Raw genomic sequence first — 144,179 nt, 5'->3', positions numbered from 1 at the left:
CCCTTGTTGGCAGACAGCGGCTGCTTAAGCTGTGTAGTAGAAAAGTGGTTGTTTGATATTTGACACAGCTTTGCACATTAAACAGAGTCTGCATGTACCCACATTAGAGACCTAAGCACTGGTGGCTCCTCTCAGGACACACAGCCCCCAAAACAGGGGTCCAAGGATAACTGATACCTTCCAGTCCTTACAACTGAAAGCATTGGGTGCTCATGGTCTACCTGCAGAACCCACCCACCTGCATGCTCTAGGGAACAGGGTCACGCTTTCCTCAGATACGCTTGGAGGATGGTTCTCAACTCTCTGCCTTATTCACAGAGTGACCCCCTGCTGCAACCAGATACTGGCACCTACACCAAACACCCCTGCCCTTCTCAGACTATAGCACAGAACCTGTATCACATACTTGATGTCCTGGACTCCTGAGCTGAATCCACACAAGAAAAATGAGTGGACTCATAAGCTCATATACATGACAACAGCTCTAGCCATCTGGTGACAGGATGTCAGAGGACCAAAGGCAAAAATAATCAAGCTAGCTCACTCAAACAACCCATTTGGGCATATCAAAACAAAACAAAGCCAGAAACTAGGATATGGTAAGCAAACATAAAATAAACTAACACAGTAACTTAAGAGATGGCTAGGAGAAAACAGTCAATATCAAACCACATAAAGAAACAGACCATGACTATCTCAACAAGCTCTCAACACAAAGAATCAAAGGATCCTCTGGATGAAAGTGTATTCCTGAAATTACCAGATGCAGAATTCAAAAGATTAATATACAGAATTCTTCAAGACATAAGGAAGGAGATCAGGCAATACGCAGAACAAGCCAAGGAACACACAGGTAAGACACTTGAAGAAATAAAAAAGGTTCTTCAGGAACATAATGAAAAATTTAATAAGCTGCGAGGATCCATAGAGAGACACCAATCAGGAATTCAGAAGATTAACAATAAAATTACAGAATTAGACAACTCAATAGAAAGTCAGAGGAGCGGAATCGAGCAAGTGGAAGGCAGAACTGGGGACCGTGAAGATAAAGCACTTGGCACCACTACATTTGAAGAAAAATCAGATAAAAGAATTTTAAAAAATTGAAGGAACCTTAAGAATCATGTGGGACTTTATCAGGAGAAATAACCTACAAGTGATCAGTGTACCAGAACAGGGAGGGATAACAGAAAATACAGAGAGAATTGTTGAAGATTTGTGGGCAGACAACTTCCCTGATGTCGTGAAAGATGAGAAGATATCAATTCAAGATGCTCGTCAAACTCCACGTAAGGTAGATTTTAAAAGGAAGTCACCAAGACATATTATAATCCAACTTGCCAAAACCAAAGATAAAGATAGAAATTTAGAGCAGCTTTTTTAAGGATAAACGAAACGTCAAGTACAAAGAAGACTCAGTGAGAATATGCTCAGACTACTTGGCAGAAACCATGCAGGCAAGAAGGCAATGGGATGACTTATATAAAGTTTGGAAGAAAAAAAATTGCCAGCCAAGACTATAGCCAGCAAAACTGTCTCTCAAATATGAAGGTGAAATTAGGACATTTCCAGATAAACAGAAGTTTAAGGATTTTGTAAAAACCAAACCAAAACTACAAGAAACACTAAAGGGAGTGCTTTGGTTAGAAAACCAATAATATCAGGTATCAACCTAAGACTAGAACACTGGACAGAGCAATCAGATATTAACTCAGGCAGGGAAATCACAAAAATAAATCAAGATAAAAAAATGCTCACAATGGGGAAACTGCAATGTCATTATGTAAAAGAAGACAACATTGAAATAATAAAGAGGGACAAGGAAATGTTGTCATAGCTCTTTCATATGAAGAGGAAGAAAAGGTGATACAAAGAAATAAAAGTTAGGTTCAAACTTAGAAAAATAGGGGTAAATATTAAGGTAACCACAAAGGAGAGTAACTATACTTCTCATAAAAATAAAATACAAGAAAAAAATAGAGACTCAGTAGAAACAAAATCAACAACAACAAATAAGAGGAAAAGACATTATATAAAGATCAACTGCTCAGCACAAAAAATGAAGTAGGAAAAAGAAACTGTCAACAACACACAAAAAAATACATCAAAGTGACAGCACTACGCTCATACCTATTCATAATTACGCTGAATGTTAATGGACTAAGCATACTCATAAAGAGACAGAGTGGTGGAATGGTTAAAAAAAATACATTTCATCTATATGCTGCCTACAAGAGACACACCTTACACTTAGAGACACAAATAAACTAAAACTCAAAAAATGGAAAAAAATATATCAAGCAAAAAACAATCAAAAAAGAGCGGGAGTGGCAATATTAATTTCTGACAAAATAGACTTCAAAGTTAAATCCACCACAAAGGATAAGGAAGGACACTGTCTACTGATTAAAGGGACAATATACCAGGAGGACATAAATATATTAAATATTGATGCACTCAATGACAGGGCTGCAAGATACATGAAACAAACTCTAAAAGCGTTGAAAACTGACACAGACACCTCCACAATTACAATAGGAAACTCCAACACACCACCTTGGGTGAAGGACATGACATCCAGAAAGAAGCTCAATAAAGACAGGGAACATCTATGTGTCACAATCAACCAACTCTACCTTATAGACATATACAGAACACTCCACCCAACAGCAGCCAAGTATACTTTCTTTTCTAGTGCACATGGAACATTCTCTAGAATAGACCACATATGAGGTCATAAAGCAAGTCTTAGCAGAATCCAAAACATGGAAATACTACAAAGCATCTTCTCTGACCATAAGGCCATAAAAGCAGAAATCAACAACAGAAAAAGGAGGGAAAAGAAATGAAACACTTGCAAGCTGAACAATAACCTGCTCAAAAAGGACTGGGTTATAGAAGAAATTAAGGATGGAATAAAGAAATTCATAGAATACAATGAAAATGAAAATGCTTCCTATTAGAACCTTTCGAACACAACGAAAGCATTGCTCAGAGGTCAACTGATAACAAGAAATGCACGCATCCAAAAAGAAGAAAGGGCCAAAATCAAAGAATTATCCCTATGACTTGAACAAACAAAGAGAGCAACAAAAGAAACCTTCAAGCTCTAGAAGAAAGGAAAAAATTAAAATTAGAGCAGAACTCAATGAAACAGAGAACAGAAAAACAATTGAAAGAATTAACAAGACCAAAAGCTGATTCTTTGAAAAAATTAACAAAATTGATTGACCATTGCCCAAACCAACAAAAGAAAAACAGGAGGGGAAGCAAATAACCCGAATAAGAAATGAGATGGGCCATATTACAACCAACCCAACTGAAATTAAAAGAATCATATCCTATTGCCATGAAAAATTGTACTCTAATAAACTTGAAAACCTAGAAGAAATGGATGAATTCCAAGAAACACACTACCTACCTAAACTAACACAAACAGAGGTAGAACAACTAAATAGACCCACAACAAAAGAAGAGACTGAAAAGGTATTCAAAAAGCTCCCAACACAAAAAAAAAAAAAAAAAAAAAAACACAAACCCAGGCCGGGACGGCTTTACTGCAGAGGTCTAAAAACTTTCAGAGAAGCATTAACACCACTACTACTAAAGGTGTTTCAGAGCACAGAAAAGGACGGAATACACCCACACTCATTTTATGAAGGCAGCATATCCCTGATACCAAAACCAGGTAAAGCCACTACAAAAAAAGAAAATTAAAGGCCTATATACCTCATGAACTTAGATGCAAAGATCCTTACCAAAATTCTAGCCAATAGAATTCAACAACATATCAAAAATAATTCACCATGAGCAAGAGGGATTCACGGCAGGTATGCAGGGATGGTTCAACACTAGAAAAAGCATTAATGTAATTCATCATATAACTAAAACAGAAGACAAGAACCACATAATTTTATCAATCGATGGAGAAAAGGCATTTGACAAAGTTCAACACCTATTCATGATAAAAAAAAAAAAACTCTCAGCAAAATAGGAAAGAAGGAAAAATCCCTCAACATAATAAAGGGCATTTACGCAAAGCTAACAGCAACATCATCCTAAAATGAGAGAGTCTGAAAGCATTCCCCTTGAAATCAGGAACCAGACAAGGACGCCCTTTATCACCACTTTTATTCAACATTCTGCTGGAGGTCCTAGCCAGAGCAATTAGGCTAGATGAAGATTAAAGGGCATCCAGATTGATAAGGAAGAAGTAAAAGTATCTGTATTTGCAAATGACATGATCTTGTACACAGAACACCCTGAAGAATCCTCAAGAAAACTACTGAAACTAGTAGAAGAGTTCAGCAGAGGATCAGGATACAAGAAAAACATACAAAAATCAGTTGGATTCCTCTACACCAACAAAAACAACATAGAAGAGGAAATCACCAAATCAATACCATACACAGTAGCCCCCAAGAACATAAAATACTTAGGAATAAATCTTACCAGAGATGTAAAAGAGTTATACAACAAAAACTACAAGACACTACCATAAAAAACCAAAAGAGACCTGCATAAGGGGAAAAACATACCTCTATCGTGGATACCCAGAAACCCAGTGCCGTCGAGTTGATTCTGACTCATAGCGACCCTATAGCACAAAGTAGAACTGCCCCATAGAGATCCCAAGGAGCACCTGGTGGAATCGAACTACCAGCCCTTTGGTTAGTGGCTGTAGCACTTAACCACTATGCCACCAGGGTTTCCTGCTCATGGATAGGAAGACTTAACATTGTAAAAATGTCTGTTCTACCAAAAGCCATCTATACATTCAATGCAATACCCATCTAAATTCCAATGACATCTTTTGATGAGATGGAGAAAGAAATCATCACTTCATATGGAGGGAAAGAACTGCCGGATAAGTAAACCATTACTGAAAAAGAAGGACAAAGTGGGAGCCCTCGCCCCATCTGATTTTAGAACCTATTATACTGCCACAGTAGGTAAAACAGCCTGATACTGATACAACAAAGGATACACAGACCAATGGAACAGAATTGAAAATCCGGACATAAAGCAGCTGATATTTGACAAAGGCCCGAAGTCAGTTAAATGGGGAAAAGGCAGTCTTTTTAACAAATGGTGCTGGCATAACTGGATATCCACTTGTAAAAAAATTAAACAAGACCCATACCTCACACCATGCACAAAACTAACTCAAAGTGGATCAAAGACCACATAAATATAAAATCTAAAGGATAAAGATGATGGAAAAAAAAATAGGGACAGTGCTAGGAACCCTAATACATGGCAGAAACAGTACACAAAGCATCACTAACAATGCAGAAAAGAAACTAGATAACTGGGAGTTCCTAAAAATCAAACACCTATGCTCATCCAAAGACTTCACCAAAAGAGTAAAAAGACTACCCACTGCGAAAAAGTTTTTAGCTTTGACATTTCGCATCAGCATCTGATCTCTAAAATCTACGTGATACTACAAAAACTCAAATACAAAAAGACAAATAACCCAATTAAAAAATGGGGAAAGGATATGAACAGACACTTCACTAAAGAAGACATTCAGGTAGCTAAAAGATGCATGAGGAAATGCTCATGATCATTAGCCATTAGACAAACGGAAATCAAAACTACCATGAGATTCCATCTGACTCCATCAAGGCTGGCATTAATCAAAAAAACCCAAAATAATCAATGTTGGAGAGGTTGTGGAGAGATTGGAACACTTCTACACTGCTGGTGGGAATGTAAAATGGTACGACCACTTTGGAAATTGATTTGGCACTTTCTTAAAAAACTAGAAATAGAACTACCATATGATCCAGCAATCCCCCTCCTTGGAATATATCCGAGAGAAAGAAGAGCCTTTTACACGAACAGACATGTGCACACCCATGTTCACTGCAGTAAAAAAAAAAAAAGTAGTGTTTAAAATAACAAAAAGTTGGAAGGAACTGAAGTGTCCACCAACGGATGAATGTATAAATACATTATGGTATATTCCCACAATGGAATATTACCATCGATAATGAACAATGATGAATCCGTGAAACATTTCATAACATGGAGGAATACGGAAGGCTTTATGCTGAGTGAAATTACTCAGCTGCAAAAGGGCAATTATAGTATAAGACCAGTATTATGAAAACTCCAGAAATAGTTTAAACAGAGAAGAGAATATTCTTTGATGGTTACAAGGAGGGGAGGGAGGGAGAGAGGTTTTCACTAATTAGATAGTAGATAAGCACTATTTTAGGTGAAGGGAAAGACAACACACAATACAGGAGAGGTCAGCACAACTGTACTCAGCCAAAAGCAAAGAAGTTTCCTGAATAAACAGAAGGCCAGCGTAGCAGGGGCAGGGGTTTAGGGACCATGGTTTCAGGGGACATCTAAGTCAATTGGCATAATCAAATCTATTAAGAAAAAAAAAAAGATGGCAACAACCTAGGTGCCCATCAACAGATGAATGAATACACAAATTATGGTATATTCACACGATGGGAAAGTACACAATAATAAAGAACAATGATAGATCCGTGAAACATCTCATAATATGGATGAATCTGGAAGGCATTATGCTGAGTGAAGTTAGTCACAAAAGGACAAATATTCTATGAGAACACTATTATAAGAAGTGAAGAAAAGGTTTAGACACAGAAGAAAACATTCTTTTCTGGTTATGAGGGCAGAGGGAGGAAGGGGGTATTCATTAACTAGATAAAAAAAAAAGAGTAGGTAAGAATTATTTTAGGCAAAGGGAAGGACAACACACGATACAGGGGAAGTCAGCACAACTGGACTAAACCAAAAACTAAGAAGTTTCCTGAATACAGCCAAACACTTTGAGGGACAGAGAATCAGGAGCAGGGGTCTGGGAAGCATGGTTTCAGGGGACATCTAAGTCATTTGGCATAAGGAAGTTTATTAAGAAAATGTTCTGCATCCCACTTTGCTGAGTAGCCTCTGGGGTCTTTTTTAATTAATTTTTATTAAGCTTCAAGTGAACATTTACAAATCCAATCAGTCTGTCACACGTAAGTTTACATACATCTTACTCCCTTCTCCCACTTGCTCTCCCCCTATTGAGTCAGCTCTTTCAGTCTCTCATTTCGTGACAATTTTGCCAGCTTCCCTCTCTCTCTATCTTCCCATCCCCCCTCCAGTCAAGAGTTGCCAACACAATCTCAAGTGTCCACCTGATACAATTAGCTCACTCTTCATCAGCATCTCTCTCCCACCCGCTGACCAGTCCCTTTCATGTCTGATGAGTTGTCTTCGGGAATGGTTCCTGTCCTGTGCCAACAGAAGGTCTGGGGAGCATTGCCGCCGGGATTCCTCCAGTCGCAGTCAGACCCTTAAGTATGGTCTTTTTATGAGAATTTGGGGTCTGCATCCCACTGATCTCCTGCTCCCTCAGGGGTTCTCTGTTGTGCTCCCTGACAGGGCAGTCATCGATTGTGGCCGGGCACCAACTAGTTCTTCTGGTCTCAGGATGATGTAGGTCTCTGGTTCATGTGGCCCTTTCTGTCTCTTGGGCTCTTAGTTGTCGTGTGGCCTTGGTGTTCTTCATTTTCCTTTGCTCCAGGTGGGTTGAGACCAACTGATGCATCTTAGATGGCCGCTTGTTAGCATTTAAGACCCCAGACGCCACATTTCAAAGTGGGATGCAGAATGTTTTCATAACAGAATTATTTTGCCAATTGACTTAGAAGTACCCTCAAACCATGTTCCCCAGACCCCCGCCCCTGCTCTGCTGCCCTTTGAAGTATTTATTTTATCCCGGAAACTTCTTTGCTTTTAGTCCAGTCCAATTGAGCTGACCTTCCATGTATTGAGTGTTGTCTTTCCCTTCACCCAAAGCAGTTCTTATCTACCGATTAATCAATAAAAAACCCTCTCCCTCCCTCCCTCCCCGCTTCGTAACCACAAAAGTATGTGTTCTTCTCAGTTTTTACTATTTCTCAAGATCTTATAATAGTGGTCTTATACAATATTTGTCCTTTTGCCTCTGACTCATTTCGCTCAGCATAATGCCTTCCAGGTTCCTCCATGTTATGAAATGTTTCACAGATTCGTCACTGTTCTTTATCGATGTGTAGTATTCCATTGCATGAATATACCACAATTTATTTACCCATTCATCCATTGATGGACACCTTGGTTGCTTCCAGCTTTTTGCTATTGTAAACAGAGCTGCAATAAACATGGGTGTGCATGTATCTGTTTGTGTGAAGGCTCTTGTATCTCTAGGGTATATTCCGAGGAGTGGGATTTCTGGGTTGTATGGTAGTTCTAACTGTTTAAGATAACGCCAGATAGATTTCCAAAGTGGTTGTACCATTTTCCATTCCCACCAGCAGTGTATAAGAGTTCCAATCTCTCCGCAGCCTCTCCAACATTTATTATTTTGTGTTTTTTGGATTAATGCCAGCCTTGCTGGTGTGAGATGGAATCTCATCGTAGTTTTAATTTGCATTTCTCTAATGGCTAATGATCGAGAGCATTTTCTCATGTATCTGTTGGCTGCCTAAATATCTTCTTTAGTGAAATGTGTGTTCATATCCTTTGCTCACTTCTTGATTGGGTTGTTCGTCTTTTTGTGGTTGAGTTTTGACAGAATCATGTAGATTTTAGAGATCAGGCGCTGGTCGGAGATGTCATAGCTGAAAATTCTTTCCCAGTCTGTAGGTGGTCTTTTTACTCTTTTGGTGAAGTCTTTAGATGAGCATAGGTGTTTGATTTTTAGGAGCTCCCAGTTATCGGGTTTCTCTTCATCATTTTTGGTAATGTTTTGTATTCTGTTTATGCCTTGTATTAGGGCTCCTAGGGTTGTCCCAATTTTTTCTTCCATGATCTTTATCGTTTTAGTCTTTATGTTTAGGTCTTTGATCCACTTGGAGTTAGTTTTTGTGCATGGTGTAAGGTATGGGTCCTGTTTCATTTTTTTGCAAATGGATATCCAGTTATGCCAGCACCATTTGTTAAAAAGACTATCTTTTCCCCAATTAACTGACACTGGTCCTTTGTCAAATATCAGCTGCTCATATGTGCATGGATTTATATCTGGGTTCTCAATTCTGTTCCATTGGTCTATGTGCCTGTTGTTGTACCAGTACCAGGCTGTTTTGACTACTGTGGCTGTATAATAGGTTCTGAAATCAGGTAGAGTGAGGCCTCCCACTTTCTTCTTCTTTTTCAGTAGTGCTTTGCTTATCCGGGGCTTCTTTCCCTTCCATATGAAATTGGTGATTTGTTTCTCTATCCCCTTAAAATATGACATTGGAATTTGGATCGGAAGTGTGTTATATGTATAGATGGCTTTTGGTAGAATAGACATTTTTACTATGTTAAGTCTTCCTATCCATGAGCAAGGTATGTTTTTCCACTTAAGTATGTCCTTTTGAATTTCTTGTAGTAGAGCTTTGTAGTTTTCTTTGTATAGGTCTTTTACATCCTTGGTAAGATTTATTCCTAAGTATTTTATCTTCTTGGGGGCTACTGTGAATGGTATTGATTTGGTTATTCCCTCTTCGGTGTTCTTTTTGTTGATGTAGAGGAATCCAAGTGATTTTTGTATGTTTATTTTATAACCTGAGACTCTGCCAAACTCTTCTATTAGTTTCAGTAGTTTTCCGGAGGATTCCTTAGGGTTTTCTGTGTATATAATCATGTCATCTGCAAATAGTGATAACTTTACTTCCTCCTTGCCAATCCGGATACCCTTTATTTCTTCGTCTAGCCTAATTGCCCTGGCTAGGACTTCAAGTACGATGTTGAATAAGAGCGGTGATAAAGGGCATCCTTGTCTGGTTCCCGTTCTCAAGGGAAATGCTTTCAGGTTCTCTCCATTTAGAGTGATATTGGCTGTTGGCTTTGTATAGATGCCCTTTATTATGTTGAAGAATTTTCCTTCAATTCCTATTTTGGTAAGAGTTTTTATCATAAATGGGTGTTGAACTTTGTCAAATGCCTTTTCTGCATCAATTGATAAGATCATGTGGTTTTTATCTTTTCTTTTATTTATGTGACGGATTACATTAATGGTTTTTCTGATATTAAACCAGCCTTGCATACCTGGTATAAATCCCACTTGATCAGGGTGAATTATTTTTTTGATGTGTTGTTGGATTCTATTGGCTAGAATTTTGTTGAGGATTTTTGCATCTATGTTCATGAGGGATATAGGTCTATAATTTTCTTTTTTTGTAATGTCTTTACCTGGTTTTGGTATCAGGGAGATGGTAGCTTCATAGAAAGAGTTGGGTAGTATTCTGTCATTTTCTATGCTTTGAAATACCTTCAGTAGTAGTGGTGTTAAGTCTTCTCTGAAAGTTTGGTGGAACTCTGCAGTGAAGCCATCCGGGCCAGAGCTTTTTTTTGTTGGAAATTTTTTGATTACCGTTTCAATCTCTTTTTTTGTTATGGGTCTATTTAGTTGTTCTACTTCTGAATGTGTTAGTTTAGGTAGGTAGTGTTTTTCAAAGAATTCATCCATTTCTTCTAGGTTTTCAAATTTGTTAGAGTATAATTTTTCGTAGTAATCTGAAATGATTCTTTTAATTTCATTTGGTTCTGTTGTGAAGTGGTCCTTCTCGTTTCTTATTCGGGTTATTTGTTTCCTTTCCTGTTTTTCTTTAGTCAGTCTAGCCAATGGTTTATCAATTTTGTTAATTTTTTCAAAGAACCAGCTTTTGGCTTTGTTAATTCTTTCAATTGTTTTTCTGTTCTCTAATTCATTTAGTTCAGCTCTAATTTTTATTATTTGTTTTCTTCTGGTGCCTGATGGATTCTTTTGTTGCTCAGTTTCTATTTGTTCAAGTTGTAGGGACAGTTCTCTGATTTTGGCTCTTTCTTCTTTTTGTATGTGTGCATTTATCGATATAAATTGGCCTCTGAGCACTGCTTTTGCTGTGTCCCAGTGGTTTTGATAGGAAGTATTTTCATTCTCGTTGCTTTCTACAAATTTCCTTATTCCCTCCTTGATGTCTTCTATAACCCAGTCTTTTTTCAGGAGGGTATTGTTCATTTTCCAAGTATTTGATTTGTTTTCCCGTTATTGATCTCTAGTTTTTTTGCCTTGTGGTCTGAGAAGATGCTTTGTAATATTTCGATGTTTTGGACTCTGCAAAGGTTTGTTTTATGACCTAATATGTGGTCTATTCTAGAGAATGTTCCATGTGCGCTGGAAAAAAAAGTATATTTTGCAGGAGTTAGGTGGAGAGTTCTGTATAAGTCAATGAGGTCAAGTTGGTTGATTGTTGTAATTAGATCTTCCGTGTCTCTATTGAGCTTCTTACTGGATGTCCTGTCCTTCTGCGAAAGTGGTGTGTTGAAGTCTCCTACTATAATTGTGGAGGTATCTATCTCACTTTTCAATTCTGTTAAAATTTGATTTATGTATCTTGCAGCCCTGTCATTGGGTGCATAAATATTTAATATGGTTATGTCTTCCTGATCAATTGTCCCTTTTATCATTATATAGTGTCCTTCTTTATCCTTTGTGGTGGATTTAAGTCTAAAGTCTATTTTGTCAGAAATTAATATTGCTACTCCTCTTCTTTTTTGCTGATTGTTTGCTTGATATATTTTTTTCCATCCTTTGAGTTTTAGTTTGTTTGCGTCTCTAAGTCTAAGGTGTGTCTCTTGTAGGCAGCATGTAGATGGATCGTGTTTCTTTATCCAGTCCGTGACTCTCTGTCTCTTTATTGGTGCATTTAGTCCATTTACATTCAGCGTAATTATAGATAAATAAGTTTTTAGTGCTGTCATTTTGATGCCTTTTTATGTGTGTTCTTGACAATTTCATTTTTCCGCATACTTTTTTATGCTGAGGCGTTTTTCTTAGTAAATTGTGAGATCCTCATTTTCATAGTGTTTGACTTTATGTTAGTTGAGTTGTTACGTTTTTCTTGGTTTTTATTTTGAGTTATGGAGTTGTTATACCTCTTTGTGGTTACCTTAAGTTTTACCCCTATTTTTCTAAGTAAAAACCTAACTTGTATTGTTCTATATCGCCTTGTATCACTCTCCATATGGCAGTTCAATGCCTCCTGTATTTAGTCCCTCTTTTTGATTATTGTGATCTTTTACCTTTGACTTCCATGATTCCCTGTTATGTGTATTTTTTTTTAATTAATCTTAATTTGTTTGTTTTTGAGTTGATATCAGGACGTTTTGTTCTGTGACCTTGTGTTGTGCTGATATCTGATATTATTGGTTCTATGACCAAACAATATCCTTTAGTATTTCTTGTAGCTTTGGTTTGGTTTTTGCAAATTCTCTCAACTTGTGTTTATCTGAAAATATCTTAATTTCGCCTTCATATTTCAGAGAGAGTTTTGCTGGATATATGATCCTTGGCTGGCAGTTTTTCTCCTTCAGTGTTCTGTATATGTCGTCCCATTCCCTTCTTGCCTGCATGGTTTCTGCTGAGTAGTCTGAACTTATTCTTATTGATTCTCCCTTGAAGGAAACCTTTCTTTTCTCCCTGGCTGCTTTGAAAATTTTCTGTTTATCTTTGGTTTTGGTGAGTTTGATGATAATATGTCTTGGTGTTTTTCTTTTTGGATTAATCTTAAATGGAGTTCGATGAGCATCTTGGACAGATATCCTTTCGTCTTTCATGATGTCAGGGAAGTTTTGTGTCAGGAGTTCTTCAACTATTTTCTCTGTGTTTTCTGTCCCCCCTTCCTGTTCTGGGACTCCAATCACACGCAAGTTATCCTTCTTGATAGAGTCCCACATGATTCTTAGGGTTTCTTCATTTTTTTAAATTCTCTTATCTGATTTTTTTTCAGCTATGTTGGTGTTGATTCCCTGGTCCTCCAGATGTCCCAGTCTGCATTCTAATTGCTCGAGTCTGCTCCTCTGACTTCCTATTGCGTTGTCTAATTCTGTAATTTTATTGTTAATCTTTTGGATTTCTACATGCTGTCTCTCTATGGATTCTTGCAACTTATTAATTTTTCCACTATGTTCTTGAATAATCTTTTTGAGTTCTTCAACAGTTTTATCAGTGTGTTCCTGGGCTTTTTCTGCAGTTAGCCTAATTTCATTTGTGATGTCTTGAAGCATTCTGCAAATTAGTTTTTCATATTCTGTATCTGATAATTCCAGGATTGTATCTTCATTTGGGAAAGATTTTGATTCTTTTGTTTGGGGGGTTGGAGAAGCTGTCATGGTCTGCTTCTTTATGTGGTTTGATATGGACTGCTGTCTCCAAGCCATCACTGGGAAACTAGTTTTTCCAGAAAATCTGCTAAGAAATAAAATGCAGTCAGATCCCTATCAGAGTTCTCCCTCTGGCTCAGGCTATTCGGATGTTAATGGAGCCGCCTGGGGAGGGTGGGGGAGGGATCAGAGAGCTAGGAGAGTAGCACCACAGAATATAGCCAAAGTTGCTTGTCTTGCTTGGAATGACTATTATATCTGAGATTTCCACGGGGCGTGTCGCCTATGTGTACTGGCTATGTGGAGATTGCCCCCGAGGGGTCTGGCCCGCTTGAGTCACGGTCAGATCCTCCGCTGTCAGCCCCACCCCCTAGGTTAAGGCTCCCCCACTGGGACGGTGCACTCCCGATGCCAAAATCAGTCGCTGCCTCCCGGGGCCTCCCCGTCCCGCTAGCCGCGTCACCTGCCTCCCCCACTAACCAGCTGGGACCCCTCCAGGGTCAATTCAGGGGAATGGAGCTGCTTCCTGCGCTCATGCCACACCCAAAAGCCCACCAAAATCCCGACAGGACGGCTCCCCGGCTGGGACGCTGCTCTCCTCGCTCCAAGACCAGTCACTGCCTCCCGGGGATTTCTCCCACCGGCCTCTGGGGTCTTTAAAGCTAGCAATAGGCCACCTAATATGCATCAATTGGTTCCAACCCACTTGGAGCAAAGGAGAATGAAGAACACCAAAGTACAAGGAAAATACCAGTCCAAGAGACAGAAAGGGCCACATAAAACAGAGACTTCATCAGCCTGAGACCAGAAGAATTAAAGGGTGCCTAGTTACCACCAATGACCATCCTGACAGGGAACATAACAGAAGACCCTAATGGAGTAGTAGAAAAGTGGGGTGTAGAACTCAAATTCTAGTAAATAGATCAGACTTAATGGTCTGACGGAGACTGGAGGGACCCCAGAAGTCATGGCCCCCAGATACTGTTAGCCTAAAACTAAAACCATTCCCTAAGCCAACTCTTCAGCCAAACGTTAGACTGCTGTATAAGACATAAGTTAGTACTGGTGAGGAGTGTGCTTCTTAGCTTAAGTACATACTTGAGACTAAGTGGATGGCTTGTGTTCGGAGGTGAGATGAGAGGGCAGAGGGGAATAGGAGCTGGTTGAATGGACACGGGAAAAACACAGTGGAGAGGAGGAGTGTGCTGCCATATTATACGGAGGGCAGCTTGGGTAACAAAGCAAAGTGTGTAATTTTTTGTATGGGAAACTGACTTGGACTGTAAACTTCTACTTAAAACACAGTAGTTTTTTTTCCAAATAGAATGCAAAATAGGTTTTTGTTGATTTAAGCCAAAAGAATTGCACTGAAAACCTATGTGAATAAACCTGCATTTTCTCACATGGAAAAGATTGGCAGTGGCTGTTCTTAATCCAGAAAACTCATTATAGAATGATGTTTCTCATGCTCTGGAATAAACAGAGTGCCTACATGTTTATATCTGCAAGGGAGCCAAAATATTCTGAAGGCTTATTTTGTAATAAAATATGTTTTAAGTTATAATAATAAAAACAAACACAAAACTTTCTCATCTCCTCAAGTACACACACTGACCCCAACGGCCTGTTAATATACACACGTACCTCACATTCCAAATGCACCCACTGACACTCCCTCCACTCCTCCAGGATGGAAACACACATACACCACCTTACAATCTCAAATGCACACGCAGTTGTGTGCTGGCAAAGGATTACACACCCACACTGGCTTTCTGCAGAATTAGAAACACATGTAAAATGTCCCAGATACAAATGGGGGAGTGGCACACAAGTTAATGATCTCGTTCAAACACGTAATACTCCTGACTGGAAATTGTACATACACACATCATTAGCAGGATGCTTTTGCTGATCTTGGCAAATCTCTTGCATCCTCAGCCTATCATGCTTGCAAGTCAATCATGATTTCATAACAGGACACTACAAATAAACGGTTGGGTTTCAGTCAATTCAGCAAAGTCACTCAGTTCCTGGACTAATGAGTGCCATTGCAACATGAATGTTGGTTGACATCTTTCTTGTGTTAACAAAGAAGAGCTCAGAGAAACAAGCTCTGAGGTAGGAACTTGACTGAATTTTCCTTGACAGGAGATCTTTCTGTGCTTAAACGGAGAGTGCTTTTCAAATCCTGAAGAACTGTTCAAAAGTAGGTTATTATTCAGAATGTAACAGATAATGATTTGACACGCTTGTCAGTTTAAAGAGGCATTATTGAAATTTCCCCCCTCATTTTCAGTCCACCAATTAGGAAAACAATCCCTGCAGTCCTGGGGTGCAGCGTTTGCCATTTCCCGTGGTATAAATACTGCCAGCACAGGACAAGCTATCCACCCGAGGGCACTGAATTCTACACCATGAAAAGGGCTCGCCCAATACAAAACCCACGCCTGCAAATAACCCAACAGCCTACAGGAGGGTAAAGCATAGCAGCAACATTACTAAGGATGTTTGCGTGTCCCTTACCTTCCTTTGTAATAGAATTGACCTATGAGAACGCGGAAGAGCGGTGCGCTCCTGTGTGCAGGGTCTGAGGCCTCCCCTGGCACAGCCCAGCCCAGCCGCGAGACCTACCCTTAGGGACCCTGCCTTCCCTGCTCCTGCCCCGCGCCTCCCTGAAGGTGACCTTCTGCAACTGACGCCTGAGGCCGTTAGAGGGCGGCAGTTCACGCGCCCCAGAGCCCTGTCCCAGGAGGGCGTGCGCATGCGTGAGCTTCTAAAGCAGGGCGGGAATGGGGTTCCCTGAGCCATGGGTGCTGAGTGGTTAAGAGCTACTGCCTGCTAACCAAAAGGCCGGTAGTTCGGATCTACCATGCACTCCTTGGAAGTCCTATGAGTTAATTCTACTCCGTCCTACAGGATCGTTACGAGTCAGAAACGACTCAACTGTCACCGGTTTATAAAGAGCACTGCAGGAGCAGAAAACTAAGCATCTGGGGTGAATTCTGAGGCTTCTTGGAAAGCAGGCGACACCTCCTCACCCAGAACTTCCACATCAACCCTTCTGCCAAAAGAGCGTGTCTGAATCCACCACTCATGATTTGTAAAAATGGTGGTCTTTGTTGTTTTGTGCCATGGAGTCAATGTCCCCTAGTGTAGACCCTATATGACAGAGTAGAACTGTCCCATAGCGTTTTCTAGGCTGTAATCTTTATGGTGGCAGATTCCCTGCTGTTTCTCTTCTGCAGCCAGAGCCTTATTCCCTGGGTATTTGCTTAGCAACCCAGCGCTTAACCTCACACAGTCAGGGCTCCTTCCCTAAGCTTACCCTTTGCTATGGAGTGGATTCTGACTCACAGCGACCCTACCAGTCAGAGTAGAACATACCCACAGGGTTTCCAAGGAGTGGTTGGTGGATTTAAACTGCCACCTTTTGTTTAGCAGCAGGGCTCTTAACCAGTTTGCAACCAGGGCTCCACTTAAAATACAGTATCCTGGATTCGGGAAGAGTGCCCTTCCACATTTAGATACACTTTGGACCACATCAATTTCTTCTTCTGAACAGGCTTTCAAAAATACTGTTTTTTTTTCCTATTCACTTTGAAAGTTCCATTACAGAACTGCACAGCCAGAGAATTTTAGACCTGGAAATGCTGTAAGACATACTTTCTCCTGATGCCATTCCAAAAGTTTTCCCCACTATATTTACTGTCATACAGATTTTCTTGATGCATTTATTTAATATATAGACATTTCACAATAAATGTTGAGGCACCAATGTTTTGTCTGAAATTTACTTGTTCCCTTGACCAGGACAGTTGAGAACCAGGTCACAGAAAGTAGCTCCATGCTTTCCCTAGGTTCTTGCTCCACACAGGTGGAATGGCTTAAGCTCCACCCTTAGAATTTATGAAATCGAATAAAAATTTGTGAAATTCTTATTGCAAAATAAATATTTATGGAATGAAAACAAGTCCTTTTACAATACCATTTAAGAAAATAAAACATATAGGAATAAATGCATGCACTGATCTGAACGGCTTATATAATGAAAATTATAAAACACTGCTGAAAGATATTAAAGCAGACCTAAATAGATGGTAAAAAATTCTGTGCTCATGGATTGGAAGACTTAATATAGTCAAGATGTCAATAATACATAAAGTGACCTACAGATAGAACACAATCCTAATCAAAATTCCTACAGTAATCTTTACAGAAATGGAAAAAGAATCCTCCTTTTTCTATGGAAAGACAACAGACCTGAAATAGTCAAAGCAATCTGAAAAATAACAAAGTAGCAGGCCTCATACTTCCTCACTTCAAAACAGATCTTCACTTCAAAACAGATTACATAGCTACAGTAAATCAAAACAGCCTAATACTTGTTTAAACATAGACACACAGGCCAATGGAACAGAATTGAAAATCCGGCAATAAATCCAAATATCTACGGTCAACTGGTTTTCGATAATGGAGCCAAATCCATTCATTGCCAAAAGGATAGTCTCTTCAACAAATGGTGCCTGTGAAATTGGATTTCCACAAACAGAAAAATGAAACAAGATCCATATCTCACACCATGCAGAAAAACTAAATCAATATAGATCAAGGAGCTAAATTTAAATTTAGAACCATAGAGCTCTACAAAAAGCATATAGGAACAAACCTTTTGGACCTACTTAGTTTTCAAATGATAGATTATCAAACATAATAATGAATGCACAAGCATCGGAAAACAAAATAGATAACTTGGACCTCCTAAGAGTTAAATACTTATGCTCATCAAAAGACTTAATAAAAATAGGGAAGAGACAGCCTGCAGACTGGGAAAAATTCTTTGGCAATTACATAAGTGATTAGAGTCTAATATCTAAAATATGTAAAACTTCTACAAATTAATAAGCAAAAGACAATCATATCAAGAAGTAGGCAAAGAACATGAACAGACATTTCACCAATGAGAATATTCACATGGCCAACAGACACGTGAAGAGCTGCTCAACATCATTAGGCATCAGGGAAATGCAAATCAATACCAACATGAGATACCATTTCACTCCCACTGTGATGGCTACGATAAAAAAATGAAAAACTAAAAAATGGGAAAATAACAAGTGTTAAAGAGGATTTGGATAAATCAGAACCCTCATCCGCTGCTGGTGAAAATTCAAACTGATATAGCCATTTTCAAAATAGTCTGGCAGTTCCTCAAAAAACTGGTGGTAGAGCTGCCATATAACCCAGTAATTCCACTCCAGGTATTTGCCCTAGGGATCTGATAGAAATGACGGGAACAGATACATGCACACATATTTTCATCGCAGCACTATTCACAATAGCAAAAAGATGGAAACAACCTAATTGCTCATCAATGGATGAATGGATAAGTAAAATGTGGTACATACATATAATGAAATAATACTCAGCAATACAGAAGTATGAGTCCCCTATACACCTTGGAACATGGAAGAACCTGGAGGACGTTACCTCGAGTGAAATAAGTCTGCCACAATAAAAGAAATATTCTATGTTATTACATTTATGAAATGATATGAACTAATAAAAATATGCAGAAAATAATGTGTTTACCAGAGATGGGGTGGAGTAAAACAGAAATTCACTCTCTAGAGAGTAAACACTGGTTGCTTTTGGTGATGGGAAAAGTTGACACCGAATGACAGTGAAGTGCACACAGCTTGACAAAGGCAAACCATGTGAGTAAAATGTACACGAGGAAAAAGAACTTGTTGGTAATAGCACGTAACGTATGATTTTCAAACACAAGCAAAAATGACCAAAAATATATATGCAGGAATATATATACATATATATATATATATATATATAACCCCCCCAAAAAAACCCCAGTGCTATTGAGTCGATTCTGACTCATAGCGACCCAATAGGACAGAGTAGGACAGCCCCATAGAGTTTCCAAGAAGCGCCTGGCAGATTCGAACTGCTGACCCTTTTATATACAGACATATATATATATGGAAGTATTCAGGTAGGCATTTATGTGTATAAGTATACATAGGTGTATATATAGGTGAATATGTATATGCACATACATCTATGGGAATGTATGCACACATAGTCATAAATATAATAATAAATCACTTTGAGGGAACAGTCATGAATATTTCTTATACATATTAAATATTTATGCACCAAATGACAGAGCTGCAAGATACATAAAACAAAATCTACCATTAATAAACTGTGAGACACACAGCTCCACAATAACAGTAGGAGACTTCAACACACCACTTTCTGTGAAGATAGGACACCAGAAAGGAGCTCAATAAAGACATGGAAGATGTAAATGCCACAATTAACCAACTTGACTGCATAGACATATACAGAACACTCCACCCAACAGGAGCCAAGTATACTGTTTTCTAGTGCACATGGAACATTCCCTAGAATAGACCATATATTAGGTCATAAAGGAAGCCTTAGAAGAATCCAAAACGTTGAAATATTACAAAGCATCAATAACAGAAAAAGGAGGGAAAAGAAATCAAACACTTGGAAACTGAACAATGCCCTGCTCAAAAAAGACTGGGTTATAGAAGACATTAAGGATGGAATAAAGAAATTCATAGAATACAATGAGAATGAAAACACTTCTTATCAGAACCTTTGGGACACAGAGGAAGCAGTCTTTGAGTTCGGTTTATATCAATAAATGCATATGTTCAAAAAAAAGAAAGAGCCAAAATCAAAGAATTAATCCTACAACTTGAACAAATAGAAAGACAACAACAAAAGAAACCCTCAGGCACCAGAAGAAAACAAATAAGAAAAATTAGAGCAGGACTAAATGAAATAGAAAACAGAAAAACAATTGAAAGAATCAACAAGGCCAAAAGGTGGTTCTTTCAAAAAATCAACAAAATTGATAAACCATTGGCCAAACTACAAAAGAAAAACAGGAGAGGAAGCAAATAACCCCAATAAGAAATGAGGTGGGCCATATTACAACAGACCAACTGAAATTAAACGAATCCTATCAGATTACTATGAAAAATTGTACCCTAACAAATTTGAAAACCTAGAAGAAATGGATGAATTCCTAGAAACACACTACCTACCTAATCTAACATAAGCAGAGGCAGAACAACTAAACAGGCACATAACAAAAGAAGAGATTGAAAAGGTAAACAAAAATCTCCCCCCGCCCCGCCAAAAAAAAAAAAAAAACCCTGGCCCAGACTGGTTCACGGCAGAGTTCTACCAAACTTTCAGAGAAGAGTTACCACCACTAGTACTAAAGGTATTTCAGAGCATTGACGAGGACAGAATACTTCCAAACTCATTCTAGGAAGCCAGCATATTCCTGTTGCCAAAACCAGCTACACACACCACAAAAAAAAAAAAAAGAAAATTGTAGAACAATATCCCTCATGACAATGTCCCGCTGCTATTCATAAGGTTTTCACTGACAAATGCTTTTCAGAAGTAGACTGCCAAGTCCTTCTTCGTAGTCTGTCTTACTCTGGAATCTCAGCTGAAACCTGTCCTCCATGGGTGACCCTGCTGCTATCTGAATACCGGTGGCATAGCTTCCAGCATCACAGAAATATGGAAGACAGCTTCCTGGTGAACTGACTGGAAGAGATCCATATTTATGCCTAGTCCCAAGACAGGTGATCCAACCGAATGTGGAAATTGTAGAACAATATCATTAATATCACATACAAGCAAAATTTTGCTGAAGATCATTCAAAAACGATTGCAACAGTATATTGACAGGGAAAGGCAAGAAATGCAATCCAGTTTCAGGAGAGGACGTGGAGCCAGGGATATCATTGCTGATGTCAGATGGATTCTGGCTCAAAGCGGAGAATACCAGAAGGATGTTTATCTGTGTTTTATTGACTACGCAAAGGCATTCAACTGTGTGGATCCTAACAAATTACGGATAACATTGCGAAGAATGGAAATTTCAGAACACTTAACTGTGATTGTGAGGAACCTTTACATAGATCAAGAGGCAGTTGTTTGGACAGAACGAGAGGATACTGATTGGTTTAAAGTTAGGAAAGGTGTGCGTCAGGGTTGTATTCTTTCACCATACCTATTCAATCTGTATGCTGAGCAAATAATCCGAGAAGCTGGACTAGATGAAGAAGAACGGGGCATCAGGATTGGAGGAAGACTCATTAACAACCTGCGTTATGCAGATGACACAACCTTGCTTGCTGAAAGTGAAGAGGACGTGAAGCACTTACTAATGAAGATCAGCCTTCAGTATGGATTGCACGTCAACATAAAGAAAAAAAAAATCCTCACAACTGGACCAATGAGCAACATCATAATAAATGGAGAAAAGATTGAAGTTGTCAAGGATTTCATTTTACTTGGATCCACAATCAACAGCCATGGAAGCAGCAGCCAAGAAATCAAAAGGCACATTGCATTGGGTAAATCTACTGCAAAGAACCTCTTTGAAGTGTTGAAGAGCAAAGATGTCACCTTGAAGACTAAGGTACGCCTGACCCAAGCCATGGTATTTTCAGGTGCATCATATGCATGTGAAAGCTGGACAATGAATAAAGAAGACTGAAGACGATTTGACGCCTTTGAATTGTGGTATTGGCGATGAATATTGAATATAACACGGACTGCCAAAAGAATGCGCAAATCTGTCTTAGAAGAAGTACAACCAGAATGCTCCTTAGAAGCAAGGATGGGGAGACTGCGTCTTACATACTTTGGATATGCTGTCAGTAGGGATCAGTCCCTGGAGAAAGACATCATGCTTGGCAGAATTTACGGTCAGCGGAAAAGAGGAAGACCGTCAACGAGGTGGATTGACACAGTGGCTACAACAATGAGGTGAAGCATAACAACGATTCTAAGGATGGCTCAGGACCTGGCAGTGTTTCGTTCTGTTGTGCATAGGGTTGCTATGAGTCGGAACCGACTTGGCAGCACCTAACAAAAACAACAACATCCCTCATGAAGTTACAATCAAAATGCTTAACAAAATTCCAGCCAATAGAATTCAACGACTTTTTTTTTTTATCAAAAAAATAATTCGCCACGACCAGGTGGGATTCATACCAGGTATGCAGGGATTGTTCAACATTAGAAAAACAATTAATGTAATTCATTATATAAATAAAACAAAGGACAAGAACCACAAGATTTTATCGATTGATGCAGAAAAGGCATTTGACAAAGTTCAACACCCAATCATGATAAAAATTCTCAGCAAAATAGGAATAGAAGGAAAATTCCTCAGCATAATAAAGGGCATTTATACAAAGCCAATAGCCAACATCATTCTAAATGGAGAGAGCCTGAAAGCATTCCCCTTGAGATCGAGAACCTGATTGTGCTGGACATCCTAGCCAGAGCAATTACGCTAGATAAAGAAATAAAGGGCATCCGGATGGGCAAGGAAGAAGTAAAAGTATCTCTATTTGCAGATGTCATGATCTTATACACAGAAAACCCTAAGGAATCCTCCAGAAAACTACTGAAACTAATAGAAGAGTTCGGCAGAGTATCCGGATACAAGATAAATGTACAAAAATCAGTTAGATTCCTCTACGCCGACAAAAAGAACATCAAAGAGGAAATCACCAAATCAATACCATTTACAGCAGCCCCCATGAAGGTAAAATACTTAGGAATAAATCTTATTAGAGATGTAAAAGACTTATACAAAGAAAACTATAGTACACTTCTGCAAGAAACCAAAAGAGACGTACATAAGTGGAAAAACACACCTTGCTCATGGATAAAAAAAAAAAGACTTAATCCTAAAAATGTGCGTTCTGCAAAAAATGATCCATGGATTTAATACAATTACAATCCAAATTCCAAAGACATTTTTTAATGAGATGGAGAAACAAATCACCAACTTCATATGGAAAGGAAAGAGGCCCCAGATAAGTAAAGTGTTACTGAAAAAAGAATAACAAAGTGGGAAGCCTCACTCTATCCGATTTTAGAACCTATTATACCGCCACAGTAGTCAAAACAGCCTGCTGCTGGTACAACAGACACATAGACCAAAGGAAGAGAATTGAGAATCCAGACATAAATCCATCCACATATGAGCAGCTGATATTTGACAAAGGTCCCAAAGCAGTTTAACAAATGGTGCTGGCATACCTGGATATCCATCTGCAGAAAAATGAAACAAGACCTATACTTCACACCATGCACAAAAATAAGCTCAAAATGGATCAAAGATCTAAATATAAAATCTAAAACGATAAAGATCATGGAAGAAAAAATAGGGACTACATTCGGAGCCCTAATACAGGGCATAAAGAGTATACAAAACATTACTAACAATGCAGAAAAGAAACTAGATAGCTGGGAGCTCCTAAAAATCAAACACCTATGCTCATCCAAAGACTTCATCAAAAGAGTAAAAAGATTACCTACAGGCCGGGAAAAAGTTTTTAACTATGACATTTCCAATTAGTGCCTCATCTCTAAAATCTACATGATACTGCAAAAACTCAGCTACAAAAAGACAACCCAATTAAAGAATGGGCAAAAGATATGAACAGACACTTACCTAAAGAAGACATTCAAGTGGCTAACATTCGAGAGGAAATGCTCACGATCATTAGCCATTAGAGAAATGCAAATCAAAACTACAATGAGATTCCATCTGAGTTCAACAAGGCTGGCATTAATCCAAAAAACCCAAAAGAATAAACGTTGGAGATGTTGTGGAGAGACTGGAAGACTTCTACACTGCTGGTGGGAAACCAAAATGGTACAACCACTTTGGAAATTGATTTGGTGCTTCCTTAAAAAGCTAGAAATGTAACTACCATATGATCCAGCAATCCCATTCCTTGGAAAATATCCTAGAGAAATAAGAGCCTTTACACGAACAGATATATGCACACCCATGTTCACTGCAGCTGAACATGTTTACAACAGCAAAAAATGGAAGCATCCGTGTGCCCATCAATGGATGAATGGATAAATAAATTATGGTATATTCACACAATGGAATACTACCCACTAATAAAGAACAGTGATGAATCTGTGAAACATTTCATAACATGGAGGAACCTGTAAGGCATTATGCTGAGTGAAATTAGTCAGTTGCAAAAGGACAAATATTGTATAAGACTAATATTATAAGAACTTGAGAAACAGTTTAAACTGAGAAGAAAGCATTCTTTTGTGGTAATGAGAGGGAGGAGGGAGGGAGCGTGGGAGATGGGTATTCACTATTTAGATAGTACATGAGAACTATTTTAGGTGAAGGGAAAGACAACATACAATCCAGGTGAGGTCAGCACAACTGGACTAAACCAAAAGCAAAGCAGTTTCCTGAATAAACTGAATCCTTCGAAGGGCAGTGTAGCAGGGACAGGGGTTTGGGGGCCATGGTTTCAGGGAATATCTAATTCAATTGGCATGATCAAATCTATTAAGAAAACATTCTGCATACCACTTTGAAGAGTGGCATCTGGGGTCTTCAATGATAGCAAGCAGCCATCTAAGATGCATCAATTGGTCTCAACTCGCCTGGATCAATAGACATTGAAGAACATCAAGGACACAAGGTAATTAGGAGCCCAAAGGACAGAAAGGGCCACCCACATAAACCAGAGACTACATCAGCCTGAGACCAGAAGAGCTAGATGGTGCCCGGCTACAACCGATGACTGCCCTGACAGAGAACACAACAGAGAACCCCTGAGGGAAAAAGCCAGCAGTGGGCCAGTCCCCAAATTCTCGTAAAAAGACCAGACTTACTGGTCTGACTGAGACTAGAAGGACCCCGGTGGTCACGGCCCCCAGGCCTTCTGTTGGCCCAGGACAGGAGCCATTCCCAAAGCCAACTCTTCAGACAGGGATTGGACTGGATAATGGGATGGAGAGGGATGCTGGTGAGGAGTGAGCTTCTTGGATCAGGTGGCCACTTGAGACTATGTTGGCACCTCCTGCCTGGAGAGGAGAGGAGATGGTAGAGGGGGTTAGAAGCTGGCGAGATGGACACGAAAAGACAGGATGGAGGGAGGGGGTGAGCTGTCTCATCAGGGGGATAGCAATTGGGAGTATGTAGCGAGGTGTATATAAGTTTTTGTGTGAGAGACTGACTTGATCTGTAAACTTTCACTTCAGCCACAGTAAAAATTAAAAAAAAAAAAAAAAGGTCGGTAGCTCAAATCCACCAGGCGCCCTTGGAAACCCTATGGGGCAGTTCTACTCTGAACCATAGGGTTGCTATGAGTCGGAATCAACTCAACGGCAACGGATTGGTTACGGACTTTGGTGATCTTTCAGAAGGAGATTGCCAGACCTTTCTTCTGAAGCACTTCTTGGTGGACTCGAACGTCCAACCTTCTGATCAGTAGCCAAGCATGTAAGTATCTGCATCTCCCAAGGACAAGAACTGGATTTCTCTGCAAATGGCAACGCTATGGAGTCAAAGCTCCATTTGTTTGTGCTCTGTCCATCAGGAGAGCAGACAGAATCTTGTGGGTTGACAAGAAAGAACTATTTAGTTAAAATCCTGGCAACTGATTAAAAATAACAAAGTGTCATTGACCAGCAAGGATACGATCAAAAGGTTTAGTTGAAAGTTTTCCAAGCTAAACATGCCAACTGATAAAATTTTCACTAAAACAGTTAATTCTGGCTGATAATTTCAAGGCAAAACTAATGGCAATAGGACAAATCACTGGTAATTCCAACAAAATATTTATCTTTCGAATGCAATATATACGAAGGCAACATTTCACAGCAAATGCTAAATGAGTTTGCCGATTAAACCTCCTGATCCAAAACCCGTTACCACTGAGTCAATTCTGACTCATAGTGGCCCTGTGGGACAGAGTGGAACTGCCCCACAGGGTTTCCAAGGAGCAGCTAGTGAATTTGGACTGCTGATCGTTTGGTTTGCAGCTAAGCCCTTAAGCAGTAGGCCATCAGGGCTTGGGCTCAGGAATAAGATGCAGTCCATCTGGTATTAGTCTACAAGTGGACAATCACAACACATGCGCAAGAGACATTTACTCAGTAGACCTTTACTAGGAGCAAAGCAATGCCACTTAATCTGGAGAAGACAAGGGTAGGCATATTGAGATGCATCTGAAATGCTTCCTGCTCTCAGTGAGTTTAGAATCAAATATCCAAGTTTAGACTGTAATTCAAGTCAGAACACCAATGCTGCACAAAAGTAACAGGCAAAAAGCAGTGGATTGTGGGGGGAGTCAGGAGCGACTGTATTACACGTGTAACAGGAAGGTGAAAGGTGAAGCCTGTGCATATTTGCATTTATTTGTTCATATGTATACTTTTTTTTTTTTTATACTTATGAGTGGGTATTAGTTCACTTACTGTAAATGTTCAGAGTTACTTCATAAGCTGATCATTGCTCATATTTAAAAGCATCATAAAAAGAACTGTATTCAAGCCTGGTTCACACGTGTAACACAGATAAACTACAGAAGAGACCATGAACACAGTCTAAACACAAGGAGATAAAGGAGCTGCACGCTGGGTTGGTCCAGTGGAACCCTGTCACGGGATGCTTTTGAGAGAACACGATTGTTTTTCCTGGTGTTTTCCCAAAGCCTTGGAATATATCCCAGTCTTCTCTCGTTTTCTCTAATATCTTGCTACTTACTGATTTCCCTGAAATCTTTAATAGAGGTCACTGCTAACTAAAAAAAGAAAAGAAAAGAAACTTGTCTACAAGACAAATAAAAAAAAAATAGACTACGTAAACCATGACCTCATCTGCCCTGAGACCAGAAGAATTGGATGACGCCCAGCTACCACTACCATCCCTTGTGATCAGGGTCACAATAGATGGATTCTGAGAGAATGGGACAAAAATGTGGAACAGAGTCTCAAATTCACTAAAAAAAAAAAAAAAAAAAAGGGCTTATTGGACTGGTTCAGACTTGAGTACACCCTTAGAGGCACTGCCCTGAAATACTCCTCAAATCTTGAACTGAAACTAGCCCCTGAGGTCACCTTATGCCTAAATAACAGATTGGCTCCCAAAATAATGAATGTTGCCAGTAAGTACTGTGCTCCTTTGGTTCAAATTCCAAAGATGGCTGCTTAACAAGAATTAACAAAATGAGAAATAAACTCAATTGAAATGTGAACCCTCTTAAACTTGCTCTTTTAAAGCCAGTAATTCCAGATTCAACCTCCCAGCTTTCCTACAAGACAAGGCACACAGTAGTGCTGCTCTTAGAAAGCAAGAAATCCATCACCCTGCTGGTCATGCAAACCTCCCAGACTGCCTTGCAATAAGAAATGCTTGATTTTCACATCTCCTGCCTCTGCATTTCCTACTACATTGTATTTGCGTTTTTGCACGCACTGCATCGTACTCTCACTCTCCCCTGGCTCCACACATCTTCTAGGAATGCATGTTAGGAGATCTCTTCAGGAAAATGTCCTCAGTACGTGTAATTCAGTTTACGTTTCCTCCTGTGTTGTGATTAGGAATACATCTCAGCCACTGTTGCTTCTTCCGTGTTTACGTAGCGGGTACTGTGGGAACAAAATTATTCTTTTTTTCTTTTGTAATATAAATTTATATTTTCAGTCGATCCTTAAGAAATCAGTATCAGAATCGCATCGCTGTATTGTTTTTTTTTTCGAAAACTTTCAATAATCAGTCTTTTTCTAGAAATTGCAAGATATGCGTTATTTCTCACTCCCTTAGATAACTCCCTTGGATGACCCTACAGAGCCAACACATGGAGGCTCCAAGTTCACACCTGAGAGAGAAATCACAGTAGCTGAATAACACTCAGTCACCACATCCTGTCATTTCCTCCAATGCTCTGAGATCGAGTGGAAGAGCGTCTGTCATCTGTGTACTGTGACCCAAGACAAGAAATGACTTTTATCAATAGTCAATGCCCGCCCTAGACCTGTTCCAAAGGGATGGTCAGAGACCCAAGTTCAAGGTACTTTTGGCCTCGCCTTTTCATGGCCAATCTTAGTAAATTGCATATGGGCTAATTTAATCACATATGCTTCCAGGGTAGAAGATTTCCCTGCAGTAGAAAAAGGAATTGCAGAATCTGGACATGACTGTCACTCCCTAACGCAATTTTAAATTACTGGCCCTGAGCTCACTCATTCAAATCCAATGGCCTAAATCCGTAAGTATGCATCATGGGAAAAAATGGATGGACTAACTGACAAGCAGAAAAATCAAGGAGCAAGCCTGCTTTTCTTGAGTGCCTAGATGCAATAATTTGACCTACCATCCATCTGGATTAAAAATTATTTAAGGTTGCTCCATGATAGAAGCTGATGTCCCAAGAAAAGTCGCCAAGATTTTGCTTTTATCAACCACCATGAGTAGCTTTTAAAAACATCAGGACGATTTTTCTTGAACCTCTCTAACTTCATTATTTAAGCTAAGACGTGAATAGAGTTGTACATTGTAGCTACCAGAGAAAACACAAAGATAGGCACATGCAACAAGGTACTTCCTGGTTCAGAGAATTAAGGTATGGGCAATGTCCACTGAGGCAGAAGCATCCTTTTCACAGTGGATGGGCAAACACTGTGGATGCTGAAGATAGAAATATTCATCAGATCCTATCAAGTTAATAGTTCAGATTAAAATCAGAAATTGCAAGGCAATTCATGAGGGCCATATAATGAAATGACTTTGTCACATAATTGTAGCAAAGAGGCGAGAAGAACCCTTGTCTCTTCTAGGCTTCCAATTCTCTGCTTCTTCACTACAATACAACTGCTATTGCCTTTTTCTACATTACCCTCTTGAGTCAAACTATCTTCCCCAGTGACAAGAAACTATGTCAGTGCCAGCAGGGAAATGTCCTGAGTGAGGTCTGTCAGTGTGGAACACTCCTCCTCAGTGTCTCTCTCCTTCCCTTACACCCTCCCATCTGAAGGTCACTACTGCTGTGAGAGCAGGATTAAAGTTGGTCTCACATTTCTTTTCTCATTGCAACCACTTGGGGTGGGTACCCTTCTTCTCCAATGACCAATTTTCCTACCAAGCCTCCCTTCTTGTAACACAACACAATGAGTGCTCTTTCAACTCATTTTGATATTAATACACTGGAAATTATGGTCATAATGAAAAAAAGCCAAACATACTGTATTAAATGAATATTCTGCCTTGACTCCCACAAAGATATGAGCACGTACCTTGATGAGCCTGGATTCCAAAGAGCAAGGGTGTGTGTAGGGCTTCATGGCTCAGAATGGCCAGCTAGGAGTTAGATGGGAGCAAGTGTGTGTGTGTGGTTTGACTTCCGTGAGCAGAGTCCTGTTTTGGTCTCGAGATACCCACCCATTTCAGGGCCATGGGGCTCTCTCTATCTAACACCTGAAGAGACCAGGGCTGTAGCACATTAAGCCCATTAGCTTCAGAGAAAAAAAACTTTTTTCTTCTTCCTCGCTCTTATATCTGCTCCCATGCCCACTAAGTGTATACGCACAAGAGAGTTTGATGACTATTCAATATCTAGATAATCAAAATGACCCACTTGCAATCTCTATAATGTGACAGCATAGTCTCCATTTTCACCCCAGATTTCCCATGTACATTCAACGAGCTCCTATCCCTTTCTACCTTCTCATCCCGCCTCCGGGCAGGAATTGCCCATTTAGTCTCGTGTATCTACTTCAACTAAAAAATTTAAAAAATTAAAAAATAGTTTTTTTAAAAAAATTTTTATCTACTTCAACTAAGAAGTATACTCTTGACAAGTATTATTTCATATTTTGTATTCCAGTCTAACCTTGTCTGAAGTTTTGCCTTCAGGAACGGTTTTAGTTATGGGTTAACAGAGAGTCTGGGGGCCATGTCCTCTGGGGTTCCTCTAGTCTCTGTCTGACCATTAAGCCTGGTCTTTTTCCGTGAATTGGAGTTCTGCTCTGCACTTCCTCCCGCTGCATCTTGGACTCTCTGTTGTGTTCCCTATCAGGTTGGTCATTAGTGGCACCCAGGCACCATCTAGTTCTTCTGGTGGAGTCTCTGGTTTATGTGGACCTTTAGTCTCTTGGGCTATTATTCTGCCTGTGTCTTTGGTGTGCTTCATTCTCCTTCAATCCAAGTGTGTTGGGACCAATTGATGCATCTTAGATGCCACTCACAATCTTTTAAGACCCCACAGGCCACTCACCAAAGTGGGATGCAGAACATTTTCCTAGTAAACTTTGTTATGCCAATTGACCTAGATGTCCCCAAAAACTGTGCTCTCCAGGTCCCAGCCCCGGCTACTCTGTCCCTCAAAGTGTTTGGATATGTTCAGGAAACTTCTTAGCTTTTGCTTTCGTCCTGTTATGCTGACTTTTCCTGTATTCTGTGTTGTCCTGCCCTTCACCAAAGATGATCCTTGTCTACGAACTGGTTAGTGAATTCCCCTATCCCTCCCTCCCGACACTCCTAACCATCAAAGAATGCTTTCTTTTGTGTTTAAACCTTTGCCTGAGTTCTTATAATAGTGGTTTCATACAATATTTGTCCTTTTGTGACTGATTAGTTTCACTCAGCAGAATGCCCTCCAGAGTCATCCATGTTGTAAGATGTCTCGAGGATTCATCATTGTTCTTTATTGTTGCATAGTATTCCATTGTGTGTATGTACCATAATTTGTTTATGCATTCTGTTGATGGGCACCTAGGTTGTTTCCATCTTTTTGCTATTGTGAAAAATGATGCAATGAACATGTGTGTGCATGTCCATTTGTGTGACACCTCTTATTTCTCTAGGATATATTCCAAGGAGTGGGATTGCTGGATCATATCCTACTTCTCTTTCTAGCTTTTTAAGGAAGTGCCAAATCTATTTCCAAAGTGGTTGTACCATTTTACATTCCCGCCAGCAGTGTATAAGTGTTCGAGTCTCTCCATATCCTCTCCAACATTTATTATTTCACATCTGTTGGATTAGCCTCGCTGGGGAGAGAGGGTTTCTCATCCTAGTTTTAATTTGCATTTCTTTAATGGCTAATAATCATGAGCATTTCCTCATGTGTCTGTTAGGCACGGGAATGTTTTCTTTGATGAAGTGTCTGTTCGTATCCTCTGCTCATTTTTTAAATAAGTTATTTGTCTTTATTTCTGTTGACATGTGGAAGCATCTTGTAGATTTTAGAGATTAGACCCTTATTGGATATGACGTAGTCAAATTTTTTTCCCAGTGTGTAGGTTCTCTCTTTAGTCTTTTGGTGAAGCCTTTGGATGACCATAAGTGTTTCAGCGTAAGTGTGAGGAGCTCCCAGTTATCTGGTTTCTCTCCTGGCATTTGTGCCTTGTTAGTTATGGTGCATATAGTATTTACGCAATGCATTAGAGTTTCCAGCATTGTCCCTATTTTCTCTTCCATGATATTTATTGTTTTAGATTTTATATTTGGGTGTTTGATCCATTTTGAGTTAGTTTTTTCTTTTGTACATGGTGTGAGGTATGTCTTCTTTCATTTTTTTTCAGATGAATATCCAGTTATATCAGCACCATTTGTTAAAAAGACTGTCTTTTCCCCATTTAACGGACTTGGGGCCTTGGCAAATATCAGCTGCTCAGACGTGAATGAATTTATGTTTGGGTTCTCACTTCTCTTCCACTGGTCTATGTATCTGTTGTACCAGTAGCACGCTGTTTTGACTACAGTGTTGGTATACTAGGTTCTCAAATCAGGTAGTGTGAGGCCTCCCACTTTGTTCTTTTTCTTCAGTAATGCTTTACTTATCTGGGGCCTCTTCCCTTTCCATATGATGTTGGTAATTTATTTCCCCATCTCATTAAAGAAATGCCTTTGGAACTGGGATCAGGATTGCCCTGTATTTGTAGAAAGCTTTGGGTAAAATTAACATTTTCACAATGTTGAGCCTTCCTATCTCTGAGCATGGTATGTTTTTCCACTTACGGAGGTGTCTTCTGGGTTCTCGCAGTAGCGTCCTGTCGTTTCCTTTGTATAGGACTTTCTTGTCTGTGGTTAAGTTTATTCCTAAATATTTTATCTTCTTGGGGGCTAACATAAGTGCTATTGATTTCCTTTTTGGAGTTCTCTTTGTTGGTGTAGAGGAATCCAACTGGTTTTTACATATTTATCTTGTATCCTGATACTTTGCTGAAATCTTCTATTGGTTCCAGTAGTTTTCTCGTGCATTCTTTAGGGTGTTCTGTGTATGAGATCATATTGTCTGTAAATAGGGATATTTATACTTCTTCCTTACCAATCTGGATGCCCTTTGTTTCTTTTTCTTGCCTTACTGTTCAGTCTAGGACCTCCAACAAAATGTTGAATAAGAGTGGTGATAAAGGACATCCTTGTCTGGTTCCCGTTCTCAAGGGGACTGGGTTCAGACTCTACATGAGAACGATGTGGGCTGTTGGCTTAGTATAAATGCCCTTTATTATGTTGAGGAATTTCTCTTCTATTCCTATTTGGCAGAAAGTATTTATCAGGAATGTGTGTTGGACTTTGTCAAATGCCTTTTCTGCAGCAATTGATAATATCATGTGGTTCTTTTGTTTTATTTATGCAATGGATTACTTTTTTTTTTTAATGTTGAACCATTCCTACATGCCTACTATGAATCCTATTGGGTCATGATGAATGATTTTTTTGATAGGTTGTTGAATTCTATTGGCTAGAATTTTGTTGAGGACTTTTGCATCTATGTCCATGAGGGTTATTGGTCTGTCATTTTCTTTTTGTGGTGTCTTTACCTGGCTTTGGTAACAGGGTTAGGCTGGCTTCATAGAATGAGTTCAGGAGTACTCCTTCCTTTTCTATGCTCCGAAATACCTTTATTTCTACCGGTGTTACCTCTCTACTGAAAGTTTGGTAGAATTCTCTAGTGAAGGCATTTGAGTCAAGGCTTGTTTTTGTTAAGAGTTTTTTTTTTTAATTACCTCTTCAATCTCATTTTTTGTTATGGGTTTATTTAGCTTTTCTACCTCAGTTTGTGTCAGGTTACATAGGTAGTGTGTTTCTAGAAATTTGTCCATTTCCTCTAGGTTTTCAAATTAATTGGAGTATAAGTTTTCATAGTATTCTATTATTATCCTCTTTATTTCAGTTGGGTCTGTTGTGACTTCACCCATCTCATCTCTTATTCAGTTTACTTGCTTCTTCTCCTGTTTTTCTTTTGCCAGTTTGGCCAATGGTTTGTCAATTTTGTTGATCTTCGCGAAGAATCAACATTTTGTCTCGTTGACTCTCTGAACTCTTTTTCTATTCTCTATTTATTTCTGCTCTAATTTCTATTATTTCCTTTCTTCTGATGCCTGAGGGCTACTTTTGCTGCTCTCTTTCTATTTGCTCCAGTTGTAGGGTTAATATTTTTATTTTGGATTTTCTTTTTTTCTGGTGTGTGCGTTCATTGCTGTAAATTGACCTCAAAGCACTGTTTATGCTATGTTCCAAAGGTTCTGGTAAGATGTGTACTCTCATTTGATTCTATGAATTTCTTTATTCTGTCCTTGATTTCTTCTATAACCCAGTAGTTTTTGAGCAAAGTGTGGTTCAGTTTCCATGTATTTCTTTCTTTTTTTTTCTTCCTGTTTCTATTTCAGATTTCTACTTTTATGGCTTTATGGTCAGAGAAGATGCTTTGAAATATTTTGATGTTTCGGATTCTCTTAAGGCTTCTTTTGTGGCCTAAAATGTGGTCTATTCTGGAGAATGTTCCATGTGCACTGAAAAAGAATGTATAATTGGCTGCTACTGGGTGGAGTGTTCTGTGTATATGTCCAGGAGTTCAAGTTGGTTGATTTTGGCATTTAGATCTGTGTCTTTATTTTCTTTCTAGTCGTTTTGTCCTTCACTGAAAGTGCTGTGTTGAAGTCTCCTACTATTATTGTGGTGCTATTGCTCTTTTCAGTGTAGAGTTTTTTTTTTTTTTTTTAATGTATTTTGGAGCTCTGTCATTGGGTGTGTATATATTTATTACGGTATGTCCTCCTTGTGTATTGACACTTTAATCATTATATAGTATCTTTCCTTATCCTTTGTGGTGGATTTTTCTTTAAAGCCTGTTTTGTCAGATTTTAACATTGCCACTCCTCCTCTTTTTTCGTTGCTGTTTGCTTGATATATTTTTCTTCCATTCTTTGAAATTTAGTTCTTTTGTGTCTTTCAGTCTAAGGTGTGTCTCTTGTAGGCAGCATATTGAAGGACATTGTTTTTTGTTTTCTAAACCATTCTGCCACTCTGTCTCTTTACTGGGGCATTTAGTCCATTTATATTCAGTGTAATTATTGATAGTTTTTTATGACTTTAGTGCTGTTAATTTGAATTTTTGTTGTTGTTGTTGTGTTAAGAGTTTCTTCGTTCCACGTAATTCTCTGTGCTGAGTCATTTTCCCTTACTTATTATCTTTTAATCTTTTTCATTGTTGTTGATTTTGTGTTTCCTGAGTCTATATGCTTTTCTTCTTTTTAATTTTGTTGGGTAGATTTATTAGCTTCCTTTATGGTTAAATTCAGATTTACCTTTATTTTCTAAGATTAAAGCAATCTTTTATTTCTTGACATTGCCTTGACTTCCTCTTCATATGGAAATTCTGTGATTCCACCTGTCCCTCTTCTTTGTTTTAATGTTGTCATTTACATATTGAGATCTCTGCTTCCCTATTTCAATCTTTTAGCTTTGACTTATTTTTGAGGCTTCCCTATCTAGGTTAATACCTAGTTGTTCTGTCCTGTGGTCTAGTCTTGGGTACTTATCTGATATTGTTGGTTCTCTAACCTGAGGATTCCCTTTAATATTTCTCGTAATTTTGGTTTGGTTTTTACAAGTTCCCTTAACTTCCGCTTATCTGAAAATGCCCTAATTTTGCCATGATACTTGAGGGACAGTTTTGCTGGATATATAATTCTCGGCAGGCAATTTTTTTTCCTTCAAGCCTTCATACACCAATCACTGATAGATTTTTCCTCTTGATAGTGTCCCACATAATTCTTATAGTTTTTTTTAATCCGTTTTAGATTTTTACTCAAATAAATTGGTGTCAAATAATTTACCTTTTAGCTCACTAATTCTGACTTCCATTGCATCAGTCCTGTTCCTATGACCTTTTATGAAGTTGTCTAATTCTGAAATTTTATTGTTAATCATTGGATTTCTAGTTGCTGTCTACAATTTCTGGCAACCTGTTAAATTTGCCAATCTGTCCTTGCATTGTTTTCCTCAATTCGTCTATTGTTTTTTCTGTATGTTCCTTTGCTTGGTCTCAGTTTGCCTGGTCTCCTTCCTGATCTCTTGAAGAGCTCTGTATATTAATCTTTTGAATTCTAACTCCAGTAATTCCAAGACCTTAACTTCCTCTGAATGGTTTCCTGGTTCTTTATTTTGGTTGCTTGCTCGAGCCATTTTGAACTGCTTTCTTATGTGATTTGATATTTACTCTTTTCTCTGAGCCATCAAGAAGTTATTATATTATTCATTGTATGTTTGTTTACTGTGTCCTAGCTTTTTGTTTTCTTTTCTCTATATATGCCCAAGAGGCTGGGTGTGTGAGTTGCTTTGGATATTAGCATCTTTGAAGCCCTCACATCCTATTTCCAGGTGGTTAGAGTAGCTACTAGGTGTGTAAGCTCAGGAATATGTTCGCTCTTTGTGCAGATGCAGCTCAGGTGTCCAGGTTGTTGGTGACTGAGTGTATGGCACAGATTCTTACCTACAGTCCTTGACAGACAAAGCTGTGTAAGGGTGTTAGGAGCAGGCACAGGTATCTGGCTGTAGTAGGGGGCTATATGTGTTGGGCAATGCAGGGGGCTGATGGCTGACCCCAAGTGCCTGGGTGGACATTGTATCCCTGTCTCCTAGAGTGCATAGCACGGTAGGTTTTCCAGCCAGTCCTTGGGCACCCAATGCTTTTGGTTGCAGGTACTGGGAGTTTTCCTATATTCTCAGAATGCTGACATGACTGGATAGATGGAGTAAGTGATACTCCCAACCCTCAGGCCACTGATGTGGGTGGATGAAGTCCCCGCTTAATGGGCAGGACGTTGTCAATTGTCATGAATCTGCAACTCCCCCTTGGCTCTGCAGTTGAAAATAGACTTCAGGTGTAGGCCCTATTGTTTTATGTTAATGACAGCATATGCTGTTGAAATGACCCACACAGATATAGTCAAGGATGAAGGGTGCTACATGCCCTCGGTCCCCTTAGGCCAGTGCCCAGGCAAAGGGACAGTTCCTGGCCTGAGTTCTCAGTTTAGGGAGCATGGTGATTTTTGAATACTGTGAGACAGGATTGGGCATGGAGAGCCCTGAGTTCTGGCTTAGTGGGCATGGCAGTTGTTGAATACTGCAGGACTGGTGTTGGAGCAGAGCTGTTCGGGGGTGGGTGAGGAGAAAGAGGCAAGTATCCTCTGTGAAATTCCTAGAGGGGGACAGGTTATTTTGACCCTTAAGAGTAGGTGAGACATTTACACTTAGCTGCCGCAGTACCAGTACGGTTTTCATCCCAATCTGGACGCTTGTGTAGACTCTCCGCTGCCCAGCCTCTCCCGACGTGGCGATATATGTCCCGTCCACGACTACTTGCCTCAGCCTGCATACACCATCTGACCTAGCCAGCAGCGTGCTGACAACCTCACAACTAGCACTTCTTCACTGCCTCTGAATAGTCTCTCCTTCACCTTTCCGCTCAGTCCGACTTCTCAGCTTTGTCTGTGATGGTCAGCACTTGCTTGTGTTTTTGGGGTCTTTGTTGTAAGAGGAATGACCAGAAGCATCTGATTATTCCACTGTCTTGGCCATGCCTCCTCTTTTTTTCTCTTTACACAATTAAGGTGTGTTCCAAAATATATATATTTTCCATTAAAATAATGTCAGTGTTTCCCCACCTCACTCTGGGATCAGCAATCTTATTTGCATTTCTTTAGTCTGCTTCTACACTGAGAACTTTAATATTCTCCTAAACATCAAAGTCACCCTAAGAATAGGCTAGCCAGGTTTAGCAAATACAATTCAGGACTTCAGGGATTTCCCATGGAATACTGTGGATATATTTACAATAATATTAGTCCTTGTTTAACAGAAATTTGAATTCAACTAGTGGCTTGTATTTTATCTGGCAAAACTACCAAGAGGTATAAAACATTAAGCTGTTATGACTTACTCACCCTCAGAAGAACAGAATTGAATTTGGAGTCATAAGGCCGGAGTTTTAATCTCTGTTCCATAAACATAAAACACAGTGCCCAAACCAAACAAGTACACCAATTTTACAAAATCATTACAGGTCATTTTGATTATCTGGGATAATAAATACTCATCAAACACTCTTGAGCACCTAGGTTTGGTGGGCTTGGGAGAAGATGTAAGGACAAGGAAGGCAGAAAATCTTTTACTCTGAAGGAAAAGGGTCTGCTATTCTACAGCCCTAGGATCTTCAGGTGTTAGACAGGGCCCCATGGCCCTGAAATAAGGGGATATCTTTAGACCAAGGCATGATTCTCCTCACCAAAATCAAATCCCCAATCACACACACACTTGCTCCCATCTAACTTTTAGCTGGGCATTCTGAGCCATGAAGCCCTACTTCTCACCTTCAGCTTCACCCGTCTCCATCACACACCCTTGTTCTTTGGAATCCAGGCTCATCAAGGTATGTGTCCATATCTTTATGGGAATCGTGGTATTATCCTCTTTAAATGAAAGTATATTTGACTTCTTTTTCATTATGAACATAATTTCAGTGTATTAAAGTCAAAATGAGTTGGAATAGCATTCATTTTGTTGTTGTTTCCAGAAGAGTGGCTTGGTAGAAAAATTGGTTATGGGAGATGAGGTTGCTGACCCCAAGTGGCTGCAATAAGAAAACAAATATGTCAACGTTATTGTTTTTAGGTGCAGATGAGTCGCTTCCAACTCATAGCGACCCTATGTAGAACGGAATGAAAGACTGCTTGGTCCTGCACGATCCTTACAATTGTTGGTATGCTTCAGCTCATTCTTGCAGCCACTGTGTCAATCCACCTCTTTTAGGGTCTTCCTCTTTTCCACTGACCTTGTACTTTGCTAAGCTTGAACTTCTTCTCCAGGGACTGATCCCTCCTGACAACATGTCCAAAGTATGTAAGACGCAGTCTCGCCATCTTTGTTTCTAAGGAGCATTCTCATTGCACTTCGTCCAAGACAGGTTTGTTCGTTCCTTTGGCAGTCCATGGTATATTCAATATTCTTCACCAACACCACAATTCAAAGGCATCAATTCTTCTTCGGACTTCCTTGTTCATTGTCCAGCTTTCACATACATATGATGCAACTGAAAATACCATGGCTTGGGTCAGGCACACTTTAGTCTTCAAAGTGACATCTTTGCTTTTCAACACTTTAATGGAGTTCTTTGCAGCAGATTTACCCAATGCATTGCGCCATTTGATTTCTTGACTGCTGCTTCTATGGCTGTTGATTGTGGATATAAGTAAAATGAAATCCTTGACAACTTCAGTCTTTTCTCCATTTATCATTGGTCCAGTTGTAAGGATTTTTGTTTTCTTTACGTTGAGGTGCAATCCATACTGAAGGCTGTGGTCTCTGATCTTCAGTAGTAAATGCTTCAAGTCCTCTTCACTTTTAGCAAGCAAGGTTGTGTCACCTGCATAACTCAGGTTGTTGAGTCTTCTTCCAATCCTGATGCCTCGTTCTTCTTCATACAGTCCAGCTTCTCATATTATTTGTTTAACATACAGATTAAATAGGTATGGTGAAAGGACACAACCTAAAGCACACCTTTGCTGACTTTAAAACAATCAGTGTCCTCTTGTTCTCTCTGAACAACTGCCTCTTGATCTATGTAAAGGTTCCTGATGAACGCAATTAAGTGTTCTGGAATTCTTATTCTTCACAATGTTATCCATAATTTCTTATGATTCACACAGTTGAATGCATTTGCATAGTCAATAAAACACAGGTAAACATCCTTCTGGTATTCTCTGCTTCCAGCCAGGGTCCACGTGACATCAGCAGTGATATCCCTGGTTCCATGTCCTCTTCCAAAACTAGCCTGAATTTATGGCAGTTCCCTCTTGATATACTGCTGCAGCCATTTTTGAATGATTTTCAGCAAAATTTTGCTTGAATGTGATATTAATGATATTGACTGAAAATTTCCACATTCGGTTGGATCACCTTTCTTGGGAATAGGGATAAATAAGGATCTCTTTCAGTCGGTTGGCCAGGAAGCTGTCTTCCATATTTCTTGGCATACACTAAGAGCACCTCCAGCACTGCATTGGTTCGTGGAATCATCTCAATTGATATGCCGTCAATTCCTGGAGCCTTGTTTTTTGCTAATGCCTTCAGTGCAGCTGAGGCTTCTTCCTTTAGTGCAACCGGTTCCTGATCATATGCTACCTCTTGAAATGGCTGAACATCGACTAATACTTTTTGATTCCGTGTATTCCTTCCATCTTCTTTTGATGCTTCCAGTGTCATTTAATATTTTCCCCATAGAATTGTTGACTATTGCAACTCAAGGCTTGATTTTTTCCATCAGTCCTTTCAGCTTCAGAAATGCTGAGTGTGTTCTTCCCTTTTCGTTTTCTATCTCAAGCTGTTTGCATATCTCAGTATAATACTTTACTTTGTCTTCTCAAGAGGCCCTTTGAAATCTTTTGTTCAATTCTTTTACTTCATCATTTCTTCCTTTTGCTTTAGCTGCTCGACATTCGTGAGCAAACTTCAGAGTCTCCTCTGACATCCATCTTGGTCTTTTCTTTCTTTCCTGTCTTTTCAATGACCTCTTGCTTTTTTCACATATGATGTCCTTGAAGTCATTCCACACCTCCTCTGGTCTTTGGTCACTAGTGTTCAGTGTGTCAAATCTATTCTTGAGAGGGTCTCCAAATTGAGGTGGGATATACTCAAGGTCATATTTTTTCTCTTGTGGACTTGCTCTGGTTTTCTTCAGTTTCAGCTTGAACTTGCGTACACGCAATTGACGGTCTGTTCCACGGTCGGCCCCTGGCCTTGCTCTGATTGATGATATCGAGCTTTTCCACCGTCACTTTCCGCAGATGTAGTCAATTTCATTCCTTTGTGTTCCATCTGGTGAGGTCCATGTGTAGAGTCTCCCTTTATGTTGGTAGAAGAAGGTATTTGCAATAAAGAAGTCATTGGTCTTGAAAAATTCTATCATTCGATGTCTAGCATTGTTTCTATCACCACGGCCATATTTTCCAACTACCGATTCTTCTTCTTTGTTTCCAGCTTTCGCATTCCAATCACCAGTAATTATTGATGCATCTTGATTGAAAGCCCCCACGTCTTTGTCACTTTTTCGTATGTGGGGTCTTGTGCAAGTTGCTGGAAGCTATGCCACTGGTATTCAGATATCAGCAGGGTCACCCATGGAGGACAGATTTCAGCTGAGCTTCCAGACTAAGACAGACTAGGAAGAAGGACCCAGCAGTCTACTTCTGAAAAGCATTAGCCAGTGAAAACCTTATGAATAGCAGCACAACATTGTCTGATATAGAGCTGGAAGAAAGTCACCCCGGTTGGAAGGCACTCAAAAGACGACTGGGGAAGAGCTGCCTCTTCAAAGCAGAGTCAACCTTAATGATGTGAATGGAGTCAAGCTTTTGGGACCTTCATTTGCTGATGTGGCACGGCTCAAAATTAGAAGAAACAGCTGCAAACATCCATTAATAATAGGAACCTGGAATGTACAATGTATAAATCTAGGAAAATTGGAAACAATCAAAAATGCAATGGAACACATAAACATCAATATCCCAGGCATTAGTGAGCTGAGAAAAATGCAACAGCAGTAATATTGTAGTGGAAAAGCAGAGAATTCATCCAGAGGAGACGAGGGTTTTTTTCTGCTCTTTGCTACAATTATGTGAGAAAGTCATTTCATAATGCAGTCCTCATGAGTTGCCTCATGATTTCTGAGTGTTATCTGAATGATAAAACTGATGGGACCCAATCAATATTTCTATCCACAGCATCCACAGTGTTTGTCCAACCTCTGTGAAAAGAGAGCCTCCATGCACCTTCTGCCCCTCTGGAAATTACTCTGCAGTCAGGAAGCACTTTCTTGCTTGTGCCTTTCTTTGTATTCTCTCTGGCAGCTACAATGGACAACTATAATCACAGCTTAGATGATGCAGTTAGAGAGAGTCAAGAAAATCATCCTAATATTTTTTAAAGCTACTTGAAATTTATAAAAGTAAAATCTTGGTGACTTTTCTAGGGATTTGAACTTCTACCATAGAGCAACCTTAAAGGATGTTCAATCCAGACTTTCCTATTATGGGAATGGTCAGGCAAGTCATTGTTTGTAGGCACTCAAGAAAAGCAGGCTTGCTCCTTGATTCTTCTGCTTGTCAGTCCATCGATTTTTTTCCTATGATATACACTCAAGCATTTGGGGCCACTGGATTTGAATGAGTGAACTCAAGGCCACTGATTCAAACATTGCATTGTAGAGAAACAATCATGTCCAATTGTGCAATTTCTTTTTCTAAATTGAAAATCTTTGACCCCGGAAACATATGTGATTAAATTAGCCCATATGAAACTTACCAAGGTTGGCCATGAAAGGGCAAAGCCAAAAGTCGTTTGGACCCGGCTCCCTGACCATTCTTGTGGAAAGGTCTAAAGCAGGCACTGTTCACTGATAAAATTCATCTCCTATCTCCCGGCTCTGTACATCATCAACCCTTGCAGCAATTTCCTTCATGCAGTCTTGATGTGGGATTTTCATTCCTGGGTCAGGATGCTGAGACTCTCCTTTTCTACTCTCCTAAATCTCAGTACCCATGTCATGTCTTACCACTTACAAATTAAATAAAGCAGAGAAAATCAAGCACACAAGAACCGAGAAAATCTACCACCTATGTAAAAAAAAAAAAAAAAAAATTTTTTTTTTATGTATAATGTAAATACTGCAACCCCCAAAGTGTTCTCAATATACAAAACAATCTTGGGAAAGAAGAACAAACTATAGGACACTAACTTCAGGATTTAAAATAGCACTACATACATGCAGTACACTAAACCTTGTGGTTCTGGCGTAAGAAGAGACATAGAGACCAAAGAAATAGAATTGAGAGTCCAGAACTGAATTTGTACGTCTTTGCTCAATTTGTTTCAACAATGATGCTACGTCCACTCAATGTGCAAAGAATGGTCTCTTTAACAAATGATGCTGGGACAATTGGATCTCCACAGAGAAAAGCATGAAGGCGGACACATACTCCACAACATATACAAATATTTACTCTAAATGAAATGAATCGATGACCTAAATATGAAAACTAAAACCATAAAACCCTTAAAAGTAAATAACAGTTATATTTCATGTTTTTCCCCCCACACTTTCGTAGATATGACGTAAGAAACAAATAATAGATAAATTTCTCTTGGTGAAAGTTAAATCTTTTGTGCATCAGTGAGCACTATCAAGAAAGTGAAGACAACTACAGATTGCAAGAGCATACTTGGAATCTCCACACTCCTTAAGGGTTTCATATTCAGAAATATAAGGAGTGCCTAGAACTAAATTTAAAAAATTGTCAAAAGGCTTATATAAGTAGGCATTATTCCAAAGAAAATACAAATTGCCAGTATGCACATGAAAAGAGGCTCAACATAATCAGTAATTAGGGAAAAGCAAATCAAAATCACAATGAGGTATCACTCCACTTCACACTGATGGCTATTGCCAGAAAAAAACAAACAGAAGAGCATTAGTGAGAATGGAAGAAGCTGGGAGCCATGTGCTTTGCTAGTGTGCATCTGAGGTGCTGCAGCCACTGTAGTATACAGTTTGGTGGCTCCTCAAGTAATTTAACAAAGAATTACCATATGACCCTGACATTCCACGCCTAGGCATATACACAAAAGAACTGAAAGTAAGAAAACGCATACTTGGACACTGACATTTACTGCAACATTATTCGCTGAATCAAAAAGGTGGAAACAACCCCAGTGTCCATCAGAAGATGACTGGATACACGAAACGTGACACATAGATACATGCAATATTATGCAGCCACACAGAGCAATACGATTCTGTTATTTTCAATAAGCGGATGAACCTTGAAAACACTGTTCTGAGTGAAATAACTGAAATCCCAAGAACAATTATTGCACGATCCCACTTACATGCAAATCTACAATATGCAAAGACATACAGCAGTTTAATGGCTAGGAGGGCTGGAGGCAGAAAGCATGGGGGGTGATTTTGAAAAACAAAGGAACAAAATCAACAAAAAGAATATTCAAAACCAAATAAAAAGAAACCTACGAAATCCTAGCATGTATTATTGATCAAATATTGTATTTAAAATATGTGATATTTTGCAATATACAATATAAAAGAAGGCCAAACACCATTCTACCAACAAAAGAGTACATATAGTACCAACTACAGTCATCATGTCCGGAATAACATATGAAGCAGGCTGGCCAGGCTACAAGGGAATCCATTTGTACTACAAGGAAGCAGTTACTGGATCATTCCACAAAGAAGTATCAGTACACTTCTGGGCAGTAGAATCCACCATCATGAAGGGGATTCACCTTAAGGTGCAGAAGTCCTTGGGTGGTCCTAGTGAAGTAGGAGGCATGTATGCAGTCACCTGGGGTCCACCATGGTCATTTGACATCGTGTGGTGTGTTTGAAACTGCTCGTGACATGGGGGAAATAAAGGACAGGTCACCCTATCAGAAAAACAGGACTCTGAGATGAGACTCCCCATGCTAGCAGCATTTTGAGGCTTCAGAAAAGAAAGGACTCAGGTGTCTATTCACAGGTGGGCCTCCCCATGCTCTCTAGATCTACCTTCCCCCCTCCCCCTCCCAGGGACAGGGCTTCCCCATGGCCTCCCCTGTCACTTACCTGAACCAAACCCATGCGTTGCTTCTGCCACTCCCACTGAACTGGCACCACGCCTGCCTGGGAAGGAGGGGATCCCAATCAATTCATCAGACACACCACAGGAAACCATTCCATTCTATCTTTTGGATCCTGAGGCCACCTGTGACAGAAGAGACAAGGGGTGTGGCTGGGAAGGCCTACTATAAGAGTGGAACTGTCATCTTCCTCCAGATCGTTCAAGGAACACAGACCGAGGTCCTGATATCCCTTACCTGTCAGCTCCCCTGAGCCAACAAAGCTAGACCAGGCCACACATACCTGCACAGGTGTGACTGAGGCCTTCACCTGCATCTCACGCCTCTCAGCACAGGGTCACATCAGAAGGTTCACCCTACCCACAACCAAGGCTGGAGGGATTCTGGCTGTGCAAGTCTGTATCTGGCTGTTTTCAGCTAACTGAGGTCCTGTCATATCAGGGTTCTTGCAGTCCTCTTTTCCCAGGCCCAGGTGCGAACACTGTCTTTTCCCTACCTCCAGGTTAGTGGTGCTCTTTGACTTTAGAAAGGCTCCCTAGCTCTGAGGGGCAGACTTTTGGTGGGACTGGCAAGCCCGGCTTGGTCAGGTGCACCTTTCTTATCAAAGTGACATCTTGCACTTTTAGAACTGTAAGGACATCTTTTGCAGCAGATTTGCTCAAGGCAAAAGTCCTTTGATGTCCTGACTACTGTTTTCATGGTTGTTGACTGTTCATTCAAGGGGCATGAAATCCTTGACAACGTCAAATATGTCTCTACTTACTTTCATTGTTCAGTGTGAAGATTTTCATTTTCATTATGTTGAAGTGTAATCCACACTGAAGGCTGTGGTCTCTGACCTTCGTCATGTAGTTCTTCAAGTTTTCTTCATTGTCACCATGCAAGTGTCATCTGCGTATCCCAGGCTGTCAATGACATTCCTCCAATGCTGATGCCCCATTCTTCTTCATATATTCTGGCTTCTCACATTATTTGTTAGGCATAGAGATTGACAAAGTGAGATGAAAGGATACAATATTGCCACGCCTCTTTCCCATGGACATATAGAAGGGCCTAAGTCCCCCAAATGCTCCACTCACAATCTCCAATACAGCACCCCAAGGATGTCTTTATGTTCTTGCTTAACACATTCTAATGACACACAGGCACATACACAGACAGAAAGAGATACACACACACACACACACACTGACCAATGACGTGTTGGTAAATATTTATCAATTCACTGTCCATTGCGAGTGCTGCAAGTCTGCTTTGTAAAGACTGACAACTTACCTATAGAAGCAATCCTGCCATGGCTAATTCCAAGGTACCAGCCCGATGTCACTGACCCCCAGTGGGTAGAGATAAGCACCACCTACTATCCCAAATTAATAGGATTCGATGCCAGCATACCTGATCCACTTTCCTATTAGCATGTATACACATTCCACCTGCACCACGAGAAGGACCTTTAACTCCCACCCATAATATGGGAACCAAATCTCACTATATATCTCCAGAACACACAGCTCACAACTCCTGAACACACACATATAACTAGGACCCACAACCTGAATATACAAACATACCACATTCTACTGCTCATACTTTTACAAGAAAAACCCTACGGACCATGAATACTCACAGTCATTACTACGACGATGTATATACTCCCCACATGTGCCTGAACACACACATGTACAACAAACAGTACATATATATACTCACTGAACACCGTACACACAGTCTAGCTCTCTAACACCATCGAGCACAAAATCTCACTTCACAGGCCATGCTAATACAGACACACACCAAAGCCCACATCTCTAAACACTAATAATACACAATTCCAAAATGCAGGCACAATTTATATAAACCCTCTCAGTTTCCAAAGGTACATCCTGAATCTCCCACATCCTCCAGAACAAACACCCCTGAAAACTAGTGAAACCAAATAAACACACAACCGCATACGACCTTTAGCATTAACATATTTAAGTACACCACATGGACACTGAAAATACACATACAAGCTATACCACCAAATTCTGCAAGAATTAGACCAGAATAGGCACAAAGAGGAATGCTGGCTGCTTTCATACAGACACGAAGCCCGTATACACACACCCAAAACCCAACCTTGTGTATACAGCCCACACATTCATGGATGCAGATAAAAAACTCCAAAACACCAACAATCCTTGCACTCTAGCTAGTATACACACACAACCCATGCCCCTAAGCGGCCACGTGTTCACACATGCCAGACACAACACACACAGACACATACACACACACACATAGCCTCAATTTCTCAAAGTATACATCACCCAAAACACTATAGATTATCACACGTCTCTAGAATACAGCCTCACTTCCCCAACCTCCGAACGTGCCCAAACACACCTAGAAACACCCTAACATTCTCCAAAGAAACACATGTAGAACACTCCACGAATAATTCACCCACTCACTCGTGACTTATACACGCCAATATATACTCCCCACTCACAGGGAAGTATCTCTTTCACATCCTGAATAAATACACCGGAACCCCGTTCTAGGTCCATAACTCACATTCCAAAGCTGCCACATTCTCAGTATCTCACACATAACCATATCAACATGCCTGCACTACATATAAACACAGTTCTCCCACACCCTGTGCAAACACACAGCCCCATATTCTCATCAGACACACTGTCCTCATTTTCCAGAATACACCATACTCTCTACTGAAAAAGAGTACACACAGCCCTGGAAAATATTCATCCAAACTGCCATGACCCTTCATGAAACACACAAGTTCTTTACCCATACAACTGGCCTCATTCCCTAAATCTAACCTAAATTATCCAGGGTACTGAAAGTATTCAACAACGACCCTGTATCTTCCAACACCAATATAACCTCACAATGCCTGCCCACACATAATCCAACAATCCAAAATACTCAAACAGAAATCAAGTTCAATTTTTCTAGTGTACAGAATCACACAAACCCCAGACCGAACATGGAAGAATGCATGTGCAACTCCAGAAAAGCACCCAAAGCAACACAAATGTACAACATGCCCTGACTACACTCCAGCGATCCTCCCTCACTCCCAAATATCGAGGAAGAGCAGACCCTACACCCAAACTAATACACACAGGCATACTCCCTCAGATGCCCAAATGTACAGCAGAGAAACCCATTCCAAATCTGCTATTAGGTACACAGGATGACCAAAAATTCACGGCAGGAGAGCCACGCCCTAAGTATTCCCTCGAGCCACAAATTGTAAAGAGCTCACCTCCGAGTCTCTGAGTGCACAAGCCTGTATCTCATGCCCTGCACATTCCCACAAAACACACTCATACTGAACCACAAATATTCATACAGACACCGCCAATCCACACATACAAATATCGCTTTCCTAAGAACCCATTCACACATACAGAACCCCCGAACTGTGAATTCACAGAAACACATGGCCAACAGAGTCCCAAATAACAGGCACAAAGGTACCCACACCCCTCAATTCTCACAATCCCTACAAAGCTCACAACTATATCTCTGTCCTATTTCAAGATATACACACCACCACGCAAGTACCTACCCTCAAAAAGCAAACACAAAACTCTCTCATCTCCTCAAGTACACACCCGGACCACCAACAGCCTCTTAATATACACAGGTGCCTCACATTCCAAATGCACCCACTGACACTCCCTCCACTCCTCCAGGATGGAAACACAAATACGGTAACTTACAGCCTCAAATGCACACACAGTTGTGTGCTGGCAAAGGATTACACACCCGCACCACCCTTCTGCAGAATTATACACACCTACAAATTGTCCCAGATACACATGGAGGAGTGGCACAGAATTTACTCATTTCAATCGAACTTGCAGTACTCGTGACTGGAAATCTTTTACACACACATCATCAGCAGGAGGCTTTTGTAGTTCTTGGCAAACCTCTTGCATCCTTAACCCACCATGCTTGCAAGTCAATCATGACTCCATGCAGGACACTGCAAATAAATGCTTGATTTTTAGTCAGTTCAGCAAAGTCACTCACTTCCTGAGGAAATCAGTGTCATTTGAGCATGAATGTTGGTTCATACGTTTCTTATGTTAACAAGGAAAACCTAAGAGAAGTGAGGTCATAGGCTGGAACTTGGCTGAATTTTCTTTGACAGGAGATATTTCTTTGCTTAAACAGAGAGTGCTTTTCAAATCCTAAAGAATGGTTCAAAATTAGGTATTATTCACAATGTAACAGATAATGACTTGATATACTTGTCACTTTAAAGAGTCATTATTGAAATTTCCCCCCTCATTTTCTGTCCACCCATTAGGAAAACAATCACTGCAGTCCTGGGGTGCAGCCTTTGTCATTTCCCCTGGTATAAATACTGCCCGCACAGGACAAGCTGGCAACCTGAAGGCGCTGAATTCTACACCATGAGAGGGGGTCTCCCAATGCAAAACCCACGCCTGCAAATAACCCAACAGCCTACAGGAGGGTAAAGCATAGCAGCAACATTACTAAGGATGTTTGCGTGTCCCTTACCTTCCTTTGTAATAGAACTGACCTAAGAGAAAGCGGAAGAGCGGTGCGCTCCTGTGTGCAGGGTCTGAGGCCCCCCCTGGCACAGCCCCGCCCATCCGCGAGGCCTACCCTTAGGGACCCTGCCTTCCCTGCTCCTGCCGCGCGCCTCCCTGAAGGGGATCTTCTGCAACCGACGCCTGAGGCCGTTAGAGGGCGGCAGTTCGCGCGCCCCAGAGCCCTGTCCCTGAGGTTGTGCGCATGCGTGAGCTCCTAATGCAGGCCGGGCTTAGCTTTGCACCCTGAAGGCTCCTTACCTAAGGCAAACTCTTTGCTGTGAGTGCATTCTGACTCACAGCGACCCCATAGGACAGAACTCTATCATTCAAGAGCCGTTTTAGCTTCAGGCAGCCGTGCTGATAATTCAAGCCTCCCAGACTGCCTTGCAATAAGAAATGCTTGATTTTCACATCACCTGCCTCTGCACTTCCTACTACATTGTATTTGCGTTTTTCCATGCACTATACTGTACTCTCACTGTCCCTGGCTCTACAAATCTTCTAGGAATGCATGCTAAGAGATCTCTTAAGGGAAAAGTCCTCAATATGTGTACTTCAGTTTACTTTTCTATGGTTTTGTGATTAGGAATACTTCACAGCCAGTGTTACTTCCTATCTACGTACCAGGCACTGTGGGAAAAAAAGAAATTATTCCTTTTTTTATATATACTATATAAATTAATTATTCCTCTTAGCCCTTAAAATATCCGCACCAGAATTGATTCATTGTATTGCTTTTAAGGTTTTTTTTTTTTTTTTTTTTAAGTAAAAGCTCAATAATCAGATAGCCTTTCTCTGGAAATTGCAAGATTTTTATGATTTCTCACTCCTTGGATGACTCTCTGCATGACCCTACAGAGTCAACACATGGAGCCTCCAAGTGCACCGGCTGAGAGAGAAATCAGTTAGCTGAATAAGACTCAGTCATCACATTTTATCATTTCCTCCAATGCTCTGAAGTTGGGTGGAAGATCATCTGTCGTCTGTGTTCCCTGACCCAAGAACAGAGATGATTTTTTCAGTGGTCAGTGCAGGCCTTAGAGTTTTTCTACCGGGATGGTCAGAGAGCCAGTTCCAAAGGACTTTTGGCTTTGCACTTTCACAGCCAGTAGTAGCAAATTTCCTATGGGGTAATTTAATCACACATGTTTCCATGGTTGAACATTTTCAGAAGGTAGAAACAAAAATTGCAGAATGTGGACATTAATGTTCCTCCACAATGCAATGTTTAAATCATTGGCTCTGGGCTCACTCATTCAAATCCAATGGTCCTAAATCCAAATAAGTATGTACAATGGGAAAAAATTGATGGACTAACTGGCAAGCGGAAATATCAAAGAGCAAGTCTGCTTTTCTTGAAGGCCTAGATGCACTGATTTGCCCCACCATCAGCCTAGATTGAAAAGCAGTTGAGGTTGCTCCACGGTAGAAGCTCAAGTCCTAAGAAAAGTCGCCAAGATTTTACTTTTCTCCATCCCCATGACTAGCTTTTCAAAATATCAGGGCAGTTTTATTGAATCTAACTTCATCATCTAAGCTAAGGCATGAGAAGAGCTGTTCATTGTAGGTGCCAGAGAAAATACAAAGATAGATGCATGCAAGAAGCTACGACCTGGTTGCAGAGAATTAAGGTGTGGGCAATTTCCAGAGAGGCAGAAGCTGCTTGGAGGTGCTCTTTTCACAGTGGTTGGGCAAACAATGTCGATGGTGAAGATGGAAATATTCATCGGGTCTTATCAGGTTTATATTTCAAGTAAAATTCAGACAACACGAGGCAATTCATGAGGTCCACATTCTGAAATGACTTTGTCACATAATTGTAGCAAAGAGGGGAGAAGAACCCTTGTCTCTTCTGAGCTTCCAATTCTCTGCTTCTCCACTACAATACGACTGCTATTGCCTTTGTCTACATTACCCTCTTGAGTCAAAATATCTTCCCCAGGGACAAGAATCTAAGTTAGTGCCAGCAGAGAAGTTTTCTGAGTGAAGGCTATCAGTGTGGAACACTCCTCCTTCATGCCTCTCTCCTTCCTTTACACCCTCCCATCTGAAGGCCACTACTGCTGTGAGAGCAGGATTAAAGTTGGTCTCACATTACTTTTCTCATTGCAACCACTAGGGGTCAGCACCCTTCATCACCCGTGACTAATTTTGCTTCAAGTGTCTTCCTGAAATGACAACAAAATGAGTGCTCTTCAACTCATTTTAATACACTGAAAATTATGTTCATGATTAAAAAAAATTCAAACATATTTTATTGAATGAACAGTCTACCATGGCTCCCACAAAGATATGAGCACATAGCTTGATGAGCCTGGATTCCAAAGTGCAAGGGTGTGTGTAGGGCTTCACGGCTCAGAATGGCCAGGTAGGGGTTAGATGGGAGCAAGTGTGTGTGTGATTTGACTTTGGTGAGTAGAATCCTGTTTTGGCCTCAACATACCCACCCATTTTAGGGCCATGGGGCTCTATCTAACACCTGAAAAACCCAGGGCTGTTAGGAAAAAAAAAAAAAACAACACTCATTGCCATCGAGTTGCCTCCTAAGCTCATTTAGTTTCAGAGAAATAGATTTTCTTCTCCCTTGTCCTTATATCTGCTCCCATGCCCACTAAGCCCAAGAGCTCCAGGGCGTTTGAGGACCATTCAATAATCCAGATGATCAAAATGGCCTGCAAGATTCTGAATAATTGGCATGCTGGTTTGGTTTCGGCGCTGTGTTCCTATGTTTATGAAACCAAGATTCCAACTCTGACCTTCTGACTGCAAATTCAGTTTTGTTCTTATAGGGTGAGTAAGTCATAATAGCTAAGGTTCTTTTTTTTTTTTTTTTACCTCTGTAGGTTTGCCAGATAAAATACAGGCCACTTCTCAACTTCAAAGTTTTGAGAAACAACGACTAATGTTTTTGTGGAGTCCTGTTGCTGCGGCGTTCTTGGAAGCATGTCCCCATATTACACAGGGATTCCTTGGAGTCCTGTATTTTACTTGCTAAATCCAGCAAGACTATTTCGCGGTAATTTGAAGCTTACGAAAATGTTAAAGTTCTCACTGTACAATCTAGGATGTATGTAAGAATACAAATAGGATTATTGATCCAGAAAAGAAAAAAAACTATAAACACACAAGCTTGCATTAATTTGAATGGAAAATATATATATACGGCACGGGGTATATCTATACAGGAACACAGCTTAATTGTATAATGAAAAAAAGGAAACTGAAAGCACTTTCGGTAAATGAGCATAGCTTCTGTTAGTTACCCTCAGTCACATACAATATTTTTGGAAAGAGGAAAAAGAAAGAGAAAATATTGATTTCCACTCAGATGGAGAATCTGATTGTCAAGAAAAGGTGTGGGGGCGGGGGGAGGCGTTGCCACTGTACAATCTATCTGGAACTGTTTGACTTTTCAGAGGTATCTTTCTCTAATTACTTAATTACAGTCATTGTTAGGGATAAGATACTTGAATATGAATGTACAATATAATAACCTGAGAAACAACAGGAATCTACTTCTGGTCATGGAATTAGAGGCTGTTGGCCTTCCTTTAATACAGTGGGGCTTTCCAGGAAAAAGGATCATGGGTAAGGCTGGCCATGCTGCAGCCCCCAGAGTTTTCAGTAATGAATGGGAGTTCAGGGACACAAGGACTGCTTTCTAAACAATAATGGATACAATACTGTATGCACACACACCAAACACAATGGAACTTCTCAGAAAACGCTAATTTCAAACACTCAGATTCCTTGTCTCTATAAGGACCCCACCTTCCATTAGACAAAGTGTCCTGAATTTTGCTCATGAAGTACTGGTGCCCTTGTAATAATTCAAGAACCTACCACGTAGAGTTGGGGAACAGGGTGGGTGTAGGGGCACAAAACTAGGTATGTTGATAAGAATTGAAGTCTAGAGTAGAGCCTTTGTGCTCTGGATCTAAGAAAGAACCGACAAATGGCCATAAGAGGTTCACATGATTTGTGTTGTCAACCATAATTTGAAGGAAACAGGTAGCTTTTGCCTACCTGTTAGATCCCTTTCATGGAATGTCTCCTCACCCAACCTGCCCTCCACCCCTCCCCCACTGTAGAATGTCTGGAGTTCTACATTCTACACCTGTTTAGATTCAAACTTTCCCCTCCTTTTCTTGGATCCATGAGCATCTGTTGGAGTCAGATCACGCTCTAAGTCCAGGACGTGGCGATTTCAGGTGCTGAAGGCTGCCAGACAGCTGTGGTCAGTGCCCCAGCCTGTGGAGATGTCTTCAGAAGGAGGTAGGCCAGGAGGAGAGGGGGTGTGTTATCAGATTCCTGCCACCTGTCCGACCCTTGGGAATTTAAGTTTGACACTTCCCCTGGGGACAAGCTCTCTGAGCAGGAATAAGGAGTGGACTCTTAACACCACCTGGAATATCCCACCTAGGAAGGCTTGAAGAGGCAGATTAGAAAAATGAGACAGGGTGTTGGAGAAAGAAGGAAAGAGGTTTTGTAGTGGACATCATTAAAAGAAACACTCAGGAGGAGATGGGGAAAACACTCACTTAAAGACTCACTCCTTCAAGAAAATCTAGAGGACACTTTCTACTTCAGAAAGTCCCTTCCCTGCTAGTGAGCCTGCTGGGGGCATTTCGGACAGACTGGATGTCAACCCTTTTCCATGTGTTGGAAAAAGCTTATGAGAGTGGCAGCCTGTCTGCCTGGGATTCCTGATACAGGTTCTGTGAGTCAGTCATAGCTTGGGCCTCTTACTTCTTGGTAGACAGAGGCCTGGGAGTCTGGTTGAACTCCTCACAAGTTCTCTACCAGTAAACTGGAAGGAAGGAACATCTAATTCAATCTCAGGATTTTTTGCAGTCTTCACCAATTCCCTCTTCCATATTGCTGCCCATCAGTTGAGATTCATTGTGCTGATTCCCAGTGACCAGGCAGGGAATTCGGATGACCTAACACTTGGTTGCCTTTCCTCCACCTCCATTTACCTTTTTCCTTTGTTTCAACAGCAACTCCAGTGCTGGGACCAGATATGACCATGAATCCTGGTGCCTCCATGTCTCCTTTCACTGCACTGCCCTTTCCCGCGCACACTCCTGGACCTCCACAGCAAACACCCTGGATGCAGCACCCACTGCCCCTCATGACTTCATCATGCCTTCCAGGCACCCCTCTTGGGCTCTCTGCTTTCCCCAGGACACTTCTTGTGCCCAGCACTGGGGATTCTGGCCCCAGTGGGGCCAGGCCTGCAAAGGTCATTGTTCAAGTGAGGACAGAAGGGAGTTCAGCAGAGCTCCCTGGAATTCAGACCTTCGTCATGCGGCAGACCCCACTTAATTGGAGTGCCCCAGGGGCTCCCAGTGGGGAAGTTGAGCGTGCCCCACCCCCTTTTGGGGAAGCCTCTGCTGTGATCCCTGACACTTCTGTTGTGGCTACTCAGGCTTGTAGGAGAGTTTGGTCCCCAGCTCTTTCTCTTCAAGCTCCACCACCAGCTGCCCAGCTGGCCTCCATTTTCCCCCAAGTGAAGGCTTGCTCAGGCCAACACGCTTCTTCTGGGGAGAAAAGCCTGGCCGTCACACAATCCAGGCCTTCGCTGGATGACTCCTCCTGTAATCCCCAGAGTGTTTACCAGAACTACCGACGTTGGCAATGCTTCAAGTCTCTGGCCCGGAGGCACCATCCCCAAAGCCCTGATACAGAAGCTCTTTCCTGCTTTCTCATGTGAGTGCCCTAATCAGTGGGGACAGCTGAGATTATCCTGAAGCTTTCAAACAAAGAGATCTTGGGGAGACACAATGGAGGTTAGGCTCTTTAGGAACACTTGAGAGAAGGTCATGAGGGTGATGGGATATGTTATGAGAAGGTATATTCCCGATAATATTATACACACCTCCCTGTGTACAACATATTCAGGTATCTTGTCTGAACTGATGCTGACCACCTTGTACGTGAAGTCAATCTTTATATTGGAATCGTTACCTTAACAATTATTTTCAAGAGACTAAACACTGTGGTAGAAACCCTGGTAGCATAGTGGTTAAGCTCTGTGGCTGCTAACCAAAACGTCAGCAGTTCGAATCCACCACCCCTCCTCGGAAAATCTATGGGGCAGTTCTACTCTGTCCTGTAGTGTCACTATGAGTTGGGATCAACCCAATGCCAAAGGGTTTGGTTTTGGTTTTTTTAAACGCTGTGGTAAAGTGAGGAGGCATGATGTGAATTTTGGTCTCAGATCACGAACTACGTTCTTCCACTGGTCTTTACCTTCCAACGAAAGAGCTCAGCATATTTTGGCCATTGCCTCAGGAGACGTGAAACGGGCAAGGCCTAGGACAACCACTTTAAGTTTACTCCCACCCTCATTCCTCTGGAGAATATCAGTTACAACAGGGAGGTGGTAGAGTACGCATAGTGGTGAAAGGCTTGGGCTCTGTCCTCCTTAGATTTGTAATCCTGAGCAAGGCATTGTACATCTTCACCCTAGAGTATCTCATCAAATAAGGAGACAATTTCAGTTGATTAAGAGGAGAGCTAAGAAGACGGTATGACCTAATATATGAAGTGTAGTCCATAAAAAGTACCCGCAAGAGCAAAACTGTCCTAGCTACAGTGTGTGTGAGTGGAAATTGGCAATGAAGTGCAGGGTCATGGGCTTCTGTGAATGAAAGGCAGACTGATTAGTCATGTGGGAAGCTTTATCTTTTCAGAGCAGAGCCTCCATCTCTCTCAACCCTGAGCTTCCCAACAGGTCAATCAATATGGAACTCTGATCACATTCACAGGATGTTTTTCCACATACATGTTGCTCTCATTGGCTGAAAGACTGAAGGCATCTTCTTCCTTTCCCCACTCCCCAGCACTCACCCAAGAATAAAGACACAGTCCACTAAACCCAAATTTCCAGCAGTCTTAGGGATTCCCTGGATTCCGAAACAGCTAATGGTATCCTGGAGGCAAAAGCACTTGAAATCTAAAACACTGGAAGAGGGATGGACACAGACAAATAGCAAGATAGATGTGATGATGGGCAGGGGATGTGTGTAGGGGTGGGGTCAAGATGGGGATGGAATATGTATTTGTTGAAAGTTACTGACATGCATGGGTATTTAGCCCAGTCCTGCGATGCCTGGCTAGACTGAAGCCCACCATGACCCTGGAGGAGGGACTCTGGCGGTCTGTACAGGAATGGCAGCGCAAAAGCAATTTTGACCGGATGATCTTCTATGAGATGGCAAAAAAGTGAGTCCATGGCATCCTGGCCCTGTTGGGACTGAGTGATGAGGTGTGAATGAAGAAGAAGGGTTGGTACAAATCAGAGGGTGTGTGTGAGGAGGAGGTGTGCACTTGGACAGGGCTCCTGGTTCCCTGATGATCCCGCTCTACCCTCAGACAACTGCTACCACCACATTCACTGCTTGGAGTTTTCTGTTCTACATTCTTTAAGAAATTCACCCCTTCTACATGTTGGATTTGTGAATGGCCTGAAACGGGAGTGTTAAGACAGAATGGGGATAAACACTGTGGATACCCATGGAGATACAGTCCAAGCTGTGGACACTCTGCAGTGAGGGGATATGCTGTACCAGACAAGTTCCTGCTTGCCTCAATGTCCGTATAGATAACACGGAATTTGGAGCCACTCTTCCTATGACAACTGGTACAAAAGTATTCTACAACCATCCAAGTATGGCCCAGGCTGGAAAGGTGTGTTCAGGGTAAGGCAGCATCTCAGTCACCCTGCTGGACGTGTTTCTGTCCCTCATTGCCTTTCCTCCCTCGGTTTAAAAAAAAATCATCAAAGGAGCCTGAGGCTTTTGGGAAACCTCACATTCCACCTTTTTCCAAATCTCTCTTGGACCTCTTGACCACCTGTTTATATCTCAAGGCCTCAGAGCTTCAGACTAGGATCCGGACTCTAGGAACTAGTCCTTGGTGTTATCTGCAATCAACTTCATCCCATTCCAGGTTCAGGCTCTCACCTCTACCATGTGCGTTTTAGGCAAGGGCAGGAGAGGCTTGGAGAACGGTGCGCATGAGTGGTTCCTCCTGTGTGTCATGTAGGTCTGATACAATTCAACCAACCAGTGTCAGTGTTGTGGTGTGCCATCAGGTGCTAAGGTATAGAATGGTAGTGAGCACTATGGCTGTGTCAGGAGGAGCTTCCAAGAGGGCATGGCTCATTTCCTTCGCAACCTTCCTATGTTATGATAAGTTGTGCTGCAGGTGAAGGGATGATGTTGTGAACATGTAAGAGACCCAAACCTTGTTTGTGCCTCCTGGGAAATGGACTTACTGGGTACCTGGACAGGTCATTGAAGGCACATCTTTCTGCACTGCCCCATAATTGGCTGTTGCCTGGTCCTGGGGCTCCTGGTGCATCTTGCCTTGTCCTCAGCACAGCCTGTGCCTCCCTCACCCTTGTCAGGTTCATGGAGTTTGAGGCAGAGGAGGAGTTACAGATTCAGATGTTGCAGCAGAGGAATGTGTCTGTCTGCCTGCTTCCTCCGGCTCCACGCAATCTTGATCCTCACAGGCCTTCATCCACTGTGGCTGCCCAGCATCCAGGTATGGCTAAGCAAGGTCAACAGGAGCTACGGGCCTGGGGTCAAAGGAGGTATGTAGGGCTGGGTATGTTGGGAGAAGGCATTGTCTTCACATGTGGTACTTTTCTTTCAAGAGGGCGCAATGGCTGTTTCTATCAGCAGAGACTGCCAGATGCCTGGGGTCTCCGCTACTCTTCACTACACCCTAGTAGTGAGGTGGTTATGTTTTATAACTATTGTCTCACATGGATTATCAAAAGTGGGCTCCAATATCTAATCAGCTTTAAATGTGGGTCTCAATGAGACTTCTTGTAAAAGAAGTAGTTTCGAGTTTCCCCACAAGCTGACTGTCTTAGAATGTCTGCCTCTTACATCTTCTCCCCTCACAGTGTTTGTGGCTTCAGGTGTGCCTGCCTTACCAGGAACCATGACAGTGTCTGCATAATTCTGCCTTTACAGCATGGGGTTGGGTGGTGACTTAGTTATCTAGTGTTGCTAGAACAGAAATACCACAGTGCATGGACTTGCCAAACAGAAATTTATTCTCTCACAGTCTAGGAGGCTAGAAGTCTGAATTCAGGGTACCAGCTCTTGGGGAATGCTTTTACTCTGTGTTGGTTCTGGGGGAAGGTCCTTGTCATCAATATTCCCCGCATCTAGGAGCTCCTCAGCACAGGGACCTCGAGTCCAGAGGACTGGATTCACTCTGGGCACTTCTTTCCTGCTGGCATGAAGTTCCTCTGCTCTCTGCTTGTTTCTCTCTTTTTCCATTTCAAAAGAGATTGACTCAAGATATAATCGAATCCTGTAGACTGAGGCCTGCCTCATTAACACAACTGCCTATAATCCTCCTTCATTAACATCATAGATGTTAGGATTTACAACACATAGGATAATCACATCAGGTCCCCAAATGGTGGACAACCACACAATACTGGGAGTCATGGACTAGCCAAGTTGACACACATTTTGGGGGCACAATTCAATCTGTAACAGGTGTAAGAGCCAGAATTTGCTGCCGCATAAACATCCTCTTTCCAACCCCACCTATAGTGTTCATTCCAAAGAAGGGAGTTTCCATGGCACAGCCCCCTAAGCAACATCGACACAGAACCGAGCACCCTTGGGAGCCCAAGCGGTCCCAGGAAATCCCTCCCGAAGCTATCAAAGAGGATGTTGAGATCATGGAAGATCTCCTTGGAACTGCCCATTCAGCCACTGTGGAGCCAGATGGAAAATATGAAGAAGAAGAAAATGAGCAACAACAGGAAGAGGATGAGCTGTATCCAGATCCGGGACTCCTGAGCTACATTGACAAGCTGTGTGCACAGGAAGGATTTATCACCAAGGTGGGCCGGGACCTGAGGTTTGGTGTCTCTGGGCTCTGTAGTTTTGGCGTTCCAGCCACCAAACATCTGGAGTTTTACCCCAGACATTGTAATTAAGCTCAGTTCCTTCCTCCATGATCAATGTGTGTGTCCCTTTCTTGTGTGCATATGTGTGTGTGTATGAGTGTCTGAGTATGTGTAGGTTGGGGTGGTGACATTTTAATACAATACTGGATGCAAATTCGAGGGGGAGATTATTCCTTGTCTTCTAGAACCTCTAAATCAGTGTTTACTCCTTCTCAAAGATGTTCACAAGCCTCCTCGTTCCGTTAACAGGTGGAAGCAGTTATTCACCCTCAGTTCCTGGAAATGTTACTATCACCAGAATCACAGGTAGATCCCCTGTCCTTAAGGCAGGAGCTGGAGGAAGAGGAAGGACTCACTCTCACTCAGGTAAACCAGAGGAGGAAGGGAGAATCATAACATGAAACCCACAGGATTTCATCTAACCTGACAGTGCCTTGGCTGTCACGGCTTCTGGGGAAGGCCAGCTCCAGGTGCGGGAGCAAGTGCAGAATGAGGAGGTAAGAGATAATGGAATGGCAGAGAAGAGGAGTGGAATGGTAAGGCATTGCATTTGGGAAAACCACAGAAGAGGATGGAGAGGCAGAGCTGCAGTACTAGTTATTGAAGGACACTTGAGTGACTGACTTCCCTAAATCTTGTCCCAATACTATGGTCTCCACCACCCACTCAGCCCCGTGTTCTCACAGTCTGTACAGAATCAGTAATTATCCATTTTCTTTCCTTGCAGCTGGTAGAGAAGCGACTGCTGGAATTGAAAGGAAACGTGGGTGTGGAGGCATCCCCAACTTATGGTGTGCCAACCAGGGAGTCACCTTGTACAGAGTCTGGGACCAGTCAAGATGCAGGGAGCACAGATAACCACAACAGCCAACTACAGACGAGCAAGAAAATGAGCACAAAAAAGTTGGATGAAGAAGACCTGCCAAAAGATGGCAGCGGACACAGTCATCTGTCTACGTCAAAAGAACTTGCTCTCTTTACATGGAGTCCCATGTCACAGGAACTTAAGTCTGAACAATCAACTTCTCCTCAATGGCGTCCTAGTCGCACCTACCCTAGATTGGGAAACAGAGGAACCTTAACGTCCTTACAAGCCTCTCCTATTAGTGAAACACCTGGGAAAGGAGAAGGGTCCAGTGAAGAAGAAAAGGAAGAGGAGGAACTCCCCAGCCTTGACTTCCTCTTGGCATCTCAAGAAAGCCTACTGCCCTGGAGTCTTTGCAAGAGTCCTCTGCCTGCCTCCAGCATTCTGCACCATGGAGTTCGGGGTACCTGGAGAGCATCCCAGCTCCGATCTCCGGAGACAGTGAGTCTTAGCCAACCTGGACATACAGCTGCCAAGTGTAAGATCCCAGCTCAAGTCAGAACTCCATCACTTGCTGCAAAGCGGCCCTACTCAGGGGCTGACCTTGGAGTCTCTGGGAGGCAACCCTTGACTGTGGGTGAGGTCCAACCCTCACTGCCTCTAAAAAGAAAGTGTGACCCTTCCACACATGGAAAAAGGAAGAAGCATCTTCTTAGCCAGTAGTGAGCTCTCCTCTTCTATATGTCAGACCCTCAAGTTGGGATCCCCTAAATAGATTACAGTTGTCAACTCCTCCCCCATACTTATTAGGCTAATGCTCCTCCCCTAACGTAGTGGTACTTCTTGGCTGTTATACAGATACGATGAGGGCAGAGAGGGAGGCCAAAGCCTGGGCAGGGTGCACATGTATTTCCATGGTGGGAGATGAAGCACAGTAGCTTTACTTTTACTTTCAAGAATAGTCCTCTGTAAATTGAGATTAAAGATAGTTTTGTTGGCAGAAATTCTCATTGACTCTTTCTTCCGTTCCTCCTCTCCTGCTGGATAGACTGTGGTGCTGTGAAAAGAAAAAGATACAGGTGTCCCCCGTTTTCCACATGATATGTGACTGACTTAGCTCTTTCCTCCAGCTTTACCTGATGTCCTCAGCATGCTCCTGGGGACAGTCTGGCTCCGGCCTCTCACAGCTCATTGATAAATAGCCAGTGATCACTGTCATCACCCATTTTTCACAAGCTGTGGCTTGGTTTGGGAGCTTTCTGTGGGTATCTTAACAATATCTCTGTCTCTTAACCATCTATTCATGGAATTTGCATTTCAACCTTTCAGCCTTTTTGGCCATTAACTAATGTTTCTATAATTGAGCCTGGAGGCTGCACTTTTCTTTAAGGTGCTTTTTTTCTGTTTGCTAGGAAGATGTCGGGCAATACATCTAAAATGATCCTCAGCACACCCAGGGATCTTCCTGTGTGGTTTATTTGACTTGACAGGATCAAGACTTGGCTTCTTGGGGACATGGCTTTCTGTTTCTCTGCATTTACTCTAAGAAGTGGTATCATGAATTCTCAAGAGGACTTCTAAATAAGCAATGGTAGTATGCTATTTCTGGTGAGGACAATAACGAGACAGAATGTGTTGGAAATATACTTGTGAAGATTTCTTTTGATACTGTGTATATGAGCTATGAAAATAGAGAAGTTAGGAGGTCCCTTTGCCTTATTTCTGGAAAGGAAGGAATTTCATTCAACCGAATTGGGAAGGTCCATCCTGCTGTGGTCAAGGAGACTGACCTCAGGTAACCTGGTAATCTTCCAAGGAGCATCCTATAGGTACTCTTCCCTTTCTTTTCCAAACGATGACTGAAATTCTGGGTTAAATTGATGTAGATTTAGTCTTACACTTACATTGGAAATAGTTCCTTACAAACAAGAGGAAACCTACCTTACAGAACAACAATACAGCCCAGGAAAAGCGGAGACTTGATGATGTTTATGGCAGACCTGGATGCCTGGAGTATGCAAGGCTAGATGTGAGCAGGGTTGGTACGAACAGCTGAGAAGCACTGAGGTATTAGTAGTCTGATTCTTCGGGCAGTTGCATAGACCCCATGTTCAGAGCACTGGGTGTTCCAGTGGTTTGACATTTGGTGCCTGTGAGCTGTTGCATTTGTTGGGAAGTTCCTAACTGGGATCTGAATGGAGACCTCCGCAAGTAAGATTCTGTTGGGGAAAAAATCAAGACGAAGAGATGAGAAAGAGGGGAGAGGACGCCTCTGGTCTTTCCTTAGAATTATCAAGTCCTTGCCCTCCAATCTGCACTAATGTCCTCAAATGCAAGTGTCCATGGCCTCACTTCTCTAGCCCATTCCCCTCAGTAGCTCTGATTCTCAACTTGGAAGCTCCCTGGAACTCAACAAAGTTTCCTCTCAGCCCAATGCTTTTTTCTCCAAGTTCCAAATTCTAATTTTATCGCAAGTACCTGTGAATTTTCAGGAATGCCATGTCCCAGAAGTTTCCCGGCCAACACCATGAAGGGACCTCATAGAGTGTCCTCCTCAGCATAACCTACAATCCTGGTGTATCCCAGGTATTTAGGGGAGTGTACATATCAAACATCGAAAGACAATAATGGTAAGTGAAGGACAGAGCCCTGGCTCCTCCATTCCCTGGTGTTTGACTTTAGAAAACTTCTGTAAGTCCTCTACATTTCAAGATCTTCACTGGGAAAATAGCATAACACTGTACAGGTCTCAGGATGCTTGGGATATTAAAGGAGTCATGCAGCCGGTCCTTGGCACCCAGTGCTGTTGGCTCTAGGGACTGGGAGGCACTGTATATTCTCTGACCCCTGTCTTGGGTGGCTAGATGGATTTGGGTGATAACCAACAGCCCTCAGGCCCCTGATGTGTGTGGATGAGGTCCCTGTTTAATGGGCAGGGCGACATCAAATGTCACGATTCTGCAACTACCCCTTGGCTGTTACAGTTGAAAACAGGCTTCAAGCGTATGGCCTCATGGTGTTGAATTGGCCCACACAGGTACAGGCAGGGGTGAAGGGAGCTACATGTCCTCAGACCCTTTATACCAGTGCCCAGGCAAAGCGGTAGCTCCTGGCCTGACTTCCCAGCTGAGGGGGCATGGTGAATTTTTATAGCCAAGAGACTAGTTTGGGTGCAGACAGCCCTGAGATCTGGGTGAGAGGCCTGGCAGTTGTTGAATACTGCCTGACTGGTGTCAGAGTGGACAGCGGGGAGCGGGAGGTGGGTGTGGGGAGGGAAAACAGGCACTTCCCCCTGTTAGCATCTTGGAGGGGGAGGGCTTATTTTGACTCCCACACAGTAGGCAGGAGGTTAGAACCTTGCACTTAACTTTCGCAGGTCCAGTACCATTTCCATCCCGATCCGGAGGCTTCTGCAGACTCTTCGCTGCCCAGCCTCTCCTGACATGGTGAAACCTGTCCTGAATGCTACTGCTCTCCTCAGCCTGCCATGCACCAGCTGACCCAGCCAGCAGGGTGCTGGCAACCTCACAACTGGCACTTCTTTGCTGCTTCTGAACTGTCTCTCCTGCATCCTGCCGCTCAGTCCAACTCCTCAGCTTTGTCTTTGATGATCTGGGCTCCTACATTGTCATATAAAATCCATTCACTTCTTTTTCATGTCTTGGATGTAAGAGGAACAACAGGAAGCATCTGATTGTTTTCCCATCTTGGCCCTGCCTCCTCCTTTTTTCTCTTTATAAAATTAAGATGTATTCCAATATATACATATATTTGTTCCATTAGAATAATAACTTGAAATAAAGTCAATGTCCCCAGCCTGGGTTCAACGACCCCATTTGTTTTTCTTTAGTCTAGAGTCTACAATGTTAACTTTAACATTCCCTTCAACTTCAAAGTCCCCCCAAGAATAGGTTTGCCAGTTTTAGCAAAGAAAATAAAGGCCTCCAAGGATTCCTCACATAATAATGGGGATATATTTACAACAATATTAGTCCTCGTTTAACAGACATTTGAAGTCAACAAGTGGCTTGTATTTTATCTAGAAAAACTACCAAGAGGCAGAAAACAATAAGCTCTTATGACTTACCCTCGGAAGAACAGACCTGAATTTGCAGTCAAAAGGCCTGAGCTTAAATCTTGGTTCCAAACACAGGACACAGCACCAAAACCAAACCAGCATACCAATTTCACAAAATCTCTGCAGGACATTTTGATTATCTGGCATATTGAACAGTCACTAAACACTCTTGAGCACCTAGGCTTAGTGGGCAGAGAGCAGATGTAAGGGTGAGGAAGGCTGAAAATCTTTTTCTCTGAAGAAAAAGTGCTTACAATGCTACGGCCCCAGGATCTTCAGTTGTTAAGGTCCCATGGCCCTGAAATGGGTGGGTATCGTGAGACCAGTGCAAGATTCTACTCACGCAAGTCAAATCCCCATGCACACACACACTAGCTCCCATCTTTCTCCTAGCTGGCCTTTCTGGGTCATGAAGCACTACTTCTCAGCTTCAGCTTTACATGTCTCCATCACACACTCTTGCTTTTTGGAATCCAGGCTCATCAATGAATGTCCTAAATCGTTGTAGGAACCATGGTGTTATCATCTTTAAAGAAAGAACGTTTGTCTTTTTACTCACCGTGAACACAATTTTCAGTGTATTATAGTGAAAATGATTTGAAAAAGTATTCATTTAGTTGTTTCCAGAGGCTTGGTAGAAAAACTGGTCTTGTGAGATGAGGGCGCTGACCCCAAGCAGTTGCAAAAAGAAAAGTCACATGAGAACAACTTTAATCCTGCTCTCACAGCAGCAGTGGTTTTTGGATGGGAGGGTATGGCGGAAGGAGAGAGGCAGAGGAGGAGTGTTCCACACCAACAGCCTTCACACAAAAAAATATCCCTACTGGCACTAACAACCCTGGTGGTGTAGTGGATAAGAGCTATGGCTGCTAATCAAAAGCTTGGCAGTTTGAATGCACCAGGCACTCCTTAGAAACCTTATGAGGCAGTTCTGCTTTGCCCTATAGGGTCACTATGAGTAGGAATCCACTCAAAGGCAAGGGGTTTGGGACTAACATAGTATCTTGTCCCTGTAGGAAGACATTTTGACTCAAGAAGGAAATGCTGCAGGAAAATGCAACAGCAGTCATGTTGTAGTGGAAAAGCAGAGACTTCCTCCAGAGAAGACAAGGTCTCTTCTCCGCTCTTCGCTACAATTATGTGAGAAAGTCATTTCATAATGTGGTCCTCTTGAATTGCATCATGATTTCTGAGCTTTAGCTGAACTATAAACCTGATAAGACCCGAAGAATATTTCTATTTACAGCATCTACAGTGTTTTCCCAGTCACTGTGAAAAGAGCACCTCCATGCAGCTTCTGCCTCTCTGGAAACTGCCCACCCCTTAACTCTCTGCAGCCAGGAAACAGCTTCTTGATGTGCCTTTCTTGGTATTCTCTCTGGCAGCTACAGTGTACAACTCTACTCACATCTCGGCTTAGATGATGAAGTTAGAGAGATTCAAGAAAACCACCTTAACTTTTTTTAAACCTACTTACTGTGACTGATAAAAGCAAAATCTTAGCAACTTTTCTTAGCATTTCAGCTTGTATCATAGGGCAACCTTACATGATTTTCAATCCAGTCCTTCCTATTATGGGAATGGGGAAGCAAATCATAGTATCTAGGCACTCAGGAAAAGCAGGCTTGCTGCTTGATTCTTCTGCTTGTCAGTGAGTCCATCGATTTTTTCCCCTGATGCACACAATGGATTTAGGGCCATTAGATTTGACTGAGTGAGCTCAGGGCCCACGATTTAAACATTGCATTGTGCAGGAACAATCGGGTCCGAATTCTACAATCTTTTTTTCTTCTACATGAAAATCTTTGACCCTGGAAGCAAATGTGATTAAATTAGCGCATATGAAGTTTACCAAGACTGGCCATGAAAGGGTGAGGCCAAAAGTCCCTTGGACCCAGTTCTCTGACCATCGCTGTGGGAAAGTGTAAGGAAGGCCTTGTCCACTGATAAAAATCATCTCCATTCTTGGGTGACAGAACGCAGAAGACAGGTGATCTGCCACCCAATCTCAGAGCATTAGAGGAAATGACAAGGTGTGATGATTGAGCCTTATTCACCTACCTTGCTTTCTCTCTCAGCCTGTGCACTTGTGGGCTCCACGTGTTGGCTCTGTAGGGTCTTAAAGAGTCATCATCCAAGGAAGTGAGAAATAATGCCAATCTTGCAATTTCCAGAAAAAGAGTATCAGATTATTGAAATTATAAAAAAGAAAAAGAAATACAGTGACACAATTCTAGAACGGATTATTTAAGGGCTAACTGAAATTATGAATTTAGTTTAACCCACCCAGTGCGATTCCGACTCATAGCGACCATATAGGACAGAGTAGAACTGCCCCGTAGAGTTTCCAAAGAGCGCCTGTTTACACACTAAAAAAGAAATAATTTATTCCCACAGTAACTGCTGTGTGGACAGGAAGGAAGTAACACTGGCTGAGATGGTTTCCTAATCACAACACAGGAGAAAAAGTAAACCGAAGGACACATATTGAGGACTTTTCCTTAAGAGATCTCTTATCCTGCATTCCTAGATGTGGAGACCCAGAGGACAGTGAGAGAATGATACAGCGCATGTAAAAATGCAAATACAATGTAGTGGGAAGTGCAGAGGCAGGTGAGGTGAAAATCAAGTATTTCTCATTGCAAGGCAGTCCAGGAGGTTTGAATGACCAGCAGGGCTGCCTGAGGCAAAACCAACATTTGGGTGATGAATTCTTTGCTTTCTAAGGGCAGCACTGTTGTGTGCCTTGTACAGTAGGAAAGCTGGGAGGTGGAGTCCTGAATTAGAGGCTTTGAAGAGCAAGCTTTAGAGTGTTCACATTTGAAATAAGTTTATTTCTCATTTTATTAACTGCCTCTTAAGCAGCAATGTTTGGATTTTGGACTGAGTGCGCATTTTTTAAAGGAAGTGAATTTGCTTGGGTCTTATAGAACAGAAAGTATAATGAATCCTGGAGTTTTATTTGATTCCACAATGTTTTTTATTTCCTTTTTATTGTGGTAAATATATATGTAACAAAAGACTTGTCATTTGAACATTCTTCCTGTGCGTAATTCAAGTGTTTTCTCTTAGCCTTGGTTTCCTACATTCCCTTTTGGTCCTGATGAGTAGAGACCAATAGTTGCATTTTAGTAGGCTGCTCACAAGCTTTTAAAACCACAAACACTACTCAGCAAACTAGGACATAAAACATAACTTATGAACCATATCAGCCCAACTGACCAAGATGTTCCACAAGACTCTAGTTCTAATATTTCAAATCCAGAAAACTAATCCATCAGGGTATTTGGGTATGTCTCAGAAATATTCATAACTCTTCCCTCTATGTGCTTTATTATATGTATTAACATGTGTGCATACAGTCACATAGATGTATACACGTATTCCTACACATACACCTGTATACACACACATACACACTCATGGAAACATGCCTATACACATATATGCCTACATATATATTTTTTTTCCTTGTGTATATTTTACTGATGTGGTTTACCTTCATCAGGCTTTGTACAATTCACTCTCATTCAGTGTTACCTCTCCATCCTGAAAAATAACAAGTATCTACTAACTAGAGAGGAAATTCCCGTTACCCCCTACCCCATCTCTGGTAAACACTACTGAACATTATTTTCTGCATATTTTTATTTTTCGTGTCATTTCATAACTGTGATAACATACAATATCTGTTTTTTTGTGACTGATGCATTTTACTTGTTAATGTCCTACAGGTTCTTCCATGTTCCAAGGTGTTTGGGGAACTCATTTTTCTTTATCGCTTAGTAGTATTCCACTGTATGTATACAGCATATTTTAGTTATCCATTCATCCGTTGTTGGGCGGTTAGGTTATTTCTATCTTTTTGCTATTGTGAATAGTGCTGTGGTGAACATAGGTTTGCATATGTCTGTTCATATCACTTCTTTTAGACCCCAAGGGCATACACCTGGAGTGGAATTCCTGGGTCATACGGCAGGTATATCTCCAGGTTTTTGAGAAATTGCCAGAGTGTTTCCAAAATAGCTATATCATTTTGCATTTTCACAAGCAACGGATGAAATTTCCAATTTTCCCACATCCCCTCTAACACTTGTCATTTTTCCCTTTTTTTATTTTTATCTTACCCATTGTAGTGGCTGTGAAATGGTATCTCATTGTGGTTTCTATTTGCATTTCTCTGATGCCTAATGACAGTGAGCATCTTTTCATGTGTCTGTTGGCCATCTGAATATTCTCTTTGGTGAAATGTCTCAAGTGTAGTAAGGATGGATTGAGATGTATGCCAGGCTTGGCCGCAGCTCTGACAGTCCATTCCCTGTCCATAAATGCACCTCTCTTTCCCTTGTGCACAATTTGTATTTCTCCCATGCTATGTGGGCATCGAAAGGAGCAGATATCACTCTCCTGGTTCCGAGAAAGAATATAGGGTGAGATTCAATGGAACGTGGTTGCATAGTGAGTCACAGCTGCTGACAACGAGTAACCAGGCCTTCAGGGTCGTCCAAAGGAAGATAGAATAGAGCCTAGACTGATGGTCCAGGTCTTTTTCTGTGTTTGGTGTGGTCTTGCACACCAGTTTTCCCTGAATTTCTCCTCACTTCTTAACACTTCATCATCACTTGAAGAATTCTCTCCCTTCCCCACAACTGAAAGTGAGTGTCAGCCAAGTTGAACAATGTGCCCAGAAGAAGAAAGAGGAAAAAGGCCATAGAAAGGCTGGATTTGGGGTCAGCCACAGCAGACTTTCAATCTCAGCTCTCTCACTTGCTGGCTGTGTGACCTCCAGTGTCTGAGCAGCAGCTTTCTGACCAGTAAGACATGCATAATCACATCATATTCGGATCACACTTGCAAGGACAGAGAGAGTGTATGGAATATGCTTTCCCAGAATAGGGCCTAAATGAAGCTTTCTGCCATTTCTTCGATGAGAGTGTCCAAGTGGGGAAGGCTGGAGTGGTCTAGAGAAGATTCTATAAGGATATTGGAGTAGACTCAAGTCTGGATGAGTAGAGAGGTCAAGGAAGTCCCTGGGCTTATCCATTTCTATTCCTGAGATTGTGCTCAGCTTCACTTTCACTTTACCCTGTCACAGCCCCCTCACCATGCACCACATGTCACTGTTCCCGTGTTCTTACTCCCTGTCGACTGTGCTTTTCTAAAGGCAGGAAGCTTGTCCTTGTCTTCACTTGAACTAGGACATTAACATAAAACAATAGTAATGGTCGTATCTGCTATTATTTGCTGAATATGTTTCATGTGAGATATTGCTCAGTGCTTGTGACAGATACACATAAAAGTCAAAGCCATCTCATGATTTATAGGCCATTCCCACTGTACATACTAGACACAATTCATCCAAGATCACAGAATCAGTGAGAGGCAGCCAGGTTGGTTCCAAAAGAAAAACCAAACCAGTGCTGTTGGGTCAGTTCTAAGTCATGGCGACCTAACTCGTTTCACAACAGAACTGTGTTCCATAGAGTATTCTCTGGTTGAATTTCCAAAGGAGATCACCTGACATTTGTTCCTAGGAGTCTCTTCGTGGATGTGAATGACCAACCTTTCCATCACCAGCCAGCTCCTTAATCCTTTCTGCCAGGAGCTTCAAACGGCCTTAAATCTTCCAAACTTTTACTGTTACAAATCAGGCACCATTACAGTTAGGAAAAAAAAAAATACCTTTCTGTTAAACTCAGCTCTCAGAGTTATATAATTTCCACGCAAACTCCCCGATTTAATTTATAGTTTTGTGAGCTTCAGCAATTTGAAATACCGTGGTGTAACCATCGTCTCAATCAACATCGAGACCATAGATTTAGATTCTCCATCACCCCACAATTGTCTTACGGATGCTTATCATGAATACCTTGAGATTCTGGTATTTTGGCAGTCACCATTTGGAGGCCACAGGGTAGAGCTGGTGTGAAGCCCTGAGAACTTCTTTCATCTGGGAACAGGAAGAAGACTGGCATCTGCCTTTATGGTGAGACCTCTTTGCCTATGGTTTCATTAAACGGGTGTGTGGAGAGTTCTCACTATAAAAAGAAATGCATATACTACTGGTGATAAAACATATCTACATACTGTGATGTTGGGAAAAGAAGCTTCATCCAGAGAACAGACCTGCCCTGCCCGTCTCCCAAAACTATGATGATCAGGACTCTGCCTCCTTGAACCTCCTTATGCCCTTGATGGCAGCCAGGGCACAGCCCAGCAAGCTTCACTTTTCTTCTTCAGGGTAAACGCTCTCTTCATCTCATGACATATACCTCAAAAAAAAAAAAAAAAAATTGGCCCCATATCTCCCAGCTCTGTATATCATCAGCCCTTCTGGAAATTTCCTTCATGCAATCTTGGTGTGGGATTTTCATTCCTGGGCAAGATGCTGAGGCTCTCCTATTCCTCTCTCCTAAACCTCAGGATCCATGTCTTACCACTTACAAATTATATAACGGAGAAAAAGTCAAATATAGAAGAACACAAACAATTTATATACTGCAAACACAAAGGCTCTAAATATACCAAACCATCTTGGAAAAGAAGAACAAAGTACAGCATGCAAACTTGAAGATATAAAATAGCACTACACACATGTAATAAAGGAAACAGTCTGGTTCTGGCATAAGAACTGACGTAGAGGCCAACGGTATAGTATTGAGACATGAATTCGTACATCTTTGCTCAATTTGTTTCAACATTGAAGCTAAGCTTATTCCGTGTGCAAAGAATACCTCTTCAACAAATGATGCTGAGACAACATGATCTCCACATGGAAAAGGATTAGGCTGGATATGTTACACCATATAAAAAAATTAACTCTAAGTGCATCGATGACCTAAATATGAGAGATAAAATCATAAAACTCTTAAAAGTAAACATCAGGGTTATGTTTTCAGAATTTTTTTCCCCCACATCCTCATACATATGACAGAAGAAACAAAAGAAACAGATAAATTTGTTTTGGTGAAAATTTAAATCTTTTCTGCATCAACTAGCACTATCAAGAAAATGAAGACAACTACTGATTGTGACAATATACTTGGAATCTGTACTTGCTTAAGGGTTTCATATACAAAGATATAAAGAGTGCCTAAAACTAAACACATACACAAAAAAAATGCCCAACTCAAAAAAAGGGCAGAAGACATAAATCAACATTATTCCACAGAAAATATACAAATGGGCAGTATGCAAGGGAGAAGGTGCTTAATATCATCAGTCATTAGGGAAATGCAAATCAAAATCACAAAGAGGTATCACTCCACACCACACCAATGGCTATTGACAGGGAAAAAAAAAAAACAAAAAAAAACAGGCAAACAAACATAGAAACCGGGCACCATGTCCATTGAAAACTGTAGAATACAGTTTGATGGCGCCTCAAATGCTTTCACAAAGAATTACCATAGACACTCGTAGGCACATAAACTAAAGAATTGAAAGCAAGAAAGCAGATACTTGGACACTGACGTTTACTGCACAATTATTCATTGAATCAAAAAGGTGGAAACAACCCAGTGTCCATGAAAAGATGACTGGATACACAAAATGTGCCATACAGATACATGCAATATCATGCAGCCATAAAGAGCAAAGAAATTCTCTTACTTGCAATAAATGGATGAACCTTGACACCACTGGCCTCAGTGAAATAACTGAAATCTCAAGAACAATTATTGCATGATTCCACTTACGTGAAAATCTACAATATGCAGACATAGAGCAGATTGATGGCTAGGAGGGCTGTAGGTGGAAAACATGAGGAGTGATTGCTAAACCCAAGGCAACAACAACGAAAAGAATATTCAAAACCAAATGACAAGATTCTACAAAATCCTCCCATGTATTATCGATCAAATATTGTATTTAAAATATCTGCCAACAAAATACAACATAATTACTACAAAGTATGGACATCATGTTCAACCGGACATCACAAAGGCGCAGAAGTCCTTGGGTAGGTCCAAGAGAGGTAGGAGGCATGTGTGGAGGCAACTGGGGTCCATCGTGGTCACTGGACACCATCTGATGTGTCTGAAGTTGCACTTGTCATGGGGGAAAATAAAGAAGGTCAGGTCACCCTATCAGAAAAACAGGACGCTGAGAAGAGACTCCCAGTGCTAGCAGCATGGTGAGGCTTCAGAAAAGAAAGGACTCAGGAAAGAAACAGTCATGTCTATTCACAGGAAGCCTTCTTTGTGCTCTCTAGATCCATCCTCCTAGTCCTTCCTCTAGGACAGGGCTTTCCCACGCCCTCCCCTGTCACTAATCTGACTCCAACCCCTGCCTTGCTAATCCCACTCCCACTGAACTGCATCAAGCCTGCCTGGGAAGAACCAAGTGATAAGACACACCAGAGAAAACACAATCCATTCTCTCTTTAGGGTCCTGAAGCCTCCCGTGACAGGAGAGTCGAGGGCTGTGGCTGGGAAGCCCTATTATAAGAGGGGATCTGTCATCTTCTTCCAGATTGTTCAAGGAACACAGACCCAGTATCTAATCTCCTTTACCTGTCAGCCCCTCTGAGCCAACAGAGCTAGGCCAGGCCCCACATATTTGCTCGGGTGTGACCGAGACTTTTACCTGCATCCTTACACATCTCAACAAAGGGACACACAGAAGGTTCAGCGTACCCACACCCAAGGTTGGAGGGATTCCAGCTGTGCAAGCCTGTATCTGGCAGTTTTTCAGCTAACTGAGGTCCCATCAACTCAGGGTTCTTGGGACTCTCTCTTCCCAGGCCCAGGTGCTAAGACATGTTTTCCCTGTTTCCTGGTTACTGGTGCTTTTTGAGTCTAGAAAGGTTACCCAGCTCTGAGGGGCAGCCTTTTGGTGGGACTGCCATGCCAGGCTTGGGACAGGTGCACCTTTTTTAATCAAAATGACATCTTCCATTTTTATAACTTTAAGGGAGCCTTTTGTAGCAGATTTGCCCATAGCAAACCATCCTTTGAAGTCCTGACTGCAGCTTCAATTGTCTTTGATTGTTGATTAAAGGGGCATGAAATCCTTGACAACTTCACATATGTCTACTTTTACTTTGCTTGTCCAGTGTGAGGATTACATTTTCTTTATGTTCAGGTGTAATCCATGCTGAAGACTGTGGTCTTTGGTCTTCATCAGGTATTTCTTCAAGTTTCCTTCATTTGCAGCATGGAAGGTTGTCATGTGCATATCCCAGGTTGTCAGTGACATTCCTCCAATGCTGATGCCCATTCTTCTTCACATATCTTGACTTCTCAGATTATTTGTTAAGCACAGAGATTGAACAGTGAGATGAAAGGATACAATACTGTCTTTTCCGTGGAGACTTAGAAGGGCATAAGTCCTCCAAATGACCCACTCACACTATCCGATATGTACCCAAGTGATGCCTAAATTAGCACATTCTAATGACACACACACACACACAATAAACAATGTTATCAATTCACTCTCCATTGCGAGCGTTGCAAGCCTTGATTTGTAAACACTGACAATTTACCTGATATAAATAATCCTGCCATTGCTAATTTCAAGGTACCACCTGATGTCACTGACCCATGTTTGGGCAGAGATATGCACCATGTACTATCCCAAATTAACTGGAGCTGATTCCAGCATAACTGATCCACTTTCCTGTGAGTATGTACACACACTGCGTCTGCACCATGAGAAGAACCCTTAACTCCCAACCCTAATATATAAACCAAACATCACTATATGTTTTCAGAACACACAATTCCTCCCATCTCCTGAGCACACACATAAACTACTACCCACACTCTAAATACACAAACATAACACCTCGTACTGCATGTAGTTTTATGAGAAAACCCTAGGCCATGAATACACACAGTAATTCCTACAACTATATATACTCTCAACATGTGCCTGAAGATGTACATGGACAACCAATAGTACCCATATATACTCACTGAACACTGTACACGCAATCAAGCTCTCTAACACCACCAAGTTCAAAATTTAACCTCAAAGGCCACCCTAATACACGTCCACAAGAAATCATACATCTCTAGAACACATACAATATACAATTCCCAAATGTTTGCACAATTTATACAAGGCCTCTCAGTTTCCAAATATACATACTGAACCCCCCAATCCTCCAGAATAAACACTCCAGAAAGCCAATGAAGCCAAACACACACACAACCACATACAACCTGTATTACTAATATATATATAAGTAGAGCCAATGAACACCGAAAATGCACATATAAGCTAAGCCACCAAATTCTCCAAGAATTAGACAAGAATAGGCACAAAGAGAATCCCTGACTGCTTTCATACAGACACAAACACCCTATACGCTAACCCAAAACACAACCATGAGTACCAAAAAACAAAACCAGACTCGCTGCCGTCGATTCGATTCCAAATCATAGCAACCCCCACATATTCAGGGATGCAAATAAAACTCCAAAACATCAACACTTCCAGCACTCTAGCTAATAGACACATACACAGGACCACCCTACTTGCCCACACATACCAGACACACACACACACACACAGATTCCCAATCACTTCAAGTATACAGCACCCAGAACACCATAGATTGTCACATATCTCTAGAAATCGGTCTTGATTCCCCTACCTCCAAACATGCCCAGACAAAATTACAAACACCCTATCATTCTCCAAAGAAACACATGCAGAACACTCCAAGGAAAATTCACCCACTGACTCACGATTACACATACCAGTATATCCTCTCAGTCAATGAAATATCTCTTGCACATCCTATATAAATACAAGGAAACCCCATTTCAGGCCCTCTAACCTATGTTCCGAAACTGCCATATTCTCAAAATCTCATACATAACCATATCAACATGCTTCCAGTACATACACAAATTCAATTCTCCCACAACCTGTGCAAATGCACAATCTCATTTTTTCATCAGATACCCACCTCCTCATTTCCCGGAATATACCATACTCCCTACTGAAACATATTGCACATAACCCTAGAAAATATTCATCCAAACTGCCATGCCCCTTCATGAAACAAACTCATTACGAATACAACTGTTCTCATACCCTGAATATAACCTAAATTATTCGTAACACCAAAGATATACAAAATATGACCCTATATCTTCAAATACTAATATAACTCACAATGCCTGCCTATACATAATCAAACAATCCACAATACTCAAACAGAAATCAATCCCCAATTTTCTTGAATGCAGAATCATACAAACCCCAGACCAAACATGGAAGATGCACGTGCAACTCCAGGAAAGCATCCAGGCAACACAACCATACAACATACCCTGAGTACATACCAGTGATCCTTCCTCATTCCCAAAATATACAAAACCAAAAGGCCTTACATGCAAGCTAATCCACACAGGCACACTCCCTCACATGCCCAAAGAAACTCATTTCAAACCTGCAATTAGATACACAGGAAGACCCAAAATTCATGGCAGAACAGCCACACCCAAAGTATTCCCCTGAGCCACAAATTGCATACCGCGCACCTCCAAGTGCTTGAGTGTACATGCCTATATGTCATGACGTGCACACTCCCACAAAAACTCACTTATATTGAATCGCTAAGGTTCATGGAAACACCACCAACTCACACATTTCAATACAAATATGAACTTCCAGGAACCCATTCAACACATACACAATCCCCACATTATGAATTCACATAAACACATTTCCAACAAAGTCCCAAATAACAGGCACAAAAGCACCCACACTTCTCAATTCTCCCAATCCCTACAAGGCTTGCAACTAAATCTCCATACTATGTCCAGATATAAGCAACACTTCACAAGTACTCCACTCTCAGAAATCAAACACAGAGGTGGTGGGGCCAAGATGGTGGAGTAGTCAGATGCTTCCTGTGGTCCCTCTTACAACAAACACGTGAAAAAATATGTGAATCGATTATATATGACAATCTAGGACCCCTGGACCTCTAAGCCATAGGTGAGGAATTGGACTGAGTGGCAGGCAGAAGGAGAGACAGTTAAGAAGCAGTGAGGAGTTGCCAGACCTGACCCATTGGGAACCATCACCCTGCAGGCCAGGATCAGGTGGTGTCAGCGGTGAGGCAAGCAATGGCGTTTGGGACATGTTTTCCAAATCGGGAGAGACGGAGGGATGGAGATTTCACTCCTACCTCCAGAATCAGTGAAAGTGGTACTCCATTGGCAAAAGATACATACATGCGTCTAATGTATCCCGCAGATCAAAAACTGCCCCTTTGGGAAAAACCTCTCTCCCATCTACCTGCCCCTTCCTGCTCTACACTCAGTCCAAGCCAGCTTCAGAGACTGCCACATCTCCTGGGCTGAAAGAAAGATCCGTCATGCTCTCTGAGCCATTCTCCCAGCATTGGAGAGGCAACGATTTCACAAACTGGGAAAAATGATCTGCTGGATCCTTTAAGCTAAGAACTCAGGGCAGAAACAGCTCCTTTGCCTAGGCACAGGCATAAAAGGTGCACAGACTTTGATGTCTTTCACCTCTGCATAGACGTGTGTGGGCCCATTTCAACAGTGTACGCCCTCATTAGCACAGTACAACAGGTTACACACATGAACCCTCACTTCAACTCTTTCAACTATATGGTGGAGAAGAAGGTTCATGACATTTGACATGACTCTGTCTATCAAGCAGGATCGTCACCTACCCACATCAGGGGCCTGAGGACTGGTGTCTCCACCCATGACACCTAGCCACCCATGCCAGGGGTTGAAGAATAAGTGGCTCCTACTCCTTAAAGCCAATAGCACTGGGTGCCCATAATCTGGCTGGGGGTGGGGGAGGGATGAACGCAGGGAGAATTGTGGAAGATTTGTTGGAAGGAAACTTCCCTGATATTGTGAAAGATGAGAAGATATCCATTCAAGATGCTCATTGAACCTCATACAAGGTAGATCCCAAAAGAATGTCACCATGATATATCATAATCAAACCTGTCCAAAACAAAGATAAAGAAAGAATTTTAAGAGTGGCTAGGGATAAATGAAACGCCACCTACAAATGCGAGTCAACAAGACTAAGCTCATACTACTCAGCAGAAACCATGCATGCAAGAAGGCAATGGGCTTTATATAAAGCCTTGAAGGTCAAAACTGCCAGCCAAGAATATATATCCAACAAAACTGTCTCACAAAAATGATGGCAAAGTTAGGACATTTCTATAAAAAAAAGTTCAGGGAATTTGCAAAAACCCAAGCCAAAATTATAAGAAATATGAAAGGGAGACTTCAGGTTAGAAAATTTATAACATCAGAAAATAACTCAAGACTGGAACACAGGACAGAGCAACCAGATATCAACCCAGATAGGGAAATATCAAAACTAAATCAAAGCTAAATTGCTCAAAACAGGAAAACAGTGACATCATTAGTTAAAGACAACAATATTAAAACAAAAAAGAGAGACTAAATAATGTAGTCATAGATCTTTCACATGGAGAGGAAGTCAAGGAGATACAAAGAAATAAAAGATTGCTTTAAATGTAGAAAAATTGGAGTAAAGAGTAAGTTAACCAAAAAGCAAACTAACAATCCTACACATCAAAGTAAAAAACAAGAGAAACATAAAGGCTCCACAAATACAAAATCGACAACAATGAAAAAGGTGAAAATACACACTCAAAAAAGACCCAGCACAGAAAATTACGTGGAATGAAGAAACTGTCAACAGCGCACAAAAAAACACATTGGAATGGCTGCACTAATCTCATACCTAAGAGCAAGTACACTGAACCTAAATGGAGTAAATGTGCCAAAAGAGACAGACAGTGGCAGAATGGATAAAAAGACATAATCTATCTCTTTGCTGCCTACAAGAGGTACGGATTAGACTCAAAGAAACAAACAAAAACTCAAAGGATGGAAATATGTATATATATCTATATAGATATACATCTCAAGAAAACAAATATCAAAACAGAGCAGGAGTGCAAATATTAATTTCTAACAAAAGAGACTTTAAAGCAAAATCTACCACAAAGGATAAGGAAGGACACTATATAATGATTAAAGGGTCAATGCACCAAAAATCAAAGCATTAACCCTACAGCTTGAACAAATAGAGAGCAGCAAAAGAAGCCCTCACACACCAGAAGAAAGCAAATAATAAAAATCAGAGCAGAATTAAATGAAGAAGAGAATTGAAAAACAATTGAAAGAGCTAAGGAGAACAAAAGCTGTTTCTTCAAAAAGACTAACAGAATTGATAAACCACTTGCCAAACAGACAAAGAAAAACAGGAGAGGAAGCAAATAATGCAAATTAGAAACATGATGAGCAGTATCGTAACAGACCCAACTGAAATTAAATAATCATAACACAATATTATGAAAAATTGTACTCTAACTAATTTGAAAATCTAGAGGAAATGGAAAAATTTCTAGAAATACACTACCTATCTAAACTAACACAAACAGAGGTAGAACAACTCAATACATGATAACAAAAGAAGAGATTGAAAACGTAATTTAAAAACACCCAACAACAACAACAAAAATCCCTGGCCCTGACGGCCTCAGTTGAGAATTCTACCAACTTTCAGAGAAGAGTTAACACCACTACTACTAAAGGTATTTCAGAGCATAAAAAAGGATGGAACACTGTCAAACTCATTCTATGAAGCCAGCATAACCCTGATACCAAAACCAGGTAAAAACACCACAAAAAAGAAAACTACAGACCAGTGGACCTCACGAAATTAGACGCAATAATCCTCAACAAAATTCTAACCAATAATATTCAAGAATATATATTAAAAAAAAAAAAAAAACTCACCATGCCCAGTGGTATTCATACCAGGTATGCAGGGATGGTTCAACATTAAAAAAAAACAAACAAACAAAAAAAACAATGTAATCAACCACATAAATAAAACAAAAGAAAACAAAAATGCAATCTTATCAATTTCTGCAGAAAAGGCATTTGACAAAGTCCAACACCCACTCATGATAAAATCACTCAGCAATATAGGAATAGAAGGTAAATTACTCAACATAATAAAGGACATTTATACAAATCCAACAGCCAATCTCATCCTAAACAGAGACAGTCTGAAAGCATTCTGTTTGAGAACTGGAACCAGAAAGGATGCCCTTTATCACCACTCTTATTCAACATTGTGCTGGAAGTCTTAGTCAGAGCAATTAGGCTAGAAAAAGAAATACAGGGCATCCAAATTGATAAGGAAGACATAAAAGTATCTCTATTTTCAGATAATATGATCTTATACACAGAAAACTGTGAAGAATAGACAAGAAAACTACCAGAACTAATAGAAGAGTTCAGCAAAGTATCAGGATACAAGATAAACATAGGAAAACCAGCTGTATTCCTGTACACCAAAAAAAAAGAACATCAAAGAGGAAATCACCAATCAATACCATTCACTATAGCCCCCAAGAAGATAAAATACGTAGGAACAAATCTAACCAGAGACGTAAAAGAGCTATACAAAGAAAACTACAAGACACTATGGCTAGAAACCAAAAGAGACCTACATAAGTGGAAAAACATACCTTACTCATGAATAGGAAGACTCAACATTGTGGAAATGTCTATTCTACCCAAAGTGATCTATATAGATGCAAGGATTCATGACACCTATTTCAATGGCATTTTTTAATGAGATGGAGAACAAATCACTAATTTCACATGGAAAGGGCAGAGGCCCCTGATAGGTAAAGCCTTACTGAAAAAAAAGAACAAAGTGGGAGACCTCATACTTCCTGATTTTAGAATCTTTATACCACCATTATAGTCAAAACACCCTGGTACTGGTACAACAACAGATACAAAGACCAATGGAACAGAACTGAGAATCCAGAAATAAATCCATATACGTATGAGTAGCTGATATTTGACAAAGGCCCAATGTCCATTAATTAGAGAAAAGACAGCCTCTTTAACAAATGGTGCTGGCATAACTGGGTGTTCACCTGCAAAAAAAATAAAGAAACAAGAACCATATTTCACACCATGCACAAAAAGTAACTCAAAATGGATCAAAGACCTAAATATAAAATCTAAAACAATAAAGATCATGGAATAAAAAATAGGGACAACACTAGGAGCCCTAATACACGGCATAAACAGTACACAAAACATTACTTACACACAAACGCCAGAAAAGAAACTATATAACTCGGTGCTCCTAAAAATCAAACACTTATGCTCATCCAAACACTTCACCAAAACAGTAATAAGACAACCTACAGAGTGGGAAAAAATTTTTGGCTTCAAGAAATCTGATCAGCATCTCATCTTCAAAATCTGCAAGATACTGCAAAACCTCAACAACAAAAAAACAAATAACCCAATTAAAAAGTGGGCAAGTTACATGAACAGTCACTTCACCAAAGACATTCAGGAAGTTACATACCTGAGGAAAAGCTCATGACCATTAGCCTTCAGAAAAATGCAAATCAAACTACAATGAGATACCATCTCACCCCAACCAGGACAGCAGTAATCCAAAAAACACAAAATAATCAATGTAGGAGAGGTTGTGGAGAGACTGGAACACTTATACACTGCTGGTGGGAATGTGAAATGGTAAAACCACTTTGAAAATTGATTTGGGACCTCCTTAAAATGTAGAAATAGAACTGTCATATGATCCACAAATTCAGCTCCTTGAAATATATCTTGGAGACATAAGAGCTCTCACACAAATAGATACGTGCATACCCATGTTCACTGCAGCAGTTTTCACAACAGCAAAAAGATGGAAACGGCACAGAGGCGGGGCCAAGATGGCAAAATAGCCAGATGCTTCTGGTGATCCCTCTTAAAACAAAGACCTGAAAAATCAAGTGAAATGAGTATATTTACAACAAGCTAGGCACCCTGAACATGAAAGGCAAAGTTAGAAAATGGACTAAGTGGCATGGGGAGAGAGAGATCGTTCAGAAACAGAGAGGAGTTGCAGGACCTGAATTGCTGAAATCCCTCAAGCACCATTTCCTGAAGTGGCTGCAGTGGATTGGTGGTAGCGTTTGGCTGCAGCTTTCTCAGGGAGAAGCAGCCAGCCACACAGCCTACTCACACCTCTGGAAACAGAGAAGAATGGCGCTCTTGACAAAAGCTAAGTACTTGCGTATATTTTACTGCACCTTCCGCCCCGAAACTGGCTTCGGTGGCTGTTGATTTCCCTGGGCCTGAGATAGGCCCATTTGAGGACTCAGACCCATGCTTCCAGATTTCGAGAAGGTATAAATTCATAACAGGGGGAAAAGATAATTTGCCAGCTCCACTAACCTGGGGAGCTCAGGACAGAAGCAGCTCCTGTCCTGGCGTAAACAGTCCATGGACTTTGAATAACTTTCCCCTCTGCATGGACCAGTCTGGGCCTATTCCAGAAGAATACGTCCTTGTTGGCAGACTGTATCACACACTTGATGACCAGCTACCTGGACACCTGAATTGAATCCACACAAGAAAAATGAATGGACTCATAAGCTCATACACAGGACAACAGCTCTAGCCATCTGGTGACAGGATGTTAGAGCCCCAAAACTGAAAATAATCAAGCTAGCTCACCCAAGCAACCTATTTGGGCCTATCAAAACAAAACAAAGCCAGAAACTAGGATATGATAAGCAAACATAAAATAAACTAATACGATAACTCAGAGATGGCTAGGAGACAGCAGTCAATATCAAACCACATAATGAAACGGACCATGATCACTTCAACAAGCTCCCAAAACAGAGAATTAAAAGATCTTCTGGATAAGAGTGCCTTCCTGAAATTAGTGGATCCAGAATTCAAAAGATTAATATACAGAACTCTTCAAGATGTAAGGAAGGAGATCAGGCAATACGCAGAACAAGCCAAGGAACACACAGATAAAACAGGTGAAGAAATTAAAAACATTCTTCAAGAATATAATGAAAAATTTAATATGCTGGGAAAATCCATACAGAGACCCCAATCAGAAATTCAGAAGATTAACAATAGAATTACAAAATTCGAAAACTCAATAAAAAGTCAGAGGAGCAGAATCAAGCAACTGGAAGGCATAATTGAGGATCTTAAAGATAAAGCACTTAGCACCAATATATTTGAAGAATAATCAGATAAAAGAATTAAAAAAAATAAAGAAACCTTAAGAATCATGTGGGACTCTATCAGGACAGATAACCTACGAGTGATCAGAGTACCAGAACAGGGAGGGATAACAGAAAATACAGAGAGAATTGTTGAAGATTTGTGGGCAGAAAACTTCCCTGATATCATGAAAGTTGAGAAGATATCAATCCAGATGCTCATCAAACTCCACATAAGGTAGATTTTAAAAGAAAGTCACCAAGACATATTATAATCCAACTTGCCAAAACCAAATATAAAGAGAGAATTTTAAGAGAAGCTCGACTCGATGGCACTGGGTTGGGTAAGGATAAATGAAAAGTCATGTACAAAGGAGACTCAATGAGAATTATATCAGACTACTTGGCAGAAGCCATGCAGGCAAGAAGGCAATGCTTGGAAGAAAAAAAATTGCCAGCCAAGAATCATATATCCAGCAAAACTGTCACTCAAACATGAAGGTGAAATTAGGACATTTCCAGATAAACAGAAGTTTAGGGATTTCGTAAAAACCAAACCAAAACTACAAGAAATACTAAAGGGAGCTCTTTGGTTAGAAAATCAATAATATCAGGTATCAGCCCAAGACTAGAACAGTGGAAAGTGCAATGAGATGTTAACTCAGACAGGGAAATCACAAAAATTATTCAACATAAAAAAACGCTCACAATGGGGAAACAGCGATGTCATTATGTAAAAGAACACAACATTAAATAATAAAGAGGAACAAACAAATGTCATAGCTGTTCCATATGCACAGGAAGACAAGGCAATATAAACAAATAAAAGTTAGGTTTAAACTCAGAAAATCAGGGGTAAATATTAAGGTAACCACAAACGAGACTAACTATTCTACTCAACAAAATAAAACACATGAAAAAAAAATAGAGACTCAGCAGAAACAAAATCAACAACAAGGAATAAGAGGAAAAGACAATGTATAAAGATAAACTACTCACCACAAAAAATTAAGTAGGAAAAAGAAGCTGTGAACAACACACAAAACAAGACATCAAAGTGACAGCACTACACTCACACCTATCCATCATGACGCTGAATGTTAAAGCACTAAATGCACCGGTACAGAGACAGAGAGTGGCAGAATGGTTAAAGAACATGATCCGTCTGTGTGCTGCCTACGAGAGACACACCTTAGACGCAGAGACACAAATAAACTAAAACTCAACGGATGGAAAAAATATATCAAGCAAACAACAATCAAAAAAGAGCAGGAGGGGCAATATTCCTGAAAAAATAGACTTCAAAGGAACAAATCACCAACTTGAGAAAAAAATCACCAACTTCATATGGAAGGGAAAGTGGCCCTGGATAAATAAGGCATTACTGAAAAAGAAGAACAAACTGGGAGGCCTTACTTTACCTGATTTTAGAACCTATTATACCGCCACAGTAGTCAAAACAGCCTGGTCCCGGTACAACAACAGACACATGGGCCAATGGAACAGAATTGAGAATCCAGTCTTAAATCCATCCACATATGAGCAGCTGATATTTGACAAAGGCCCCAAAACAGTTAAATGGGGGAAAAGACAGTCTTTTTAACAAATGGTGCTGGCATAACTGGATATCCATCTGCAAAAAAAAAAATGAAACAAGACCCATACCTCACTCCATGCACAAAAACTAACTCAAAATGGATCAAAGACCTAAATATAAAACCTAAAACGATAAAGATCATGGGAAAAAAATGGGGACAACGTTAGGAGCCCTAATACATGGCATAAACAATATACAAAACATTATTAAGAATACAGAAGAAAAACTAGATAACTGGGAGCTCCTAAAAATCAAACACCTATGCTCATCCAAAGACTTCACCAAAAGAGTAAAACGACTACCTACAGATTGGGAAAAAGTTTTTAGCTATGACATTTCTGATCAGCGCCTGATCTCTAAAATCTACATGATACTGCAAAAACTCAATTACAAAAACACAAATAACCCAATTAAAATATGGGCAAAAGATATGAACAGACACTTCACTAAAGAAGACATTCAGGTAGCTAACAGATATATGAGGAAATGTTCACGATCATTAGCCATTAGAGAAACGCAGGTCAAAAATAGAACGCGATTTCATCTCACTCCAACAAGGCTGGCATTAATCCAAAAAACACAAAATAATAAATGTTGGAGAGGTTGTGGAGATATTGGAACACTTATACACTGCTTGTGGGAATGTCAAATGGTACAACTAGTTTGGAAATTGATTTGGTGCTTCCTTAAAAAGCTAGAAATAGAACTACCATATGATCCAGCAATCCCACTCCTTGGAATATATCCTAAAGAAATAAGAGCCTTTACCTGAACAGACATATGCACAGCCATGTTTACTGCAGCACTGTTTACAATAGCAAACACATGGAAGCAACCAAGGTGCCCATCAGTGGATGAACGGATAAATAATTTATGGTATATTGACAATGAGGAATCTGTGAAACATTTCATAACATGGAGGAACCTGGAAGGCATTTTGCTGAGTGAAATTAGCTGAAAAAGGACAAATATTGTAGAAGACCACTATTATAAGAACTTGAGAAATAGCTTAAACTGAGAAGAAAACATTCTTTTGTGGTTACGAGAAGTGGGAGGGAGGGAGGTTGGGAGAGGGGCATTCACTAATTACATAGTAGATAGGAACTACTTTAGGTGAAGGGAAAGACAACACACAAAACAGGGGAGGGGGTCAGCACAATTGGACTAAACCAAAAGCAAAGAAGTTTCCTGAATAAACTGAATGCTTTGAAGGCTAGCATAGCAGGGGCAGGGGTTTGGGGACCATGGTTTCAGGGGACATCTAAGTCAATGGGCATAATAAAATCTATTAAGAAAACATTCTGCATCCCACTTTGAAGAGTGGAGTCTGGGGTCTTAAATGCTAGCAAGCAGCCATCTAAGATGCATCAGTTGGTGTCAACCCACCTGGATCAAAGGAGAATGAAGAACACCAAGGACACAAGGTGATTAGGAGCCCAAGAGACAGAAAGGGCCACATGAACCAGGGATGACATCATCCTGAGACCAGAAGAACTAGTTGGTGTCCAGCTACAACTGATGACTGCCTTGACAGACAACAGAGAACTCATGAGGGAGCAGGAGGGCAGTGGGATGCAGACCCCAAATTCTCATAAGACCAGATTTAACGGTCTGACTGAGACTAGAAGGACCCCGGTGGCCATGGCCCCCAGACCTTCTGTTGCCCCAGGACAGTAACAATTCCTGAAGCCAACTCTTCAGACATGGATTGGACTGGACAATGGCTTGGAGAGGGATGCTGGTGAGGAGTGAGCTTCTTGGATCAGGTGGACACTTGAGACTCTGTTGGCATCTTCTGCCTGGAGGGGAGATGAGAGGGTGGAGGGGGTTGGAAGCTGGTGAAATGGACACAAAAAGAGAGAGTGAAGGGAGAGAGCGGGCTGTCTCATTAGGGGAAGAGTAATTGGGAGTGTGTAGCAAGGTGTATATGGGTTTTTGTGTGAGAGACTAATTTGCTTTGTAAACTTTCACTTAAAGCACAATAAAACTTATTAAAAAAACAAGAAAAAATAACTTAAATAAATTGGATATATAATACAATAAAAAAATTAGACTTCAAAGTTAAATCTACCACAAAAGGTAAGGAAAGAACCATATTAAATATTTTTGCACCCAATGACAGGGCTGCAACATACATGAAACAAAGTCTAATAGCATTGAAAACTGAGATACACAGCTCCACAATTAAAGTAGGAAACTTCAACACACCACTCTCCGTGAAGGACAGGACATTCAAAAAGAAGCTCAATAAAGACGTGGAGGATCTAAATGCCGCAATCAACGAACTCGACCTTAGAGACATATACAGAACATTCCATCCAACAGCAGCCAAGTATACTTTCTTTTCTAGTGCAAATGGATCATTCTTTAGAATAGACTACACATTAGGTCATAAAGCAAGCCTTAGCAGAATCCAAAACATCTTCTCTGACCATAAGTAGAAATCAATAACAGAAAAAGCAGGGAAAAGAAATCAAACACTTGCAAACTGAACAATACCCTGCTCAAAAAAGATTGGGTTTATAGAAGAAATTACGGATGGAATAAAGAAATTCATAGAATACAATGAGAATGAAAATGCTTACTATCAGAACCCTTGGGACACAGCGAAAGCAGTGCTCAGAGGTCAATTGATATCAATAAATGCACACATACAAAAAGAAGAAAGGGCCAAAACCAAAGAATTATCCCTACAACTTGAACAAATAGCAAGAGGGCAACAAAAGAAACCTTCAAGCACTAGAAGAAAGGAAATAATAAAAATTAGAGCAGAACTAAAGGAAATAGAAAACAGAAAAACAATTGAAAGAATTAACAAGACCAAAAGCTGGTTCTTTGAAAAAATTAGCAAAATTGATACACCATTGGTCAAACTGACAAAAGAAAAACAGAAGAGGAAGCAAATAACCCGAATAAGAAATGAGATTGGCCATATTACAACAAACAAACAAAAAAAACCAAACCCAGTGCCGTCGAGTCGATTCCGACCCATAGCGATCCTTTAAGACAGAGTAGAACTGCCCCATAGAGTTCCCAAGGAGCGCCTGCTGGATTCGAACTCCTGAGCCTTTGGTTAGCAGCTGTAGTACTTAACCACTACGCCACCAGGGTTTCCAATATTACAACAGACCAAACTGAATTTAAAACAGCCCTATCAGATTATTCTGAAAAATTGTGTTCTAACAAATTTGAAAACCTAGAAGAAATGGATGAATTCCTAGAAAAACACGACCTACCTAAACTAACGCAAACAGAGGTAGAACAACTAAATAGCCCCATAACAAAAGAAGAGAATGAAAAGGTAATCAAAAAACTCCCAACAGCAACAACAACAAAAAGCCCTGGCCTGGATGGCTTCACTGCAGCGCGCTATCAAACTTTCAGAGAAGAATTACACCACTACTACTAAAGGTAGAGCACAGAAAAGGGCGGAATACCCCCAAAATCATTTTATGAGGCCAGCATTTACCTGATACCCAAACCAGGTAAAGACACTAAAAAAAAACAAAATTACAGACCTATATCCCTCATGAACTTAGATCCAAAAATCCTCAACAAAATTTTAGCCAATAAAATTCAACAACATATCAAAAAAATAATCCACCATGACCAAGCGGGATTCATACCAGGTATGCAGGGATGGTTCAACATTAGAAAAAGAATCAATGTAATCCATTATATAACTAAAACAAAAGACAGGAACCACATGATTTTATCAATCGATGCAGAAAAGGCATTTATTTGACAAAGTTCAACACCCATTCATGATAAAAAAAAAAAAAAAAACTCAGCAAAATATGAATAGAAGGAAAATTCCTCAACATAATAAAGGGCATTTAAACAAAGCCAACAGCAACGTCATTCTAAATGGAGACAGTCTGAAAGCATTCCCCTTGAGATCGGGAACCAGACAAGGATGCCCTTTATTACCACTCTCATTCAACATTCTGCTGGAGGTCCTAGCCAGAGCAATTCGGCTACATAAAGAAATAAAGGGCATCCAGATTGATAAGGAAGAACTAAAAGTATCTTTATTTGCAAATGACATGATCATATACACAGAAAACCCTAAAGAATTCTCAAGAAAAATACTGAAGCTAATAGTTCAGCAGAGTTTCAGGATACAAGATAAACATACAAAAATCAGTTGGATTCCTCCACACCAACAAAAAGAACATCAAAGAAGAAATCACCAAATCAATACAATTTACATTAGTCCCCAAGAAGATAAAATACTTAGGAATAAATCTTACCAGAGATGTAAAAGACTTATACAAGAAAAACTACAAGACACAACCGCAAGAAACCAAAAGAGACCTACATAATTGGAAAAAGATACCTTGGTCACGGATAGGAAAGTGCAACATTGTAAAAATGTCTGTTCTACCAAAAGCCATCTATAGATTCAATGCAATATCCATCCAAATTCCATTGATGCTCTTTCATGAGATAGAGAAACAAATCACCAACTTCCTATGGAGGGAAAGAATCCCAGGAGAAGTAAAGCATTACAGAAAAAAAAAAAGAAAAAAGTGGGAGGCCTCCCTCTACCTGACTTTAGAAACCATTATACTGCCACAGTAGGTAAAACAGTGTGATACTGGTACAACAACAGATACATAAACCAATGGAACAGAATTGAGAATCCAGGCATAAATCTATCCACATACAAGCAGGTGATACTTGAAAAAGGCCCAAAATCAGTTAAATGGGGAAAAGACAATCTTTTTAACAAGTGGTGCTGGCATAACTGGATATCCATTTGCAAAAAAAATTAAATAAGACCCATACCTCACACCATGCACAAAATGAACTCAAAGCGGATCAAAGACTACCTAAACATAAAATCTAAATGATAAAGATCATGGAAGAGAAAATAGAAGCAGCGCTAGGAGCCCTTATACATGGCATAAACAGTATAAAAAACATTACAAACAATGCAGAAGAGAAACTAGATAACTGGGAGCTCCTAAAAATCAAACAACTATGCCTATCCAAAGACTTCACCAAAAGAGTAAAAAACTGCCTACACAGACTGGGAAAAAGTTTTTAGCTATGACATTTCTGATTAGCTTCTGATCTCTAAAATCCAAGATACTGCAAAAACACAAATAACCCAATTAAAAAATGGGCAAAATATGAACAGACACTTCACTAAAGAAGACATTCTGTTGGCTAACAGATGCATGAGGAAATGCTCACAATCATTAGCCATTAGAGAAATGGAAATCAAAACTATGATGAGATTCCATCTCACTGCAACAAGACTGGCATTAATCCAAAAAACCCAAAATAATAAATGTTGGTGAGGTTGTGGAGAGACTGGAACACTTCTACACTGCTGGTGGGAATGTAAAATGGTACAACCACTTTGAAAATTTATTTGGCTCTTCCTGAAAAAACTAAATATAGAACTACCACATGATTCAGCAATCCCACTACTTGGAATATATCCTAGAGAAATAAGAAACTTTACACAAACACATATAAGCACAACCATGTTCACTGCAGCACTATTTACAATAGCAAAAAGTTGAAAGCAACCAAAGTGTCCATCAACAGATGAATGGATAAATAGATTATGGTATATGTACACAAAAGGACACTGATGAATCCGTGAAATATTTCGTAACATGGAGGAATCTGGAAGGCATTATGCTGGGTGAAATTAGTCAGCTGCAAAAGGACAAATATTGTATGAGACCACTATTATAAGAACTCAAGAAATAGTTTAAACACATAAGAGAATATTCTTTGATGGTTACTAGAGGGGAAAGGGAGGGAGGGAGGCAGACAGGTTTTCAATAATTTGATAGTAGATAAGCAGTATTTTAGGTGAAGGGAAAGACAGCACACAATACAGGAGAGGTCAGCACAACTGGACTAAACCAAAAGCAAAGAAGTTTCCTGAATAAACTGAATGCTTTGAAGGACAGCATAGCAGGGGCAGAGGTTTGGGGACCATGGTTTCAGGGGACATCTAAGTCAATTGGCATAATAAAATCTATTAAGAAAAAAAAAAGCGATGGGAACAACCTAGGTGCCCATCAATGGATGAATGAATAAACAAATTATGGTATATTCACACAATGGAATAGTACACAATAATAAAGAACAATGATAAATCTGTGAAACACCTCATAGCATTGATGAATCTGGAAGGCATTATGCTGAGTGAAATTAGTCAGTCACAAAAGGACAAATGTTGTATGAGACCACTATTATAAGAACTGAAGAAAAGGTTTACACACAGAAGAAAACATTCTTTGCTGGTTATGAGGGCAGAAGGAGGAAGAGGGGTATTCACTAACTAGATGGTAGACAAGAATTATTTTAGGTGAAGGGAAGGGCAACACACAATACAGGGGAAGTCAGCGCAACTGGACTAAATCAAAAACTAAGAAGTTTCCTGAATATGACCAAACACTTCGAGGGACAGAGAATCAGGAGGAGGGACCTGGGAACCATGGTTTCAGGGGAAATCTAAGTCATTTGGCATAATGAAGTTTATTAAAAAAATGTTCTGCATCCCACTTTGGTAAGTAGCCTCTGGGGTCTTTAAAGCTAGCAATAGGCCACCTAATATGCATCAATTGGTCCCAACCCACTTGGAACAAAGGAGAATGAAGAACACCAAAGCACAAGGAAAATATGAGTCCAGGAGACAGAAAGGGCCACATAAACCAGATACTTCATCAGGAGAACTAAACGGTGCCTGGCTACCACCAATGACAACCCTGACAGGGAACATAACAGAAGTCCCTAATGGAGCAGTAGAAAAGTGGGGTGTAGAACTCAGATTCTAGTAAATAGAACAGACTTAATGGTCTGACTGAGACTGGAGGGACCCCAGAAGACATGGCCCCCAGACACTCTGTTAGCCTAAAACTAAAACCATTCCCTAAGCCAACTCTTCAGCCAAAGGTTAGACTGCTGTATAAGACATAAGTTGGTACTGGTAAGGAGTGTGCTTCTTAGCTCAAGTACATACTTGAGACTAAGTGGCTGGCTTGTGTTCGGAGGTGAGGTGAGAGGGCAGAGGGGAATAGGAGCTGTTTCAATGGACACGGGAAAAACACGGTGGAGGAGAGGAGTGTGCTGCCACATTATACGGAGGGCAGCTTGGGTAACAAAGCAAAGTGTGTAAGTTTTTCTATGGGAAACTGACTTTAACTGTAACTTTCACTTAAAGCACACTAATTTTTTTTTTTCAAATAAAAAGCAAAATAAGTTTTTGTTGATTTAAGCCAAAAAGAAATTGCATCGAAAACCTATGTGAATAGACCTGCATTTACTGACATGCAAAAGGTTGGCAGTGTTTGTTCCTAATCCAGAAAACTGGTTATAGAACAATGTTTCTCATGCTCTGGAATAAACAAGAGTGCCTACATGTTTATATGTGCAAGTGAACAAAAATATTCTGAAGGGTTATTTTGTAATAAAATATGTTTTAAGTTATAATAATAAAAACAAACACAAAACATTCTCATTTCCTCAAGTACACACAGGGACCCCGACGGCCTGTTAATATACACACGTACCTCACATTCCAAATGCACCCACTGACACTCCCTCCACTCCTCCGGGATGGAAACACACATACACCACCTTACAGTCTCAAATGCACAGGCAGTTGTGTGCTGGCAAAGGATTACATACCCACACTGGCTTTCTGCAGAATTAGAAATACCTGTAAATTTTCCGAGATACAAATGGAGGGGTGGCACACAAGTTAACGATCTCAATCAAACATGTAATACTCGTGACTGGAATTTTTATACACACAGATCAGTAGAAGGATGCTTTTGCTGATCTTGGCAAATCTCTTGCATCCTCAACCTATCATGCTTGCAAGTCAATCATGATTTCATGACAGGACACTACAAATAAACGGTTGGTTTTTAGTCAATTCAGCAAAGTCACTCAATTCCTGGACTAATGAGTGCCATCGCAACATGAATGTTGGTTGGCATGTTTGTTAACAAGGAAGACCTAAGAGAAGCAAGCTCAGAGGTTGGAACTTGACTGAATTTTCCTTGACAGGAGATCTTTCTGTGCTTAAACAGAAAGTGATTTTCAAATCCTGAAGAATTGTTCAAAATTAGGTATTATTCAGAATGTAACGGATAATGACTTGACACACTTGTCAGTTTAAAGAGGCATTATAGAAATTTCCCCCCTAATTTTCAGTCCACCAATTAGGAAAACAATCAATGCAGTTCTGAGATGCAGCGTTTGCCATTTCCCATGGTATAAACACTGCCAGCTCAGGACAAGCTAGCAACCCCAGGGCACTGAATTCTACACCATGAAAGGGGATCGCCCAATACAAAACCCACGCCTGCAAATAACCCAACAGCCTATAGGAGGGTAAAGTATAGCAGCAACATTACTAAGGGTGAGTTTGCGTGTCCATTACCTTCCTTTGTAATAACTGATCTATGAGAAAGAAAGGCGCTGCTCTCTGGGCTCAGGGTCTGAGGCCTCCCCTGGCACAGCCCAGCCCAGCACAGCCGTGAGACCTACCCTCAGGGACCCTGCCTTCCCTGCTCCTGCCGCGCGCCTCAGTGAAGGTGACCTTCTGCAACTGACGCCTGAGGCCTTTAGAGGGCGGCAGTTCGCGCGCCCCAGAGCCCTGTCCCAGGAGGGCGTGCACATGCGTCAGCTCCTAAAGCAGGGCGGGAATGGGGTTCCCTGAGCCATGGTTGCAGAGTGGTTAAGAGCTACTGCCTGCTAACCAAAAGGCTGGTAGTTCAAATCTCCCATCCATTTCTTGGAAGTCCTATGGGGCAGTTCTACTGTGTCCTACAGGATCATTAGGGGTCAGAATCGACTCTACTGTAATGGGTTTATGAAGAGCACTGCAGGAGCAGAAAACAAAGCATCTGGGGTGAATTCTGAGGCTTCTTGGAAAGCAAGTGACACCTTCTCACCCAGAACCTCCACATCAACCCTTCTGCCAAAAGAGCATGTCTGAAGCCACCACTCATGATTTATAAAAATTGTGGTCATTGTTTTTGTGCCATGGAGTCAATCTCCCCTCATGGAGACCCTATATGACACAGTAGAACTGTCCCATAGCGTTTCCTAGGCTGTAATCTTTATGGTGGCAGATTCCCTGGTGTTTCTCCTCTGCAGCCAGGGCCTTATTCCCTGGGTATTTCCTTAGCAACACAGCGCTTAACCTCACACAGTCAGGGCTCCTTCCCTAAGCTTACCTTTTGCTATTGAGTGGATTCTGACTCACAGCGACCCTACCAGTCAGAGTAGAACTTACCCACAGGGTTTCCAAGGAGTGGTTGGTGGATTTAAACTGCCACCTTTTGGTTAGCAGCAGGGCTCTTAACCACTTTGCAACCAGGGCTCCACTTAAAATACAGTATCCTGGAATGGGGAAGAGTGCTCTTCCACATTTAGATGCACTTTGGACCACGTTCATTTCTTCTTCTGAATACGCTTTCAAAAAATTCTATTTCTTTTTCCTCTTCTCTTTGAAAGTTCCATTACAGAACTGCACAGCCACAGAATTTTAGACCTGGAAATGCTGTAAGACATACTTTCTCCTGATGCCATTCCAAAAGTTTTCCCTACTATATTTACTGTCATACAGTGTTTCTTGCTGCATTTATTTAATATATAGACATTTCACAATAAATGTGGAGGCACCAATGTTTTGTCTGAAATTTACTTGTTTCCTTGACCAGGACAGTTGAGAACCAGGTCACAGAAAGTAGCTCCTTGATTTCCCTAGGTTCTTGCTCCACACAGGTGGGATGGCTTAAGCTGCACCCTTAGGGTTTATGAAATTGAATAAAAATGTATGAAATTTTTATTCCAAAATAAATATTTATGGAATGAAAACAAGTCCTTTTACAATACCATTTAAGAAAATAAAACATATAGGAATAAATGTACCCATTGATACTAAAGCCTTATGCAATGAAAATTACAAAACACTGCTGAACGATCTTAAAGAAGACCTAGATAGATGGAAAGAAATTCTGTACTCATGGATTGGAAGACTTAATATAGTGAACATGTCAATAATACACAAAGTGACCTACAGATAGAACACAATCCTAATCAAAATTCCTACAGTTTTCTTCACAAAAATGGAAAAAGAATCCTCCTTTTTCTATGGAAGACGAGAGAACTGAAATAGTCACACATTTGAAAAATAAAAAAGTAGCAGGCCTCATAGTTCCTCACTTCAAAACAGATTACACAGCTACAGTAAATCAAAGCAGCCTAGTACTTGTTTAAACATAGACACAAAGGCCAATGGAACAGAATTGAAAATCCAGCAATAAATCCAAACATCTATGGTCAATTGGTTTTCGACAAGGGGGCCAAATCCTTTCATTGGCAAAAGAATAGTCTCTTCAACAAATGGTGCAGGTGAAATTGGATTTCCACAAACAGAAAAATGAAACAAGACCCATACCTCACGCCATGCAGAAAAACTAAATCAATATAGATCAAGGAGCTAAATTTAAATTTAGAACCATACAGTTCTACAAAAAGAATATAGGAACAAACCTTTTGGACCTACTTAGTTTTCAAATGATAGATTATCAAACATAATAATGAATGCACAAGCATCAGAAAACAAAATAGATAACTCGGACCTCCTAAGAGTTAAATACTTACGCTCATCAAAAGACTTAATAAAAACAGGGAAGAGACAGCCTACAGACTGGGAAAAATTCTTTGGCAATTATATAAGTGATTAGAGTCTAATATCTAAAATATGTAAAACTTCTACAACTTAATAAGCAAAAGACAATCATATCAAGAAATAGGCAAAGAACATGAACATACATTTCACCAATGAGAATATTCACATGGCCAACAGACACGTGAAGAGCTGCTCAACATCATTAGGCACCAGGGAAATGCAAATCAATACCAACACGGGATAACATTTCACTCCCACTGTGAATGGCTAGAATAAAAAAATCAAAAACTAAAAAAAGGGAAAATAACAAGTGTTGGAGAGGATTTGGATGAATTGGAACCCTCATCCGTTGCTGGTGAAAATTCAAAATGATACAGCCATTTTCAAAACAGTCTTGCGGTTCCTCAAAAAACTGCTGGCAGAGCTGCCATATAACCCAGCAATTCCACTCCAGCTATTTGCCCTAGGGATCTGACAGAAGTGACAGGAACAGACATATGCACACCTATTTTCATCGCAGCACTATTCACAATAGCAAAAACATGGAAAGAACCTAACTGCCCATCAACCGATGAATGGATAACTAAAATGTGGTACATACATACAATGAAATACTACTCAGCAAGACAGAAATATGAGTTCCCTAAACTCCTTGGAACATGGAAGAACCTGGAGAACATTATCTCAAGTGAAAATTTCTGTCACAATAAAAGAAATATTCTATGTTATCACATTTATGAAATGATATGCACTAATAAAAATATGCAGAAAATGTGTTTACCAGAGACGGGGTGGAGTGAAACAGAAATTCACTCTCTAGAGAGCACACACTGGTTACTTTTGGTAATGGGAAAGGTAACACCAAATGAGAGTAAAGTACACACAGCATGACAAAGGCAAACCATATGAGTAAAAGGTACACAAGGAAAAAGAATTTGTTGGTAATAGCATGTAACGTATAATTTTCAAACATAAGCAAAAACGACCAAAAATATATATGCGGGTATATATATACATATATATATATATATATATGTTACACATATATATATGTATTCAGGTAGGCATTTACATGTATAAGTACACATAAGTGTATATATACGTGAGTATGTTTATGCATATACATGTATGGGAGTTTATGCACACATAGTCATATATATAATAAATCATATAGAGGGCAGATTTGTGAATATTTCTTATACATAACCAAACACCTCGTGGGATTGGTTTTCCGGATTTGAAGTATTAGGACCAGAGTCTAGTGGAACATCTGGGTACACGGGCACAATGTTGTTGTTGTTGTTAGGTGCCATCGAGTCGGTTCTGACTCATAGCGACCCTATGCACAACAAAACGAAACACAGCCCGGGCCTGAGCCATCCTTACAATCATTGTTATGTTTGAGTTCATTGTTGCAGCCACTGTGTCAATCCACCTCGCTGAGGGTCTTCCTCTTTTGTACTGACCCTGTACTCTGCCAAGCATTATGTCCTTCTTCAGGGACTGATCCCTCCTGACAACATATCCAAAGTATGTAAGACGCAGTCTCTCCATCCTTGCTTCTAAGGAGCATTCTGGTTGCACTTCTTCTAAGGCAGATTTGTTTGTTCTTTTGGCAGTCCATGGTATATTGAATAGTCTTTGCCAACACCACAATTCAAAGGTGTCAACTCTTCTTTGGTCTTCCTTACTCACTGTCCAGCTTTCACATGCATATGATGCGATTGAAAATACCATGGCTTGGGTTAGGTGCACCTTAGTCTTCAGGGTGACATCTTTGCTCTTCAACACTTTGAAGAGGTCCTTTCCTAAAGTTATACTTGACGTCCTAGTTTGCTGAGTAGTGCCTGGGATTTTAAAAGCTTGATAGTGGCCTTCTAAGATACAACTATTGCTCTCTGTTTATCTACAGCCAAAGAGAATGTAGGAAATGAAAGACACAAAAAAGAAACTTGAGGGGCAAGGTCAAGACGGCAGAATAGACAGATGGTTCTGGTAAACCCTCTTACAACAAAGACCCCCCCAAAAAAGTGAAACCAGTATATTTATAACAAGCTAGCAGTCTGAACATCAAGGTCAAGGTTAGAAAATGAACTCAGGGGCAGGTGGAGGAAGAGACGGTTCAGAAGCAGAGAGGAGTTACCAGACCTGAATCTCCAGGAGCCCTCAGGCACCATTCCTGGGAGTGGCGCCATGGGCTGGTACAAGCATTCAGCTGCAGTTTAGTTTCCCCATGGAGAAGCAGCCAGCCACACGGCTTACGCACACCTCCGGAATCAGAAAAGAATGGTGCTCTCAGCAAAAGCTAAGTACTTGCGTATGTTTTACCATCCCCGCCCCCCAAGCTGGCTTCAGTGGCTGATTTCCCTCGGCCTGAGATAAGCCCTGTTCAGCACCTAGAGCCATTTTCCTGGCCTTGGAAAAGGAATAAATTTGCAATTGGGGGAAAGAAAATTTACCAGCTCCACTAACTGGATGAACTCAGGACAGAAGCAGGTCCTGTCCAGGAATAAACAGCCCGTGGACTTTGAGTACCTTTCCCCTGTGAATGGACCTATATGGGCCTACTTCAGGAGAATAGGCTCTTCTTGACAGACTACAACTGTTTCAGCTGTGCGGTGGAGAGGGGGGTAACTGATGTTTGACATTGCTTTGTCTATCAAACAGGGTCCTCACCTACCCACATCAGGGGCCAAAGGACTGGTGGCTCCATTCATGTCACCCAGCCACCCACGACAAGGGTCCAAGGATAACTCGTACCTCTCGCTTATTACAACCAAAAACATTGGGTGCCCATTGTCCATCTGCAGAACTCACCTACCTGTATGCTATAGGGAACAGGGACACGCTTTCCTCAGAGACATTTGGGGGACAATTCTCAGCCCCCTGCCTTGTTCAGAGCATGAACCCTCCTGCAGCCAGATACCGGTACCAACACCAATCATCCCTGCCCCACTAAACTGTAGAACTGAGTCTGTACCACGCACTTGATGATCATCTACCTGGACACCTGAGTTGCATTCATACAATAAAAGTGAATGGACTCCTAGACTAATATAACTGATAACAGCTCTAGCCATCTGGGGACAGGACGTCAGAGTTCCAAAGACAAAAATAGTCAAGCTAGCTCACTCAAGCAACCCATTTGGGCATATTAAAACAAAACAAAGCCAGGAGCTATGACACAGTAAACAAACATAAACTAATACAATAACTTAGAGATGGCTCAGAGACAACAGTCAATATCAATTGACATAAAGACACAGAGCACGGTTGCCTCAACAGGCTCTCGAAACAAAGAATCAAGGGATCTTTTAGAAGAAAGTGCCTTCCTGGAATTAACAGAGGCAGAATACAAAAGATTAATATACAGAATCCTTCAAGACATCAGGAAGGAAATCAGGCAATATGCAGAACAAGCCAAGGAACACACAGATAAAGAAACTGATGAAATTAAAAAGATTATTCGGGAACATAATGAAAAATTTAATAAACTGAAAAAATCCATAGACAGACAGCAATCAGAAATTCAGAAGATTACCAATAAGATCACAGAAGTAGACAACTCGATACAAAGTCAGAGGAGAAGAATTGAGCAAGCAGAAGGCAGAATTTGTGAACTTGAAGATAAAGCACTTGGCACCAACATATTTGAAGAAAAATCAGATAAAAGAATTAAAAAAAAATGAAGAAACCTTAAGAATCATGTGGGACCCTATCAAGAGGGATAACCTACAAGTGATTGGAGAACCAGGACAGGCAGGGATAACAGAAAATACAGAGAGAATTGTTGAAGATTTGTGGGCAGAAAACTTCCCTGATATCATGACAGATGAGAAGATATCTATCCAAGATGCTCATTGAACTCCACATAAGGTAGATTTTAAAAGAAAGTCACCAAGACAATTATAATGTAACTTGCAAAAACCAAAGATAGAGAGAGAATTTTCAGAGCAGCTAGGGATAAACGAAAAGTCACCTAAAAAGGAGGGTCAACAAGAATAAGCTCTGACCACCCGGCAGAAACCATGTGGGCAAGAAGGCAGTGGGATGACTTATATAAAAAAAAAAGAAGGAAAAAAAAGGCCAGCCAATAATCATATATCTACCAAACTGTCTCTCAAACATGAAGGTGAAACCAGGACATTTCCAGATAAGCAGAAGTTTTCAGATTTCATAAAAACCAAACCAAAACTAGAAGAGATACTACAGGGAGTTCTTTGGTTAGAAAAGCAATAATATCAGGTATCAACCCAAGGCTAGAACACTGGGCAGAGCAATCAGAAGTCAACCCAGACAGGGAAACCACAAAAATAAATCAAGATTAAAAATCAAAACAGGGAAACACCAATGTATTATGTAAAAGAAGACAACATTAAATCAATAAAGAGGGACAAAGAAATGTAGTCATGTATCTCCCATATGGAGAGCAAGGCAAGGTGGTACAAGCAATAAAAGTTAAGTTAAAATTCAGAAAAATAGAGGTAAATAATAAGGTAAGCACAAAGTAGACAAATTATCCTACACATCAAAATAAAATGCAAGAAAAAATAGAGACTCAGCAGAAACAAAATGAGCAACAACAGATATGAGGAACGGAGAATATATACAGATAATCTACTCAGCACATAAAATTAAGTGGGAAAAAGAAACTGTCAAAATACACTAAAAAACACATCAAAATGATACCACTAAATTTATACCTATCTGTAATTATGCTGAATGTAAATGGACTTAATGCACCAATACAGAGACACAGAGTGGCAGAATGGATTAAAAAACACAATCCGTCTATACGCTGCCTACAAGAGACACACCTTAGACTCAGAGACACAAAGTAAAACGCAAAGGATAGAAAAAAATATATATCAAGCAAACAACAACCAAAGAAGAGTGAGAGTGGCAATATTAATTTCTGACAAAAAGACTATAAAGTTAAATCCATCATCAAAGATAGGGAAGAACACTATATAATCATTAAAAGGGCAATATACAAAGAAGATATAACCATATTAAATATTTATGCACTCAATGACAGGGCTGCGAGATACATAAAACAAATTCTAACAGCATTGAACTGTGAGACAGACAGCTCCACAGTAATAGTTGGAGAGTTCAACTCACCACTTTCGGTGAAGGACAGGACATCCAGAAAGAAGCTCAATAAAGACAAGGAATATCGAAATGCCACAACAAACCAACTTGACCTCATAGACATATACAGAATGCTCCACCCAACAGCAGCCAGTTATACTTTATTTCTGGTGCACATGGAATATTCTCTAGAATAGACCACATATTAGGTTATAAAGCAAGCCTTAGCAGAATCCAAAACATTGAAATATTACAAAGCATCTTCTCTGACCTTAAGGCCATAAAAGTAGAAACCGATAACAGAAAAAGCAGAGAAAAGAAATCAAACACTTGGAAACTGAACAATACCCTGCTCAAAAAAGACTGGATTAGAGAAGACATTAAGGATGGAATAAAGAAATTCATAGAATACAATGTGAATGAAAACACTTCTTATCAGAACCTTAAGGACACAGCGAAAGCAGTGCTCAGAGGTCAATTGATATCAATAAATGCACACATCCAAAAAGAAGAAAGGGCCAAAATCAAAGTATTACCCCTACAACTTGAACAAATTGAAAGAGAGCAACAAAAGAAACCCTCAGGCACCAGAAGAAAGCAAATAATAAAACTTAGAAGAGGAGGGGGGCCAAGATGGCTGACTAGGTAGAAGCTACCGCGGATCCGTCTTGCAACAAAGACTTGGAAAAACAAGTGAATCAATCATATACATGACAACCTACAAACTCCAACCATCAAGCACAGAACTAAAGAGTTGACCTGAGTGACAGAGGAGTGAAAACCACATCCTGAAGCAGCGACCGCTTCTGGAACCGGTGTCCTGCGCCACAGCCTTGAGCCCTCGTGGTTGCCTGGTGCCAGAGTGGTGGGGCTGATTGTGGCTTACTGAGATGGGGCAAGCACGGGACACAGCCATAACCCCTAACCCCTAACCCCTTGGAGTAACCTTGGTAGACACTCAGCCAGCGCAAGCAGGCTGCACACCGATGCCGCTGACAAGAGAATGAGCAACCACGGGGAAGAACTGACTGTTTTTGGAGCCTGGAGCCAGCATCCCAGTCAGAAAACCTTGCAGCTGGGCTTTGGACTAAGCGCAGAGGAGCTGAGCATGGCTTCCCGAGATGGTGCAAGCACGGGACAGGACGCAGGCCTGACCCTGGGGGCAATCTCGACCCAGCCAGCGCACACAGGCTATATGCTCCTCTGGAATCTCAGATAAAACAGTCATCACCAAGCAAGATAAGTAAACTTTGTCTATATTGCCCTGCGCTACTGTCTCCTATCTATCTGATCACTCCCCTCTCTGCCCCAGGTGGCTTCATTAACTTTGGAATTTCCTGGGCCATGCAGTGAAGTGCTCCGAGGGTTTTTTTTTTCCTAACCCATTCTCCTGGCCTGAGAGAAGCAGCAACTAACAACCCAGGGGGAAAAACTCCTTCCCTGATTTCCCTAAATTGGAATAAAAAGACAGAACCAGCTCCAGCCAAGCATATGAAATCCACAGTCCTTGGCTTTCATTCCTTCAGGGAACAAGGTGGCTATTATACTGCAAAGGCAATTCAGATAGAGATCTGACTGTAATTGTTGTAGCAGAGCAGTGGAAAGACAAGTTTTCAAGGTCTGATGCCTCTCTACCTATTAAACAGAACCCTCACTGATCCACAGCAGGGAACTGAGGGCTAAAGCTCCACCCAAACCACCTAGCCACCTGCTAAAGGGGTCTGAGGATAGTGACGCCTACCAAACTTTAGAGGTACAAGCATTGGGTGCCTAAGGTACAGCTGCAGAGCCCACCCACCAAAGTGCTCTAGGAATAGAGACACTCCTACCTCACTGGCACGTGGGGGAATGCTGTCAGCATCCTGCCCTCCGTGGAGTGTGACCCCTTGCCGCTACTAGAATCTGGCGCACACAACTATCACCACTACTCCTCTAAGTTAATAGGTGAAAATCTGAACTACACACGTGGTAACCCAACATCAGAAGACTTTAGCTGATTCTATTCAAGAATAGTGAATGGGCTCTTAGGCTTATATATGTGGTAACAGCCCAAATCGTAATAGGACATAAGTGATTGAAAGGCTACAACAATCAAGAAAGCGCAATCTAGTAGTATATTGGGTATAATGAAACAAAACAAAGCAAGATAAGACTCAGTGAGCAAATATAAAATAAATCATTACAATATCTTACAGATTGTTTGGAGACAGCAGCTGATATCAAATCACATAAAGAAGCAGACCATGATTGCTTCTACAAATCCCCATATTAAAGAATCAAAATCTTTCCCAAATGAAGATACAATCCTGGAATTGCCAGATGCAGAATATAAAAAACTAATATACGGTGTGCTTGAAGACATCAGGGATGACCTTGGAAATAAAATAAGGAAATCTGCAGAAAAAGCCAAGGAACACATTGATAAAGCAGTTGAAGAAACCAAAAAGATTATTCAAGAACATAGTGGAAAAATTAATAAGCTACAAGAATCCATAGAGAGACAGCATTCAGAAATCCAAAAGATTAACAGTAAAATTACAGAATGAGACAACTCAATATGAAGTCAGAGGAGCAGAATCAAGGAATTGAAATACAGAGTGGGGGAGTTGGCAGATAAGGCAATTGACACCTATATAGTTGAAGAAAATCACATAAAAGAAATAAAAAAAAAATGAAGAAACCCTAAGAATCATGTGAGACTCTATCAAGAAGAATAACTTGCATGTGATTGGAGTTCCAGAACAGGGAGAGATAACAGAAAATACAGAGACAATAGTTGAATCCCTGTTGGCAGAAAACTTCCCTGGCATCACGAAAGACGAAAGAATATCTATCAAAGGTGCTCATTGAACCCCATACAAGATTGATCCAAAAAGAAAGTCACCAAGGCATATTATAATCAAACTTGCCAAAACCAAAGATAAAGAGAATTTTTAAAAGCAGCCAGGGATAAAAGAAGTCACCTACAAACGAGAATCAATAAGTTCAGACTACTCAGCAGAAACAATGCAGGCAAGAAGGCAATGGGATGACATATACAGAGAGCACTGAAGGACAAAAACTGCCAGCCAAGGATCATATATCCAGCAAAACTCTCTCTCAAATATGAAGGCGAAATTAAAACATTTACAGATAAGCACAAGCTCAGAGAATTTGCAAAAACCAAACCAAAGCTACAAGAATTACTAAAGGAAATTCTTTGGTCAGAAAATCAATAATATCAGGTACCAACACAACACAAGGTCACAGAACAGAACATCCTGATATCAACTCAAATAGGGAAATCACAAAAACAATATAAGATCAATTTTAAAAAGAAAAAATGCTCAAAACAGGGAATCATTGAAGTCATTATGTAAAAGATTACAATAATCAAAAAAGAGGGACTAAATACAGGAGGCGTAGGTCTTCCATATCGAGAGGAAAACAAGGTGATATAGGATGATACAAGTCAGGTTTTTGCTTAGAAAAATAGGGGTATATATTAAGGTAACCACAAAGAAGTCTAACAATTCCATAATTCAAAATAAAAACCAAGAAAAACATAATGACTCATAAAAATAAATAGAACTTATGAAAATAAGGAACACACAATTTACAAAGAAAAACTTCCCAGCACAAAGAAGTAAGTGGAAAAATGAAATTGTCCACAACACACACAAAAAGGCATCAAAATGACAACACTAAACTCACATTAATCTATAATTACACTGAATGTAAATGGACTAAATGCACCAATAAAGAGACAGAGAGTCTCAGACTGGATAAGAAAACACGGTCCGTCTATATGCTGCCTACAAGAGACACACCTTAGACTTAGAGACACAAACAAACTAAAACTCAAAGGATGGAAAAAATAGATCAAGCAAAAACAATCAAAAAAAAGCAGGAGTGGCAATATTAATTTCTGACAAAATAGACTTTAAAGTTAAATCCACCACAAAGGATAAAGAAGGACACTACATAATGATTAAAGGGACAATTGACCAGGAAGATATAACCATATTAAATATTTATGCATCCAATGACAGGGCTGAAAGATACATAAAACAAACTTCAACAGAATTGAAAAGTGAGAAAAACACCTCCACAATAACAGTAGGAGACTTCAACACACCACTTTTGGAGAAGGATAGGACTTCCAGGAAGAAGCTCACTAGAGACACGGAAGATCTAATTGCTACAATCAATGAACTTGACCTCATAGACTTATACAGAACTCTCCACCCAACAGCTGCAAAGTATACTTTTTTTTAGTGCACATGGAAGAAGATTCTCTAGAATAGATCACATATTAGGTCATAAAACAAACCTTTGCAGATTCAAAACACTGAAATATTACAAAGCATTTTCTCAGACCGTAAGGCGATAAAAGCAGAACTCAATAACAAAAAATCAGGGAAGAGAAATCGAATCCTTGGAAACTGAACAATACCCTGCTCGAAAAAGACTGGGTTATAGAAGACATTAAGGAGGAAATAAAGAAATTCATAGAATGCAACAAGAATGAAAACACTTCCTATCAAAACCTCTGGGACACAACAAAAGCAGTGCTCAGAGGCCAATTTATATTGATAAATGCACACATACATAAAGAAGAAAGAGTCAAAATCAGAAAACTGTTCCTACAACTTGAACAAGCAGAAAGCCAGCAACAAAAGAAGCCATGAGGCACCAGAAGAAAACAAATAATAAGAATTAGAGCAGTATTAAATGAATTAGAGAACAGAAAAACAATTGAAAGAATTAATAAAGCCAAAATTGCTTCTTTGAAAAAATTGATAAACCATTGGCCAGACTGACTAAAGAAATACAGAAAGGAAACAAATAACATGAATCAGAAATGAGATGGGCCGTATCACAACAGACCCAACTGAAATTAAAAGAATCATATCAGATTACTACGAAAAATTGTACTCTAACAAATTTGAAAGCCTAGAGGAAATGGATGAATTCCTAGAAACACACTAAAAAACACTACCTACCTAAAATAACACAATCAGAAGTAGAACAACTAAATAGACACACAACAAAAAAAAAAAAAAAAAAAGAGAGATTAAAAAGGTAATTTAAAAAATTCCCAACAACAACAACAAAAAAAAGCCCTGGCCTGGACAGCTTCACTGGGGAGTTCTACCAAACTTTCAGAGAAGAGTTAACACCACTACTACTAAAGGTATTTCAAAGCATAGAAAAGGATGGAATACTACCCAACTCATTCTATGAATCCAGCATATCTCTGATACCAAAACCAGGTAAAGACACCACAAAAAAAGAAAATTACAGACCTATATCTCTCATGAACATAGATGCAAAAATCCTCAACAAAATTCTAGCCAATAGAATTCAACAACATATCCAAAAAATAATCCACCACGACTAAGTGGGATTTATACCAGGTATGCTGTGTTATGCAAGGTTGGCTCAATATCAGAAAAACAATGAACGTAATCCACCATGTAAATAAAACAAAAGACAAAAACCACATGATCTTATCAATTGATGCAGAACAGTCATTTGAAAAAGTCCAACACCCATTCATGATAAAAACTCTCAGCAAAATAAGAATTGAAGGAAAATTCCTCAACATAATAAAGGGCATCTATACAAAGCAAACAGCCAACATCATTCTAAAGGGAGAGAGCCTGAAAGCATTTCCCTTGAGAATGGGATCCAGACAAGGATGCCCTTTATCACCGCTCTTATTCAACATTGTGCTGGAGGTCCTAGCCAGAGCAATTAGGCTAGACCAAGAAATAAAGGGCATCTGGATTTGCAAGGAAGAAGTAAAATTACCTCTATTTACAGATGACATGATTTTATACGCAGAGAACCCTAAGGAGTCCTCCAGAAAACTACTGAAACTAATAGAAGAGTTCAGCAGAGTTTCAGGTTACAAGATAAACATACAAAAATCATTTGGATTCCTCTACATCAACAAAAAGAACATCAAAGAGGAAATCACCAAATCAATACCATTCACAGTAGCCCCCAGGAAGATAAAATACTTAGGAATAAATCTTACCAAAGATGTAAAAGACCTATACAAAGAAAACTGCAAAGTACTACTGCAAGAAACTAAAAGGGACCTACATAAGTGGAAAAACATACCTCACTCAGGGATAGGAAGACTTAACATAGTAAAAATGTCTATTCTACCAAAAGCCATCTATATATACAATGCATTTCCGATCCAAATTCCAAGGACATTTTTTAATGTGATGGAGAAACAAATCACCAACTTCACAGGGAAGGGAAAGAAGGCCCTGATAAGTAAAGCATTACTGAAAAAGAAGAACTAAGTGAGAAGCCTCACTCTACCTGATTTTAGAACATATTATACCGCTATGGTATCAAAAAAGCCTGGTACTGGTACAACAACAGGCACACAGACCAATGGAACAGAATTGAGGAACCAGATAGAAACCCACCCACATATGAGCAGCTGATATTTGACAAAGGCACCAAAGCAGTTAAACTGGGAAAAGACAGTCTCTTTAACAAATGGTCCTGGCATAACTGGATATCCATTTGCAAAGATGAAATAGGACCCATACCTCACACCATGCACAAAAACTAACTCCAAATGGATCAAAGACCTAAACACAAAGACTAAAACGATAAAGATCAAGGAAGAAAAAATAGGGACAACGTTAGGAGCCCTAATACTAGGCATAAACAGAATACAAAACATTACCAAAAATGACAAAGAGAAACCAAATAACTGGGAGCTCCTAAAAATCAAACACCTATGCTCATCTAAAGACTTCACCAAAAGAGTAAAAAGACCACCTACAGATTGGGAAAGAATTTTCAGCTATGACATCTCCAACCAGCGCCTGATCTCTGAAATCTATATGAGTCTGTTAAAACTCAACCACAAAAAGACAAACAACTCATTTAAAAATTGGGCAAAGGATATGAACACGCACTTCACTAAAGAAGATATTCAGGTGGCTAACAGATACACAAGGAAATGGTCTCAATCTTTAGCCATTAGAGAAATGCAAATTAAAACTACGATGAGATTCCATCTCACTCCAACAAGGCTAGCATTAATCCAAAAAACACAAAATAATAAATGTTGGAGAGGCTGTGGAGAGACTGGAACACTTATACACTGATTGTGGGACTGCAAAATGGTACATCCACTTTGGAAATCGATCTGGCATTTCCTTAAAAACGTAGAAATAGAACTACCATACGACCCAGAAATCCCACTCCTTGGAATATAACCTAGAGAAATAAGAGCCTTTACATGAACAGATATATTCAGAGCCATGTTTATTGCAGCACTGTTTACAATAGCAAAAAGATGGAACCAACCAAGGTGTCCATCAATGGAGGAATGGATAGATTATGGTATATTCACACAATGGAATACTACGCATCGATAAAGAACAAGGATGAATCTGAAATATTTCATAACATGGAGGCACCTGGAAGGCATTATGCTGAGTGAAATTAGTCAGATCCAAAAGGACAAATATTGTATAAGACCACTATTATAAGATCTTGAGAAATAGTTTAAACTGAGAAGAATACATTCTTTTGTGGTTACGAGAGGGGGAAGGGAAGGAGGGTGGGAGAGGGTTATTTACTGACAGTAGATAAGAACTACTTTAGGTGAAGGGAAGGACAACACTCAATACAGGGGAGGTCAGTATGACTGGACTGGACCAAAAGCAAAGAAGTTTTCTGAATAAACTGAATGCTTTGAAGGTCAGCGGAGCAAGGGCAGGGATTTGGGGACCATGGTTTAAGGGGACTTCTAAGTCAATTGGCAAAATAAATTCTATTAAGAAAACATTCTGCACCCCACTTTGAAATGTGGAGTCTGGGGTCTTAAATGCTAACAAGCAGCCATCGAAGATGAATCAATTGGTCTCAACCCACCTGGATCAAAGGATAATGAAGAACACCAAGGTCACAAGGTAATTATGAGCCCAAGAAACAGAAAGGGCCACATGAACTAGAGACTACATCATCCTGAGACCAGAAGAACTAGATGGTTCCCGGCCACAACCGATGACTACCCTAACAGGGAGCACAACAGAGAACCCCTGAGGGAGCCGAAGAACAGTGAGATGCAGTCCCCAAATTCTCATAAAAAGACCAAACTTGATGTTCTGACTAAGACAGGAAGAATCCCAGGAGTCATGGTCCTCAAACGTTCTGTTGGCCCAGGACAGGAACCATTCCCAAAGACAACTCATTAGACATGGATTGGACTGAACAATGGGTTGGAGAGAGATGCTGATGAGGAGTGAGCTACTTGCATCAGGTGGACACGTCAGACAATGTTTGCATCTCCTGTCTGGAGGGGAGATGGGAGGGTAAAGGGAGTTAGTAACTGGCAAAACGGTCACGAAAGGAGAGACTGGAAGGAGGGAGCGGGCTGACTCATTAGGTGGACAGTAAGTGGGAGTATGTAGTAAGGTGTATATAAGTTTATATGTGAGAGACTGACTTTATTTGTAAACTTCCACTTAAGGCACAATAAAATTACTAAAAAAAATTAGAGAACTAAATGAAATAGAAAACAGAAAAACAATTGTATGAATTAACAGACCAAAAGCTGGTTCTTTGAAAAAATTAACAAAATTGTTAAACCACTGGCCAAACTGACAAAAGAAAAACAGGACAGGAAGAAAATAACCTGAACAAGAAATGAGATGGGTGATATTACAACAGACCTAACTGAAATTAAAAGAATCATATCAGACTACTATGAAAAAATTGTACTCTAACAAACTTGAAAACCTAGAAGAAATGTACGAATTCCTAGAAACACACTACCTACCTAAACTAACATAAACAGAGGTAGAAAAATAGACCCATAACAAAAGAAGAGATTGAAAAGGTAATCAAAAAATTACCAACAACAACAAAAAAGTCCTGGCCCAGATGGCTTCGCTGGAGAATTCTACCAAACTTTCAGAGAAGAGTTAACACCACTACTACTAAAGGTATTTCAGAGCACAGAAAAGGACGGAATACTTCCAAACTCATTCTATGAAACCAGCATATCCCTGATGCCAAAACCACTTACAGAAACCACAAAAAAAAAAAAAAGAAAGAAAGAAAATTATAGACCTATATCCCTCATGACAATGTTCTGCTGCTATTCATAAAGTTTTCACTGGCTAATGGTTTTCAGAAGTAGGGTGCCCTTTATCACTGCTCTTATTCAACATTGTGCTGGAGGTCCTATCCAGAGCAATTAGGCTAGATAAAGAAATAAAGAGCATCCAGATTGGTAAAGAAGAAGTCAAAGTATTTGCAGATGACATGATCTTATACACAGAAAACAATAAGGAATCCTCAAGACAACTACTGAAACAAATAGAACAGTTCAGCAGAGTATCAGGATACAAGATAAACATAAAAAAAATCAGTTGGATTCCTCTACACCAACAAAAAGAACATCAAAGTGGAAATCACCAAATCAATACTATTTACAGTAGCCCCCAAGACGATAAAGTACTTAGGAATAAATCTTACCAGAGATGTAAAAGACTTATACAAAGAAAACTACAAAACACTTCTGCTAGAAACCAAAAGAGACCCACATAAGTGGAAAAGCATAACTTGTTCATGGATAGGAAGGCTTAATTATACAAATCTCTATTCTACCAAAAGTGATCTATAGATTTAATGCAATTCTGATTCAAATTCCAATGACATTTTTTAATGAGATGGAGAAACAAATCACCAACTTAATGAGGAAGAGAAAAAGGCCCCAGATAAGTAAAGCATTACTGAAAAAGAACAAAGTGGGAGGCCTCACTCTACCTGATATTAGAACCTATTATACCACTACAGTAGTCAAAACAGCCTGGTACTGGTACAACAACAGATACATAGACTAATGGAACAGAATTGAGAATCCAGACATAAATCCATCCACATATGAGCAGCTGATATTTGACAAACGCCCCAAAGCATTTAAACTGGGAAAAGACAGTCTTTTTAACAAATGACACTGGCACAACTGGATATCCATCTGCAAAAAAAGGAACATGGCCTATATCTCACAGCACGCACAAAAATAAGCTCAAAATGGATCAAACTGCAAAATATAAAATCTGAACAATAAAGATCATGGAAGAAAAATAGGAACAACATTAGGAGCCCTAATACATGGTATCAACAGTATACAAACATTCCTAACAATGCAGAAGAAAAAGTAGATAACTGGGAGCTCCTAAAAATCAAATATTGATGCTCATCCAAAGACTTCACCAAAAGAGTAGAAAGATTACCTACAGACTGTGAAAATGTTTTTAGGTATGACATTTCTGATTAGTGCCTCATCTCTAAAATCTACATGATACTGCAAAAACTCAACCGCAAAAAGACAATGCAATTAAAGCATGGGCAAAAGATATGACAGACACTTCACTAAAGAAGACATTCAGGTGGCTAACAGATACATGAGGAAATGCTCACAATCATTCACCATTAGAGAAATGTAAATGAAAACTACAATGAGATTCCATCTCACTCCAACAAGGCTGGCATTAATCTGAAAAATCCAAAATAATAAATTTTGGAGAGGTTGTGGAGAGACTGGAACACTTCTACACTGCTGGTGGGAATGTAAAATGGTACAATCACTTTGGTAATCGATTTGACGCTTACCAAGGTCACAAGGTAATTATGAGCCCAAGAGACAGAAAGGGCCAAATGAGCTAGAGACTACATCATCCTGAGACCAGAAGAACTAGATGGTGCCTCGCCACAACCAATGACTGCCCTGACAGGGAGCACAACAGAGAAGCCCTGAGGGACCAGGAGAACAGTGGGATGCAGACCCCGAATTCTCATAAAAAGACCAGACTTAATGGTCTGACTAAGACAAGAAAAATCCTGGCGGTCATGGTCCCCAAACCTTCTGTTGGCCCAGGACAGGAAACATTCCCGAAGCCAACTCATCAGACATGGATTGGACTGGATAATGGGATGAAGAGGGATGCTGGTAAGGAGTGAACTTCTTGGATCAGGTGGGCATTTGAGACTAGAGGAGATGAGAGGGTAGAGGGGTTTAGAAGCTGGCGGAATGGACACAAAAAGAGAGAGTGGAGAGAGAGAGAGTGCCATCTCGGTAGGGGGAGAGCAATTGAGAGTACATAACAAAGTGTGTATAAGTTTATATGTGAGAAACTGACTTGATTTGTAAACTTTCACTTAAGGTACAGGAAAAATTAAAAAAAAAAAAGGTCAGCAGTTCAAATCCACTAGGCGCTCCTTGGAAACACTATGGGGCAGTTCTACTCTGAACCACAGGGTCGCTATGAGTCAGAATGGACTTGACATCAATGGGTTTGGTTACAGATTTTGGTGGTCTTTCAGAAGTAGATTGCCAGGCCTTTCTTCTGAGACACTTCTTGATGGACTTGAACCTCCAGCCTTCTGATTAGTAGCCAAACATGTAAGCATTTGCATCTCCCTGGGACTCCAATTTTTTCTTACAGGAACTGGATTTCCCTGCAAATGGCAATGCTATGGAGTCAAAGCTCCATTTGTCTGTGCTCTGTCCATCAGGAGAGCAGAGACAGAATCTTGTAGGACTGATGAGAAAGAATTATTTAATTAAAATCATGGCAACTGATTAAAAACAACAAAGTGTCATTGACTAGCAATGATAAGCTCAAAAGTTTTAGTTGAAAGTTTTCCAAGCTAAACACACCAACTGATGAAATTTTCACTGAAACAGTTAATTCAGGCTGATAATTTCAAGGCAAAACTAATGGGAATAGGACAAATCACTGGTAATTCTAAGAAAATACTTATCTTTGGAATGCAGTATATACGAAGGCAACATTTCACAGCAAATGCTAAACGAGTTTGCCAATTAAACCAACTGATCCAAAACCCACTGCTGCCGCTTCAATTCTGACTCATAGTGGCCCCGCAGGACAGAGTGGAACTGCCCCACAGGGTTTCCAAGGAGCAGCTAGTGAATCTGAACTGCTGGTGTTTTGGTTTGCAGCTAAGCCCTTAACCAGCCCTTAACCAGTAGGCCATCAGGGCTCGGGCTCATGAATAAGATGCAGTCCACATGGTATTTGTTTACAAGTGGATAATCACAATACATGCGCAATAGACATTTACTCAGTAGACCTTTACTAGGAGCAAAGCAATGCCCCTTAATCTGGAGAAGACAAGGTTAGGCATATTGAGATGCATCTGAAATACTTCCTGCTCTCAGTGAGTTTAGAATCAAATATCCAAGTTTAGACTGTCATTCAAGTCAGAACACCAATTCCGCATGAAAGTAGCAGGCAAAAAGCAGTGGATTGTGGGGGGAGTCAGGAACGACTTTATTACACGTGTAACAGGAAGGTGAAACATGAAGCCTGGGCAGAAGGAATAACTGGCATATTTGCATTTATTTGTTCATGTGTATACTTATGAGTGGGTATTAGTTCACTTACTGTAAATGTTCAGAGTTACTTCATAAGCTGATCACTGCTCATATTTAAAATCATCATAAAAAGAACTGTATTCAAGCCTGGTTCACACGTGTAACACAGATAAACTACAGAAGAGACCATGAACACAGTCTAAACACAAGGAGGTAAAGGAGCTGCACGCTGGGTTGGCCCAGTGGAACCCTGTTAGGGGATGCTTTTGAGAGAACACGATTGTTTTTCCGGGTGTTTTCCCAAAGCCTTGGAATATACCCCAATCTTCTCTCGTTTTCTCTAGTACCTTGCTACTCACTGATTTCCCTGAAATCTTTAATAAAGGTCATTGCTAACTATAAAAAAATAAATAAACTTGTCTAGAAGACAAATAGTCTACATAAACCATGACCTCATCTGCCCTGAGACCGGAAGAACTAGATGACGCCCAGCTACCACTACCATCCCTTGTGATTAGGGTCACAATAGATGGATTCTGAGAGAATGGGACAAAAATGTGGAACAGAGCCTGGAATTCATTTCAAAGAAAAAAAAAAAAAAACGGGCTTATTGAACTGGTTCAGACTTGAGTACACCCTTAGAAGCACTGCTCTGAAATACTCCTCAAATCTTGAACTGAAACTAGCCCCTGAGGTCACCTTATGCCTAAATAACAGATTGGCTCCCAAAATAATGAATATCACCACTAAGTACTGTGCTCCTTGGGTTCAAATTCCAAAGACGGCTGCTTAACAAGAGTCAGTTAACAAAACGAAAAATAAACTCAATTGAAATGTGAACCCTCTTAAACTTGCTCTTTTAAAGCCAATAATTCCAGATTCAACCTCCCAGCTTTCCTAGGAGACAAGTCACACAGTGGTGCTGCTCTTAGAAAGCAAGAAATCCATCACCATGCTGGTCATTCAAACCTCCCAGACTGCCTTGCAATAAGAAATGCTTGATTTTCACATCACCTGCCTCTGCATTTCCTACTACATTGTATTTGAGTTTTTGCACGCACTGCATCGTACTCTCCCTGTCCCCTGGCTCCACACATCTTCTAGGGATGCATGTTAGGAGATCTCTTAAGGAAAAGGTCCTCAGTACGTGTAATTCAGTTTACGTTTCCTCCCGTGTTGTGATTAGGAATACATCTCAGCCAGTGTTGCTTCCTCCCTGTTTACATAGCAGGTACTGTGGGAACAAAACTATTCCTTTTTCTTTTTGTAATATAACTTTATTTATTTTCAGTCGGTCTTTAAAACATCAGTACCAGAATTGCATCGCTGTATTGTTTTTAAGTGTTTTTTGGAAAACTTTCAGTAATCAGATACTCTGTTTCTGGAAATTGCAAGATTTGTATTATTTCTCGCTCCCTTGGTTGACTCCCTTGGATGATCCTACAGAAGCAACACATGGAGCCTCCAAGTACACACGCTGAGAGAGAAACCACAGTAGCTGAATAACCCTCAGTCATCACATCTTGTCATTTCCTCCAATGCTCTGAGATTGAGTGGAAGATCGTCTGTTTTCTGTGTACTGTGACCCAAGAACAGAGATGACGTTTATCAGTAGTCAATGCCCGCCCTAGAGCTTTTCCAAAGGGATGGCCAGAGAGCCGAGTTCAAAGTACTTTTGGCCTCTCCTTTTCATGGCCAATCTTAGTAAATTGCATATGGGCTAATTTAATCACATATGCTTCCAGGGTCGAAGATTTTCATGCAGTAGAAAAAGGAATTGCAGAATTTGAACATGATTGTCACTCCATAATGCAATTACTGGCCCTGAGCTCACTCATTCAAATCCAATGGCCTAAATCCATAAGTATGCATTATGGGAAAAAATGGATGGACTGACAGGCAGAAGAATCGAGGAGCAAGCCTGCTTTTCTTGAGTGCTAGATGCAATAATTTGACCTACCATCCATCTGGATTAAAACTATTTAAGGTTGCTCCATGATAGAAGCTCAAGCCCTAAGAAAAGCTGCAAAGATTTTGCTTTAATCAATCACCACGATGAGTAGCTTTAAAAAATATCGGGATGATTTTTCTTGAACCTCTCTAACTTCATTATCTAAGCTAAGATGTGAGTAGAGTTGTACATTGTAGCTGCCAGAGAAAACACAAAGATAGGCGCATGCAATAAGGTACTTCCTGGTTGCAGAGAATTAAGGTATGGGCAATGTCCAGGGAGGCAGAAGCATTCTTTTCACTGGATGGGCAAACACTGTGGATGCTGAAGATAGAAATATTCATCGGATCCTATCAAGTTTATAGTTCAGATAAAAATCAGAAATCACAAGGCAATTCATGAGGGCAACATTATGAAATGACTTTGTCACATAATTGTAGCAAAGAGGAGAGAAGACCCCTTGCCTCTTCTAGGCTTGAAATTCTCTGCTTCTCCACTACAATACGACTGCTATTGCCTTTGTCTACATTACCCTCTTGAGTCAAAATATATTCCCCAGTGACAAGAAACTACGTTAGTGCCAGCAGGGAAATGTTCTGAGTGAAGTCTCTCAGTGTGGAACACTCCTCCTCAATGTCTGTCTCCTTCCCTTACACCCTCCCATCTGAAGATCACTACTGCTGTGAGAGCAGGATTAAAGTTGGTCTCACATTTCTTTTCTTATTGCAACCACTTGGGGTCAGTACCCTTCATCTCCAATGACCAATTTTCCTATCAAGCCTCTCTTCTTGAAACAACAACACCATGAGTGCTCATTCAACTCATTTTCATATTAATACATTGAAAATTATGCTCATGATGGAAAAAAAAGTCAAACATACTGTACTTAATGAACATTCTACCTTGACTCCCACAAAGATATGAGCACGTGCCTTGATTAGACTGGATTCCAAAGAGCAAGGGTGTGTGTAGGGCTTCATGGTTCAGAATGGCCAGCTAGGAGTTAGATGGGAGCAAGTGTGTGTGTGATTTGACTTCCGTGAGCAGAGTCCTGTTTTGATCTCAAGATACCCACCCATTTCAGGGCCATGGGGCTCTATCTAACACCTAAAGAGACCAGGGCTGTAGCACATTAAGCCCAATAGCTTCAGAAAAATAGTATTTTCTTCTTCCTCGCCCTTATATCTGCTCCCATGCGCACTAAGTGTACGTGCACAAGAGAGTCTGATGACTATTCAATCTCCAGGTAATCAAAATGACCTACTTTCAAGCTCTATAATGTGACAGCACAGTCCCCATTTCCATCCCAGATTTCCCGTGTCCATTCAACCAGCCTCTGGACAGGATTTGCCCGTTTAGTCTCATGCATCTACTTCAACTAAGAAGTATACTCTTGACGAGTATTATTTCATATTCCACTCTAATCTTGTCTGAAGTGTTGCCTTCAGGAATGGTTTTAGTTATGGGTTAACAGAGAGTCTGGGGCCATGTCCTCTGGAGTTTCTCTAGTCTCTGTCTGACCATTAAGTCTGGTCTTTTTAGGAGAATTTGAGTTCTGCTCTACGCTTCCTCCCGCTTCATCTTGGACCCTCTGTTGTGTTCCCTATCAAGCCGGTCTTTAGTGGTAGCCAGGCACCATCTAGTTCTTCTGGACTCAGGCTGGTAGAGTCCCTGGTTTATGCGGACCTTTAGTCTCTCGGGCTATTATTCTGCCTGTGTCTTTGGTGTTCTTCATTCTCCTTTATTCCACGTGTGTTGGGACCAATTGATGCATCTTAGATGGCCACTCACAAGCTTTTAAGACTCCACAGGCCACTCACCAAAGTAGGATGCAGAACATTTTCCTAATAAACTTTGTTACACCAATTGACCTAGATGTCCCCAAAAACTGTGCTCTCCAGGTCCCAGCCCCAGCTACTCTGTCTGTCAAAGTGTTTGGGTATGTTCAGGAAACTTTTTAGCTTTTGCTTTGTTCCTGTTATGCTGACTTATCCTGTATTCTGTGTTGTCCTTCCTTTCACCAAAGATGATCCTTGTCTATGAACTGGTTAGTGAATTCCCCTATCCCTCCCTCCCGACACTCCTAACCATCAAAGAATGCTTTCTTTTGTGTTTAAACCTTTGCCTGAATTCTTATAATAGTGGTCTCATACAATATTTGTCCTTTTGTGACTGATGAGTTTCACTCAGCATAATGCCCTCCACAGTCATCCATGTTGTAAGATGTCTCGAGGATTCATCATTGTTCTTTATTGTTGCATAGTATTCCATTGTGTGTATGTACCATAATTTGTTTATCTGTTCTGTTGATGGGCACCTAGGTTGTTTCCATTTTTTGCTATTGTGAAAAATGATGCAATGAACATGTGTGTGCATGTCTATTTGTGTGACACCTCTTATTTCTCTAGGATATATTCCAAGGAGTGGGATTGCTGGAGCATATCGTAATTCTATTTCTAGCTTTTTAAGGAAGTGCCAAATCTATTTCCAAAGTGGTTGTACCATTTTACATTCCCACCAGCAGTGTATAAGTGTTCAAGTCTCTCCATAACCTCTCCAACACTTATTATTTCATGTCTTTTGGATTAGCCTTGCTGGGGAGAGAGGGTTTCTCATCCTAGTTTTAATTTGCATTTCTCTAACGGCTAATAATAGTGAGCATTTCCTTATGTGTCTGTTAGGCACCTGAATCTCTTCTGTGATGAAGTGTCTGTTCATATCCTCTGCCTATTTTTTAAATGGGTTATTTGTCTTTTTGTTGTTGAGGTGTTGCAGCAGTTTGTAGATTTAGAGATTAGACCCTTATCGGATAGGACGTAGTCAAATTTTTTCCCCAGCCTGTAGGTTCTCTTTTGAGCCTTTGGTGAAGTCTTTGGATGAGTATAAGTGTTTGAGCATAAGTGTGAAGAGCTCCCAGTTATCTGGTTTCTCTCCTGGCATTTGTGCATTGTTAGTTATGGTTCATATTATATTTATGCAATGTATTAGGGTTTCCAGCATTGTCCCTAAAATGTGGTCTTTTCTGGAGAATGTTCCTTGTGCACTGAAAAAGAATGTATAATTGGCTGCTATTGGGTGGAGTGTTCTGTATACATGTCTATGAGGTCAAGTGGGTTGATTTTGGCATTTAGATCCGTGTCTTTATTTTCTTTCTAGATTTTTTGTCCTTCACTGAAAGTGGTGTGTTGAAGTCTCCTACTATTATTGTGGTGCTGTCTATTTCTCTCTTCTGTGTTGTTAGAGTTTGTTTTACATATTTTGGAGCTCTGTCATTGGGTGTGTATGTATTTCTTATGATATGCCCTCCTCGTGTATTGACCCTTTAATCATTATATAGTATCCTTCCTTATCCTTTGTGGTGGATTTTGCTTTAAATCCTATTTTGTCAGGGATTAATATTGCCACTTCTGCTCTTTTTTGGTTGTTCTTCGCTTGACATATTTTTCTTGCATCCTTTGAACTTTAGTTCATTTGTGTCTTTGAGTCTAAGGTGTGTCTCTTGTAGGCAGCATATTGATGGATGTTGTTTTTTTTTTTTGTTTTTTAAACCATTCTGCCACTCTGTCTCTTTACTGGTGCATTTAGTCCATTTATATTCGGTGTAATTATTGATAGAGTTTAGTGTTGTCATTTTGAATTTTTGTTGTTGTTGTTGTGTTGACAGTTTCTTCGTTCCACTTAATTCTCTGTGCTGAGTCATTTTTCTTTATGTATTGTCTTTTAATGTTTTTCATTACTGTTGATTTTGTGTTTCCTGAGTCTATATGTTTTTCTTTTTTTTTTTAATTTTGCTGGGTAGATTTATTAGCTTCCTTTGTGGTTACCTTCAGACTTACCATTATTTTCTAAGTTGAAAGCAACCTTTTATTTCTTGACATCACCTTGACTTCCTCTTCATATGGAAGTTCTATGACTACACTATTCCCTCTTCTTTATTTTAATGTTGGCATTTACATATTGACAGCTCTGTTTCCCTATTTCAATCTTTTAGCTTTGACTTATTTTTGATACATCCCAATCTAGGTTAATATCTGGTTGTTCTGTCCTGTGGTCTACTCTTGGGTTGTTGTCTGATACTGTTTGTTCTCTAACCTGAGTACTCCCTTTAATATTTATTGTAATTTTGGTTTGGTTTTTACAAGTTCCCTTAACTTCTGTTTATCTGAAAATGCCCTAATTTTGCCATGATACTTGAGGGACAGTTTTGCTGGATATATCATTCTCAGCAGGCATTTTTTTTTCCTTCAAGGCTTCATATGTGTCCCCCCATTGCCTTCTTACCTTTAGAGTTTCTGCTGAGTAGTCAGAGCTTATTCTTATGGATTCTCCCTTGTAGGTGGTTATTTATTTATCCCTAGCCAGTCTCAAGATTCCATCTTGAGCGTTGGTTTTGGCAAGTTCGATTATAATATCTGCTGGCGACTTTTCTGAGGGGGATCTACCGTGTGTGGGGTTCGTTGAGCTTCTTGGGTAGACATCTTCTCATCTTTCAGGACACCAGCAAAGTTTTCTGCCACGAAATCTTTAACAATTCTCTCTGTATTTCCTGTTATCCTCCCCCCCCCCCCCGCTTCTGGTACTCCAATCACTGATAGCTTTTTCCTCTTGATAGTGTCCCGCATAATTCTTATATATGTATTTTTTATTCTTTTTACTGATGTTTACTCAAATAAATTAGTGTCAAATAATTTATCTTCTATCTCACTAATTCTGACTTCCATTGCATCAGTCCTGCTCCTATCAGCTTTTACTAAGTTCTCTAAATCCAAAATTTTATTGTTAATCATTGGATTTCTAGTTACTGTCTATGATTTCTGGCAACCTGTTAAATTTGTCAGTCTGTTCTTACATTGTTTTCCTGAATTCATCCAGTGCTTTTTCTGTATGTTCCTTTGCTTGGTCTGAGTTTGCCTGGTCTCTTTCCTGATATCTTGAAGAGCTCTGTATATTAATCTTTTGAATTCTAACTCCAGTAATTCCAAGACCTTAACTTCCTCTGAAAGTTTTCCTGATTCTTTATTTTGGTTGCTTGCTCAAGCCATTTTGAACTGCTTTCTTATGTGATTTGACATTTACTCTTTTCTCCGACCCATCAATAAGTTATTATATTATTCATTGTATGTTTGTTTACTGTGTCCTAGCTTTTTGTTTTCTTTTCTCTCTATATGCCCAAGAGGCTGGGTGTGTGAGTTGCTTTGGATATTAGCATCTTTGAAACCCTCACATCCTATGTCCAGGTGGTTAGAGTAGCTACTAGGTGTGTAAGCTCAGGAATATGTTCGCTCTTTGTGCAGATGCAGCTCAGGTGCCCAGGTTGTTGGTCACTGAGTGCGTGATACAGACTCTCACCTACAGTCCTTGACAGGCAAGGCTGTTTAAGGGTGTTGGGAGCAGGCACAGGTATCTGGCTGTAGTAGGGGTCTATCTGTGCTGGGCAATGCAGTGGCTGATGGCTGACCCCAAGTGCCTGGGTGGACGGTGTGTCCCTGTCTCCTAGAGTGCGTACCATGGTGGGTTTTGCAGCCAGTGCTTGGGCGCCCAATGCTGTTGGCTGTAGGTACTGGGAGGTATTGTATATTCTCAGATTGCTGACATGACTGGATGGATGGAATAAGTGATACCACCAACCCTCAGGCCCCTGATGTGAGTGGGTGAAGTCCCTGCTTAATGGGCAGGACGTTGTCAATTGTCACAAATCTGCAACTCCCCCTTGACTCTGCAGTTGAAAACAAGCTTCAGGTGTAGGCCCTCTTGTTTTATGCTAATGACAGCATGTGTTGCTGAACTGGCCCACACAGATATAGTCAGGGGAGAAGGGAGCTACATGCCCTTGGTCCCCTTAGGCCAGTGCCCAGGCAAAGAGACAGTGCCTGGCCTGAGTTCTCAGTTTAGGGGACATGGTGAGTTTTGAATACTGTGAGACTGGATTGGGCATGGATAGCCCTGAGTTCTGGCTTAGTGGGCATGGCAGTTGTTGAATACTGCGGGACTGGTGTTGGAACAGAGCTGGGTAGGGGATGGGTGAGGATAAAGAGGCAAGTGTCCTCTGTGAAATTCCTAGAGTGGGACAGGTTATTTTGACCCTTAACAGTAGATGAGACACTTACACTTAGCTTCCGCAGTTCCAGTACCGTTTTCATCCCAATCCAGAGGCTTGTGTAGACTCTCCGCTGCCTGGCCTCTCCTGACGTGGTGATACATGTCCTGAACACTACTACTTGCCTCAGCCTGCATACACCATCTGACCCAGCCAGCAGGGTGCTGGCAACCTCACAACTGGCACATCTTCACTGCTTCTGAACAATCTCTCCTTCACCTTTCCACTCAGTCCAATTCCTACGCTTTTTCTTTGATGATCAGGACTCCTAGACTATCAGATATAATCGATTCGCTTGATTTTTCGATCTTTGTTGTAAGAGCAATAACAGGAAGCATCTGATTATTCCATCATCTTGGCCATGCCTCCTCCTGTTTTCTCTTTACACAATTAAGGTGTGTTCCAAAATATATATATTTTCCACTAAAATAATGTCAATGTTTCCCCACCTCATTCTGGGATCAGCAATCCTATTTGTGTTTCTTTAGTCTGTTTCTACAATGAGAACTTTAACATTCTCCTCAACATCAAAGTCCCCCTAAGAATAGGCTTGCCAGGTTTAGCAAACAAAATTCAGGACTCCAGGGATTTCCCATGGAATACTGTGGATATATTTACAATAGTATTAGTCCTTGTTTAACAGAAATTTGAAGTCAACAAGTGGCTTGTATTTTATCTGGCAAAACTACGAAGAGGTATAAAACATTAAGCTGTTATGACTTACTCACCTTCAGAAAAACAGAACTGAATTTGCAGTCATAAGGCCTGAGATTGAATCTTCATTCCATAAACATAAAACGCAGCATCCAAACCAAACCAGCACACCAATTTCACAACATCATTAGAGGTCCTTTTGATTATCTGGGATAATAAATACTCATCAAACACTCTTGAGCACCTAGGCTTAATGGGCTTGGGAGAAGATGTAAGGACAAGGAAGGCACAAAATCTTTTACTCTGAAGGAAAAGGGCCTACTATGCTACAGCCCTAGGCTCTCCAGGTGTTAGACAGGGTCCCATGGCCCTGAAATGAAGGGATACCTTGAGACCAAGGCAGGATTCTACTCACCAAAGTCAAATCCCCATCCACACACACTTGCTCCCATCTAAATTCTAGCTGGCCATTCTGAGCCATGAAGTCCTACTTCTCAGCTTCAGCTTCACATGTTTCCATCACAAACCCTTGGTCTTGGAATCCAGGCTCATCTAGGTATGTGCCCGTATCTTTGTGGGAATCGTGGTATTATCATCTTTAAATGAAAGTATTTTTGACTTATTTTTCATCACGAACATAATTTTCACTGTATTAAAGTCAAAATGAGTTGAAAGAGCATTCATTTTGTTGTTGTTTCAACAAGAGAGGCTTGGTAGAAAAATTGGTCATGGAAGATAAGGTTGCTGACCCCAAGTGGCTGCAGTAAGAAAAGAAATGTGTTGCCGTTATTGCTTTTAGGTGGGGTCGAATCGGTTCCGACTCATAGCAAAACTATGCAGAACAGAATGAAAGATCGCCTGGTCCTGGGCCATCCTTACAATCATTGATATGCTTGAGCTCATTCTTTCAGCCACTGTGTCAATCCACCTCATCGACGGTCTTCCTTTTTTCCACTGACCTTGTACTTTGCTAAGCATGAACTCCTTCTCCAGAGACTGATCCCTCCTGACAACATGTCCAAAGTATGTAAGAGGCAGTCTCACCGTCCTTGCTTCTAAGGAGCATTCTGGTTCCACTTCTTCCAAGACAGATTTGTTCGTTCTTTTGGCAGTCCATGGTATATTCAATATTCTTCACCAACACTGCAATTCAAAAGCGTCAATTCTTCTTTGGTCTTCCTTATTCATTGTCCACCTTTCACATGCATGTGATGCTGCGGAAAATGCCATGGCTTGGCTCAGGCTCACCTTAGTCTTCAAGGTGACATCTTTGCTTTTCAACACGTTAATGGGGTCCTTTGTAGCAGATTTACCCAGTGCAATGCGTCTTTTGATTTCTTGATTGCTGCTTCCATAGCTGTAGATCGTGGATCCAAGTAAAATGAAATCCTTGACAACTTCAATCTCTTCTCCATTTATCATGATGTTGCTTATTGGTCCAGTTGTGAGGATTTTTGTTTTCTTTATGTTGAGGTGCAATCGATACTGAAGGCTGTGGCCTCTGATCTTCATTAGTAAATGCTTCAAGTCCTCTTCACTTTCAGCAAGCATGGTTGCGTCATCTGCATAATGCAGGTTGTTAAAGAGTCTTCCCCCAATCCTGATGCCTCGTTTTGTCTTCATACAGTCCAGCTTCTCTGATTATTTGCTCAGCATACAGATTGAATAGGTATGGTGAAAGGATACAACCCTAAAGCACACCTTTCCTGACTTTAAACCAGTGAGTATCCTCTTGTTCTGTCTGAACAACTGCCTCTTGATCTATGTAAAAGTTCCTCATGAACACAATTAAGTGTTCGGGAATTCCTATTCTTCTCAATGTTATCCATAATTTGTTATGATCCACATGGTCAGATGCCTTTGCATAGTCAATAAAACACAGGTAAACACCCTTCTAGTATTCACTGCTTTCATCCATGATGCATCTGACATCAGCAATGATATCCCTGGTTCCACGTCCTCTTCTGAAACCAGCCTCAACTTCTGGCAGTTCTGTGTCCATATACTGCTGCAGCCATTTTTGAATGATCTTTAGCAAAATTTTGCTTGCATGTGATATTAATGATATAGTTCGATAATATCTGCATTCAGTTGGATCACCTTTCTTGGGAATAGACATAAATAGTCAATTGGCCAGGAAGTTGTCTTCCATATTTCTTGACATAGACGAGTGTGCATCTCCAGCGCTGCTTCTGTCTGTGAACACATCTCAATTGATATGCTGTCAATCCCTGGAGGCTTGTTTTTTGCCAGTGCCTTTTTGGCACTAGTTTTTTTTTTTTTTTTTTTTTCAGTCCAGCTTAGACTTCTTCCTTTAGTGCCATTGGTTCCTGATCATATGCTACCTCTTGAAATGGTTGAACATAGACTAATTCTTTTTGATTCTGTGTATTCCTTCCATGTTCTTGATGCTTCCTGTGTCATTTAATATTTTCCCCATAGAATCCTTCACTATTGCAACTGAAGGCTTGATTTTTTTCATCAGTTTTTTCAGCTTCAGAAATGCTGAGTGTGTTCTTTCCTTTTGGTTTTCTATCTCCAGCTCTTTGCATATGTCATTATAATACTTTGTCTTCTCGAGCTGCCTTTTCAAATCTTTTATACACTTCTTTTGCTTTATCATTTCTTCCTTTCGCTGCTCGACATTCATCAGCAAGTTTCAGAGTCTCCTCTGACATCCATCTTTGTCTTGTCTTTCTTTCCTGTCTTTTCAATGACCTCTTGCTTTCTTCATGGATGATGTCCTTGATGTCATTCCACAACTCATCTGGTCTTTGGTCACTAGTGTTCAGTGTGTCAAATCTATTCTTTAGATGGTCTCCAGATTCAGGTGGGATATACTCAAGGTTATATTTTGGCTCTCGTGGACTTTCTCTGATTTTCCTCAGTTTCAGCTTGAATTTGCCTATGAGCAATTGACGGTCTGTTCCACAGTCAGCCCCTGGCCTTGTTCTGATTGATGATAGTGGCCTTTTCCATTGTCACTTTCTGCAGATGTAGTCAATTTGATTCCTGTGTGTTCCATCTGGTGAGGTCCATGTGTATAAATAGTCTCCGTTTATGATGGTGAAAGAAGGTATTTTCAATGAAGAAGTCGCTGGTCTTGCAAAATTCTATCACTCGATGTCCAGCATTGTTTCTATCACCAAGGCCATATTTTTCAACTACTGATCCTTCTTCTTTGTTTCCAACTTTTGCATTCCAATCACCAGTAATTATCGATGCATCTTCATTGCAAGCCCCCATGTGTCTGTCAGTTTTTCATACTGTGGGGGCTTGCACAAGTTGCTGTGATGCTGGAAGCTATCCTCCAGTATTCACATACAAGTAGGGTCACCCATGGAGGACAGATTTCAGCTGAGCTTCCTGACTAAGATGGACTAGGAAGAAGGACCCAGCAGTCTACTTCTGAAAAGCATTAGACAGTGAAACCTTATGAATAACAGCACAACATTGTCTGCTGGAAGATGAGCCACCCAGGTTGGAAGGCACTCAAAAGACGACGGGGGAAGAGCTGCCTCCTAAAAAGAAAAAAAAAGAGTCAACCTTAATGATGTGGATGGAGTCTAGCTTTCAGGACCTTCATTTACTCATGTGGCACGGCTCAAAATGAGAAGAAACAGCTGCAAACATCCATTAATAATAGGAACCTGGAATGTACAAAGCATAAATCTAGGAAAATTGGAAATAATAAAAAATGAAATGGAACACATAACCATCAATATCCTAGGCATTAGTGAGCTGAAACGGACTGGTATTGACCATTTTGAATCTGATGATCATATAGTCTACTATGCTGGGAATGACAACTTGAAGAGGAATGCTGCTGCATTCATCACCAAAATGAAGATTTCAAGACTTTTCCTGAAGTACAACGCTGTCAGTGATAGGATAATATCCACACACCTACAAGGAAGGCTATTTAATATGACTATCATTCAAATCTACGTGCCAAGCACTAAAGCCAAAGATGAAGAAATAGAAGATTTTTATCCACTGTTGCAGTCTGAAAAATTAAGAAATGTGAGACCAACTTTAATCCAGCTGTCAGAGCAGTAGTGGTTTCTGGATGGGCAGGTGTAGGGGAAGCAGAGAGAGGCTGAGGAGGAGAGTTCCACAATGATGGCCTCCACTCAAAAAATGTCCTTACTGGCATTAACAACACTGGTGGTGTAGTGGTTAAGTGCTATTGCTGCTAATCAAAAGGTTGGCAGTATGAATCCTGCAGGTGCTCGTTGGAAAGCCTAACGAGGTGTTCTACTCTGTCCTGTGGGTTCACTGTGAGTCAGATTCGACTTGAATGCAATGGGTTTTGGCACTAACATAGTTTCTTATCCCTGTAGAAAGATATTTTGACTCAAGAGGAAATGTTGTAGAAAAATGCAACAGCAGTGATATTTAGTGGGAAAGCAGAGAATTCATCCAGAGGAGACAAGGGTTCTTCTTTCCTCTTTGCTACAATTATGTGAGAAAGTCATTTTATAACGTGGTCCTCATGAATTGCCTGATGATTGCTGAGTGCTATCTGAATTATAACAAAACTGATGGGACCCAGTGAATATTTCTATCTACAGCATCCATAGTGTTTGCCCAACCACTGTGAAAAAGCGCCTCCATGCAGATTCTGCCTCTCTGGATATTACTCTGCAGCCAGGAAGTACTTTCTTTGTATTCTCTGGCAGCTACAATGGACAACTCTACTCACAGCTTAGATGATGCTGTTAGAGAGAGTCAAGAAAATCATCCTAATATTTTTTAAAGCTACTCATTCTGATTGATAAATATTGGTGACTTTTCTTGGGATGTGAACTTCTATCATAGGGCAACCTTAAAGGATGTTCAACCCAGACTTTCCCATTACGCGAATGGCCAGGCAAATCATTGTATCTAGGTACTCAAGAAAAGCAGGATTGCTCTGTGATTCTTCTGCTTGTCAGTTAGTGAATCGATTTTTTCCCATGATATACGCTCAAGGATTTAGGGCCATTGGATTTCAATGAGTCAACTCAAGGCCAATGATTCAAACATTGCATTCTGGAGAAACAATCATGTCCAATTCTGCAATTTCTTTTTCAAAATTGAAAATCTCTGAACCTGGAAGCATACTTGATTAAATTAGCCCATATGAAACTTACCAAGATTGGCCATGAAAAGGCGAAGCCAAAAGTCCTTTGGACCCGGCTCCCTGACCATTCTTGTGGAAAGGTCTAAAGCAGACATTGCCCACTGATAAAAATCATCTCATATCTCCCAGCTCTGTACATCATCAGCCCTTGCAGCAATTTCCTTCATGCAGTCTTGCTGTGGGATTTTCATTCCTGGGTCAAGATGCTGAGACTCTCCTATTCCTCTCTCCTAAATCTCAGTATCCATGTCTTACCACTTACAAGTTAAATAGAGCAGAGAAAATCAAGCACACAGAACCAAGAAAATATACCACCTACGTAAAATTTATATATTACAGTCCACAAAGTGTTCTTAATATACAAAACAATCTTGAAAAAGAAGAACAAACTATAGGACACACACTTCAAGACTTAAAATAGCACTACGCACATGCAGTACACTAACCATTCTGGTTCTGCCATAAGAATAGACATAGAGACTAAAGAAATAGTATTGAGGTTCCAGAAATGAATTTTTATATCTTTGCTCAATTTGTTTCAACAATGATGCTACGTCCATTCAGTGTGTAAAGAACGGTCTCTTTAACAAATGATGTTCAGACAACTGGATCTCTACACAGAAAAGCATGAAGGTGAACACGTACTCCACACCATATACAAAAATTTACTCTAAATGGATAGATGACCTAAATATGAGAACCAAAATCACAAAACCCTTAAAAGTAAGCATCAGAGTTATATTTCATGTTTTTTCCTCCCACACTTTCGTAGATATGACATAAGAAACAAATAGATAAATTTCTCTTGGTGCAATTTAAATCTTTTGTGCATCAGTGAGCACTGTTAAGAAAGTGAAGACAGCTACAGATTGTGAGAGCATACTTGGAATCTCCACATTCCTTAAGGGTTTCTTATTCAGAAATATAAGGAGTGCCTAGAACTAAACACAGAAACACAAACTACCGAATTTAAAAAAAATGGTGAAAGGCATAAACAGGCATTATTCCAAAGAAAATACAAATGACCAGTATGCACATGAAAAGAGGCATCATCAGTCATTAGGGAAATGCAAATGAAAATCACAATGAGGTATCACTCCTTGTCCCACTGATGACTATTGCCAGAAAAAAAAACAAGCAGAAGAGCTTTAGTGAGAATGGAAGAATCTGGGAGCCATGTGCATTGCTAGTGGGCATCTGAGGTGCTGCAGCCACTGTAGTACACAGTTTGGTGGCTCCTCAAATAATCTAACAAAGAACTGCCATATGACCCTGTCATTCCACTCTAGGCATATACACAGAAGAATTGAAAGTACGAAAACACATACTTGGGCACTGACATTTACTGCACCATTATTCACTGAACCAAAAAGGTGGAAATAAGCCCAGTGTCCATCAAAAGATGACTGAATACACAAAATGTGACAGATAGATACATGCAATATTATGTAGTCATAAAGAGCAAGAAGATTGTACTTTGCAAGAAGCGGATGAACCTTGAAAACACTCTTCTCAATGAAATAACTGAAATCCCAAGAACAATTATTGCATGATCCCACTTACATGAAAGTCTACAATATGCAAAGACATAGAGCAGTTTAATGGCTAGGAGGGCTGGAGGCAGAAAGCATGGGGGGTGATTTCTAAAAACAAAAGAACAAAAGCAACAAAAAGAATATTCAAAACCAAATGCAAAGAAACCTATGAAATCCTAGCATGCATTATTGATCAAATATTATATTTAAAATATGTGATGTTTTACAATATAAAAGAAGGCCAACCACCATTCTGTCAACAAAAGAGTAAATATAGTACCAACTACAGTCATCATGTTGGGAATAACATATGAAGCTGGCTGGCCAGGCTGCAGGGAATCCATTTGTACTACAGAGAAGCAGTTACTGCATCATTCCACAAAGAGGTTATCAGTACACTTCTGGGCAGCAGAATACACCATCATGAAGGACACTCTCCATAAGGTACAGAAGTCCTTGGGTGGGTCCAAATGAGGTAGGAGGTGTGTGTGCAGTCACCTGGGGTCCGCCATAGTCATTTGACATCATGTGGTATGTTTGAAGCTGCACATGACATGGGGGAAAATAAAGAAGGTCAGGACACCCTGTCAGAAAAACAGGATGCTGAGATGAGGCTCCCAGTGCTAGCAACATCCTGAGGCTTCAGAAAAGAAAGAACTGAGGGAAGTAAGAGCCATGTGTATTCACAGGTGGGCTTCCCCAAGCTCTCTAGATCTACCCTCCCTCAGGGACAGGGCTTCCCCACGGCCTCCCCTGTCACCTACCTGACCTAAACCACTGCATTGCTTCTGCCACTCCCACTGAACTGGCACCACGCCTGCCTGGGAAGGTGGGGATCCAAACCAAGTGATCAGACACACTGGAGGAAACCATTCCATTCTATCTTTTGGATTCTGAGGCCACCTGTGACAGAAGAGACAAGGGGTGTGGTTGGGAAGCCCTACTGTAAGAGTGGAACTGTCATCTTCCTCCAGATTGTTCAAGGAACACAGACCAGTTCCTCATCTCCCTTACCTGTCAGCTCCCCTGAGCCAACAAAGCTAGACCAGGCCACACATACCTGCACAGGTGTGACTGAGGCCTTCACCTGCATCTCACGCTTCTCAGCACAGGGGCACATCAGAAGGTTCACCCTACCCACAACCAAGGCTGGAGGGATTCTGGCTGTGCAAATCTGTATCTGGCTGTTTTTCAGCTAACTGGGGTCCTGTCATCTCAGAGTTCTTGCAGTCCTCTTTTCCCAGCCCAGGTGCTAACACTGTGTTTTCCCTACCTTCTGCTTACTGGTGCTCTTTGACTTTAGAAAGGCTCCCTAGCTCTGAGGGGCAGACTTTTGGTGGGACTGGAAGCCAGGATTGGTCAGGTGCACCTTTGTTATCAAAGTGACATCTTGCATTTTTACAACTGTAAGGACATCTTTTGCAGCAGATTTGCTCAAGGCAAAAGTCCTTTGATGTCCTGACTACTGTTTTCATGGTTGTGGACTGTTGATTCAAGGGGCATGAAATCCTTGACAACTTCAAATATGTCTCTATTTACTTTGTTTTTCCAGTGTGAAGATTTTCATTTCCGTTATGTTCAAGTGTAATCCACACTGAAGGCTGTGGTCTCTGACCTTCATCAGGTAGTTCTTCAAGGTTTCTTCATTGTCAGCATGCAAGTGTCATCTGCTTATACTAGGTTGTCAATGACATTCCTCCAATGCTGAAGCCCCATTCTTCTTCATATATTCTGGTTTCTCAGGTTATTTGTTAGGGATAGAGTTTGAAAAATGAGATGAAAGGATACAATATTGCCACGCCTCTTTCCCATGGACATATAGAAGGGCCTAAGTCCCCCAAATGCTCCACTCACAATCTCTAATAGAGTACCCCTATGATGTCTATATGTTCTTCCTTAACACATTCTAACGATACACAGGCAGACACACAGACAGAAAGACACACACATGTGCGCGCACACACACACACACACACACACACTGACCAATGATGTGTTGGTAAATACTTATCAATTCACTCTCCATTGCGAGTGTTGCAAGTCTGCTTTGTAAAGACTGACAACTCACCTGATAGAAGTAATCCTGCCAGGGCTGATTTCAAGGTACCAGCCTGATGTCACTGACCTCTAGTGGGCAGAGATAAGCACCACCTACTATCCCAAGTTAATAGGAGCCAATGCCAGCATACCTGATCCACTTTCCTATTAACATGTACACACATTCCACCTGTGCCATGAAAAGGACCTTTAACTCCCACCCATAATATGTAAACCAAACGTCACTATATATCTCCAGGACACACAGCTCACAACTCCTGAACACACACATATACCTAGGACCCACAACCTGAATATACGAACATACCACACCTTACTGCTTATAGTTTTACAACAAAAACCCTAAGGACCACGAACACTCACAGTCATTACTACGACGATGTATATACTCTCCACACGTGCCTGAACACACACATGTACAATAAACAGTACACATATATACTCATTGAACACCGTACACACAATCTAGCTCTCTAACACCACCAAGTTCAAAATCTCACTTCATAAGCCACGCTAATACAGACACACACCAAAACCCACATCTCTAAAGACTAATAATACACAATTCCAAAATGCAGGCACCATTTATATAAACCCTCTCAGTTTCCAAAGGTACATCCTGAATCTCCCACATCCTCCAGAACAAACACCCCTGAAAACTAGTGAAACCAAATAAACACCCAACCACATACGACCTTTAGTATTAACATATTTAAGTATACCACATGAACACTGAAAATGCACGTTCAAGCTATACCATCAAATTCTGCAAGAATTAGACCAGAATAGGCACAAAGAGGAATGCTGTCTGCTTTCATACAGACACAAATCCCCCACACACTCACCTAAAACCCAACCATGTGTATACAGCCCACACATTCAAGGATGCAGATAAAACTCCAAAATATCAACAATCCTTGCACTCTAGCTAGTATGCACACACAACCCATGCCCCTAAGTGGCCACGTGTTCATACATGCCAGACACAACACACACAGACACATACGCACACACATATAGCCTCAATTTCTCAAAGTATACATCACCCAAAACACTGTAGATTATCACATGTCTCTAGAATACAGCCTCACTTCCCCAACCTCCGAACGTGCCCAAACACACACATCTAGAAACACCGTAACATTCTCCAAAGAAACACTTGTAGAATACTCCAAGAATAATTCACCCACCCACTCATGACTTACACATGCCAGTATATACTCCCCACTCACAATGAAATATCTTGCACATCCTGAATAAATACACCGGAACCCCGTTCCAGGTCCGTATCTCACGTTCCAAAGCTGCCACATTCTCAGATTCTCCCACATAACCATATCAACATCCCTCTACTACATGTAAACACAATTCTCCCACACCCTATACAAACACACAGCCCCATATTCTCATCAGACACACTGTCCTCATTTTCCAGAATACACCATACTCTCTACTGAAAAAGAGTACACATAGCCCTGGAAAATGTTCATCCAAACTGCCATGACCCTTCATGAAACACACAAGTTCTTTACCCATACAACTGGCCTCATACCCTAAATCTAACCTAAATTATCCAGGGTACTGAAAGTATGCAAAAACAACCCTGTATCTTCCAACACCAATATAACCTCATGATGTGCGCCCACACATAATCCAACAATCCAAAATACTCAAACAGAAATCAATTTCAAATTTTCTAGTGTACAGAATCGCACAAACCCCAGACCGAACATACAAAAATGCATGTGCAACTCCAGAAAAGCACCCAAAGCAACACAACTGTACAACATACCCTGACTACATACCAGCGATCCTCGCTCACTCCCCAAATATACAAAAAGAGCAGGCCCTACACCCAAACTAATACACACAGGCACACTCCCTCAGATGCCCAAATGTACAGCAGAGAAACCCATTCCAAACCTGCTGTTAGGTACACAGGATGACCCAAAATTCATGGCAAGAGGGCCACACCGTACGTATTCCCTCGAGCCACAAATTGTAAAGAGCTCACCTCCAAGTCTCTAAGTACACATGCCTGTATTCATGCCCTGCACATTCCCACAAAACACACTCATACTGAACCACGAATATTCATACAGACACCGCCAACCCACACATACAAATATCAGTTTTGCAAGAACCCATTCACACATACACAACCCCCAAACTGTGAATTCACGGAAACACATGGCCAACAGAGCCCCAAATAACAGGCACAGAAGCACCCACACCCCTCAATTGTCACAATCCCTAGGAAGCTCACAACTACATCTCTGTCCAATATCAAGATATACACAACACCACACAAGTATCCACCCTCAGAAATCAAACACAAAACTCTCTCATCTCCTCAAGTACAAACACTGACCCCCGACAGCCTCTTAATATACACACGTGCCTCACATTCCAAATGCACCCACTGACACTCACTCCACTCCTCCAGGATAGAAACACAAATACAGTAACTTACAGCCTCAAATGCACACACAGTTGTGTGCTGGCAAAGGATTACACACCCGCACCGGCTTTCTGCAGAATTATACACACACACAAAATGTCCCAGATACAAATGGAGGAGTGACACATAATTTACTGGTCTCAATCAAACATGCAATACTTCTGAGTGGAAATCTTTTATACACACGTCATTAGCAGGATGCTTTTGTGGATCTTGGCAAACCTGTTGCATCCTTAATCCACCACGCTTGCAAGTCAATCATGACTCCACGCACGACACTACAAATAAATGCCTGATTTTTAGTCAACTAAGCAAAGTCACTCACTTCCTGAGCAAATCAGTGTCATTTGAACATGAAGGTTGGTTGACATGTTTCTTGCGTTAACAAGGAAAACCTAAGAGAAGCGAGGTGGTAGGCTGGAACTTGACTGAATTTTCTTTAACAGGAGATCTTTCTTTGCTTAAACAGAGAGTGCTTTTCAAATCCTGAAAAATTGTTCAAAATTAGGTATTGCTCACAATGTAACAGATAATGACTTGACACACTTGTCAGTTTAAAGAGGCATTATTGAAATTTCCCCCCTCATTTTAAGTCCGCCAATTAGGAAAACAATCACTGCAGTCCTGAGGTGCAGCCTCTGTCATTTCCCGTGGTATAAATACTGCCAGCACAGGACAAGCTGGCAACCTGAGGGCGCTGAATTCTACACCATGAAAGGGGGTCTCCCAATACAAAACCCACGCCTGCGAATAACCCAAGAGCCTACAGGAGGGTAAAGCATAGCAGCAACATTACCAAGGATGTTTGCGTGTCCCTTCCCTTCCTTTGTAATAGAACTGACCTATGAGAAAGCGGAAGAGCGGTGCGCTCCTGTGCGCAGGGTCTGAGGCCTCGCCCTGGCACAGCCCAGCCCAGCCGCGAGACCTACCCTTAGGGACCCTGCCTTCCCTGCTCCTGCCGCGCGCCTCCCTGAAGGGGACCTTCTGCAACTGACGCCTGAGGCCGTTAGAGGGCGGCAGTTCGCGCGCCCCAGAGCCCTGTCCCTGAGGTTGTGCGCATGCGTGAGCTCCTAAAGCAGGGCGGGCTTAGCCTTGCACCTTGAGGGTTTCTTACCTAAAGCAAACCCTTTGTTGTGAGTGCATTCTAACTCACAGCGACCTCGTAGGACAGAACTCCAACATCAAAGGCCATTTTTGCCTCAGGCAGCCCTGCTGATAATTCAAACCTCCCAGACTGCCTTGCAATAAGAAATGCTTGATTTTCAGATCACCTGCTTCTGCGCTTCCAGCTACATTGTATTTGCATTTTTACATGCACTATACTGTACTCTCACTGTCCCTGGCTCTACAAATCTTCTAGGAATGCATGCTAACAGAACTATTATGGGAAAGTTCCTCAAGATGTGTACTTCAGTTTACTTTTCTCCTGTTTTGTGATTAGGAATTCGTCTCAGCCAGTGTTACTTCCTTCCTGTCTACATAGCAGGTAATGTGGTGGAAAAAAAAAAATTCATTTTTTTCATAATATAATTATTCCTGTTAGCCCTTTAAAAAATCCTCACCAGAATTGCATCAGTGTATTCCTTTTCAAGGTTTTTTGTTTTTAAGAAAAATTTCAATAATCAGATACTCTTTTTCTGGATATTGCAAGATTTGTATTATTTCTCACTCCCTTGGATGACTCCCTGCATGACCTTACAGAGCCAACACATGGAGCCTCCAAGTGCACAGGCTGAGAGAGAAATCACAGTAGCTGAATAAGACTCAGTCATCACATTTTGTCATTTCCTCCAGTGCTCTGAAGTTGGGTGGAAGATCGTCTGTTGTCTGTGCTCTACGACCCAAGAACAGAGATGATTTTTATCAGTGGTCAGTGCAGGCCTTAGAGTTTTTCTGCAGGGATGGTCAGAGAGCCAGTTCCGAAGGACTTTGGGCTTTGTGATTTCATGGCCAATATTAGTAAATTTCATGTGGGCTAATTTAATCACATATGCTTCCATGGTCAAATATTTTCAGGCAGTAGAAAAGCAAATTGCAGAATGTGGACGTTAATGTTCCTCCACAATGCAATGTTTAAATCATTGGCTCTGGGCTCACTCATTCAAATCCAATGGTCCTAAATCTAAGTAAGTATTTACAGTGGGAAAAACTGATGGACTAACTGGCAAGCGGAAGTATCAAAGAGCAAGTCTGCTTTTCTTGAAGGACTAGATGCACTGATTTGCCCCATCAGCCTAGCCTGAAAATCATTTAAGGTTGCTCCATGATAGAAGCTCAAGTCCTAAGAAAAGTCGCCAAGGTTTTAATTTTCTCGAGCACCATGACTAGCTTTTAAAAATATCAGGGCGGTTTTTCTTGAATCTCTCTAACTTCATCATATAAGCTAAGACATGAGGAGAGTTGTTCATTGTAGGTGACAGAGAAAATACAAAGATAGATGCACGCAAGAAGCTACTCCCCGGTTGCAGGGAATTAAGCCCGAGCAATTTCCAGAGAGGCAGAAGCTGCGTGTAGTCGCTTTTTTCACAGTGGTTGGGCAAGCACTGTGGATGCTGAAGATAGAAATATTCATTGGATCTTATCAGGTTTATATTTCAGATAAAACTCAGACATCACAAGGCAATTCATGAGGACCATCTTATGAAATGACTTTGTCAAATAATTGTAGCAAAGAGGGGAAAAGAACCCTTGTCTCCTCTGGGCTTCCAATTCTCTGCTTCTCCACTACAATACAACTACTATTGTCTTTTTCTACATTACCCTCGAGTCAAAATATCTTCCCCAGTGACAAGAATCTAAGTTAGTGCCAGCAGGGAAATTTTCTGAGTGAAGGCTGTCATTGTGGAATACTCCTCCTCAATGTCTCTCGCCCTCCTTTACAGCCTCCCATCTGAAGGCCACTACTGCTGTGAGAGCAGGATTAAAGTTGGTCTCATGTTACATTTCTCACTGCAACCAGGTGGGTTCAGCACCCTTCACCTCCCATGACCAATTTTGCATCAAGCATCTCTTCCTGAAACAAAATGAGTGCTCTTCAACTCATTTTAATACACTGAAAATTATGCTCATGATGGAAAAAAAAGTCAAAGATACTTTATTTAATGAACATTCTGCCATGACTCCCACAACAATATGAGCACATACCTTGAGGAGCCTGGTTTCTGAAGAGGAAGGGTGTGTGTAGGGCTTCATGGCCCAGAATGGCTAGGTAAGAGTCAGATGGGAGCAAGTGTGTGTGTGATTTGACTTTGGTAAGTAGAATCTTGTTTTGGCCTCAAGATACCCAGCCATTTTAGGGCCATGGGGCTCTATCTAACACCTGAAGAACCAAGGGCTGTTGGGGGGAAAAAAAAAAAACTCCTTACCCTCGAGTCGATTCCTAAGCTCATTTAGTTTCAGAGAAATAGATTTTCTTCTCCATCGTCCTTGTATCTGCTCCCATGCCCACTAAGCCTGCAGGCTCCAGAGCGTTTGATGACTATTCAATATCCCAGATGATCAAAATGACCTGGAAGACTCTGTATAATCGTTGCATTGGTTTGGTGTGGGTGCTGTGTTTTGTGTTTGTGGAACCAAGATTCCAACTCTGACCTTCTGACTACAAATTCAGTTCTGTTCTTATGAGGGTAAGTCATAATAAAAAAATAAAAATAAATAAAAAAACCAGTGCCGTCGAGTCGATTCCAACTCATAATAGCTAAGGTTTTTTTTTTTTTTTTTTTAAACTCCGGTAGGTTTGCCAGATAAAATACAAGCCCCTTGTCAACTTCAAATTTCTGAAAAACAAGAACTGATGTTTTTGTGCAGTCCTCGTGGTGCAGTATTCTTCAAAGCATGTCCCCATACTACACAGGGATTCTTTGGAGTCCTGTATTTTACTTGCTAAATCCAGCAAGCCTATTCTTGGGGTAACTTTGAAGTTTACGAGAGTGTTAAAGTTCTCATTGTAGAATCTAGGGTATATATAAGAATATAAATAAGATCATTGATTCACAAAGAAAAAAAAGCATAAATGCTCAAGATTGCATTAATTTTAAGGGAAAATACATATTATATATAAGTATATAGGAACACAACTTAATTGTATAATGAGAAAAAAGGAAATTGAAAGCACTTTTGATAAAAGAGCATAGCTTGTATTAGTTACCCTCAGTCACATACAATATTTTTGGAAAGAGGAAAAAGAAATAGAAAATATCATCGATTTCCACTGAGATGGAGAATTTGGTTGCCAAGAAAAGGTGTGGAGGGATGAGTTGTCACTGTACAATCTATCTGAACTGTTTGACTTTTCAACTATGCAGAGGTATCTTTCTTTAATTACTGAATTACAGTCATAGTTAGGAATAAGATACTTAAATATGAATGTACAACATAATAATCTAAGAAATAACAGAAATCTACTTCTGGTCATGGAATTAGAGACTGTTGGCTTTCCTTTGCTACAGAGGGACTTTCCAGGAAAAAGGATCATGAGTAAGGCTGGCCATGCTGCAGCCCCCAGAGTTTTCAGGAATGAACGGGAGTTCAGGGACACAAGGACTGCTTCCTAAACAATAATGCATACAATACTGTATGCACACACACCAAACACAATGGAACTTCGCAGAAAACCCTAATTTCAAACACTCAGATTCCTTGTCTCTATAAGTACCCCATCTTCCACTAGACAAAGTGTCCTGAATTTTGCGGTGCCCTTGTAGTAATTCAAGGACCTACCACTTAGAGTTAGGGAACAGGTGGCTGTAGGGGCACAAAAGTAGGTATGTTGATAAGAATTGAAGTCTAGAGTAGAGCCTTTGTGCTGTGGATCTGAGAAAGAACCCACAAATGGCCCTAAGAGGTTCACACGATTTGTGCTGTCAACCATAATTTGAAGGAAATGTAGCTTTTGCCTACCTGTCAGATCCCTTTCATGGAATGTCTCCTCATCCCAACCTGCCCTACCCCCTCCCCCACTGTAAAATGTCTAGAGTCCTACATTCTACTCCTGTTTAGATTCAAACTTTTCCCTCCTTTTCTTGGATCCATGAGCATCTGTTGGAGTCAAATCACACTCTGAGTCCAGGCCGTGGCGATTTCAGGTGCTGAAGGCTGCCAGACAGCTGTGGTCAGGGCCCAAGCCTGTGGAGATGTCTTCAGAAGGACGTAGGACTGGAGGGGAGTGGGTGTGTTATCAGATTCCTGCCACCCCTCCAACCCTTGGGAGTTCAAATTTGAAACTTCCCCTGAGGACAAGCTGTCTGAGCAGGAGTAAGGAGTGGACCCTCAACACCACCCAGAATATCCCACCTAGGGAGCCTGAAGAGGAAGATTGGAAAACAGACACAGGGTGTTGGGGAAAGAGGAAAGGGGTTTTGTAGTGTCCATCATGAAAAGAAACACTCAGGAGGAGATGGGGAAACCACTCTTTTGAAGACTCACTCCTTCAAGGAAGTCCGGAGGACACTTTCTACTTCAGAAAGTCACTTCCCTGCTAGTGAGCCTGCTGGGGGCATATCGGACAGAGTAGATGTCAACCCTGTTCCATGGGTTGGAAACAGCTTATGAGAGTGGCAGCCTGTCTGCCTGGGATTCCTGATACAGGTCCTGTGAGTCATTGATAGCTTGGGCCTCTTACTTCTTGGTAGACAGAGGCCTGGGGGTCTGGTTGAACTGCTTACAACTTCTCTAGCAGAAAACTTCTCAACTGGAAAGAAGGAACACCTAAATCACTCTAGGGACTTTTCGCAGTCTTCTCCAGTTCTCCCTTCCATACTGCTACCCATCAGTTGAGATTCATTTTGCTGATTTCCAATGACCAGGCAGGGAATTCAGATGACCTAACACTTGGTTGCCTTTCCTCCACCTCCGTTTACACTTTTCCTTTGTGTCAATAGCAGCTCCAGTGCTGGGACCGGATACGACCATGAATCCTGGTGCCTCCATGTCTCCTTTCACTGCACTGCCCTTTCCCCCACACACTTATGGACCCCCACACCGAACACCCTGGGAGCAGCACCCGCTGCCACTCATGACTTCATCAAGCCCTCCACGCACACCTCTGGGGCTCTCTACTTTCCCCATGACACTTCTGGTGCCAAGTGTTGGGGATTCTGGACGGATTTGGGCCAGGCCTGGCAAGGTCACTTTTCAAGTGAGGACAGAAGGGAGATCAGCAGAGCTCCCTGAAATGCAGACCTTTGTCATGGCACAGACCCCACTTAATTGGAGTGCCCCAGGGGCTCCCAGTGGGGCAGTTGAGCATGCTCTACCCCCTTTTGGGGAAGCCTCTGCTGTGATCCCTGCCACTTCTGTTGTGGGTACTCCGGCTTGCAGGAGAGGTTGCACCCCAGCTCTTTCTCTTCAAGCTCCACCACCAGCTGCCCAGCTGGCCTCCATTTTCCCCCAAGTGAAGGCTTGCTCAGGCCAACATGCTTCTTCTGGGGAGGGAAGCCTGGCCACCACACAATCTAGGCCTTCGCTGGATGACTTCTCCTGTAATCCCCAGAACTAACGACGCTGGCAATGCTTCAAGTCTCTGGCTGGGAGGAACCGTCCCCAAAGCCCTGATACAGAAGCTCTTTCCTGCTTTCTCATGTGAGTGCCCAATCAGTGGGGGCAACTGAGATTATCTTGCAGCTTTCAAACAAAGAGATCTTGGGGAGACACAGTGGAGGTTAGGCTCTTTAGGAACACTTGAGTGAAGGTCATGAGGGTGATGAGATATGTTCTGAGAAGATATATTCCTGATAATATTAACCACACCTCCCTGTGTACAACACATTCAGGCGCTTTGTCTCAATTGATGCTGACCACCTTGTACATGAAGCCCATCTTTATACTGGAATCATTACCCTAATAATTATTTACAGGAGACTAAACACCATGGTAGTTGCTAACCAAAAGGTCAGCAGTTCGAATCCACCAACCCTCCTTGGAAACTCTACGGGGCAGTTCTACTCTGTCCTATAGTGTCGCTAAGAGTCGGGATCAACTCAATGGCAAAGGGTTTGGTTTCAGTTTTTTAAACACTGTGCTATAGTAAGGAGACATGTGATTTTGGTCTCAGACCACGAACACTACGTTCCTTCCCTGGTCTTTACTTTCCTAAATAAGAGTTGAGCATATGTTGGCCAGTGCCGTATCACATCCAGAGGAGAGAGGAAACAGGCAAGGCCTAGGACAACCACTTTAAGTTTACTCCCACCCTCATTCCTTGGGAGAATTCCAGTTACTACAGGGAGGTGGTAGTGTATGCATAGTGATGAAGGGCTTGGGCTCTGTCCTCCTCAGATTTGTAATCCTGAACAGGGCATTGTACATCTTCATCCTAGAGTATCTCATCAAATAAGGAGACAATTACAGTTAATTAATAGTATAGCTTAGAAGATGATATGAGCTAATATATGAAGTGTAGTCCAGAAAAAGTACCCACAAGAGTGAAATTGTCCTAGCTACAGTGTGTGTGAGTGGAAGCTGGCAATGAAGTGCAGGGACATGGGCTTCTGTGAATGAAAGGCAGAGTGATTACTCTTGTGGGAAGCTTTGTCTTTTAACAGCAGACCCTACATCTCTCTTGACCCTGAGCTTCCCAACAGGTCAATCAATATCCAACTCTTATCACATTCCACGGGATGTTTTTCAACATACACTTTGCTCTCATTGGCTGAAAGACTGAAGGCATCTTCTTCCCTCCCCCACTCCCCACCTCACACCCAGGAATAAACAGGCAGTCCACTAAACCCAAATTTCAAGCAGTCTTAGGGATTCCCTGGATTCCGAAATAGCGAGTGGTATCTGGAGGCAAAAGCACTTGAAATCTAAAACACTGGAAGAGGGACTGTCACGGACAAATAGCAAGATAGATGTGATGATGGGCAGGGGATGTGTGTAGGGGTGGGGTTAAGATGGGGATGGAATATGTACTTGTCGAAAGTTACTGACATGCATGGCTATTTACCCCAGTCCTGCAATCCCTGGCTAGAATGAAGCCCACCATGACCCTGGAGGAGGGACTCCGGAGTTCTGTACAGGAATGGCAGCGCAAAAGCAATTTTGACCGGATGATCTTCTATGAGATGGCAGAAAAGTGAGTCCATGGCATCCTGGCCCTGTTGGGACTGAGCAATGAGGTGTGAATGAAGTAGGAGGGCTGGTACAAATCAGAGGGGCTGTGTGAGGAGGAGGTGTGCACTTGGAGAGGGCTCCTGGTTCCCTGATGATCCCGCTCTACCCTCAGACAGCTTCTACCACCACATTCACTGCTTGGAGTTTTCTGTTCTACATTCTTTAAGAAATTCACACCTTCTACATGTTGCATTTGTGGATGCCCCGATACTGCAGTGTTAAGACAGAATGGGGATGAACACTGTGGCTACCCATGAGGATATAGTACAAGGTGCAGACACTCTGCAGTGAGGGGATATGCTATACCAGACAAGTTCCTGCTTGCCTCAGTGTCCATATAGATAACAGGGAATTTGAGGCCACTCTTCCTCATGACAACTGGTACAAAAGTGTTCTACAACCATTCCAGAATGGCCCAGGCTGGAAAAGGTGTGTTCAGGGGAAGGCAGCTTCTCAGTCACCTCGTTGGACGTGTTTCTGTCCCTCATTGCCTTTCCTTCCTTGGTAAATTAAAAAAATCATCAGAGGAGCCTGAGGCTTTTGGGAAACCTCACATTCCACCTTTTTCCAAATGTCTCTTGGACCACTTGCCCACCTGGTTTATTTCCCAAGGCCTCAAAGCTTGAGACTAGGACCGGGACTCTAGGAACTACTCCTTGGTGTTATCTGCAATCATCTTCATCCCATTCCAGATTCAGGCTCTCACCTCTACCATGGGCCTTTTAGGCAAGGGCAGGAGAGGCTTGGAGAACGGTGTGCATGAGTGGGTCCTGCTGTGTGTCATGTAGGTCTGATTCAATTCAACCAATCAGTGTCAGCGTTGTGGTGTGCCATCAGGTGCTAAGGGTATGGAAAGGTAGTGAGCACTATGGCTGTGTCAGGAGGAGCTTCCAAGAGGGCACGGCTCTTTTCCTTCACAACCTTCCTATGCTTTGATGAGTTGTGCTGCAGGTGAAGGGATGATGTGGTAAACATGTAAAGGACCCAAACCTTGTTTGTGCCTCCTGGGAAATGGACTTACTGGGCACCTGGACAGCTCATTGAAGGCACATCTTTCTCCACTGCCCCATAATTGGCTGTTGCCTGGTCCTGGGGCTCCTGGTACATCTTGCCTTCTCCTCAGCACAGCCTGTGCCTCCCTCACCATTGTCAGGTTCATGGAGTTTGAGGCAGAGGAGGAGTTAGAGATTCAGATGTTGCAGCAGAGGAATGCGTCTGTCTGCCTGCCTCCTCTAGCTCCACGCAATCTTGATCCTCACGGGCCTTCATCCACTGTGGTTGGCCAGCGTCTAGGTATGGCTAAGCAAGTTCAACAGAGCTACAGGTCAGGGGTCAAAGGAGGTATGTAGGGACTGGTTATGTTGGGAGCAGGCATTGTCTTCACCTGTGGTACTTTTCTTTCAAGAGGGGGCAATGGCTATTTCTATCAGCAGAGACTGCCAGATGCCTGGGGTCTCCGCTACACTTCATTACACACTAGTAGTGAGGTGGTCAAGTTGTATAACTACTGTCTCACATGGATTATCAAAGGTGGGCTCCAATATCTAATCACCTTTAAATGTGAGTCTCACTGAGAAGACTTTTTGAAAAAGAAGTAGTTTCAAGTTTCCCCACAAGATGACTCTCTTGGACCGTTTGCCTCTTACATCTCCCACAGTGTTTGTGGCTTCAGGTGTGCCTACCCTAACAGGAACCTCTTCGGTGTCTCCATAATTCTGCCTTTACAACATGGGGTTGGGTGGTGACTTAGTTATCTAGTGTTGCTATAACGGAAATACCACAAGTGGATGGACATGCCAAACAAAAATTTATTCTCTCACAGTCTGGAAGGCTAGAAGTCTAAATTCAGGGTATCAGCTCTCAGGGAATGCTTTTACTCTGTGTTGGTTCTGGGGGAAGGTCCTTGTCATCAATCTGCCCCAGGTCTAGGAGCTTCTCAGCACAGGGACCTCGAGTCCAGAGGACGGGCTTCAGTCTGCGCACTTCTTTCTTGGTGGCATGAAGTTCCTCTCCTCTTTGCTGGTTTCTCTCTTTTCTATCTCAAAAGATATTGACTCGGGTACAATCAAATCCTATAGACTGAGGCCTGCCTCATTAATACAACTTCCTATAATCCTGCTTCATTAACACCAGAGAGGTTAGGATTTATAACACATAGGATAATCACATCAGATCCCAAAATGATAGACAACCACACAATACTGGGCGTCATGGACTAGCCAAGTTGACACGCATTTTGTGGGGACACAATTCAATCCATAACAGGTGGAAAGAGCCCAAATTTGCTGCAACATAAACATCCTCTTTCCAACCCCCTCCTATAGTGTTCATTCCAAAGAAGGGAGGTTCCATGGCACAGCCCCCCAGCCAACATCAACACAGACCCCAGCACCCTTGGGAGCCCAAGCGGCCCAATGAGATCCCTCCTGAAGCCGTCAAAGAGTATATTGAAATCATGGAAGATGTTCTCGGAACTGCCCATTCAGCCACTGTGGAGCCAGATGGAAAATATGAAGAAGAAGAAAATAAGCAACACCACGAAGAGAATGAGCTCTACCCAGACCCGGGACTCCTGAGCTACATTGACAAGCTGTGTGCACAGGAAGCATTTATCACCAAGGTGGGCCAGGACCTGAGATTTGGTGTCTGTGGGTTCTGTACTTTTGGCATTCCAGCCACCAAACATCTGGGGTTTTACCCCAGACATCGTAACTAAGCTCAGTTCCTTCCTCCATGATCAATTTGTGTGTCCTTTTCTTGTGTGTATGTGTGAGTGTGTATGAGTGTCTGCGTATGTGTAGGTTGGGGTGGTGATAATTTAATACAATACTGGATGCAAATTCGAGAGGGAGATTATTGTCTTCTAGAACCTCTAAATCAGTGGTTACTCCTTATCAAGGATGTTCACAGGCCTCCTCCTTCCATTATCAGGTTGAAGCAGTTATTCACCCTCAATTCCTGGACATGTTACTATCACAGAATCACAGGTAGATCCCATGTCCTTAAGGCAGGAGCTGGAGGAAGACGAAGGACTCACTCTCACTCAGGTAAACCAGAGGAGGAAGGGAGAATCATAACATGAAACCCACAGGATTTCATCTAACCTGACAGTGCCTTGGCTGTCATGGCTTCTGGGGAAGGCCAGCTCCAGGTGTGGGATCAGGTACAGAACGAGGAGGTAAGAGATAATGGAGTGCCCAAGAAGAGGAGTGGAGTGGTAAGGCATTGCGTTTGGGAAAACCACAGAAGAGGACGGAGAGGCAGAGCTGCAGTACTAGTTATTGAAGGACACTCATGTGACTGACTTCCCTAAATCCTGTCACAATACTATGGTCTCCACCACCCACTCAGCCATGTGTTCTCACAACCTGTACAGAATCAGTAATTATCCATTTTCCTTCCTTGCAGCTGGTAGAGAAGCGACTGCTGGAATTGAAAGGAAAAGCAGGTGTGGAGGAACCCTCAACTTATGGTGTGCCAACCATGGAGTCACGTTGTACAGAGTCTGGGACCAGTCAAGACCCAGGGAGCAGAGATAACCACAATATCCAACTACAGATGAGCGAGAAAATGAGTTCGAAAAAGTTGCATGCAGATGACCTGCCAAAAATGGCAGTGGATACAGTAATCTGTCCAAGTCAAAAGAATTTGCTCTCTTTACGTGGAGTCCAATGTCACAGGAACTTAAGTCTAAACAATCAGCTTCTCCTCAACGGGGTGCTAGTCGCACCTCCCCTATATCGGGAAACAGAGAAACATTAATGTCCTTAGAAACCTCTTGTATTAGTGAAACACCTGGGAAAGGAGAAAGGTCCAGCGAAGAAGAAGAGGAAGAGGAGGAACTCCCCAGCCTTGACTTCCTCTTGGCATCTCAAGAAAGCCTACTGCCCTGGAGTCTTTCCAAGAGTCCTCTGCCTGCCTCCAACACTCTGCACCATGGAGTTCGGGTCACCTGGGCAGCATCCCAGCTCTGATCTCCAGAGACAGTGAGTCTTAGCCAACCTGGACATACAGCTTCCAAGAGTAAGATCCCAGCAAAGTCAGAGCTCCATCACTTGCTGCAAACTGGCCCTACTCAGGGGCTGACCTTGGAATCTCTGGGAGGCAACCCTTCCCTGTGGGAGAGGTCCAACCCTCACTGCCTCTAAAAAGAAAGTGTGACCCTTCCACTCATGGAAAAAGGAAGAAGCATCTTCTTAGCCAGTAGTGAGCTCTCCTCTTCTATATGTCAGACCCTCAAGTTGGGGTCCCCTAAATAGATCAGGGTTGTCAACTCCTCGCCCATACTTATTAGGCTAATGTTCCTCTCCTGTCGCAGTGGTGCCTCTTGGTTGTTGTGAGCTTGGGCAGGGTACACATGTACTTCCATGGTGGGAGATGAAGAACGGTAGATTTACTTTAAAGAACAATCCTCTGTAAATTGGGATTAAAGACAGTTTTGTTGGAAGAAATTCTCACTGACTGTTTTCTTCTGGTCCTTCTCTGCTGCTGGATGGAGTGTGGTACTGTGAAAAGAAAAAGATACAAATGTCCACCGTTTTCCATATCCATATGTGACTGACCAGTTCTCTCCTCCAGCTTTACCTGATGTCCTCAGAATGCTCCTGGGGACAGTCTGGCTTTGGCCACTCATGGCTCACTGATAAATCTCCAGTGATCACTTTCATCATCCATTTCTCACAAGCTGTGGCTTGGTTTGGGGAGCTTTCTGTGGGTATCCTGTCAATATCTCTGTCTCTTAACCATCTATTAATGGAATTTGCATTTCAACCTTTCAGCCTTCTTGGCCATTAACTACTGTTTCTGTAATTGAGCCTGGAGGTTGCACTTTTCTTTAAGGTGCTTCTTTAATGTTTCCTAGAAACATGCCAGAAAACATTTCTTAAATGATCCTCAGCACACCCAGGGATTTTCCTGTGTGGTCTATTTGACTTGACAGGATTAAGACTTGGCTTCTTGGGGGCATGGCTTTCTGTTCTCTGCATTTACTCTA

At 41.1% G+C, this 144,179-nt stretch overlaps 1 protein-coding gene across 1 annotated transcript; it reads left to right on the top strand.

Annotated features, from left to right (window-relative positions):
* The first annotated feature begins 52,823 nt into the window (after window positions 1-52,823).
* Window positions 52,824-100,045, top strand: LOC100659664 (NUT family member 2G-like). Its single transcript, XM_064290967.1, has 9 exons — window positions 52,824-52,839; window positions 53,565-54,276; window positions 55,666-55,794; window positions 56,981-57,120; window positions 58,152-58,447; window positions 58,763-58,879; window positions 59,241-59,819; window positions 61,049-61,113; window positions 99,781-100,045. The coding sequence occupies exons 1-9, from the start codon at window positions 52,824-52,826 to the stop codon at window positions 100,043-100,045; spliced, it is 2,319 nt and encodes a 772-aa protein (XP_064147037.1).
* The last annotated feature ends 44,134 nt before the right edge of the window (window positions 100,046-144,179 follow it).

This window comes from Loxodonta africana, chromosome 9 (genome assembly GCF_030014295.1).
Source record: "Loxodonta africana isolate mLoxAfr1 chromosome 9, mLoxAfr1.hap2, whole genome shotgun sequence".
Lineage (NCBI taxonomy): Eukaryota > Metazoa > Chordata > Mammalia > Proboscidea > Elephantidae > Loxodonta > Loxodonta africana.
Note: the sequence above shows the minus strand (reverse complement) of the source record. Positions and strands in the feature narration are given on the sequence as shown.

What these genes read in the sequence shown, in the direction of transcription:
- LOC100659664 (XM_064290967.1), top strand. An exon ending in GCTCTTTCCTGCTTTCTCAT is followed by an intron (nt 54,277 to 55,665) that starts GTGAGTGCCCTA and finishes ATGGGTATTTAG; the next exon opens with CCCAGTCCTGCGATGCCTGG. An exon ending in AGGAAGGATTTATCACCAAG is followed by an intron (nt 58,448 to 58,762) that starts GTGGGCCGGGAC and finishes TTCCGTTAACAG; the next exon opens with GTGGAAGCAGTTATTCACCC.